At 41.0% G+C, this 143,521-nt stretch overlaps 8 protein-coding genes across 19 annotated transcripts in view; 4 read left to right on the plus strand and 4 right to left on the minus strand.

The window, feature by feature from the left end:
• Positions 1-2,159: 2,159 nt before the first annotated feature.
• Positions 2,160-8,817, plus strand: LOC125896028 (uncharacterized). Its single transcript, XM_049588331.1, has 2 exons — positions 2,160-3,802; positions 7,723-8,817. Exons 1-2 carry the CDS (start codon positions 2,711-2,713, stop codon positions 8,680-8,682), a joined length of 2,052 nt encoding a protein of 683 aa, XP_049444288.1. The 5' UTR covers positions 2,160-2,710; the 3' UTR covers positions 8,683-8,817.
• A 4,396-nt stretch (positions 8,818-13,213) lies between these two features.
• On the minus strand, positions 13,214-26,148 carry mydgf (myeloid-derived growth factor). The gene is made up of 6 exons (XM_049588332.1): positions 25,908-26,148; positions 23,548-23,598; positions 23,397-23,458; positions 22,994-23,075; positions 17,767-17,839; positions 13,214-14,770 (listed from the first exon to the last, which is right to left on the minus strand). The coding sequence occupies exons 1-6, from the start codon at positions 26,067-26,069 to the stop codon at positions 14,691-14,693; spliced, it is 510 nt and encodes a 169-aa protein (XP_049444289.1). The 5' UTR covers positions 26,070-26,148; the 3' UTR covers positions 13,214-14,690.
• Positions 26,149-33,577: 7,429 nt separating this feature from the next.
• loxl5a (lysyl oxidase-like 5a) lies at positions 33,578-41,168 on the minus strand. Its single transcript, XM_049587694.1, has 7 exons — positions 40,120-41,168; positions 39,309-39,417; positions 38,468-38,605; positions 36,593-36,749; positions 36,403-36,498; positions 36,175-36,290; positions 33,578-36,093 (listed from the first exon to the last, which is right to left on the minus strand). The coding sequence occupies exons 1-7, from the start codon at positions 41,114-41,116 to the stop codon at positions 36,087-36,089; spliced, it is 1,620 nt and encodes a 539-aa protein (XP_049443651.1). The 5' UTR covers positions 41,117-41,168; the 3' UTR covers positions 33,578-36,086.
• An 8,156-nt stretch (positions 41,169-49,324) lies between these two features.
• On the minus strand, positions 49,325-53,178 carry LOC125896088 (muscle-specific beta 1 integrin binding protein). 2 transcript variants are annotated; one of them, XM_049588421.1, is made up of 8 exons: positions 52,981-53,178; positions 52,021-52,111; positions 51,424-51,472; positions 50,992-51,166; positions 50,301-50,372; positions 50,082-50,188; positions 49,876-49,961; positions 49,325-49,631 (listed from the first exon to the last, which is right to left on the minus strand). In XM_049588421.1, exons 1-7 carry the CDS (start codon positions 53,004-53,006, stop codon positions 49,876-49,878), a joined length of 606 nt encoding a protein of 201 aa, XP_049444378.1. In that variant the 5' UTR covers positions 53,007-53,178; the 3' UTR covers positions 49,325-49,631. The 2 variants fall into 2 exon arrangements, with proteins under 2 accessions (XP_049444378.1, XP_049444379.1); XM_049588422.1 differs by lacking the exon at positions 51,424-51,472 and having other exon boundaries at positions 52,981-53,030.
• A 3,988-nt stretch (positions 53,179-57,166) lies between these two features.
• Positions 57,167-73,200, minus strand: atcaya (ATCAY kinesin light chain interacting caytaxin a). 2 transcript variants are annotated; one of them, XM_049588888.1, is made up of 13 exons: positions 72,550-73,200; positions 68,971-69,070; positions 65,187-65,245; positions 64,836-65,090; positions 63,935-64,108; positions 63,643-63,745; positions 63,335-63,466; positions 62,476-62,562; positions 62,176-62,274; positions 61,916-61,951; positions 61,596-61,667; positions 61,419-61,477; positions 57,167-59,966 (listed from the first exon to the last, which is right to left on the minus strand). In XM_049588888.1, the coding sequence occupies exons 2-12, from the start codon at positions 69,045-69,047 to the stop codon at positions 61,444-61,446; spliced, it is 1,128 nt and encodes a 375-aa protein (XP_049444845.1). In that variant the 5' UTR covers positions 69,048-69,070; positions 72,550-73,200; the 3' UTR covers positions 57,167-59,966; positions 61,419-61,443. The 2 variants fall into 2 exon arrangements, with proteins under 2 accessions (XP_049444845.1, XP_049444846.1); XM_049588889.1 differs by lacking the exons at positions 68,971-69,070; positions 72,550-73,200 and adding an exon at positions 67,331-67,559.
• A 2,363-nt stretch (positions 73,201-75,563) lies between these two features.
• zfr2 (zinc finger RNA binding protein 2) lies at positions 75,564-106,787 on the plus strand. 6 transcript variants are annotated; one of them, XM_049587649.1, is made up of 19 exons: positions 75,564-75,691; positions 80,386-80,641; positions 81,955-82,072; positions 82,762-82,989; positions 85,132-85,457; positions 85,726-85,914; positions 86,177-86,420; positions 87,468-87,646; positions 87,921-88,040; positions 90,327-90,490; positions 91,095-91,221; positions 91,334-91,539; positions 94,940-95,108; positions 96,334-96,508; positions 100,638-100,726; positions 101,212-101,307; positions 102,170-102,281; positions 102,493-102,590; positions 103,740-106,787. In XM_049587649.1, the coding sequence occupies exons 1-19, from the start codon at positions 75,639-75,641 to the stop codon at positions 103,911-103,913; spliced, it is 3,123 nt and encodes a 1,040-aa protein (XP_049443606.1). In that variant the 5' UTR covers positions 75,564-75,638; the 3' UTR covers positions 103,914-106,787. The 6 variants fall into 6 exon arrangements, with proteins under 6 accessions (XP_049443606.1, XP_049443609.1, XP_049443607.1 ...); XM_049587652.1 differs by having other exon boundaries at positions 90,327-90,472; XM_049587650.1 differs by having other exon boundaries at positions 81,958-82,072.
• Positions 106,788-106,917: 130 nt separating this feature from the next.
• matk (megakaryocyte-associated tyrosine kinase) lies at positions 106,918-128,559 on the plus strand. Of its 5 annotated transcripts, none has more exons than XM_049588742.1 (13): positions 106,918-107,120; positions 107,276-107,377; positions 110,297-110,410; positions 110,501-110,616; positions 110,974-111,193; positions 114,653-114,746; positions 114,853-114,918; positions 116,296-116,395; positions 116,624-116,708; positions 119,214-119,287; positions 119,474-119,669; positions 120,064-120,150; positions 124,220-128,559. In XM_049588742.1, exons 2-13 carry the CDS (start codon positions 107,369-107,371, stop codon positions 124,433-124,435), a joined length of 1,377 nt encoding a protein of 458 aa, XP_049444699.1. In that variant the 5' UTR covers positions 106,918-107,120; positions 107,276-107,368; the 3' UTR covers positions 124,436-128,559. The 5 variants fall into 5 exon arrangements, with proteins under 5 accessions (XP_049444699.1, XP_049444700.1, XP_049444698.1 ...); XM_049588743.1 differs by having other exon boundaries at positions 107,330-107,377; XM_049588741.1 differs by having other exon boundaries at positions 106,918-107,377.
• A 12,786-nt stretch (positions 128,560-141,345) lies between these two features.
• rx1 (retinal homeobox gene 1) overlaps positions 141,346-143,521 on the plus strand; it is a 7,776-nt gene continuing 5,600 nt past the window's right edge. The window contains exon 1 of the mRNA XM_049587878.1: positions 141,346-141,661. Within this exon, the coding sequence (XP_049443835.1) occupies positions 141,346-141,661 (316 nt within the window). The remainder of the gene's footprint in view (positions 141,662-143,521) is intronic.

Below are 143,521 nucleotides of genomic sequence, written 5' to 3' on the forward strand. Positions count from 1 at the left end.
CCGTGTTTGTCTTGAGACAACACTACCCTGTCGAAATTTGCCAGCTACACCAACGAGTACAAGTGCACATAGTATACTACATAGAAGTATACTAACAGAAGCATGTGATTTGAGACACACCAATGGTTTTCACTGGACAGTGGTCTACTTTACTCTATTTGGGCACTGTCTTAGATGACAAGTTGAATTTTGATGTGAACACTGACGGCATCTGTAAGAAGGCAAACCAATGCAAATCTTTTTAAGGAAGCTGAGGTGTTTCGATATGGATAGGACAATCATGAAATAGTTCTATTCTGCTTTTATTGAGTCCGTTCTTTCTTTTAACATGTAGTCAAGTTGTGCTGCAAGATCACTGGTGTTATTTTTGATAACCTACATTATCTGTACGTAGAGAGGGTCACCTCTAAAGCTCGGTCTATTGTCTCAGACTCCCAACATCTCCTCCATGTTGAGTTTTAGATTCTTCCATCAGGGCGGAGGTTTTGCCTCCCTAAATGTAGCACTAAGCATTACAGATTGTCCTTTGTCCCATCTGCTATCACTTATCTTAACCATCAGTGACCACAAATGTTAATGATTTACCTCTGACAGTGTGTGATACTGGATTCTGTGTGTTATGTGTTGTACTGTCTGTTCTTTTGTACTAATGACTGACTACCGTCCGCATCCTAAATTGCCCCTCGGGGACATCAAAGTTGACCTCACCTTACCATACCTTACCTTACCTTGCCTTGCCTTGCATTGCCTCACCTTAACTCACCTTACCTTACCTTACCATCCTCAAAAATCTGATTTGCACCAACAATGAATCAACCCAAGAAAGATCTGTATAGCTTTTATCCAGCCTTTATTTTAGGCCTGCGATCTGTACAGACATAAACTTGAACTTAAACAAACTATAATTCCAAAGTGAAACCCAGTTTGAAATCCTCATTATATGAAATCTTTTAAAAATTGACATGCACATGCACACACACATATAGATATACATCCAGAGTTAAATCTTTAATGCAAAAGCAGCCCCACTGCATAGAAACAGATGCTGGTGTGTGCATCAGCATGTCGTGAGGAAAAAGAGGGATTAATTGTAGCTGCTCTGTTACTTCCACTCTTTATTGTTTTTTATATCCAGACTGGCGGTCATTACTGGCTGACAGCAGTCTGTCGACATGTAGGCAGGAATCTTCTTAGCCTGCAGATTACACCAAGCCTGTCTGTTTTCTCCCCCCTCATGTACCTGTATAGTAGAATATGTCAGTGAATGAAGTCATATTTTAACAGGGCACTACCAGAGGGATATATTGCTATGCTGACTAATAGAATGACAGATGCTTTGAGCGCCTCACTGCTGAGTGACAGCAAACTGTCAGGGCTTTTGTGTGGCTGTGCTGCCGTCTTTTCATTTCGGATGCTGCCAGAGAGGGAGGGACCCATCCATGCAGCCGCAGTTGAGTGAAAAGGCACCTAGGAGGCATCTTTGGGCTTGTCAGACACAAGATATCTAATCCAGACAGCCAAGAACGGGAATTTGGAAGAGAAACCCGAAAATAGCAGCTGTCTCTGCATAATTGGAACAAATGGAAGTTGGATATGCGGCAGAAAATAAAACAAGAAAACAACTGGGATGTAACGCGACACTATTTGCTGACAGTTACAATAATCTGGGGAGAGCCGTGCCACAGGCAGGCTGCTGTTTGTAGCCGGGCAGCTTATAGTTTCTGTCAAACTGGTGCTGATCTCTGATCTTGGAGGGTCGCAATTATGTGCCCCCCTACTATTCCTCCTCCATCCCTTCCTGCTGTCACCCTCCCCTACTCCTTTAAACCCCCTCTGGTATCCTAAGCAGCATTTAATTGTGAAGGGCTGAGCCGGGGAAGGAGTAATCAGATGAGAACAGAGGCAGAGGGAATCACGTGGGTACACACTGGCTAACAGGGGATTAATAACAGTGGCATCTTGATTGAAGTTCAGCTGGCAAATGGGAGGTGGGGATGGAGGGGGGGAGGAAGAGAGTGACAGAAAGGGGAGGAAAAGAGAGTTGCAAAGAGAGGGGACGTTGCTACTGCGTTCTCAGATGAGAGCAGAGTAACAGGGAGAAGAGACTGAAATGGGGAGAGAAGAGGGAAATAGAGAAAGGGAGTTAGAGCAGTGAGAGGGAGTGGGAGGAAGAAAGAGCGAGGATAGGAGGCAGCGCAGCGCAGTGTGGGGGAGAGAGAGAGAGAGAGAGAGAGAGGGAGAGATGTAGAGACAGGAAGCCTCCACTGCTACTGAGCCAGTGAGACGCAGGCAGGCACAGAGAGAAGACGGAGGCTGAGAGGCCCTCGGCATCTCCAAGGCCGGCCCAGTGAGGGGGTGAGGGGCTCAAGAGCAATCCAGCAGGGAGGACAGTGGGAGGAGAGGCAGAAGAAGAGGGGGGAAAGGCAGGGCGATAAAATCAGAAACAGGCTTCAGCAGGAAAAGAGGATCGGGTGGGTGGGATCTGAGATGAGGAGGGGAAAAAGCAGATAAAAGTTTTGAAGACGGAGTCAGAGAGAAAGAGGGAAGGGGAAAAGAGACTAAAGAAAGAGCGGATTGAGTCTATGTTAATGGCAAAGACAGGAGGGGATTCATGGAAAAAGAGGAGGAAGCTCTCTGTGTCTCAGGAGTCCTCCTGTTCCTCTTCTGCTCCTTCTTCTTTCTGTGAGGCTGCTGGACATCATCCATCACCATGTTCTCTGACAGCAGAGCTCCAGCGCCTGGGGAGCAGAAAGGCTTCAAGCCCCACGCCCCTCACTTCATCCCCTGGCTGCGCAATAGTCTGAAGCCTCACCACAGCAGTGACCTGGGGCTCAATGGACCGTACAAATCCAACTCGGAGGCCCACAACAACCTGACCCCGCTGGAGAGAGCCAAAGGAATCAGCTTCTTCTCCATCCAGGGAAAGGACCGGGCGAAGAAGGGGGAGGTTCGCTGCAATGGTGTGGGGATGGCGAGGATGCTGCCAGTGGTGCTGCGGGGCCACCACATCCTGCCAGGGAGTCTGGGGAAGCAGAGGGAGGACAGCCCTGCCAGGTGGAACCAGTCTCCAGAGCTGGACTCTAGCACACAAAGCAGTGCAGGGGATGTGCCGCAGGGGCTGAGCAACAGCTCCACATCTGCCCAGGACAACCACACCTTTGTCAGGAACCACAGCAGCACCCTTCAGTCGCAGAATGACGGGACAAGCACCTCAGTCAGGAAATACGGGCCACTAGTGAGACCCCCTCCTGTTCCTGCACTTCTCATCGAGGAACCAAACTGTAAGGTGCCTGTTGTGGTGGAGATGGAGCACAGGAGGGGGAAGGTGTGGGACTACGCCAGCAGTACCACCCACCGCAAGAGAGACCTCCATTCATCCAGCTGGGTGAGCTCAGACACTCAGGGACTAATAGAAAGACAGCATGCCTTCACCTCCAGCATCAGCTACATAAAACAACAGAGCAGGAACTCCCAGAGTCAGAGAGACCTGAGGGAACCACCTGTGGAGGGTTTCAATGGGCCCCTCAATGGAGTCATCTTCTCCACAGAGGTTCCTCAGAAAGGCCTGGGCTGCACCACAACTTTACGAGGCCCCAGGAAAACTAGACCAAGCTTGGAGCGTATTGCGTCCCCGGGCCAGAACCAGACATGGGTTCAATACAGGCCGACCATTGAAGGGGAATCACAGAGGAAGGAATCAGACTGCAGCAGGAAGGTGGTTCGAAACCAGATTAAACGGGTGGTGAGCAACCTGGAGCAGGTTCTGACAGCACTGAGGGACGTCCACCAGGAAATGAAAGAGGTAATGATTTTTTTTGTTGTTGATTCTGCGTAACATTTCACCCTCACAGTTGTGTCTTTCCTGGACTCACAAGAGAAACAAATCAGTTCGGAACAGGAGCAGAGAAGTCACTGCATCCTCTCACATTAATTTCCTCACGCAGGAAATGTTCATGCTTATGCTATAAAACCTTGAGGGCTCCCACAGATAACAATGCAGGCTGAAAATGCACATCCTCAGCAGAATTTAACATGCATTAAAAAGTCAGCAGCAGGGTTGGATGAATCCACTACAGTCTGCAAACTGTTTCTGCAACTCGTCTGTCTGCAAACGTGTGCGCCTCTCGTGCTCAATCCACACGTACATTTTCATAGAGGTGAATGAGACAATAGTTATGCTCCATTTGCATGATGCATTCAGAGGCTGCTGAGATGTGACATCAGGCAAAGCAGTCGCCTTTCTCTCTGCATCTCCCATTCTGTCTTTCCTCCTCTAACATCCCCTCTCATCTTCCTCCACTCTCCCTCCTCATGGACAGATGCTGCTCTAGGCACAGCTGGATAGCGTTTTATAATCCATTTATGTCTGAGCATCTCTGCCTCGTATTCCTCATCCAGTAAAAGTGACACGTAAATCTCGCCTCTTGGCATTTGATCTGCATCTACGGGGTCGCGGCTAAACTCGAGGTACTAACCTCATCATCCTGGCTGCGAGGTTTTAGTGTGACAGTATTAATATAACACTGATGAAAGAGCATATAGGCTGCACACAAAAAGAAAAGGGACATGAAGAGAGGGAGAGCAAGAAGACACTGTGATAGAAAATCCCAAATTTTCACAACAGAGACGACAGATCAAAGGAAGATAAGGCACCAGAGAAGACTTTGGTCGCATATTTATTTCAAAGCCCTGTTTTATCATTCTGTTGCATGAGAAGCAACCCTCAGTTATATTTAATAATCAATAGCTGCTATAAAAAGGAACTGGAGTGAGCCTTTAAAAACATTTAGACACAAATATTAAAGCAACAATAAAGACCTCTGTCTCAGAGAAAAAAAAAGACATCACAAAAGCAAGCTGACGCATGAATATGGTAGTGATCTTCTGCTAAAGGTTTTTGACACATCAAAAACTGCTCTGTGACTCAGAACTTAAAGCAAACCAACAGCAGAGTTAAACTGAAAGAGTTTAATAAAACTTGCATGACTGATCTCTACAACAAACGTCTCTCGGCAGCATATGTGAAGACCTGAGAGGTCAAAAAACACCGTTTTTAATAAACACTCTTGGGAGCAGCAGATGAAACCAGGGTCCTCCTCTGCTCTTTTATCTCCTCTGATATCTGACATTAACAAGCAGCACCTGCCCAGAGTCACTTGATGTGCATATACACGCTGTACTTCAAAGTAATATGAGATTTTGCCTCGCCCAAAAAGCTTCAGCATTAAAAAAAAAAAAATGATAAAAAAAGACAAACCAGGTCATCTTTTGACATCAGCAAGGATGTTGTTGCACACACAGAACAAAACAATAATTCATCTGTTCCAGCAGGGGCCGAGGATTTATCTGTGCACGTAGAGCAGGTGGAGAGATAGGTCAAACATTTTCCCCAGTGTAATTTTCTACAATCTCTCCTGCCTCCATCACTGTACATGTGCATGTGTGTGTGTGTTAAGCAATTATGTGTATGTGTGTCATGCAGACACTCATGTGCTACATGCTCTCCACTGGTTTAAATGATTCAAATAAATGCATGTATGCCTGTATATGATATACTGCATGGTGTGCTTTTTACTGTAGGTATTAGAAGGGAAACCCACCTAAATTTAGCTTACACATTTTTTTTGCACTAGGTTGTAGCTCGTGTGACATACTTACAGATTGGAGCTGTACACCTGGTGAGAATCCACTCCTGTCTGAAATGCTCCAAATTATAGATGCAGGTAGTAAATGCAGAAAATAGAATTATGCAAACTTTGAGTATTGCCCTTACTATATAAAGGCCACAGTGCCACGTTTTGTTTTGTATGTTATCACCTATTTTATTAGAGATGACTGAGCAGTGGTGGAGGAAGTGTTCATCATCATTTGCTTAAATAAAAGTACTAATACAACACTGTAAAAATACTCCACCACAAGAAAAGTCCTCCATTGGAGGTATCACTTGAGTGAAAGGAAGTAAGTACAATCAGGAAAATGCACCTAAAGTATTAAAAGTGAAAATACTGTACAGTTATACCAATAAATATTATTAATTCTTGTTACTCATGCATTAATGTAAAAGCAGGATTTTACTTTACTTGGTTGAGGTGGAGCTCATTTTAAACTATTAACTAATGATTATTTTCCTTACTGATTAATCTGCTGAATAATCTTCAAAATGATTTGAAACTACATGAATTGGTCTCTCTGCCTGATTTTAAAGCTCAAGGATGAATGAGTCGGTTGGGTCATGTCATTGTGTGTAGGTGTTTTAATATTTATACATGTTACTGTAGATCTTTTATGTTTTTTATCGTGTGATTGTTTGGCTGTAACTTTTCATGTGCTGCTCTCTTGGCTAGGTCTTCCTTGTAGAAGAGACTGTTGAGCTGAATTGGATTTACCTGGTTAATATGGGTTAAATACAAATATATATATTTTTTAAATTCTCCATTAATCAATTGATTGGTTTGTAAAAATTCTGAAAAAAAGTGAAAAAAAGTCCTCACAATAACCCAGAGCCCAAAATGACACCATCACAATCTTTGTTCTGATCAAAGAACACTCCAAACTTTAACAGTATTACAAATGCATTAAATTATTAAGAATAAAAGCAGCAAAGCACACGTAAAAACATAAAAATAAACAAATTTATAATAAAACATCCTATTTTATAATCTCTTCATGTGTTTTGTATGTAAAATCTCACAAGTAACTTGTTACCAAAGCTGTCAGACAAATGTAGTGAGGTACAAAGTACAATATTTCCCTCTGAATTGTAGTGGAGGTAAAATGTAGGTGTGAAAATAGAATACTCAAGTAATGTACAAGTACCTCAGATACTTAAAGTGGCCCCAGTTTAAACCTGTTGGGAGAGCTTTGTGGCATGTTGAATCTCTCCTCTCATTTCCTTTCACCACTGTACTACTATTCAAAGAATAACACAAAAAGTGGCCACAAGGTACTTGAAGTTTTGACATCATTAGTTACTCTATTGAGTTATTAAACATATTTTGACAAAATGTCAAATATTCTCTGGCACCAGCTCCTTAATTATAAGTTAAGTATGTAAAGTTCATTATTAAAGACATTTCCCAGAGCAAGGTCACAAATTATGAGGATTTGCTGCTTTTCTCTCTTTTATATGGTTGTGAATTGAATGTTCTTCGGTTTCAAAGTGTTGATAGGACCAAAAGAAAAAGCAATTTGCAGATGTCACCTTGGGCCTTGGGAAATAGCAACCAACGTTTTTTTTTTTTTTTTACGATTTTCTAACACCTTTTTTCTGACTCTATAACAATTATTTAGAGAGAAAAAAATTCAGCAGATTAAACAACAATAAAAATAATACATTTCATGTCTTCCCTGGGGGCACACAGGCAATTTAGTATGGTGCTTGTAAGAATCGAAACAGCAGAGGTTGAGATATTCAGACTTTTAGTCCCTGAGCTCCAGTAACACTGGAACCTACATTTCCCATAATGCAATTCAATATAGACTTTCATTAGACCTTCTGTGCCTGATAACCATCCACATCTTTCAAACTCCACACCTCCAGTTTGTAGAGCTCTCTGTTAAAAAGTTCCTGTTAGAGCCACAGGAGATGTTATGCAACTGGTGAAAGTACTCCTCATGATTAGTTTATGGATTCTCATGTGTAAAATCAGTGGAGTGCCCCTTTTTGCAATTACCTCTATTCTTTTTATTCATCATCATACTGTATGTATTTATCCATCACAGGTGGTGCAACAGATTGACTATCTAACCTCATCCATTGATCTGAATGCGGAGGACCAGCAGGGGACTGAAAGAGGAGACAGCGCCAACCCTCCCAGCGACAGCAGCTCCAGTTCAGGTTCCAGCTCCAGCGAAGTGACTGTAGGCAGCACCCACCGGAGGCCCTCACAGCCTGAAGACCAGCCAGGAACCACAGACTCATCTGGCAGCCTTAGGAGAGAACATCATGGCAGGAGCCAGTCTCCACCAAATGTGCTGCTGGGCCCGCTAACCTCCGGGCTTTCATCAGAGAGAAGTCGAACTCTCCGGTTCACCAGCAGTCTGGGGTCTTCTCCCAGACAAGGTGGGCCGCTGCAGTGCAACAGTAATCTCTCTTCATCTAATCCCCCTCAAAGCCTCACCTCCCATGATGTTACTTTGTCTCCCCAAAGAAGCCTCCCTGTTCGGCCTCCCACTCCTGGTGTCTCCCCTCTAACAGTGAACCTTCATCACCCTAACAGCCCTGGTTCTCAGCCTCACTCACCTGGGCCCTCCTCCTCCATCAGGGTCAGCCCAGTCTCCCCTCTGTCTCCAAAGCCTCACCCGCCCCCCACTCTTAGCCCTTCTGTCATCATAGAGAACAAAGTGGGGTCTCATCAGACCCCACAAAGTGACCACCCATCTGCTGGTCTGCTCACTCCATCATCGACCCAGCCTCCGTCTGCCAGCAGCCCACCCACCGACTCAGAGACTCAAACTGTGTCCAACCCTGACAGAGAGAGGCGAGCATCCTCAGCAGGACCTTCACAGGTGTGCTCTGCTCCTGCAGCCACAGCGAAACCACCAACAGCACAGGGTCGCAGAGGTCGCAAGCCTCCTCCGTACCCACACCACGGACCCTCCGAGCACTCAAAGAAAGTGAAGGAGCCCCGCAAAGCTCCTCCGTACCCTGAGAAAAGAAGGCTGCTCTCGACCACTGTGTGAGACAATGCAGCAGGAGGGGGAGGCTGATCGAAACAGAGCCACATTCACAGCACCAGCCGCATGAGTGGAAAGCGATTTAAGGCTCGCCAAGTTGAGCTGAGACCAAGTTTCCAAGGTGACAGGACGCAAACGCAACTTGGGGTGAGTATGTCAGGGAGAACAGCTTGGCTCTGCGGACGTCCTTTTTCTGCTCCTTCTTCTATACCAATCTCTTGAGTATATACGGCGAACATACACAGGGCATCATAACATCTGTCTGGGTTACTGCTCTGGTAACAAGAGCCTCCATACAGATGCTCAATTTGCACCCCGTCTCTCAGACTCCCACAGATTGCACAGTTAAAGGGCAAAGGAGAAGGCCTAATTAGATAGAAATATGAAGGAAATTGTAATTACTGCAAGATGACAAGACAAAGTAAGAACTGATTGCTTTAGTGCACTTCAACCTAAGCAGCCAGACACATCCACTCACATGTATCAGCATTGTCTGGGTTAGATAATTGCTGTCAAGAGTCGTGATGGTATAACGAGAACTCGGTGCAGCGCAGGGTACTGTGGCTCAGCGGTGTGAAAAACACACGCTGGGGAAGACAGGCTGGAGATCTGTGATATATATGGAGGCTGAAAAGGTCTCTTGATATGAGGAACTTAGCGGGGGCAGATAAGGAGTGAATAGGCAGAGAGGCTCCGCGCTGACTGGGTCATCGGCCCAGCGCCTGGGTGCGCATCAGGGGGAGACAGGGGGCAGCTGGCCATTCGTTGTACCCTTCACCGGGCCCCTGGTGTTACAAAAATCCCATCTCCTTTGCTGCCTCTGGCTTGACCGACCCGGCCACAATCTCCATCTGTTCCCCTCCAAATGTCAGGAGATGCAACGGGAGAGAAATAGGGGGCAGGTGTGGGTGAGAGGAAAGAGAGGAAAACAGACACTGGAATGTCTGCCGGATTGATTACATAAATACAACGCAGCAAATCTATGGATTATTTATTTCAGTCAACTGATGGTGTCCTCTCTTAAACTTCAGTTTATTTCAATGCCTTCTTGTGGCTCTTAATTTTCAAATAATAAATCTGGTGTTAATCTATATTGAAAAAAACAAAACCAACTGTATTAATCCGTCTCTCTCCCCACCCTGTCAGAGGCATCAGCACCAAGCCCATTTGTTCCTACTGAACTAGGAAATCTTTAGAAATGATGCATGTATACATAGCTTTATCGAGGCTCAGTAATTTCCTAAAATAGCCAGGCACTGTAGTTTGTTTTCTTTTGCAAATGTTAGTCAAACAGGAGCTGTGGATTAGCACACATTTGGCACTCTCGTGAGTATTTACAGCAGCAGGACGTGTTTGTGGGACTGACTCAAAATAAAACTACAGTGCCAACATTCACGCTAATGAAGGCACATGTCACCCTGTGCAGCGGCGTGGCTCACTGATGTGTTTTTAATCATTTTTTTGGTCTGTGGCACAGAGAAATAAGTGGGTGGTGTCTGGATGGTAACCCCAGATTTACAATAAGTCACACATTACATATTCCATGTTTCAAGTGATCATTTTAACCCAAACAATATCTTTTTCCAAGTATGTTTTATGCCTAAACCTGGCCAGACCTTAACCACAGCACTGTGACACTATAAACAGAGATGCAAGAATAATCGAAGCAGCTCACGAATTTCGCAAATCCATCTATCTACGACCGAAGAAGTGATATCAGGCTTTGGATGGCAAGAAAATGTTTTGGTCTCTTCATAGGATTTGTTGACACAAAATATAGAATATCAGCAGATATATCCATTGAACAGACTAAGCCTCCGCCATGCTAATGGCTCACTGAAGCTGTATTTAGGTGCTTTAAGCTAAATGCTAACATGAACATGCTAGCATGCTCACAATGCTAATGCTGACATGTTGATGTTAAACAGGTGTAATGTCTGCTGTCATAGGTGTAGATTGGGAGGGATTGTCCCCCCCTCCAATAAAATCATGAAAGTAGCAGAGGGATTTTTATTTTGAGAAAATTAATAACATTACACCATAAAGTTGTGCAAAAAATCACCAGAATGCAGGACATTAAGTGTGCTAAGTGCTAGTTAAGTGTTCAAATTTTTCTGGCAGAGGACCCCCAGGTAACTGTTTCATCTCCCCCTGGATGTTGAAACAAAACTTACGCTCTTGTTTACTGTGTTCTGCCATCTTATCGTTAGCATGCTGGCAACTAATTAGCACTAAAATTACAGCTGAGGCTGGTGGCAGTTTCACTAGTTTTGCATGTATTTGTTCAAAAAACAAAGTATTGGACAAACTGAGTGGTTCCCAAACTGAGGGTCAGGACTCCATCAAGGGACAGAAAAATAAATTTGATGTGGTCATGAAATAATGAACAGAAAAGGAAAGCAGAGTCATGCTCTAGCTCTTAGATTTTTCATCACATCAGGACTTTATCAGGACTTTAACAAGGTAAAAACAAAAAGGGTCTTTGATTGAACTGGTCACAACTGATATGTAACCAATGATGTGGGTTGCAAGTAGACATTGCTTTGTGTTGTGGGGTCACAGCCAGAAGAGTGCAGGAACCGATGTGGTTATTAAGTGTGAAAATGGTACCTTTGAAATGCAGTAGGTTAGATTAAATGTAGTGAGTAATGTAACTTTTTTAATCACTTAATCAAAACAATGTAACTTATTACATTTGATAACTTTTTGATTACCTTTCTAACAGATGTTTTAAACTGGGCAATAAAGCTGAAAAATATCTGGAGTTATACTACCACAATGGCCTTTTGTAATCGCCAACATATTAATGAGTAACCGCAATTTTTCTCAGTAACTGCAACTGATTAAAAATACATTTATTTTGTAATTTAATTACATCTAACTAGTTACTCCCTTAGGCTGGTTATTACAATTCATTTAAAGAAAAGATGACTCCTGCACTCACTTTTACTCTGCTTTATTTATTCATCAATGTTTCGGTCAAGCATGGACCTTCATCAGGACATAAAATACATCTGTGGTGTGGCTCCCTTTTGAACACCACCAGCTCAATGTACAGTAATTAGGTGGTCACAGGTGTTTGTCATCATCAGTCATTAAGGCAGTGACTTCACCACATCTCACCTCACTATGAATGCAGGGAGTGAGTGGTTATTACAATTCATCCTGGCAGGAACATGAATTCTGCACCACATTTTATTGCACTCCATCCAATAGTTGTCTAGAAGTTTTACTCAGAACCGAAGATGTGGTTGAACTGATGGTGGCACTAAAGTAAACGTCACCAAAGTCAGTATCATCCTCTGGGGACCATGAATATTTGTAATCCATTGAACAGTTGCTGAGATAATTCAGCCTGGATTAAAGTCTTGGACCGACTGATCCCTGGAGCCAATTTGGTTGCGTGGCTAAAATGTTTCTGATTTGTCTTTAATGCACGCCATCATAATCAAAGCCAGCTCTTGGCAGCTTACACTGTATATACTTTCCTGATGGTCGTGCTGTATGTGGGGGGGATAGTTGAAAGCAAACATCTCTACTGGCACCAGATGGTAAACAGTAGTGATATGTGTTTAGGGTTTGGTTGACAGCATAGAGGCAGCGCAGAGTCTCAGAGACACAGTGAACCAGCAGTAAACAAACAGATATAGTGCTACAGAGACTTATTATTCAGTGGAACGGCCAACTTGAGAACAAAGTGTCAATTTTTTTATCCACGGGGGCCACAAAACCAGAGATCAGAGTCTGCAATGGTCACGTCTTTGCTATAAGATGCTTTAATTACAAGTGGGAGACTCTGTGGGAGTTTATTGTCAAAATGCTACGGCACAATAGATTCTCTCTGCGTGAAATTCAGATGTTTTATAGCTACAGTCATGGTTAGATTTTACATTGAAGCACTGGCTGCGGTATAAATTCTGGTATCACAGGATTCAAACTCACTGATGCCAATTTGACTACAATCAAGATGACTGATTTTCTCTTGGCTTAACATAAAATGAATAAATCCCTCCTGACTCTGTATCTCTATAAGCCCACAAAGATCAACGCTCTATACTTTCCCATATGTGCCTCTGGATTTACTAGATCCTCCCTGCAAAGCCGTTCTCCCCAGAAATTAAGAAGAAACAATGGAAGCTCTTTATCTCGTGGAAACATTTATCCGAGGACAATATATGTTAATTGAGTACGCTTACAGAATACATTTTTTCTTATTGCTTATTTTAATATAAAGTTTTGTATAAAGTCTCATTTGTATGCTGGAAACCTGGCTGTTTGCTGCGGCACACAAACCGAGTTCAAATTAGGAATACATTAGTGTTGGTACTAAAATTACCGTTATTTCAGACGGATACGACAGGGGCATAAAAACGCTCTCCGCCATGTTCACGGTGGCCTGGCTCTGACAGCGCTCAGAATATTTAATGCCTCTACACTGGCACTCAAATTTCTCCTCTCTTTTCATGTTTACCCTTTAACGAGGCTGTGGGAGGTTCAATCAGATCATGACTGACATAACAAGACAAAAAACACTGAATTATCTCCAGAGCAGTGACAACATGTCTTTATTCAAACATCCATCACATTTCATCATGAATCAGAACAATCAAGAAGTAGAAAAAAAGAAAACAAGTACAAAATAAGTAACATCGTGTGTGCTGCTTTTCTTTTAGCATCTGGTTACTTCCTGTTGTGACCCCAGAGGGAGCCTCGACGGTGACAAAGGGACACACAAACGTCCCCCCCCAGCTGTTTCCTCCACTCCAGAGGATCACCTCCGGACAGATGAGAGGATCCAAACAAAGTATGGATCTCAGTGAGTAATCCAACCACAGAACCAAATCAGCACAGTCCTTGAATCTGAAATCAATCCCCTCCTGAATTCATCTCATGGACACTTGTGTGGATCTAAGATCGGATCAGTGTAGGGGAGATAAAGGGGGTCCTTCTTGCTATATAAAGGAGCATGTACTTCTGAAACCTGCACAATGCTCTGGCTGATCCACACACGTGCCACTGGAGGATGAAAGCAGAAGGTTCAGGAGGGGCTCAGGAATATGTGAGAGCAGCTCTTTGCCATATATACTATGATCCAAATGTCTGTGCACAACTTACATTTGAGGTTTTTTGGGTTAAACCTGAAACAGTGTAACAGTGAACTCACTGAAATATCATTCTGCTGCAGGTGTCTAATTAAAATGACCACGATAAAGGTAATTTCAAATAAGATAATAATCATTTATACCTATATCACATTTTCTCCACAATGAATTAACAAGGACACTGTTTGAGATTTATCCCAAAATGCATATCTTTCTCTTACAAAGCTGCTATCTGCTCTATTACAAATATCCCTTCTGGCCAAAAACAGAAACACAACAAAACAAAAAAAAAAGATCACAAGAGGTACCAATGGGTGATTTAGGGGATAAAATGAGTGCTTACAGTTATCTAGAACAGATGAATACCAGCAGACAGAGAGCGAGGAGCTCAGCCCAGAACAGAACAGGACTGAGGAAAATGTAATTGTTTATGTGTGCGCGCGATGACGCTATTGGAGATTATTCACTTTCCTCTCAGGATTACACGAGATGGATAAATCCCTCCCTACTCTAAATGTGTTATCTATACTCAACAAGCCCCCAGACACCAATCCTCTATACATTCACATACGTCCCCAGTGGATCAGGACAGATTTGCTCTCAGCAGATCTCTCAGCCTTAGACTCTAAGAAACAACTATGGAAGCACTTTATCTTATGGCAGATTTTTAACTGGGACATTATGTAGTAAAAAATATAAACACTCGCTGTATTTTTTTTTGTTGTTGTCTTGAGCAGCATTTCAAATCCGCTGTATAAACACACCAGGTAATTAATGTACCGACAATATCAGTATCATCCTATTTTAATTTTGACTCCCACTAATCCATCCTTCATTGACGACCGAGCTGAAACACAGAGGCCGGTCTCAGAGCTCAGAACATGACCAGAGCCAAGTCACACTTCTGACCAATTACAGCTCGTCATGTTGTGTCCGTCCAATGGCGGTCAGTTTGGAGAGTTGAGCGCTGAACTTTCCATCTCTGTGGGTCACTGGAGGTCAGAGAGGACAGAGCAAATTACCGTCACAAACAATATTAAAATAGCAACAAGGACACGGTATCATTGACGCAAAGCCCCTGAAACCAGCCAGCATCATCTAACAACAAAGGCAGCAGTTTGAGACCTGCAGGTCCAGTTCGACCTGCACTGCCTGTTGGCATGGAAAGTTAATGACAGCAGCAGCAAATTAGATCTGCAGATGCAGATGTGCACCATCTACAGGTAAGGACAGTAATAGCTGCTGCGATTCAGACAGTAGAGCCACCTGTGGGCAACGAGTGTTACAACTGCAATTTCATTTCTCCCTCGTCCTGTAGCTGCTGCTTGTGCTTTTATATTTCACATATAAAACCTAAAAAATGTAATAGTTTTGTTCACTAGAGCATATTTTCTGCTGAATAAGGAAGACCTTGGAGTTCATCCTGCTCACAGTGGATTTGCTGTCCTCCAGATTACTCTGAAGGAAAGGGGTGATTCATGGTTCATTGTCGACTCTAAAGAAACAGGTGTGGTGTGGAGAGGGTCAAAGGAAGCATTAAAGGAAACTTTGCATTGCACTTGAGGTTGATTTTATTGTGTTTTTAGTGTTGAATATTTGAACATTAAAGTGTTGCTTTAATGACTCAAATAAATCTGTTGTTTATTAGTTGGTTTTAATAGTGAGCTCTGGAGGGGTTAATAACAGCACTCATCTGTCTGATCTCTGTTAGTCTCTATAAACAGATATCTGCATATGTTAGCAAAATCTGTCAGACAAAGGACAAGACTTTGGTATCAAAAGTGTTCTGGTTTTTGTTTGTACTCTGTTTGTGGGTGGAATAGCATTGGCCAGTCACGTTTTAGTGGGTTTTGGTTGCATGCTTGTGAACAGTCCATGAGGAAAGCAAAAGAGGCAAACACACTGGCAGAAATGCAATCTCAGAACCTGAATAAGCTTCATATTTGCCTTTTTGTATTTACCGAGTTCCTGCACGTTCTTAAACATCAAATTGAAGGACTTTTCAAGGAATTTCCAAACCCAACTCCCTCAAACTCAAGGACCCAGCATGGCATAGTTTAAGACGCGGATCAAAGTTAATTACTGTTCTAACACTGAGAATATTTATAATGAGATTTAGCAGGCTTCACAGAAGATCACAGACAACAAGAGAGTGAGGCTTGAATGTGTGAACACTTCCCAACTGTGCTGTGTTACAGTGATGGTGCACAAAATCAAAAGAACTTCAATTTTTGTGCATGCACAAATTAAATAAATTCAAGCACTTTTAATGGCCCATGTCTATCTACATATATTTTTAGAGCTGTGCCTGACACAGAATTATGTCAAACCAATTGGATGTGGTCTTTCAATACAAAGATTCAACTCATTGTTGCATTTTTTCCATAAAAAGTTTGAAGAGAGTTTGAACGGAGTCAAGTGGGACGTTCAGGGCGACAGCAAATATCGTGAACAAGCAAAGTTATCCCACTGAGCTGCTGCGTGCTAATGATGCTAATGCTAACAAAGGAAATGTGCAACAATATTATTTTCTGACACTAGATATCAACAAAAAGCCAAAGACTGTCTCCTATTTAGCTGCTGCGAGCTGTAAATTCACCACGGTAGCATTATCTCAGGCAGCTGCCTCTATCTCTATCAGACTCACCTTGGGTCTGGGTCTGCAGCTGCCTGTACTGGAGAGCAGCATGAAAGCGAGAAGCACTCACTCTGCAGCTCAGTCTGGGGACTGAAATGTACCCAGAAGTACACTGACTAACAAAATCCAATCAAAACAACTGCTTGACTTGAGTCGACTGAGGTGTCTCCAACTGATGATGCAAATCTTTGACTTTCACGGGACAGCCCTATCTATTTTCCAAAACTTTCAATGCCTTGAGTTTTTCCCTCAAATTTGGAAACTTCTAAGAGTTTCAGGGACATGGGGGAATGCCGCATTTATATGCAGTTATCTGTTTATGGAGAGTAGTGCACTATCAACTTCATTCTAGCATCACAAGTTACTAATCGGACTGGAAACCATGACCAGCTCATATCAGATATCCATTATCTGGATATCCACTCGGTACTCCAGAACCCCCCAAAATAGTCTTTTGCCCGCAGAGACTATATTGTTGTCAGACCGATAGCCGATGGGTTCCAAGATTTGATGTTCATTCTGTTTCCCAGATAATTTGCATTTGACTGCCACAAGCTGAATTGTATTTGTATTTACATATCTATCGCAGACGACGGTGATACAGTACAGTAATCCATCCTTATAATTTATACGTAGTAAAACTTCAAAGACAAAGCACATCAGCAGCTGAAACAATCTCATTGCCTGCAGGTGGCACAAATGATAAAACTGCGAACACAATTTTGCCTGTAGGTGTCGACATCTCTGGATATCTGCAGGTCTAAACTGCAGTGACTTTTCTCTCCTGTAGGTGGTGCAGGTTGGCATATAAAAACTGGTCTGGTGAATGGTTCCCCCTTGTGGAGAATCTTAAGCCGGCTCACTGTGAACATTTCTATCAATGAACTGGCCTGTAACTCACTCACAAATTTGTTTTACATCTAAAACAGTGATTTACCTGCTATACTACTGTTAAGGACTTTATCCCTATGAATCATGACTGGAAGTGTTTCCCAGAGGTCTCACAGGGATGGGATTATCCTAAAGTCTGTGATAGTTGCTGGAAATTGAGTCTATAAGCCTCTGTACTGTTGCGTCTAATCTGCTGTTACAGTAAATTGCTGTGTGACTTGTCAAATCCTGCTAATCACAGTCCGGAACTGGAGCCACAGTGGGGATTTGTGAGGAAAATGAATAACAACAAATAATGCTACAGAGACAAATGGCAACCCACTCACAGCTGGAGCATATGCTTCAGAGGGAAATCAGCAGGGAACTCGCAACGTGATGGAGAGGAGGTAGGGAGCGAGAGATTGACGTGACGTGCAGAGGGAGTTGATTGAACACTTGGAAATACAATCAATTTCTCACCTGTTGAGTCTCCTACGATAAATTCCTCCGGCTTCAAAGGCACGTCACTCTGTCCTGCGCCCGCTGTCTGAGACTGGATACAGCAAAGAGCAGCAGGGATAAAGAGAAGGAGGAAGAAAAGAAAGAAGGGGAAAAGGAAGGAAATAAACAAAAACAGGATGAGAGGCGGCACAGGAGACAATTTTTTTGCAACAGACGGGCCGGGAGAGTAGGAGGATGTGGCGACAAGGTCAAGGAGATTGTGTGCGGGGGTGGCAGGTGTGTTTGTTTGTGTATGTGAGGTTATTTTCATCTCATCATTTAGCTGAAGTTATTTTCTGTGTGTGTGTCTCTTCTGCTTGCAGGGCACGGAGCCAGAGCAGGAGGAGGAAACATGTGCTCTCACTAATGACAGAGTGTCAGGACTGCCCTTGCTGGGGGAAGGAGGCGTGTCAAGGTGTGTGCTTCACTTCGCAGACGGCCACATCAGACACGGCAGACCTCCGCTAAGTGACTGAGCTCAGGAAGAGTCCAGACATTAACCTTCCATGAAACATTATGTGTGCAGACACGTCGACGAGTTTGACTTCCAGGAGAAATAAAGCTTTTCTGTTACTTTGACCGTCTCCGCCTGTGTTGGTTTGTCAAAGTCAGTGCTAGCTGGGATGTAGCTACAACCATCATTAGAGGACAATGGATCTAAAAATGTACAGCGACTTGTGGAGCAAATGATGGGTTTCCATGGATACATAAGCATTAGTGGAGGGGATGTGCAGTAAAGCAAGAATCAGGTCCAAAGTGCAAGTGATAGTGTGTTTTAGGACTGTGTGGCTGGGTACATTCAGCGATGTCGTGGCTCTCAGATGATGTTAGGTGACATTTAATCTTGGGTAGCCCGACCTTTGTATCTAATGAAGGTCTGGAGAAAACCTCAGTTTAATCACCCTGGGGAAAAAACTTAAAGATCCTGAAGCAGCCACTTCATAGGTTATGAGTTTGGTAATAGTCGTTTATGGAAACAGCACCTCTGGTTGATTGTGGTGCAGTAAAATGAGTTGTCCATAGCGTTCCATTGACGATTTAAAGCACCAGAATGGCATACTGTCAACACTTTTTCTAACCAATGCAATTTTAAGACCCCAACCTTGGCAACATTTTTGCCACTTTGGGCTATTTGTGCCCCAGTAAGGAGTCTTAAAACCTCAAAATGAGTTAGCATTTTACTACTCACGGTTCCCTCGTCTCAAAGTCCATAGGTTGTTTGAATGGGTTTATGGTTACATGACTGAAATAAGGTCTGTGGTTAACACGAGCTTAAGAGACTGAAACATTTTGTTCTACCACGTAAAATACGTCCCTCGGGAACTTTGAAGCTTCTATGTAGCTTCAAAAATGCAGTTGCTAACAAGAGGTTGAATGAGACTACAGGACGTCATCACGCCGAATATGCCTCTACAGTCTGGTTATGTTGGCGACGTTGGGTCATGTGACCATAGTGTAGTTAGTTTATAACTTAACGTTAGCTTTTTATCTCTGGTGATTGCATTTAGGCTTCAATAATCATGAAAATGGTGAACATTTGTTTGCCACAAGAGCTTATTTTCAGCAATGACCCAAAATCCAATTGAAAAATCCCACTGGCTTTTTGACGGGGGAACCAGTGCGACGCTCACTTCAGCGTCAGCCTACAGAAAAACATCATGCCTGAGGCACTTTATTTAAGCTTGGAACTGTCAGCATATTGTTAATCAAGTGGTCTAACCAAACACTACACTTCTGCACATCTTCTCAGCTCTGTTTTCAGGCTTTCGAAAATCTAACTAGTGACCGGAGACCTTGGCCAATCACAGGTCATTTCAGAGAGAGGGCATTCCTATTGGCTGTTCTACAAATGCAGGTGCATGTGCACGTCCTGTCGGGTGAAAGTCTGATTCAATGGCAAAGAATCCTGCACAGGAAGTTACTTTTCCTGCACTGGCAACAACTGGCTACACTGCAAAGCAACCAAAAAAAAAAGGAAGACAGACTTCTCAAAAACATAGTCTGACAATAAACAAAGTAAAACATGTGCCAATATCGGAAAAGCTTTTAAGAGATGGAGAGAAAATGTTGCAAATAGTTTAACCCTCTGCCAACCAGAACTAAAAGCTCATAGCTGCGGCTTCGAGTTCATGTAGCTAATAGCAGCAGCAGGAGCCTTCAATCATAGCATGTCCTCGCCTCACCCCCACCACTACAGATCACATTGCCCCATGTGTGACAACTAAAGACATCTAATTATGGGGCGGCTGTGGCTCAGGAGGTAGAGCGGATCGTCCACTAATCTGGAGATCGACAAGTTGATCCCTGGCTCCTCCAGTCTGCATGTAGAAGTATCCTTGGGCAAGATACTGAACCCCAAATTGCTCTCGACGGCTGTTTCATCAGTGTGTGAGTGTGTTTAAACTGAGTAGCAGGTGGCACTTTTGTGTGTGTGAAAGGCTTTGAGTAGTCAGAAGACTAGAAAGGCGCTATACAAGTACAAGTCCTTTTACCATTTCCCATAACCCTTTTCACATATCATGAATATTGAGACGTATCCTAACCCCATTTATACAGAGATGTTACATGCATTTCGTACTTTATACAAATCCATATCCTGGAGAGAGGGCCGCTGTGGCAACACAACAGATTGTGTCATTACATGTGACGCTGATCTTTTCACAGAGGGCTTGATCAAAGTGTAGATGTTGACAGCTACCGGCTTTGTGGTCAGAAAAGCAAAGTTAAAAAACTGCAAGACAGAAAAATCCTGCCTTAATATCCTCCCTGAGCCTGACTAATACACTGCTGTGTTGCTGGTGCAAAGGTGGATGGTTTATTATCTGCAGGCTTCGCAAAAATGTTCATCAGCTGTGTTTTGCCTTGATTTTTTGACATTTGTGCAGACACTGTAAATTCAACGCTCTAAAAATGTTTTGGGGGCGAAGGAGAGAGAAGCTTTAATCTCAACACTGACAAGGTGTATTAAAAGTGTGCAGTAACATCGAGGGAAAACTTTTTTTACTCCACTTTGTCTTTGTTAGGCAGTAAAGTCCTGGGAGCGTCTCACTGCCCAACATAAGCTTCACAACTTATCACTCAGCGGGGGAAAAGCCGAGGAGCTAAAACCAAGGAGGTGTTGCACCTGCAGCATGGTAACTACGTTCTGCAGGATGTGCTGCAATTTGGCTTCTGACAAATTACAACACTGAGGACAAGGGACGTGTTAATCATTTTTTAAGATAAAATACATTGGCTGTGGGTTACCTTGGTGTTTCATAACAAGGACCTACACTAAAACTGGGGTATTAAATCAAAGTCAGCACACCTTTGACTTCCTTTAGTTAGAAAAGAGGCAGGGAGAATGCACAACAAACTGACAATATATAAATACATCTGTTTGTATCCATAGTTTGTTCTTATTTTGTTAGTACCCACTGATTTCTGGGGTCACCAATGTTTTTTTATTCTCGCTCTTCTCTTGGGTAAGAGAAAATTGTGATCCACAGTTCAAACATTGTTTGTCTAATGCCAAGAAACACAAGTTTTAAATTCGAGGAACATAAAAAACACAATCAAATGACTTTAGTTGTTCTTTTATCTCAGACATGTAAGGATGTTACAAACCTTACAATACATTATTATATGTTTTAGAGCAGTGGTTCCAAACTGGTGGGTCGTGGTCCGAAAGTGGGTCGCGGGGTCCGTTCTGAATGGACAGCAAGCGACACGCAAATGTGTCAAGTTTGTACAAAACACATTTTATTTTTAAGTACAGCAAATTTCTGGCACAGAGCTTTTATTTTGACGTGCTGTTTCCCGCTCTAGAGTACGTGACTAACAAACAGCTACTTCACAGAGACAACAAACTAGCTCAGTAACATGGCAAAACACGAGTATTCACTGAAAAGTGTGTGGACCTTGAACTAATGACTAAGGACAATTCTGGAACCTATGACTGGACCAGTTGGGAACCACTGTTTTAGAGTAATTAAAATGACTGGATTATAAAATTTGTGGGTTTAAGAAATACCACTATACGTTGTTGACTGATCCAAATTACTGAAATTTCAGTTCACTGTGCGTCCCGACCGGTGGTCGAGTGTTAAACTTACTCAAAGTACTACACTTAGTGCAAACCTGACGTACTTTTACTTGAGTATTTTTATCTAATGCGACTTTCTACTTCTACTCCACGACACTGCAAATGGAAATACTTGAATATTTGATAACTTCAATTACTAGTTACAGACCATCTGAAAATATACAAGTGCAGCTGAAATGATCAGTGGACCCATTACAAAATTAATTCGCAACCATTTTGATAATCGTTCGTCATTTTTCATACAAACACATTTCATGGTTCCAGCCTCTCAAATGTGAAATCTGCTGCTTTTTCTTTTGATTATTTTAAATATTTTGATTTGTTAAATTGATTTAAATTTTCTGCATTGAGTAATTTGATTTTTAATACTAAAAAACATATAGATTTTTCTGACTGTCCTTACATACTTTCAATTAAGTAACATTTTATTGCAGGACTTTTACTAGTAACAGAGTATTTGTACAGTGTGGTATTAGTAGTTTTATTTCAGTAAAGGATCTGACTACTTCCTCCACCACAGCTGCTACTGACATGTCATTTACAGCTTCACAAATGTTTCCCATAACACCAGCACTGATGATCAGGAAAATCATGTTTACTTTGTTTAAGTTTATTAACAGTATGCTGACTTTACTACTGCATGAGTTCCTCTTCTTACAGACATTTTGGTGGCATCTCGTGAGTTCTTGGGCATGTGTTGGAGTATTTGCACACAACACTAAACCTGCCCTTATATAGTGTTTAGGGCACTTCACCTATGCTTAAAGGTTACTTATAATCAAATGGGATTCATCATTTAGCACACATGGGTAAGAGCAGATTTGGATGGTTAAGAATGTTTGGTGCATCTGGAGTTAACTTCTCTTATTTTTTCTCTTAAGCTAAGATAAATTTAAGAGAGTGTTGCTGCATGAGGCCCAGTGTCACACAAATATAAAGATGTAACCGACTGATAAAGGAGCCATGTTGTATGTGGTTACCAGAAATTGAAAAGTATTCAGTTGCTGAATGGAAAGCTGGCTATCCCTGCTGAGGACCAGTTGACAACATTAAAAACAAGTTCATGTACAGGACAGACCACATTTCCGTCTCACAGCTACGGGACTTGTGTTTTATACTTACATATGCGTTGGCATATTCAATTTTGGTTCTCTTTAGTTCAGCTTTGAACTGAGTGAAAAACAGGTAGGACTTCCCCTGAGGCCTGGCGGGGATAAAAGGGAAATATTTGTTACCAACATTAAGTCATTTGCATAAATTCATTCGCTTATTAAGTCAGTGCAGGACGTGAATACATTTCAAGCGCAAGGTTAGAAACTTTGTTGTATTGTCTCTGTGCTCTACTGGGGCTGTCACGATTAACTACAGTCAAAGAGTGACTCAGAGGAGAGACACAGACGAGACAAAATTTCACTGAGGACACACAGAACATCAGGGTCACTGAGCTGAGGAAGTGTCTCGCCTCAGTGTGTATGTGTGTGTGTGTGTGTGAGTGTGTGTGTGTGTGTGTGTGTGTGTGTCTCACCTCCACACAGAGCAGGAAAACAGCCTGTCGTCGTCACTCAGACCCACACTCATCAGCCATTGCTGTTGCAGAGGAATATTTATGCATACAACTGCTGTAACCAAATCAGTAAACTGATGCTTGAGACTGACAGTAAGAGACACACACTCACCTCGTTGGTTCCCCCTTGTGAAGCATAAGTGAATGAGCATTCATACTCCCTCTGAAATTAAGAGAGCGAAACATGGTGCATCATTAAACCTGCATATTATTTTTATTACTGAGCTTTACATGCTATTAATTTACACCTTCCATCAATCTATAAACTACTGATTATCTCTGTCAAATGTGCATTTCAGAAACAGGAGTGTGTGCATCAGTTTTTATCAAGCACACACACAAAAGCTTTCATCCCCGCAGCCTCACAAAGGCAAAGATTAGCTTTCTTGTCTATGTTTCATGTCATTATGAATTCAAAGGTCTGTTCTGGCTGCTACTGTGATAACAGTGTTTTGGAGACATCAATTCTCTCCTCAGGTAAAGACGTTTCTCACAGCAAACGCTTTGACATGCTCTACAGGAAAATGTTACACCTGATATTGTGTGTGAGGAGTGAATATTTAAGTTAGGGCAGAGATATCACATCATGATGAAACGATTTCTGTTGTCCAAAGTGATGACTTTTACAAAACTGTAACTACATGTGATTTTGCAGACATTTACCATACTGTTAGTTAGTTAGTTAGTTAGTTAGTTAGTTATTTGAAACACCTAGACAGTGTGGCTCGGATACATCATCAGTGATGAACCCAGGGTCATTGGGTGTTTTGGCTCTTAGATCATCCTCATCTGGGTGACCCAGCCGGGGGTGATCAGTCCCCGGCTTGTTTCCAAACAGTGCGCTACACCATGGATCTACCCTCTTGATCCACAGCCACCTTGAGGCTTTTTCTGCAGCCTCACTGATGCTTCCGGTGGCTTTCCTCTCCTGCAACACTCTGATGACAAGGGACCTGAGTGTCCGGTGCACTGCAGTGAATATCTATATTGCATAATGTACTTTTTAGAGGAAAATTTTATGATAATGGTTAATGGGGGCGGCAGTAGCTCAGTCCATAGGGACTTGGGTTGGGATCGGAGGGTCGCCTGTTCAAGTCCCCGTCCAGACCAAATATGGAGCATGGACTGGTAGCTGGAGAGGTGCCAGTTCACTTGAGCAAGGCACCGAACCCCCCAACCGCTTGGGGCGCCTGACCAAGGCAGCCCCCTCACTCTGACATCTCTCCACTTTGTCCATGAATAGGTCCTGTTTGTGCATGTGTGTGTCTTTCGGACCTGTGTGTTAATGACAATGACAACAAAAAACTTTTATAATGTGAGTCTGGGATGCTGGCTTGTCAGTTTTGCCCAGTTGGAGCTCATTTGATTAACAAATGTGCTTTTACAATACGCTGCTGCAATAACTGTGTCAATGCAGTATATATTTGATATATTCATACTGGTGTTGAAACATGGCTACAGTCATCATACCGTATATAAGTGAGGAAAAAAGGAGAAAAGGGAGACAATTTCTACACAGCTTTATGGATTTGGATATGTAGTGTGGCCTCATGAAGCCAAAACATACAAACGTTAATTAATGGTAGTGTTTTAAATTTATTACACCCGTGTTTAATTGATGCTGTGTTATTCATATGACAGTTATGTGTAGCATTTTGGTGGAAACAATCAGTTTATCGGAGGAGAGAACGTGGTTTTAGGTGCAATGTTTCATTTTGCAAGAGATTTGTGGAGTTGTGACAAAATGGTTAACTCTTTCCAGTTTTGCATTTTTAGTACTGAGCTGTAGTTTCAGGAAATATGTTTAAACAATTGGGGAAAACTGCAGTAAAACCTGCTTTTCCTGCTTTATCAGGTCAGTGTCTGCTGTGAAAAAATGCCTATAGTGATGGACATTTGTTCTTATTTTTAGCCTGTTTTAACAGCAAATTACGAAGCAACTAATTCATACATAAAAATAATATTTGACAATAAAATAAAAGTAATTAGTTGCAGTCTTTATGTCCGGATATTGTATTAAAACTTCACTTTCAAACTACACACAAAAGAAGCACTGCACATTCATCAAACCTGTCAACCAATCAAAGGAGCCATTGTGTCACTGAGGCAGCGACGTGTCAGCCTCTCACAGGCTGTGTCGTCATCACGCCGCGACTGTAGTTTTTCCGTGTATGTCATTTTAAATAGCAAATATAGCAAATGTGACACACTATAATGAGATAAACACATACTACACACACAATATAATTCGTGATAGATTTAATTCTGTTATTAATCTGTCAAATACTTAATGAGCGATTAAAACGGAGCAAATTACGATAAACTACAGGGTGAACTAGCTTACATTCAAACAGAGTTAAACTTGCACGTTCATATTTAGCCTCACTGCAACTTGGTGTCTGGTTGCAGTTTAAAAACGTTAGCTAGCTGTGTGAAATAAAGACAGTAACGTTACTTTATTCAGTCACTTACAATCGCCTCGGTGAAAGTATGCACCACTCCTCCCGGTTTAACGTTGAACTCCACCGTCTTGGTCCGATCAGGAGAAGCATCGACCGGGACTAACGAAGCAGTCAACGCGAACACGAGCAGAAACGCCAGATTGACAGCGCAGAAGTTATTTTGGGTGGCCATCTCTTCCTCCTCCTTTAGATGTGTAGCGGTGTGTCGCTGTGAGTGGCTCCCCGGGTTACCAAGTATCCCGTCGACTGTGGACGACGTCACACCAGGCGTCACACACCAAACCAAGGAAACAAAATATGGTAAAATAAGTAAAACATGACAAACATAAAAAAGACGACTCCCTTCACTTAATGGTAATAAAAAAACAGTCTTTATTGATATAGTTTATAGATTAACTTCTCTTAATACTGACGAATTAAAGTATGAGTTCAGAATTCATTGTAACGTTACCATTCATGGCCACACGATGTCACCCTCGTTCATACAACATTAATTTTTAATGACGCACAGCATCTAGACTTATGTGAAGTAGATATCATGCCTAATCTCAGATGTTTATCAAAAAAAGACAAACAGTAATAGGGAATATAAAATACACCACAGAGTTAGATTATATTCTATCATACAAATGCATCTTCATATATTTTAATTATGGCTCTGCTACTGTACACATTAATTCATGGTGAAAATGACTGAAAGAGAATTTCATGTAGGTCCCAATACATCATGAAAATACGGCAATGACATGTGAAGGTGAAATCCTTCAGAGCAAAGCTAGTAAGTGGATCTTGATCTGAGATTGTTTAGTCAAATTAAGTCACATTGCACAAACTTAAGTTGTTGTCCAAAAAAAAAGAATCCTGTATAGGGAATACAGGGGGAAAATTCATAAGTAAAAAATGACATCTTCTGCATATTATTGTGAATTGAATATCCCTAGAGGTCTCTAGGAGGGATCATCACAACATTGTCCCTTTATAGATAATAACAAAAGGCTACTACAAGTAACTGTAGTGTGTATGAATATTTAGAATATAGAAACATACAAAAAATTATGCACGAAAAGGTAAAAAAAAGAAAAATGCTTAACAAACCATTAAAAATAATTACAAGAATACAAAAAAACAGGCTAGTTAGGTGGCAAAGTCTGTATTAAGTGTAAAATAATTACACCAACAATATAATGCTATCAAACTGTTGCTTTGTACAAGATGGAAAACTCTCTCTCACATACAAACACACCTCTGTTTAGTTATGTGTATGTCTCTTTTTACTGCCTGGCTGCAGCCCAGGATGTCATACACAGGTGTAAAGGGGAGAGGGTGGAGTACACACCGTAGGCAAGTCCAGTTGCCTACGATATAGCACTTATGATGACCATGACCTGGATGACTGAGAATCTTCACCGAAATAGAGTACACATCTCTCTTTCATGAATTCAGGTGTTGCATGAACATGTCATTGACGTTTCTTGTCTCATAACAAAGTCTCATGTCAGCTTATTTCAATCATTCTTTACTGCGACATGTGGTTTACATGGAAACAGATAAATGGAGCCGCCCCCCAAAAGATCTACATACTGTCCTTTATGTCTGGGTCTTCCACAAAGTATTGCAGTTTAAATCTATTAACTGGTTTTGAGGATTAAATAAGCTTTTTTTTTTTATCAATTTATAGTCACAGCTGTTAGACTGTTATTATTCTAGGCTGCCTATGGGGTATAAGATGCTGTGATAGGAATGGATGATGTGGTGCAGAATATAAGAGAAGTTTTGTTTTTCCTATCAAGGCACATTTGGACTCAGCACCAGAAGTGCAATCAACTTCATTTGCCAAGCATGTTGACACATAACACTAAATAAAACATGCAGACAAACATTTAGCTATTACTTAAAAGTGGGTTTGTATGGAAAAATAAATATAAATGTGCATAAAAACAGCTGGATAGCAAAAGTCCATTATGTTTTTTTACAGGTAATATTGTTTATTAAAATTGTAGGTTTGAGGCCTGGTTTGCACTGTACTGTATGAATAGTGGAAGAGTGCACTACAAAGAACATTGGAATTAAGATTGCGTGGATTGGTGACTAACAATGAACAGTATAAGAACATTATGTAGATGTCATTGGACATTTAGTAGCATAGGTTATGTATGCACAGTAAGATTTGATGTTTTATTGCACACATATTAATTCCAAACTATAATCGGCAAAACGATTTCATTGGATTTAACTGAAAGTGGCTCCTGCTGCTGTGTTGACTCAACATGTCAAAGACAAGTTGGAAAAAAACATAAAGAAATGCCTCAACAACTGAGAGGAAAATATCTTTGGCAATTCCTTTGAAGCATTTAAACTACACTTTAAATGAGCACTATTAAAGTTCAAGGCTTTGCATCATCTGATCTGTGAAATAACACTGTGATAGACTTTAAAAGGATAAGACACTGTGATTATTTGCCACTTAAATTCAGGTCTGCCAAGGAAATATTTCTGCAAACACTAGACAGCAAGCCTGCTAAAACACATTTTCCCATGTTCTCTGTGCCAAATACTGTACATGCACATTCCTGTCTTTTTCACAGTAGAGCATTTTGTGTTACAGGAGACAGAGACAGTCTCATGTCTGCTCCTACATGTCTGCATGCATGTGTATGTGTGTTTTTATATGTCTCTGGAGCCCTAAAACGTTGCCCTCATGACAGATGAACAGATGTTTGGTATGAGAGGAGACATCTTAACGTTGTCTGACACTCGTGTGTAAAACCCGTAAAACAATAGCAGCATTTAGAGGCACATTCAGACCTAAAATAAGCGGAGGGTTTCAGCTGAATAGCCTGTCCGCCCTCTTCACCCTTCTCCTCACCCTTCTCCTCACCCTCCTCCTCTGTTTGCAGCCTCATCCGGACCGCCTCCCTGCCCAATCCCACTTCTCAGCCCAAAAATAATACAATAACAGGATTAATAACAGCATGCACTCACTCAGACAGCCTGTTGAGTGTTTGGATATTTACACAGCAGCTCCGGGGAGGAAAAGTACAGGGGTCATTAGGCACATTCTTCTATTTCAAAAGCTGTTAAATCTGTAATGATGTGTAAATGGTCAGACTCAGGGAGTCCTCGTCCTGCCCAGGTAAACATTGTTTCCTTCTTTCAGGATGTCAGACACTCAGCTGCGTAACACCAGGAGGAGAGCAAAAATATTCAAAACAAACAGCTTCTAGTCTTTGCTATAAACAAACAATCCCCTACAAAGGTAAACATACAGACCACATATCCAGACAGAGAAACACAAGTTGGCGTCAAGTTATCTCACTAACGATGGAAGCTCACACTGCAGACTTTACACACACAGCAGGAGGCGTTCAAATCAACACTTCAATGTGTCAGTGGTTGTTTATGTGCAGATTTATACTTCATTTAGCACTTCAGTAGTTCTGAACAGCTGTTACTGAGCTGACTCAGCTCTGTTGATACCAGTGTTACTTCAAATCATTGTATGATTCATAGTTGGATACTTGTTATATATCATTATTTATCCTCTCATGGAGCTGACGTGTGACTTCACACTTGTCTAAATGTGTTAAATGAATTCTGAAGGATGTTTATTTATACAAACACTGGCATCATGGGGTTGATTATCACGCTGTCAGAGTTAAGAGAGATTTATTTCCTCAATCCCACAAACCAGAGTTGGGAGTCATTGTTCTGCAAGTCACAAGTAAAGTCAAGTCCCAAGTTAAGTTTTGAGTCCTAAACCAGTCACAATGCAGTCTTCACTATGTGTAATGTCATTTTATCAACATGGTAATGATGTGTAACTAAACAAAAATCATGAATGCTTTTAAAATTATGTATTGATTTGTTAAAACAAGTGCCACTGGACTTAATCTTAAAAATTAGTGCTGATATTTCACTTTCATAACATAAAGCACTATTAACCAGCACCACAACAAAATTAATTTTGTGTTTCTGTCCTGTCTTGTTGTATTCAACGTATCTCATTTTGGAAAATGTCTGTAACTTTCTCTTCCCAAATTTGTAAGACATTTCCTGTAATAGTATTCTTCTTTTAAAGTGATTTTGTAGATTGTTGCATGTTTTATGTTCTGTGTCTAAATGAGATAAAAAGATAAAAGTAAAAAAAAAAAAGTAGGGAAATAAATAGATTTGTGGCACACTTTTTGAATAAAATAAAATAAAATATATTAAAATAAAATTAAATTAAATTCCATTACTTATCCCAAAGGAAACTCTTGTGCCAGGAATGCTTCAAATTACAGTTACACTAAGTACAGTAACCACAGTTTAACGTTCACAACCGGTACCAACCAGAACAACCAGTGGATTCCCTGGGTCAGGGTCACTCACTGGGTCCAGTTTTATAACAACAGAGTATTGAATATCTGGCAAAATATACAAGACAGAGGTGTTCTCAAGGAGCAAAGGCAAAAATGAGTGCCTAATGGACTAACAATAGGAGAAAGATTAGTACAAGTACATTAGACTAAAATGAACCAAAATGGTGGAACATACTTTTAAATGTTTGTGCCTGGGGGAAGCGTTAAGAGTTTTCAAGTCAAAGTTTTATGTCAGCATGAAGTCATGAGTTGTTGGTGTTGAAGTTCAAGTCGAGTTGCAAGTGTTTTTTGATTTTATCAAGTCGAGTTTAAAGTCATCAAATTTGGGATCAAAGTCCACACCTTTTCCACAGACTCTTCAGCGGGTCTGTCACAATGAACTCATACTATGTGAACAAGCTTTGTTCAAACCCACAAATTTTTAATCCTTGTCACCAGGATAACAAATGTTTGACTCAAAGGATAATTTCAGATGATTTAATGCAAAAAATAAACCTCTGAGATTAGAAAGTTAAACTTAGATTTGGAGCAAAAAGAAAGGAAATATCAAAAGCATGAAGGTTAATGGGGTCAGTGTTGACAGTTTTGCAGTTTGTGTCTGTCCGAGGAACAAACTGACTTCCCTCCAGTGTCACTGCAGTCTCGCCTGTTGGCTCTGACACTTGTTGACCAGGAGTCTCAGACAGTCAGGCCTCTGGGCACAACCTCACAGACCTTCAGCCCGTGATAAGAATGGCTTATAGCCGCAGTGCTGCTGATGCCAGCAGTTTGCAGTCAGGTTTTCCTGGCCGTCTGCGGATCTGTGGAATTTCTCTCCTCCTCGCCATCTCCAGCGGGGGCAGGCATGGGCGACCGGCAGCTCTGCCCATCCTGCACGCCCTGCAGGCTTAGCACGTCGGCCTGCCCTGAGCAAACAGCACCTGGAGTGGCGGTGGAGGAGGCTCTGCCCTGACCCTCTGTCACACTCAAATTCACATCAGTGGATCACCTCGACGGCTCTCTGACCAAAGATGGTGTCGGCCTCAGAGAGGCCAAGTTTGGGTAAGAGGATGAGTGAAATCTGGGGTTATGAAACAGGTTTAAAACAAGTGATGTGGACATAAGAGGCAAGATTTTTCAAATCTTTAATACTTTTTGACCTCTGTATCCTTTATCAATACAGTTGTGAAAAATCAAGAAGTGCTGTTACAAAAGGCTACTGAAGTAGTTTTAACAGATATATATATATATATATATATATATATATATATCAGTTACTGGTTACTTTTTAGATTCATGTTTTATCTATTAAAAAAAAACCACCCACAGAAACAAATGATGATTCTTTTTTATACATCTCTTCTACACTGAACAAAAATCTAAATGCAACACTTTTGTTTTTGCTCCCATTTTTCATGAGCTGAACTCAAAGATCTAAAACATTTTCTATACACACAAAAGACCCTTTCCCTCAAATATTGTTCACAAATCTGTCTAAATCTGTGTTAGTGAGCACTTCTCCTTTACCGAGATAATCCATCCCACCTCACAGGTGTGGCATATCAAGATGCTGATTAGACAGCATGAATATTGCACAGGTGTGCCTTAGGCTGGCCACAATAAAAGGCCCCTGTGTTTTGTCTGTGAATGCTACGAGTTATAGTGAAGCCGATTTGTATACTTGTGTTTGAAATAGTCTCTATTAAGCCATGTTTAACGTGTGTTTTGGGTGTGTTCAACTCAACTTCACAACACTCCGCAGAAACCTCGTTGCCGACTAGCGTTTTGGAGGTGTACAACTGCAGAGTGACTCAGACCCACCACTACACATGTAGCCTATAGATGCTCACAACGGTGTAGGCCACGTGCATAGGCTTCAGCATAGGGTCTGCCTCACAAGTATAAATCCTGAGTACTACAACATTGGCCACAGGAACCAGTATTGTGCAGAACTACTGGCAACTTTTAAAGTACATTTTGCTGACAATTCTTATGTACTTTTACATAAGTAGGAATTTGAATACGCCCTTCACCACTGTACCAGTGTGTTTAAGTACTGAATGTATACTAATGTTCATGTGGTGTAAACATCCCATCACAATTCTCTAAGACTGTCCTCTGGATTTATTGTTGCCCTCATAACTTGTGTGAACTAACAGATGGAGATCATCAACCGAGACAAACGAGGACGGGCACACACAGCATCTGAGAAACCCTCATTACCATGAGAGCGAGTGAAGAAGCTGGTGACCTGCTGCGGCCCTGAAGCTGCCACTAGACAGACTGTGTTAGTGAGTCAGTGAGAGAGCTGCTGTAACAGATGCTGCAGAGCAGCAGAGAAAACACACTCCATGACCTCAGCTCCCACCTGCCTGCAAATTCATCTCATAAACATCCCGAAACCATTTCCTCCTTTCATCGAGACTTTGCATGAAAGTTGCTGAAATCTTCCACTTTGCAAGGACCACACAAAAGTTTCTGTTGAGGGATAAATTGCTGCAGTCGTTATGTTTCCACCATACAGGGTGTTGTCAGGGAGTTATGGTGCTTAAACAAACTGTACCAGAGGTTGTAGCGCCAAATTGTAAAAAGCCTTTTTCATTCATCCTCTATATTTAACATTAAAAGTGTATGAAGGAATCTGTTTGTGCTGGACAGCAAAGAGCATGGTCAGAAAATGAACAGAAAGAATGAAGTGTGCTGAAGAAATAGCTGTGGTGATTATTTATACATTACCGAGTCAGACAGCGTTCCTAATAAATCTGGTGACAAAGTGTAAACAGAGCATTCCCAGACACCTCACATGGAGTCAGTGCCAGGTGAATAAATGTTTTCTCAATCACTCATCTACTGTAACACAACATGACGAACGTGCAACAACAGGCTGGTGGTGCGAGGCTATACGGCTTTTGGTGCCATTTCCGAGAGACGTCAACGTGCTAGTTGGAATCACTCAGGTATTTCTCTGAGGTGTGTTATTCTAAAAGCATTTAAGAAATGTACCACTCCTCATGCTAATGGCCCTTCGCTTGTGTTAACTGCTGTTAATGCTAAATGGGCGGTGGAATGACCTCGTGTTTTTACATATTTATTCAAACTATCCCATCAGTAGTGACCCTTTAGATTTTTTAAATAAGGCATCCATCTTCAATGGTGGCTTTGTTTAAAAAAGGAAAAACTTTATTATTAAATATACTAAAAAATCAGAACACCATTCAGTCAAATACCCTTCAGACTAGATCATAAGAGAACAGACTGTACATTTGTGCACAAATCATACACACCATCCTGCTGGAAATGCTGCATGAGAGTATTTGGTTTTTATATTTTAACAGCACTTGTAAGTCTTACACTCCAGTATGTGGTCGATAATAGACTGAGGGTCTCACTGACAACACAAAATGCTGAGCACCATTGTTGACTTCAAGATAAGCACCAATTCAGTCGAACAGTACAACTGAATGAATTTACAAAGCTTCCTTAAAGCAGTGGCTCCCAACTAGTCCGGCCAAAAGGTCCAGATTTCTCCTTTGTCATTAGTTCAAGGTCCACACAGTTAAAATATATTCAGCATTATACTTGCATTTGGCCATGTCGTCGAGCAAGGTTGCCATCTCTGTCTAGTAGCTGTCTGTTATTCACTCGACAGCAGGAAACAGCACTTCAACAATGCAAAAATGTTTTTTTCTTTTTACAAACTTGACATCTTTGCAAGTCACCCACTTTTGGACCGCGACCCACCAGTTGGGAACCACTGCCTTAAAGGAATTCTTCACCCCCCAATATCATTATATCAATTACACCATGATAGGCTGAATTCAGGAAGAAAACTTTGTTTTTCTCACACACCTCCACGATAAGTGAAGAATCCAAAGCTGAGAAAATTCTTGATGAATAGCTTGTTTGCATCATGTGACCATTATCCAAGAGCAAAATTGTAGATGCTGCGTGAATCGGATATAGAGAAACGTGATTGCATAAAAGGTTGGATGATACCTTATTTAAGACTAGACTTAAGACTTTTCTCTTTGATAAAGCTTATAGTTAGGGCTGGCTCAGGCTTGCCCTGTACCAGCCCCTAGTTAGGCTGATTTAGGCCTAGTCTGCCGGAGGACCCCCCTATAATACACCGGGCACCTTCTCTTCTTCTTCTTCTCTCTCTCTCTCTCTCTCTCTCTCTCTCTCGTATTCTATTACTGCATCTTGCTAACTCGACCATTCTGGATGTCACTAACTCGGCTTCTTCTCCGGAGCCTTTGTGCTCCACTGTCTCTCAGATTAACTCATATCGCAGCGGTGCCTGGACAGCGTGACGTGTGTGGTTGTGCTGCTGCCGTGGTCCTGCCAGATGCCTCCTGCTGCTGCTGCCATCATTAGTCATTAGTCATACTTCTACTGTTATTATACACGACTATTGTCACACATGTATACTGCCAGATATTAATACATACTTTCAACATATTGTACCACAGTAGCCAGAACTATAACTATAATATTATTACTTTCAATAATGTTGTTGTAAGCTACTGTCATTACCTGCATCTCTCTCTCTCTCTCTCTCTCTCTCTCTGTCTCATTGTGTCATGTGGATTACTGTTAATTTGTTATGCTGATCTGTTCTGTACGACATCTATTGCACGTCTGTCCGTCTTGGAAGAGGGATCCCTCCTCAGTTGCTCTTCCTGAGGTTTCTACCGTTTTTTTTTCCCCGTTAAAGGGTTTTTTTGGGGGAGTTTTTCCTTATCCGCTGCGAGGGTCATAAGGACAGAGGGATGTCGTATGCTGTAAAGCCCTGTGAGGCAAATTGTGATTTGTGATATTGGGCTGTATAAATAAAATTGATTGATTGATTGATTGATTGATACCTGCAGGCAGTATCAGAAAATTGAAACACATGTCGTATGTGACCCATACAAGACGAGGAAAAGGGATTTTCCTGAAACTTGACAGATTTGCATATATCAGTGCTGACACGATCATCGTTACAAATGACCACGTCCTCCAGGCCTCTTAACGTTGCTAACCTTACAAGGCGCGTTGATAATTAAGCGCACAGGGTTAGGCTACGTATATGTACTGCTCACATCAGGCTAATGTTACTAGCTAACGTTAGCTAACTTTACCTACTATTTTCCACCCACTAGGTCAACAGTTCCCGGAGGTTTGGTGAAAAGCCGTTGAAAATCTGGGTCGTAGCTAAAAACATGGAGAAGTTCTCACAGGACATTGTGTTTCAAATATTAAGACTTCAGCTAAAAATGCATGTGTATGGGAAGCACTGAGCATATGACTGGATAAATGAGTCTTGGATTATACTGCACGAGTTGTCTGAAAGTTTATATGGATGTTTTGATATAGTGTTGCTGTTATTAAAATCATCAAGAATTTTCTGTTTTTGGATTCTTCGTTCACCGTGGAGGCATGCGAGAAAAACAAGGTTTCCTATCCGAACTCAGCATAACACAGGGTGAGTAACTGATATATAAATGATCATTTAGCGGGTAAAGTATTCCGTTAACAATAACTTGTTTTCTTTCTATTTGTTAACACACTTTCCTCAAGTTTCCTGCACACACACACACACACACACACACACACACACACACACACACACACACACACAGCTAACAGAAGAGTCTTGCATTGCTTAAAAAAGTATATTCTTACAAACAACATAAGTTAACACCTAGTTAGCCTAGTTGTAGCTACAAGATATCACATGACATAAATACAAATAGAAAACACTGGAGAGTAAAACAGCTGCACAACAGAGCAGCAACTGTTGATATAAAGCAACAAGAAGGTAATAAGTGTATGTTTCTATGAGACTTATTTTGTCTTCAGTCAGGTCAGCTTCTGTGGAACAAAGAGTAGACGTCAATGATCTTTTTACTTCTGATCTCAGCTACAAGGAGTGAGAACACAAGACTGACTTACACAGTGATCCTGCAGTTCTTCGCCTGGACGTAGCTTCCTGTGTACCTGATGTCGCAGCGCACCTCATTGTTGGAGAAATCTGACTCTGGAACCAACTGAGACGGGTTCACTGTCACCTGGGTGAGCAGAAACACATGTATCATTTGATTCTGGTTATATGAAAACATGCTGTTGTGAAGTCTGCTTAGGATGAGAAACAATTGTATTCCATAAAGCAGTTGTACACACCTTCAGTATGTAGTTTCCAGGTGGTACATCTGTGATGTCGATCCACTGGCAGTCGATGTTGGCGTGATACGTGTCGTAGCAACCAGGGCCGAGCCCCTGAGAAAAATCCAAACTTACATTACTCTTCTGTTGGCTTAAGGAAAAGTGTTTATCCCGCAGTCATGATAAATCATAGCCCAGAGGGACCAACCTGTGTGTGAGCAGTGCAGGCGAAGCGTCGTTGTATCCCCGGGTCACAGGACGTGTCCTCCAGACAGAAACTGGCCTTATGTCCCTCAGCGACCTTCTGTCCAGTCGAGACATCCAGCAAGTCATAGTTACTAAAGGCCTCCATGCTGTGGTAATGCCTGCAGACACACAGACACACAGATCCAAATGAGAGCTTTACTCCAAATGTGTTGTGAAAATCATCATTCAGCTAATTTTGATGGCACAGTGGCCAGAATAGGAAAAGATGCTCAGATATTGCATGTGTTATGGTTTTTCTTCTAAGATAAAGTTGCTTGTTTTCTCACATCTAATATTTTGTTCCATCATTCACATATTAGCTCCAAGAAAGGAACTGAACAAACTGTAACTGGCACAACGTAGAGCTGCCTGGGTGGCTCTTAAATGATCAAAGAGAGCATCGTTTCATCAGGAGCAATTTGGGATTCAGTGTATTGCCCAAGGACATGCAGACAGGAGGAGCTGGATTGTGATTAGAAAGTGATTTTGCCAGTGGTGCTGCAGTCTTAATAAATGCTGCCTTATCCTTGCATTATGTCTCACTGTTGTGTATAAATGTTAGATTTCTTTGTGCATTTTGTTATTACAACAGCGCTGTTAATTTTGACATTTAATGCACATCCAGATTTGCACATTTTACTACACTGTAAAGACCCATGGGCGATATTTACATCTCAGCACACTGGCAGCTACAAAACTAATGAAATAATGAAGACAACGAGTACAAGAAACAGTGATCTACATTTTTCTATAATTAAAGGGTAACATCTGCATTTTTAAATGTGGCCCCTATTTTCCCAGCAACATTTTTTTAAATAGGTCCAGTATTGAATCAGAGAGCTGGTAAGTGTTGCTGGGGAGAGGGATGTCTGGGGTGCTTTGCTCGGCCTGCTGCCCCCACGACATGCTCTGGATAAGTGGTTGAAAATAGATGGATGGATGTGAGTGGCAAAAACAAGCACTTTTAGAGGACGGAAATTGACAGTGCATAATTGCCCTGAATGGTTACATTGCAGCCCTGTCGCTCAGTACTGGACCAGGTTAAAAAAAATTCTATTAGTCACAGTCAAAAACATGGGAAATTAGGGTCTAGGTTGAAAAACATCAAAGTTAACTGATCCTGAGATTTGGCAGAGTCTACGCACTACTGTATGTGCACAGTACAGTGAATACATTTCCCTGATTATACTTACACACTTTTATACGTAGGACTTTTACATGTAATGGAGTATCTTCACAGTGTGGTTATAGTTCTTTTATTTCTGCAAATGATCCGAATACTTCCTCCCAGTGGCGTAAGGAAGTTACGACAGGCCCCAGTGCACACTGTTATGACGGGCCCCATAGGCATGCTATTGATATGGGCCATGGTGCACGCTATCGTGCATGTATTGTCTTGACACAAATAGAGACTTGACATAGGACAACTTCAACATACATTACACCCAGCAATCATCAATGTGCAGCTGACAAAAACATAGAAAAAGTAAGAAATTAATCATTTCATTGAATAGTTTTTATAGCATATTTATAGATTTTATAGCTTGTGAAGAAAAGGACATAATTTTGTTTTAGATAGCTACTGAATATTTTTTTAAAGGAAAAAGAAAAAAGAATGAGTTTGTCTTTTTGAGGACATATATAAGGGCACCATTTTAAAATGATTATTATTCTTGTTTTTATCATTTATCTTTGAACACAGGTACATTTCCAAGGTGGTAATCTGAATCACTTCCAAGGGCCCCTCCACCCCAGAGGCCCCAGTGCAATCACACTGCTTATGCCCCTGCTCCCTCCACCACTGGTCATGCCCTGGGTATTATAACACTGAACTCACTGGTGACAGCTGTGCCATTCCCACTCATGTCTGGGCTTCACTGGGAGGAAGTCTGCTGTTCCTTGGTTCTTCACACGCTGTGGGAACCGCAGCAGGACTCTGTAGTCCAGGTCCCTCACACTCGGATGATACGCAGACCTGAAGTAAAAGGAAACAGCAAGATAATGAGCAAAGTTCACATCGAGTATCTTCACTCTGAGCAGAAGTGACACCTAACTCACTGAGAGAGCGCAGCAGGGGCTGACTTTTTTCACCTTTTTGTTTGTGGTATCTCTACATCACATTATCCTCCACACACACTTCACTGCACATTGAACTCCGTCTCCTCCTCGCTGGGCGCTTTACATAATGGAGCACTACTGTGTAAGCGACAGGGGTGGTTTCTGGTCTTGCCTCAGCAGGTTTTGCATTCACCTCAGGAATCCTTTGCCTTTCACTTCAGAGCTTCTTTTACTTGGCAAAGTGGCTGCTCAGATCAGAGGGGAGAATCTCGGGCGGTTGCCAGGTTTGTGTCCAGCCGCTCTATCACTCTGCTATAGCTTCCAAATGGGACCGAGGCCAACACACATCCTAATGTGGCAAGCAACCTCAGAGGAACCTTAAACGATCATCATTATTTCTTTATAGGTGTGTACCCATTGATTTTTGCATTTAAAGGTATAACATTTTATTACACAGCAGAGAGCATGTGCACAACAAAATGCCCATCAAGGACAGAGGGCGAAACAAGAATCATCAGGCTGACCCTTAATCTACTGGTGTCTTCGCTAATTAACTGATGTAATTGGTCTTGACTTGGCTGACAGCTTAATGCTGTGTGATGTCAAATAAATGAGTGCACCTGGAAAGACAGTTCTCTTCAGCAGCACAGCGAAGCGCGTACATCTGCACTCTCTGGATGTAAGAGGCAGCTTGGATGTAGTAAGGGTCAGGAACCAAGTCTGGGAGACCTGCAGAAAAGAATGAATCCACAACTTTAAATTAATGTGAACGCATGCGTTAACTCAGTGCAGGTACTTCTGGAAAACAGGTGGGAGCTTTTTAGTTACATTCTTTAAGGAAGCTGGGGCAGAGAATATGTGATTTAGTGATGTGGCAACAGAAATGTATGTGGTGATGTGCACACATTAGAACATTACATTGTGTAGCTCACCTCTATCTAAGTACAAAAAATCTTCACATCGACTGATTTGATATAAAAAATATAGGAAATTGAACAAATCTGAATGTTAATAAGTAATTTTACTTTTTCTACCTGAGTACATTTGATACCACATAGGCCTACTTTAATAGTATACTTCAGCAGATTATGAACTTTGAATACTTTATACTTTTTGCTGGCCGGCTACCTCACTAATGACCCGCTGCAGTCCATCAATCAGCCATCTAATTTCAGTTTTGCTCAGAGGCTCTCATACAGGAGACATTAGTTTTGCCGTAAGGAGGCATTAAGAATCATTCCCATTAAAAATACATTATAAAAAGGGGATTTAAATTTTGAAAATGAGTATGAGGCATCTGCTTCGCTCAGGGCTTCACCAGAAAATGAGCTGTAACTTAGAGAGCTCGTTATTATTCAGACTTTGATATCAGGGTGTAATCAATCAAGGTTTTCTTTGAAGCTTGGTTACAAGGTCTCCAGTCCGCCTCACCATTGTGGAAGAACCTGGTGCCATATCCCGGTCCTGGTGGAGGGCGCACATTCATCCTGTTCCTGCGGTCTGGTGGGTAAACATTATAGAAAACTGAGTTCCTGTGATGAATGCTGTGCGGGTCCCGTGGGTCACCCATGTCCGTAGTCCCTGTTGCATCAGACCTTGGGCGTGAGAAGTGTATTTCTACGGAGTTACTGGACAGTGCTGTGGGAGAAACGTTTGACTCCGGTGTGATTCTGGTCAGTGATTGCGCTCTTTGCGCACTGCGAGCGTCTCCTAAATGTGTTTGCTGTGGAATGCGCCGAGCATTCCCACTATCCTCAGCCATGGGGACCCATCCACCTGCAGCAGGTGACCGGGCAGGTGATTGTGAGTTTATCCTGCCGCCTCGGCTGTGCGTAAAGTCCGGTGATCTTACTGGTGACGCTGTGGCCTGTTGCGCACCATGTCCAGGTGTACTCCGGCCTCCTCGAGGGACTCCACTGCCGGAGAACTCCTGGGTGGTGGTGAAAGCTGCAGCGCTGCCATTAAACGGTGCCTGATGAGAAGGGTATCCCACAGCCACAGCCTCTCTAGACGTTGCGATGCGCGGTGGGGACTGACGTGCCCCAGGTCGTCCCGGGGCGAGTAAATACTGACCAGCATCAACACCAAGAACCGACGCATCCATCTGAGTGAGGTCATTTTGTTGAAAGTGACCCCCGGGTACGTCCTCGAGCTCTCCAGATCTGGTTCTGGTGGATCTCAGCGCAACAGGAGGGTGATGTCGGTTAAAATTGTTTTTTGTTGTCAATAAAAGCTGAGTGCGTCTTCTGCTCTGCGCAGGTGGGCGATATTGAGTGCCCGTGCTCAGTAAACTGTACACCTGGCCGTTATTCTCCCACTGAAACCGCTGTCTCCACGGTCCGACACCTGCGCGTAAATGGTGCTGACCGGTACCAAAACACACCAGAACATTCAGCAGGCAAATCAGTGCGAGCACAAACTTCTCCATAGCTCAGTGTGATGGTGTCTGTATGTGAGGAGCTCCAACACTGAGGCATTGACGACGAATATTTGAGTTTGACATGGGTGATGGGGTGGTGTTTTGAATACACTCCACTCCGTCACGCAGTTGCGCACAGCATCACCACAGAGAGAGAGAGAGTTTGGGTTGAAACCTCTTCAAATGTTTGTAATGTGAGTTAATCTCGGGAATATGCTTTTTTCCGCCCCGTGCACAACAGGAGCAACACACACGTCTTAGTTTAACTCTTTCACCACCGTTAACAGAGTGAACTTCATATGGTTCAGCATGTGCTCAAGAAATTAAGGCTGCTAATAATATGCAGGGAATGTCCTGTATTTGACACATTGTGTAATCAATATAGACTGGTGGTATTTGGAGTATGTGTCTTTTGTACAGTACTGGGTTGTATTAAACCTGTTGAATCTCCTCACTGAGGTCAAGTTGACCTCTTCACCACATGGTGGCAGTGGACCCACACTGAAAATCAGTGCTCTGGTTCGTCTGAACCTTTTTTTTTTTTTTTTTTTAATCTAAATCTCATGCCTTGTGTGGATGTCAGCACGTCACGTCACGTTTTCATCAGATTTGAACATGAATAAATAAAAAACAGATATGAAAATGAAGTGACTTGAAATTCCTGCTCTGAAATTTGGGACCCAGATAACCCTCTTGCTGTAGTTCAAATGAACTTGTATGCATGAATCCCACTTCATTAAACTTAAAACCCTCAGTGTGTATTTACACCGCTGCAGATTTCAAGTTGTTTCAACATTTAGGGGGACAAACTGAGCATCAAACACTTAATTTCCTACATTTTGGTGATTTTTTATGCACCAAATTTGTGCTTTTTTATATCAATTTATTGTGTAAATGTCCTAAATTTCATCAAAGAAATGTCCCCTGCTACTTCATGTTTTTACTGGGGGAGACAAATGCACATGTTCTAAATATTGAGGGGACATGTCCCCTGCTTACCCCTGAAATCTACACCTATGTGTATTTAAGAAACAGAGCACTCATCTTATCCTCCAGAGCATGTCATATCTAAACTTGTGCTGTGTCACACACTTCAACATTAGGTCAAGTTTATATTTATAAAATCACTGTAGAGTTTTAAAGGGGTCCACATCCTTCATACATTAGCCTGCAGAACATTTAGATAAATCTAACCCAGACTGTGTAATACATGAGATATGTGAGGGAGCTCTTTACATTTGATAGTCTCTCTGCTTCACAGTGCATCACATTTATTACAGTATGGGTCATTTGGACATGAAACTAGTCTGGAAGACTTTGCCAGACTGTTCATTGCCTTTCAAGGTTGTGATTGTGGAAATTAAAAGACTCAAAATATACATGTCGTGATGTCCTGAGAGGTAGTGTTATACAGGGGAGAAACATTCTCACAGGGTGGATGCAACAAGGACTACAAATCATCATGGCATTTGTTACAAGACTACAAAACCCATGGTTAGAAGGCCAGTCAGGACACTAGTCACTGCCCAGCTGAACCATATAAGCTAACCTTTCTATAGTTAGGGAGCTGAAAGGGTGGAGAAACAATGTGCGTAAAGAGAGACAACCACAGAGGTAGGCTATACAGACAAGAACCAAGCTTTTGTTATGTTAAGACAGAATTAGAATTACAAAGAGACTGAATACACTGAATTCAAGTAACAATGCTTTGCTTTCTTAATATCTTGCGCCCAAAGCTCCGAGATTTCCTGACCCCCCAAGATGTTCAGGTAAGAAGGTAATAAACAGACAAGACATAACCCTCAGGCTGCTGTAACAAACCAAATATCCCTCATAGTGTTGACAATATCTTGTCTCATATCACAATATTGATATAATGACAATATCTTGCCAAGCCCGAGATTGTAGATGACAGGAAGTAGGTGAGAGTTCCTCACCTTTGCCTTTATTTTGTCTCATTCATCTTGTGCCACAGCTACTCTGGCTCCTTGAATGTGCAAACAGACCAGTAGCCAGTAACATGGTGCCAGTCCCGAGTGCATGGTGATGAAGGCAATCAGCACATTCAGGATTAGAGGAGGTCATATTGTATGAAACCTCCTGTCTCTGCTCCTGTACTAACAGTACAATAACCCCCTCTAAATATACCCTCACACCCTGGAAAGCACTCAGAGCCTTTCAGCAATCTGCATGAGTATAAATCCATGAGTGAGTGTGAGAAACAGGAGCAGGGGAGTGTGTGTGTGTGTGTGTGTGTGTGTGTGTGTGTGTGTGTGTGTGTGTGTGTGTGTGTATAAGTCGTAGGACATGATCACGGGTTCCAGGTCTAGTTAGCTCAGGCAGGCTGTAACCGGATGGGTGTCATTCCTCCAGCATGCCGAGTGGTCTCACAGTGTGAGAACTAAAGATCTCTCAACCAGTGACACCACTCTGTCCCTAACTTGTCGACACACCATGATTTAAACCCCCTGGCTCGCCTGGCACTAATGTCTAGCGTGTGGAATCAGACACCATCAATGAGCGCTGGCAAGTTTTCATCAAAGCTGCTTTGGAGGTTAATCATATGACTGATCTTTCTGCAGAGTGGGTCTGTCTTAAGTCAGTAATATCAGAGTGTTGCACTGAGGATGTTCTGTTGTTATCAGTGTTTGCGTACGTAAGCATGTACGGACTTGTACGTAGGTGCATGTGTTAGGAGGACTCATCCTGTTCTTGCTTATGTGTCTCTTCAGTGCCATTTGGAATAAAAGGCTGATAAATGAGTCAGTTTGTCCTCTGGATTCATAAATATCTTCCAGATGTGCATCAGATGACACTGAGGTTTATTGCCTCCATGGAAAAACTCTCACACACTGTTGTAGCATGTGAGCTCAAGGTTCACATTCAGACCCAGTGGAAAGTTCTGCCCTTGAAGCAGCAGTGTGGAGGATTTAGGTGATCTATTGGCAGAATTGAAATATAATATTCAGAATTAACCTTCCATGTATGTATAATCACCTGAAACTAAGGGTGCGTTCCAAATTACATACTTTTTCTTATTACTTTTGCTGCAGCTGCACTGTTGCATACAGTATGCACACAATCAGGACATACTACTTCCTCATTACGTTCCACCCCAAACTTTGACCCACTTACTCATATATCATGTAATATTCACGATAGTAAAATTACATAGTCTATACATCTCTGTTATTGTTATTTAATACTTATGCCCTTTTGTTGTTGCTTATATTTATAATTATTTTATTAAAATAAACAATTAATATTCCTATTATTACAAATTGACTTGTCATCAATCACCTGAATGCGCTGTCATCCATCACTGTGGCTTCTGACAGTCGATGTAGCGTATCGTCCACTGTGTAGTCTGGGGACTGGAACGCACAGTATGAATCATGTTTTCATTTGCTTTTGTTAAGTGCTCTTTCACGGAGCACAGCATGTTGCACCATCATGTTTCTACAGTAGCCCTGAATGGACAAACCAAACACTGGCTCTAGATAAGGCCATTAGTGTTTTTCCGTTGAAGTGAAAGCCACCATGTACTCTACTATGAGCTTTAAAAGGGACAGATGAGCAGAGGCGTACTCAGTTGGGTGCAATCTGCAACCTCACCACTTGATGCCACTAAATCCTGCACACTGCTCTTTAAGTACAACACCATACTTTCACTTTAATGAGAGTTTGAAAGCAGGATTTTTACTTGCAACACAATATTTGTATGTTGTATTGACAGTGTTACTTAAACAAAGTATCTGAGTAAAAATATTCAATTACAAGCAAAAGTCCTTCCTTAAGATTCTTACTTAATTAAAAGGACAGGGGTATTTGCGAACACAAAGTACCTTCTAGATCAAGAGTAAAAGTACAGATTCGGCAGTGAAGTGGCCCATGTCATTATTATACCTTACTGAATTATTATTACATGTAAGACAAGGCAAGCTTTATTCATGTAGTGCACTTTATACCCATGTAAGGGTGTAAGCAGCCTATCCACAACTGTAACAAAGAAATCTGTGATCAGTCAGATTTTGTGACCCAATATCAAACTCCCTTAAAAATCAGTTTTGTGAGCTGTTGATGGGTTACTTTTAGGGTTTAGGGGCTGGGTCACAGATTCTGACAGGTCGCAGAATTCAATGTAACACTGACCAACGACATAGAGCACACTACATTTTGATTTCCACCATTACACTGGTTGTTCCACCGTATGGCATTTCTGCTACTGGGGATACTAACTGCAACGAACTTACGTTAATACTCTTTGGAAACTGGGGATCGCTCCCAAAAGATACCGGGGTAAACTAAAGCGCTATCCTCATCCTGCTTTGGTCATGCAATGGTCAACGTACTTCCTTTGCGCTGTAAATCAAGCCTTCCATCGTAGTGAAAATGCAGCCAAGTACAAAGACAATATTTCCTTCTGAAACTGAAGTGAATTACTTCAAAATGGTTAACATGAAAGGCAAGTCAGTAATTCAGATGTTTTCATTGGTTCTACCAGCTGTCAGTCAGTGCTCAGATGAGGGCTGTTACCGGGCGGCTTTCATGTCATACCAATGTAAAATGTTCCTTTATAAGTCAGTCAGAGCAATAATAATGTAACCAGTGATAGGTTAAATAAAGTTGTAAATGTAGGTCAGATACTTATTGAATGATGCCAGCTGGTCCAGACCACTCTGTCTCCAAAATCCAATCTGTTATTTGAGGAGGGTGATTTAACTAGAGTTCCAGGTTACATCTGAAAAATGTAAACATATATGCCTCAAGTAAAAGTCCTGTGTGTTTAACACACGCTGTGAGAAATTAGGTCAGGTTTGCCTTGGAACACATCTAGACTGGATTTTGTTTTCACTGCTTGGACTTTTGGATAATGTAGCCACTGTTTCACACACGCCCTTTTTGTGGTGGGGCAATTTGCATTTGACGTGTGCATGTGCACGTACACTCTTACACTCCTACAGCTGGCTCACTCAGTGCTGTATCATTATGTGACAGTATGATTATATGCTGTATGTGTGTTTATAAAATTATGCAACACAGAGCACACAGAGAAGTTAGTAGTTGTAGTTGTCTGTTTTCTTTGTTTCCTGTTTGTCCTTGAAGTGATCCGCCTGTGTGCGTGCAGCCGCAGCCGTCACACTACTGCTCTCATTTTTAGCACATGGTGTTCAGTTCAGTGTGGTTTCCACGTACACATGCTAGAGTGCCACAACAATCACCTTTGTTCCGCCTTGGCCACAAGACACACATGACAGGTGATGTTTACCTACGGCTAATGTTATTAGGGACATAGAGGTTGTTATTGTGTCAATCAAAATAGTGGTCTTCACGCATGTCTTTGTTTTTACTGGTTTGTTTTCCACAGAGTTTTACTACTCATGTTGTGTGCTTCCTGTTGTACTTTATGTTCTATGTAGTATTTTTTTTTTGTTCTCCTTTGTTTCTTCCCCTTTTTTGTTGTTGTTTGTTTATCTCCTTGAGGTGAGGGGAAGTCACATGTATAAACATATTTCTTATTTTTCATTATCTGGATTATATGCTGTTTTAAGGGTGTGCAAATGATAAATGAATAAAATTGTATAGCCGCATCTCAGATTCTGCTTTTCCAGACTTCCAGACTTTTTACAACTCAAACTCAAAATGACCCCAAATCACTTCTGCTTCTACTTTCTGACTGATGCATGGATGGATTAAGGCCTACTGGGCACAGGCACCCCCTGTCAGCCCCCCCCCCGGCCTTCAACTGCAAAATAACACTCATACCACTGTAGCACTCACTGACCATGAAAAGACTCCTTAAAATGACCACAAAGAGATACAAAATGACCCCAGAGAGACACAAAACCACATAAAGATGCATCATGACAGCAAAAAGATGCAAAACAACAACAGAAAAGAGGCAAAACCACAAAGTCTGTGTGTCTTGCTCCTAAATAAGAGAGGTGGTGAGACCTTTTGGTCCCACTGTCTCATAATCCACCTATGGTTCCTCTAATGCAGTGGTTCCTGCGGGGCATTGAGTCACTGCAGGTGCGGCATGGATGACTAGGGGAAATATCAGCCTGTTGTCATTCACCACTCGTCAAATACCATCATTTTGTCAGTGATTTCGGCGCCAGACACCAACGCAAAAAGGTATCTTTCGCAGTGGTATAATACTTGGAACTTTCACCCGAAAGGTCGCTGTTTGCTTCTAAGCCATGTTTTTTTGGGGGGTGGGGGGAATTTTTTGCTCTTGATGACAGGATAGATGCAAGTGTGAATGGGGGAGAGAGAGAGGGGACCACACACAGCAAAGGACCGCAGGCCAGAACCACTGTCAGAACCACGGCCACTGTGGCAGGGACATTTTGTACATGGGGCACGTGCTCCAGCCACTGAGCTACTAGGCACCCCCAAACCATCATTGTTATTCAAAACCTAACCACGTAGTTTTGTTGCATACGGAAATAGACATAAATACAAGGTGTTGTACTAACGTTGTGTTTATTTTGTAAAAGACTGTATTTATCTTAGGAACAGACACTATAGCCTACATTTCTTGTAAAAAAAAAAAAGGAAGTGTATTGAAAAGACACGATGCACGTAGCAAGCGTAAGCGTCTCGGAACATCAACAACAGATGCAGGAGGATGTCTAACATGTCATATGTAGTTGTGAAAGTCCACTGGGTTGAGAATGTGTGGTAAAAATATGGAGTGAAACAAAGTATAGCGACAATAACAGGACAAGAGTTTGCAGATTCTACAATGCTGACCTGTAGTTCAATAAAGTTCAACATGGATCCTTTTGAATGACTCGCTTTCCCATGTTTTGTTGATGATTGAACTTTTATTAGCCTCTGAAGGGGGGCACGACAGACAAAGGTTGCATACCATTCCGCTCTAATGACAGAAACACTGGTTGTCAGTGTACTTTGGAGATGAGGAGCCTCAGAATACATGCACTTACCTGACCTTTTCTTTATTTAGCTGTGGTATCATGAGCACACACTCACACTCACACTCACTGCTCTGTGGCAGGATAAGGCACTTCCCCAGGGGGGAAATGAGAAATTATTCTGGCCTATTTATAAGTGTGGCCACAAAGGTGATTCAGCACGTGCCTCGGCCCTCATGTGCTGTAAATCTTGTGTTAATAACCTAAATCTTGTGGTTAGTCTATGACCTACTCAGGCATACTTTCAGAGCAGTGTTTAACCCTCATGAGGACAGATACAGGTGTCCAGAAGAGCCTTTCCTGTCTCTAAAATAGAAAAGTGGCTCAACCTGGATGTAGTTCACATGGATGGTTTATATACAGTAATCCAGGGATTCAGATAACAACATTAAGGCTATTCAATGTCTTAGCAGTTAGATCATGTTTACTATGTCCAGCTGAAACTGAGCTATGTGAAATCCAGAGTGGCCCAGTTTCTTGATCTTTAGTCCTTGACTAAAAGAAAGAGACTCTGGTTACCTTCATCCTCAGTGGATCCGGCACTTTCCTTTAAGCAACTTTGTTTTTCATTTCAATTTAATATCTGCAAAATCGAGCTTTACTCGATTTGTTAGCCGATTGTCTTGCAGCCTCTTTTTTTTTTAAACACGATAACTATAAATGACATAAGCTCACAGGGGAACTACAGAAGTCTGACAGTAAGTAAATATAAACCCAAGCTGTTGCCTAGCAATGCACTTATAATGAAACTGTAGATCATTTAATATCAGTTGTTTGAACACTGACCTTATCAAAGCAGCCTTGGCTTATCATCTGACTTTATAACACTGACGTGCCTTTGTTTCATCATGTTGCAGGTGCTGATAAGTGTTGCAAATGTGAAGTATTTTACACCGACTCAACCATGCTCAGAGGGGCACCTAAATCAATGTAGATTACTAAATGACTAAGTTCATCTGCCTTGTGATATAATTAATAGATGAGGAGTGCCTAATCTTCTCTAAATTGGACAATGGTTGAGACAGGGTGGAAAATTAGTGGAATTCACAATACAGGTATCAACACCTGTAACAAGATAAAACTGTACCAAGACACTGTTATGTCGGGTTATGGGTATGAAAGCCATCTCTGGTTCAATGAGGCCAATGTTCACTCATGTTTAGCTGTATTAACAATTATAAAAAAAAAAGGACGTGTGGTATTTAGCATTTTATGTGCTAAAGGAATCTGGATAAACTAAAAAATGTGATTATATGACAACAAGACAACACACAGGTTTTTGAGTTGATGTACTGTATATCAACAGCAACTAACGCATTTATTCATGAAAATGCGAGAAATGGTCCAGTACTAGTCAGATGTTTTATGTAACAGTAACATAGTAATGTTCTGCTTCAACAATATTTGTCATCGGAAAAACAAAAACATGGATCATCTGAAGATGATAAAAAACACAATGATAAATTAACATTGCTTCCTTTCATTTACAAACAAAGAATAAAATTACAAAAACTTCATAAAAAAAAAGAATCCTCAGGTCTATTTACAACTTCTGTACAGTGATGAAGAGGAGTCTCTTCCTGCTGCAAGAAACAGAAAAAGAATGTTAGCCGACGTTGTACACTTTAAAATCATTTTACTTTAGCATTTGTATCCTACACATTTTAATTTTTGGAAAATATGCACTTGGTTTCTTAATTCATTTGTAGGTTTTTACTAAAAAGCAGAATATTTTTAGCTGCAGGACAGAAACTGAGCACACTGGCTCTCAAACACAGCAGATTTTTCTGTTAAACTGGAAACAGTGACACACTTTTGTTGTCTTACCTATAAACGATTAAGCAGGTTGTTCTGAATGTCTTCATACACCTGGTTGTAGATCTCCTCTTTGGACCTCAAACCATCCAGGAACTCTGCAACACATTAGAAGCTGACCAGTTAATCAGGTCTGAAAACTGTAGTGAAAAATTGTTGGGCTTTCATAGAAAACATTAACATACATATTTAAAAAAAAGAAACAAGCTGCAACATACCTATATACAAGCCGCTGTTCTCCATCTCTCTCCTGTGCTTCAGGTACATGGGCCACACGTGGCCATCAAACAGGCCGGGAGGGTCAGGGACAGTGTACTGTCTTGTACTGATAAGAATAACGTGTTGTTAGAAAACATCAGTGAATACATAAAGAGTAAATGTGAGAATGTTACCATTAAAATGTTTACACTAACAATGTAACTTGTGTGTTTGCTCACCTTCTCCTTCTTTTGCACTCCTCATAGGGAATCGAGATGTAGTAGCACTTGTCGAAAACATCCAGCAGGGGCCTGGAGGAGAGATAAACGTCATCAGTGTTCTGAAGCAGCCCAGAGAAAAGGAGCATCGTCATGCAACTGCTAGCACCATCTTTTATCTATATCTCTGCAGTGTGCCTGACAGTGACCTCCAGCACACTAACGAATGATTGCTCAGCAGTCAACTCTCTGGACAACTCAGAGAGCCCCTTTCTGCTGAAACCCTTATCTTTAACAGCAGGGCCTGCCCAAAAAGGGCCGTATGTATATGTACCAATGGTAAGCGTGCAATGGTACCACGTGACAATACAGAAATAACATCATGTATCCAATCTTTGTTGTTATGAATTTCTCAGAATTTGTGATAAACAAGATTGTTTCCCGAAAATTATGTTCCGTTAACGGTGATTAAGATAGAGAAGTTATTATTTTAGAGCCAAATTAAAAACACAAAACTAAAAAAAAACTTATACATTGTGCAAATAGACACGTCTTTAACTGTACTTGTCTGGAACAACTAGCCAAATTTTCTTTTATAAACTGGGCTAAGTGTAAATCACCATTACAGACCAGTTGTTCAGGGCACAACCAGACAGAAACATCCTCAAAAAGACTCACAGCAGGTTAAACCAGGCGAAGGGAATCAACTTACGGGTAGTTGTAGAGCAGGAAGCCCTCCACGATCAGAATGTGGGTCTGCTCATCCGGGTCAGCCACTTCGGATATTGGAGACAGTGTCACGCCGTGGGAACGGGCGAACTTCACTGGGTTCTCAATCCATCCTTTTACTGTGTTGGTCATGGCCTCCATGTCCAAAGCTGTGATCACTGTAGAGCAAGATTGACAGAAAAGGAAGATGGTGGAAAGTATAGACAGTGTATTAGATTAGACACAAGTCAAAGATTATTTAAAAAAAAAAAAAAAAAAAAAAAAAAAGGAGAAGTGTATTGCATTTTGCTCCGAGTTACCAGAGCTTAATGTTGTGCATGTGAAATGGCTATAATGTGTGTGAAGTTTGAGCGTGAGGGTATGTGACTTCTAAGGGTGAACAATGAGTTATTGGCAGTCTTCAGTGAAGTCTTACCATCCCATTGTCTAAAGCCGTCCTCCCCGACTTGTATCTGATCAGGTTTCTGAAATAACAGTCACCAATAAAACATTGCTGCAACCTCACAGCTCTGAACACTTGCAGATCCCACTCATGCTAGGTTAGAGGTTAAACGAGGGCGCACACACACAGAAGGAAAAGGAGAAGGCCATGTACAAATTAAAGCAATTTAGAAGGCCATGTACAAATTAAAGCAATTTAGAAAATTACGCAGTTTTAATTAAAAGAGGAGAAAATGCATGCATTTAGTCATGTTAGAAAAGTTTGGGAAATTCAGGGTGAAGTGATGCAAAGTTGATTACTTAAGGTGTTAGCTGGCTATCACAGGAATATGTACTAAAGGTAAATTATCAAAAAATTCAAAGCATACCAGAGGAAAATGACTGAAGCACTAAAGTAAGAGTCAACCAGGTAGAGGGACTCTGCTGCACAGCAAGAGTGTGTGGGGAATGAGAGGTTATTCATGGCAGCACCCACTACTTTGCTTACATGCAATATTCACGCAGAGCTCATACAGGAAAGAGTGGGAGAATAATAACACAAAGAAAACACTTTCCACTCGCTTAAGCTCACCTTGAAGAAGTCATCCTGGTGCACAACACAGCAGTTGGGCAACGTCTTGATCAACTTATTTGTCAGGGTGGTTTTGCCACCATTGGTGACGCTGTAAACAAGGCAAAAAGTGGTTAAATAAAACTTTAATGATATGTAGCCAGGTACAGGTATGGTTTAAAAATTAAGTGTTTCACTGAGAAAAGAGAAGAAATCAGTCATAGAAGTTTCTCTCCATATGACACGTGGTGCCCTTTGTTTACATTTTACAATATAAATCCTGTTAATTTGGTACATAGGACAAAAGACACATTTGCCTTAAACACAGTTAAATGTAATAAAATATGTGTTTGTGTCATGCGTGGTTCAAATTTCCACTGCTGCAGTAAACAAATGGCGCTGAATACTACCCACATGTTCTGTTTATTTTTGATAAAATAGCCAATAACATGCAATAAACAGTGTCATTTCCCACTTTAAAAGCATGTATATGAATGATGATGATAACATTAAACTGTTGTGGGTTTGGGACAATAGTAAAGTAAATCTCCCTCCACTTTTCAGCGGAGTCTGGCGGTGAATTTTCAAATGTCCCGCTCGATTTATGAAAACAAACCAGACACACCGGACATGACTTAGAACTGGTTTGACTGTTAACAGTTTCTGGCGGGCAGCCGATTAAACATGTGGCAAAAGGGATAATGTCTATCAACCAGAAGCTAGCGTAAGACACCATTTTAAAATTAAAATCGTTATGTGGACCACGAGTTTAACTTGAGGTACCTCTACCAGCAATAAATTAACGCTGCACTATATAATTTTAATCAACAGTCAGCTGCTTAACTCTACTCAACTCTCAGTCAGTTTAACTGGGATGACATTACAATATTTTGGACAATGATAGATGTAGCTCTGCTAAATCTGCTAGCATAAATGTTGACGAGCTATTCGATAGAAATAAAAAAAAATTAAAAGACTTACCCGCCAATTCCTATAATGTACTTCATCTTTTTGTCTCTTCTCGACAGTCTTGCTCAACGTCAACTGAAGAAACACTCACGAGCCCTTTTCAATAAAGTCGAAGGTAAAAATCCAGCAAATTAAACACGTCAAAAAGCTGTACTTTTAAATCGTAGTAACTCTGGCAGTTTTGCTCTACTGTTCCGTTGAGTGCACGCGGGGGGCACTGCAATTTATACCCAGCTCACGTCGTGTTGCGTCACCGCACACGCAGGCAGTGGGCGTTCTCGTGATCCGACGTGCTCGTGCTTATCTCTGGCTTTTCCTAACTCGTTCTACGTGCCCCCTAGCGGCAGCCAATCAGAGCCCACAGAGCTCCTGACACGGGCCAATCACAGCCCGTGAACTCTAAGATATTTGCATATTTCACAGCACCTGCTGCTCCTGTCTATCACAGGCAGTGGAGCTCGTACTGTTCAGCCAATGTGTTAATCCTCCTCATGATCTCACGGTGGAAAACTACCATTGATGGTGTCCGATTGATACGTTATTATTACAGCTGCTTTGTGCTGCTGTCTGCTGGTAAACTGATGGTCACATTTCTGTCAACAGTCCCATGATAATCAATTGGAAAAATATTGTGTCATTTTAATGCCAGGTTTTATTTAAATCAGTTGCCTATATATATATATATATATATATATATATATATATATATATATATATATATATATATAAAAGTTATTTAATTGGTATGATATTTTAAACAATGTAAGTTTAATTTCATATGTGTCAGTCCACCATATCTCCATAACTAATGCATGTCTATAGGTCCTGTGTAATGTAATGAATGATAAGAGTGTACCTCTTGCTCTTTAAAACTCAGTTCATATGGTGTCATTTGATTTATAGAGCACATATGTGGACAAAGGACCAGCCAAGTAGGTCAAGAAGTATTGTCACTGAGATTTTAGGTTTGAGTGCTGCTTATCTGCCGTGAGTGTCCAAGGACAGAGGGATACTGTATGCTGTAAAGCCCACTGAGGCAAATTGTGATATGTGATTTGGGCCTTCTAGATAAAATTGAAATTGAAGTGAAATCATTATTGGCACAGCCTTTTGATGTTTGCTTTGTGACTGGGCTACTGACTTGACCTGAATATTCTCTAACCACCTTGGGTCGCCTTTGGCTAGGAAATGTGCTGTATAAATAAATTTGCCTTCTCTTGCCTTAAAGTAAAAGCCCTTATTACTGTATACAGAATTGCACCTCTCACAGTGTTATACTATAATGCATATCATATGTATGAACATGTATCATAAGTTCCATTTCAGCAATATGATATATTTAGGCTATTGAAACTTGTAGCCATGGAGCCAGTTTTGATTAATATATACAGTATTACGTTGTTGCAATCTATAACAATGCATCACATTTTATCTTAGAAGAAAAAGTAACTTAATTGTAACTGTCAAACAAATAATGAAACAAAAAATATTTCCCTCTTAAATATAGTGGAAAAAAATGTAAAATACCTTATAAGAAATGTACAAATACCTCAAAGCTGTATTTAAGTATAGTACTTAGATTAGAGTAGAATCAATTTGACTACTTGAGTAAATGTACTTGGTTACTTTCCACCACTGATCTAAATAACACTAATGTACACATGTTAATTTTACCCAGGAAACCCACACAAAGTACAGCAACATGATGTCAAATGCAATATCGTAACACAGGCTGATGAAACTGTTTCCTGCCTATCTTTGCTTCAAAATGACTCCATTACACTGGGAGCAATGTTGGCTTTAACAAGAGTTTGTTTTAGTAATTCCTACAGATTTCAAGTCAGTGCTCCTTAAAAACTTGACACTGACAAGCATGAGTATGCTCACACCCCAGATAAACTTTCATGTGTTACATAAGTGTGTCAAGAGTGTGAACCAGGGAGCAGGAGCCAAAATTTAACAGGAAAGTGTCTTCTTAGAACAGATGCAGTGGGTTGACACATGAGCTACGGAGCCGGTAATGTACCATACAGTGTTAATTTGGGATATATATATAATGTGAGTTACATACCGCACTGCCTCGTGGTAAATCACCTCCTGTAAAGTGTCTTGTTCTCAGTGTGGAGGACATTCATGTCTATTTGTGTGTATTCGTCCATGTGCAACGTGAAGCCTTCCAGCCGTCACGGGTCGGGGGTCGGGGGTCAGGGTTTCTCTCAGTCAGTATTACTGTGTAAGGGAGAAGGGTGTGAAGGGTGACTCGTGATCATCTTATGGTTGCCGTGACATCACAGGGTTCCCTTGGTCCAAGAACAGACAGACTCATTTCTCAAGAGTCTAAAGTCAAACCCGATCACAGCCCAGCTCTATGTAGGTCATCCCAGTGAAGTTGTGACATCTTATTGAAAGGTAAGGTTTCTGTTTGGGATGTCCTTGTGCACTAGCACATCCTCATCACAGTGGTGCTCTAAAGGAGGGGCCAAGGGAGTCACAGCCACCCTGAAACAATTGCTGGCCACCTCTGACAAAAATAATTAGAGGCTGACGTCACTGTCCTTTGCCCTTTTGACAATAGGGCTGCTTTGAAGACCATTCAATATGCTGTCTCTGCTTTTTTACAAAGAACCAAAGGACAGCAGCATCATATCGCCACAGTGTGTGATTTTAGATAGCATGCTTGGCGTTCCAAAAGCAAAAGAAGTGTGACAGGTGTGAACTGTAACACAATGTCACCCTCTAGTGTGACATATAACGTACGCGTCAGCAGCAGTTTCTAAACAATAACAATAGCATAACAGAATCAGAATCATGGTAATAATAATTATTTACATCCCTGTTATTTAGTGACCGATCTTGTCCTCTGCTCAGGGGGTAAGAAACTCCCGGACCTCACTGTCTCACCAACTGGCAGACAGATTCAGCTGCCGTTCTGCAGCTGCTGCGAGCTGCTTTTCAAATCTCCCTATGGTGGAATGCACACATAAAACGTCAGCAAAACGTCACACTTGTCCTGTCCTTTGTCCCGTCCTGCCGGCTGTCTCTTTTACACAGACATTTCAGCACTGTTATTACCTTCATTGCTGAGATTAGCTTCAATAAAAATGAATGGCGAGGCAGAATAAACGCACAACACTCCTGCTTTGAACAGGAAGTGAGAAAGGGGCTTTTTAAGGCTGTGATGCACTCATTTTTTAGGTGAGGGAGAAGGCAGTTGTATCTAGACAACCTAACTCATCCACTGGCATTAACTATGTCAGCATAGCTTGTTGGGAATCAGGCTATATAACACTCCAAAGTCAGGTTAAATATTGGTGAGGGAACAAGTGGTATGACTGTCTTCAAAGGGGTCCCTTTAACTCTCACCTCGAGGCATCTGAATGAAAATGGGTTCTGTGGGTACCCGTGAGTCTCCCCAAAACTTGAAAAGGCTCATTCCCAGTAAATGACAACCAACTTATTAGAAGAGCAAAGAATCACCTACCATAAGTAACATTAAAACAGAATTGAACTCAAAATATTAACTGTACTGGTATTATTCTATGCACACAAGAAAATTAGTAATATTAACTGTAAAATAAGAAACCAAAGTAAGTGATTCTTTAACTCTCCATATTGACATAGTTTTCAACTGGCCTATCAACTTCATCAGCATAATAGAATTTGTGAACTTCCATTACGGCTTTTGGTGCCACCCAAAGATTTTCAGTGACTCCATCATCTCCATCTCATTTGCAGGGGGCGCCACTGCCTCATCATGAAGAAGCCATTCAGGCAAAATGAGTTCAGCAGGTTGCTTATGCATGTGTTTATGAGAAGAAATGAAACAGCAGCATACATTACGGCACCATGCGCATAATTCTGGGACTCTATAAAAAGATATATTCGATCAGCCCATGTAGTTTAGAATAGCTGTATGCTCTTTAGATCTATGTGGAGGAGCAAATTATATTATTTGATTACAGGCACGGATGACTGTACATCAGTGGTTCCCTTTTTTTCTGCAGTGCCTCCATAAAGCATAAAATGAATACACACTTACTAAGTGTTTAATACAAAGGGAACACAATGGATCAAGTAGAATTGTTCCTTTTAATTTTGTTGTGTGCTGCCAGAGTTATTACACACAAGATTCAACCACCATATAGACCATTAAGTCAAAGCTGTAATTGCCACTTAAACCTGCAGCAACTGCTTTTGTTGGTCTCTTGGGTGCAGCAGAAAAAAAATGGAAACACAACACAGACATAAAACAGCCTCTCACAAACTCGTTAGCAAACACCTACCCACACCCCCATAGTGGATATGAGGCTCTAAACTTTGTCTCAATAACATACAGCAGTCTAGAATGGACAAGTCATTTCAAGTATCAAGTTTTTCCAGTGCATACCCAAATGTATGAAAACATAAAACAAAAGAGATTTTTGGAGGAACAGTTTATTCATTCGTATTTACAAGGCAGAACCGATCATGGAGATCTAAAGAACTTCAGAATAAATGATGGATCCTCTTTCCCATTTGAATCTGAGCAAACATTTTACAGCAGACAAATGGCAGGCAAATAATTTGTAATAATATAAATATTGTGCTTTTATCGTCAAAATGAACATTTCGGTTTTTGGAAAGGTCATATCAGCCGTTTCTATGCAAACCTTGCTTACAATATTGGGTGCGACTTGATAAACCGAACCTATAAACTACAATAACTACAGATGAAAAGGCTACACTTTACATTCTTTTACTTCTACTACTTTACTTCTGGATTTCTTTAAATCATTTGGTTCAAAAATAGGCACTCAGTACAGCAAGCAAACCTCAAAGTTGAACCCTGTCTTTAACATTCCTGCACCAGAAAGGCAAAAGAACTGAAGTGGGATGGCACTTTAGGAACAGACATTACATGAGTCCTAGTTTCTGTTCCAAAGGAGCATAAACATGTTCATGCTTTACGAAGAGCTACATGACCGCGTGACCTCAGTAATGCTACTTAACAACAACGCAGAATACACTTTAGAAGAACTTTTCTCCTCTTAAAAATAATCCAGTTGTGCAAAGAAAAAAAAGGCAGGCAGGTGATACAATTATGAATTACTTTACAAAAATAAAAGTTCTTCCTTCTCTGCCCTCCTGCTACTGTGAGTTGAAGAGATGGAAGACACAAGAAAATCAACTTAACCCAAGAATCGTCCAATCCATAATGCAATTAGGGTGTTTGACAAATGTTTAAACTTCTGTTAAATGGGAGTGTGCTAACATTGTCCCAAATATTCAATAGATAAAGCCACACTAAGAAAAAAAAACATGAGGGGATGTCACACCGCTGAAATGGAAATCACAAACTCCACATAAGCTACATAAACTTTATGCTTCTGAAATTTCCTTTCTTAGGACGCTGTATACTTCATCAAGTTAGTCGCAGAACATGTTTTCACAATCTGAGCAAATGTTCCCATATGAAACAAATCAGTAAGAATTATAGATATGCACAGTTAATCAAATTAAAGTACAATTATTTGTACAAAGTTTGTGTATTAATTATGGCCACTTTGATACAATTCCCTTAAAAAAGCAATGTATGGACTCAGATAGAAGTAATACCTCCCAATCGTCACTTATGACCCATCAGAAGTGTTGGGAGGTGTATTTTTCTGCAGAGACTCTGCCTGCACTTTCTTATTTCTGTGTTCGGGATATTTGTGGGTGTGTAGCCACCAGGTACCAGACCATAAGCAGCAGTCGTTCAAGAGACACAGTGCCAAAAAAACACAAATATGGCGAGACGAAACACTGACTAGAGTCAATCTGGGTTGGCTTTTACTTTAACTTTCGACTTCCCGCATAGTATAGCCTACCTTTAAATGTTCTATGACATCTAAGTGGCCATAACCATGTTACATAAAATAAACATTATATTTTCAGCATATATATATATATATATATATATATATATATATACACAATTCTTAAAGATTTTCTCATATGGGCGTTCCAGGCCACAAAATGCAAATGTTCATGTTCCTGTATTTTCAACGCACAAGATGACTGAGGCACATCATAAACACAAGGTACAGTACAGATGTTAGTACATTTTGACATTTCCGAAATGTCAGTACAGCAAAAGAGAGAGAGCTCAAGAAGGCCTAGGATACAGCAGGTATGAGGCAAATAATAATAATAATTATAAAGATGAAGGAATTTGATGCATTGTAATTTATATCTAACACACATTATATTCACACGAGCCAGCGTGAATATTCATGTGTGCATGGTCAGGTGGTCACACACTGACCCAAGATCAGTATCTGCTACATCAATAATGTTGCTGTGAAACATCTGTGGTCAAGTGTTAAATCTTACATAACATATTTACACATCACTGGCGTCAGGCAAAAAGCTTTTATCTCCAGTTGTCAGATTTTCGGAATTGTTGATGCAAATTTTGGCCTTTTTTCTGAGTTCATTTAGTATATTTAATTTATTATTAACCAAAAGCACAATTTTGGAAAATGAAAGCCATCTTCCATGAAATTAAGTTTAAACATCCACAATTGGAGTTACAGTTGTGTCGCCCAACATTGCCACAGTCAAACGTCTTTCTTTAATGTCCCAGTCTATTTGTGTTGCATTATACGTTTCTGTCAACGTCCTGGTCTTCCAAAGCCTCATGATGACGTAATTATACAATAAGAGTGATACAACAGGTCCGACCACACAGCAGGTTAATGAATCGATGAACCCAACAATAGTTTCCACAGAGACACACTTCCTTTAACAGAGGGCCGACTTCCATCGTACATTTTCAAGTTGCAGTATGAAACCATCTGGCAGAGAAAGAGAAGGGGTTCCACGTAGAGGGATTAATGAGGCGGAGCATTTACCGTCTTGACGGCACAAATCATCGGTTGGATGTTGGTTAAAGACGGAAGCACATAGACTTGTTGGACCCACTGCTTTGTACGGTGATAAAACCAAGGGTTCATGCTCCATACGTCTGTCACACACTGCGTGAAGAAGAGAAGATGGTTGTGGATGATGAAGGCATGACAGGACAATGAAAACATTTTGCTGCTCTTGTATCATGATCAAATAAAACTCATGCAGTTAAAAGAAATATGTACATTGTCTCAGTCTGACCCTTTTAAGAGATAAAACAAACTAGAACCCAAATGCCTTCATTACCAATATAACTGTGTTTAAAAATGTGTTAGTTTGTAAATGAAAAAAGGAGATATTACATGATTCTAAAAGTTCATCCCTTGTTTTAATTAACCTCTGAAAGTGAGGAAAGTAAACAAACAGGCCAGTTTGGTCTGTCTGGGCCTTTAAGATCCATGTGTTCAATTGGTCTTGCCTAAATACAGTTATAAGAAACTGTACTTTGTAGCTAAAATCAGTCCAAGACTGAAGCTTACATTAAAATGGACAGGACCTCGCAAAATAAAAGCAAAAGGAGCACTGCTGAGAAAAAAAGGGCACTCGAGGGAAGCTACTCCAAGAAGTGGAAAAACAAGTCCCTGTTACGACCAAGTATCAGTGTAAAGATCTGCAAACTAAAGGCAGATACCCCCTCTGACAAAGGAGGCCTATCAACTGAAAGAATGTGCGTCTGAATGTAAATGTACCGAGACACCCTGCACGAATAACAACAAATCCTTCTCCCACATTCATGCTGTCTGCTCCACTTCCCAACAATAGACAGAGCACATCGGCTGAGCTCTCTCTCCACAGGCCACTATGCTCATGTAAATGTGATGAATGTCTCTGCAATACAGCAGATGCACATAATTATCATTACCTTTAACTGTTGCACACTGTTTCTTTGTTATTTATGATTTGTTACCCACATTCCCATGGCCTTTGACTCAGCAAATATTTACAGTACACTCAAATATTCTGCTTGTTTTGTTTCTGTTTAAGAAAGAACTAAGCTGAAACAAATGGATCCCAACTCAGTAGCTCCAGAAGAAGGATTTAAAAGTAATGTTTCAAGCACACCACCTCCTCAGACTTGTGATAAAAAAATAAACCACCATCTCAAATACCCACGATGCACATACAAGCAAATACCTGACATTGATTATTAGGTTTTAAATGGAATAAATACCCGATTGCTTAAAAACTGCATGACATGACTGCATTCTGTTTCTGGAATTTCTCAATTATGGGATCAGTAAAGGTGTATCTTATCTTATCTTATCTTATCTTATCTTATCTTATCTTATCTTATCTTATTCACATAAGAACATATTTTGATTTCTTGACAGAAAGTGTAAACACTGAGTACATGTACTGAAATATTTGACACTGGTTTTAATCTGTCCTTTGTACTGAAATATAAAAAAACTACTTAGACATCTGTGTGGAGATGTAATGGGTTATGTGGTGAATCTATTTCAAAGCACGGAGCCACATCTGGGCCCTTACAAGAAATACAACAGTGTTTTTTTTATTACCTTCGGCTGTGAAGCTCTGTCCTTCTCATAATCCTTGATCTACAATCATCGACTTCGGCCTGAAATGAAAGATTAAAAAACTTTTAAAAAGTTGGAGGGATGACACCTTACCAATAACTAATGAAGTGAAATGTCCGATGTAAAAATATGATTTTAAAATCCAGGTTGGGTCAGTACCTCTCTGACTTTTTAATTGGCTCCTGTGGGACTGACTGCTGCTGCTCCTGCTGTCTGTGCTCCTGCTCCATCCTACACACAAACACAAACACACACACACACACACACACACACACACACACACACACACACACAGTTATTGCAGGCATTTTGGGTGATGCCCAGTTACTGTAGAATTTAAAGGCAGCGCATTAAAATTCAGCTTTAGTGCTTAAAGACAATTCATTATGTGTGATTCTGTACGAGCAATATATATATGTATATATATATATATATACATATATATATATGAGTGAATAGTCTTATCAACTGTATTTTACCTTTCCCTCCGTGCTTTAATCCTCTCCTCGTCAAATCTGAAAATGAGAAACACTGTTATATCCTCCAGTAAATCCAAGTTCTTTTAAAGGACTACAGCACTAATCTCGTTTTACTTTCATTCAGAGACATTAGGTGTCACATTAGACTTGTTCTCCGCCAGATTTACAGGAATAATGATTCCCAGGAGTAGCTGCTGCCTGCAGGCTGGGATCAGTGTGCTACAGCTCGTTTTCTCCATCTAGTGTTCAGAGATACTTACTGCACCACACACTCAGGAACATGGACGTGCTCCATGGGGACGATCTCTGCCAGCTCATCCAGGCTGTGGACGTACTGGATCTTATTCATGAACTTCACACTGCAGAGGACAACAGCAACACAACCAAAGTTACAGTCACTGCATCACTGATGTCACAGTAACAAAATGATTAGAAGCATGGTCTTGTCCTCATCATTTCCCTGTGATCACTACTTCAAAAAGCATTTTAAGTTGTGCACCAACTTTTGTAGATTCCCCAGTCAGAAACATAATTGTTCAGCTGTTGGTGTGTGTGTTTACCTGATAAAAGGCCTTGATATAGCCAGGACGGTGCGTATGAACCAGGTGGGATGAGCGATTACCAAAGACTTCAGGTTTTTCCTCAGTCTACCACAAAGCAAATAACAAGTCAATTCAGTTCTGTTATTGTTTGCAAAAAATATAAAACTATTAAATTGATAACTAAGAGGAGGTTATTTCTAAACAGAGTCAAGCTGCAAATTTAGCCTCTGAGTCATCCTCATTACCGACTGACAGGAAGTGACAACTTCGATTAACCGTCCCTTTGTATCTGTCACTATCAATGTCATGCATTTCTGTATGCTAATGGTGAAGAGCGCTCAGCAGATAAATATAGCACAGAGGGCCTAATTCATATTTCAGTTCAGGAAAGTAAGTTTTAAAAGGCTGCATGCGAAATTCAGAACGTAGGAGTGGTCTGGAGATGGTCCAAAACATGGAGGTGGCTGAGCCAGCTGCTGGCAACAAACAGTGCTAACTCCATGAACAGCACTAAAACAACAGCAACAGTATTAACCAGGGAGGAACCAAAGGGTGAGTGCTACGCTTCCACACCAACAGCACCCCAGTTTCTGCAGTAATTGCTGTATGAACGCAGTGCAAAGTGAGCCAGTGGAATACACACATGCACGCATGGCCAAAGTGGCTACAACAACAAACCACAGAGAAGCTCAGATTACAACACACACAGAAGGAGTATGACTTAATTCTCTGCTTAGGATGCCATCACTCCACTATTTCTTTACATAGGAAACAGTGCTTTGCCTCTATATTAATGCTCTGAATGTTGCACAAAGAACCTTTAATATTAATCACAATCATAGTCAATATGTTGGAGTAGTTTCTCATAGTTTCCCACCTTCTGTCAATCATTTGGTAACATTTCTTCAGCCAGCTGATCCCAGGCATCTTACTCCGAGGAGTGGCTCCATTCATGTAGATGATCAGGTAATCTTCAGCCACAAGCATCTCCAGGCTGCTCACTACGTACCTGGAGGAGTGAGACAGCATCATGGGCAGACATCATTTGACAGAGCCATGTTACTTTCCTACCAGATATGATAATAATGGTTACTCTGACTTAGGGCTCGGTGCTCGGTTTGTATATTCAGTAATTCATCCATGCACATTATCAAAACCTGAACGTGAAAACTAAAAGTCACTCACAGGAAGAGGTTTTCCATGATGTAGTGGTAGTCTGGACAGCTGCTGTCAGGCAGGTAACACGCAGAGAAAACAATGATGGCATTGAGGCCCTCGCCATAATAACCTGATGGGAGAGAGATTCATTGAACGGACTGTAACATCAGCTTAGTAGGTATGCTGATTCTTTAACATGAATGCTGGTCTTCTCAGGAGTTTGCCCCTTTTAATATAATGTTTTTAAGGCTGTAATTTTGGTATAATACTGGCAACCATCTTCCAAAGTGATCTGATTGATCTCTCTCATGTCACTGACCTCCGTGTGTGATGACCCGGAGGTAAGGTCTGATGACCTGCATGTCAATACGATGCTCCTGTTCTCCAATGATCACAGTCCTCCAGAGGCGTCCGTTGTTAGCATTTCCCTCCCCATCCACATCTCCTGAACCATCAGCTGGACCTGCTTTGGCTGAGGCCACCGGTGTGTCATCTGGAAGGACACAGAGCAGAGTTTGTTCTTAATTCAGCACTGAAATATGTACTACACTGGACAGGTTCCAGTAAAACTTATTGTCTATATATTGTGTGCGAGCTCCTTTCAAATAGGGTTTTGGTTCAGTATTTGAATTAGGATTACATTTAGATTTGGCAAAACTACAATTACGTTTTGTGTTACTGTCTGAGAATAAAGACTGACATTTATTCAGGATTAAGACTCAGGTTTGTGGTGAAATTTTACATTAGTTTTAAGTTAGATATTCCAACTTCAGTCAGTTGTAGATACACTTATTAGGACTATTTTCAGATTGTAAGACCAAAGTGGGTGTTGACTCGGAGAGGGTTAAAATATATAAACATAGTAAGAAAAAAAAGTTATATGTACAGTACTGTTAAAGTTGGTTAAAAGTGCTTTATATTTAAAAAAAAAAAAAACAACAAAAAACTAAAATACTAAAAGAGCAAAGTAAACAAATAAAAACATAAAATATTAGGACTGAAAAAAAGTTGTATCTGCAAGCTTCAGTAGCCTATGTAAAAACTGATAGATATTATAAAAGATATTCCATCAATATTCATATGAACAATTACTGCATTTAAACTGAGCATAAATCAGCATAATCATACTGCTAGTTTTTAAAGGTGAGTGTTATGGTTTAGCACAGGTATAATAAAGGAGTTATAACAGTCAACAGTCAGGTGTGTTTTTAACCACTTACCCTCCCACTCCAGCTCGTTGCCATTGGTGATGAACTCCAGTGAGTCTGTCTCATCAGGCGTATCGATGTCGTCGACGTTGATGTCCAGGTCATCCGGTGTATCCAGGAAGTCATCTGATAGCAAAGAGCCCTCGCTTTGGTCCAGGGAAAGATTCATCTCTGGGGCAACCAGTGTGCGCCGTTTGCGGTGGGTGGAGGACATTCCGCCGCCACCTCCTCCTCCAGGTGGGCTCACATTCAGGGAGTTAGGAGGAGCTGCAGCAAGACAGATCAGAGAAGTTAACTGGTGTCAGAAAGCAGGGTTATTATGGTTGACCAGTCAGTGACCCTCCACTCCCCAGAGTTACTTACAGGCTCTGTCGTCTGTGAGACCACAAGAGGGATCCATGTCTCCGTACTCTGGTAGTGGTCTGGAGGGAAACACATATTAATGACTTTTACTGGGTCTTAACTAATAAAAAAAGCAACCTAAATTTTGGCTAATAAGTAGATTTGACTTAAAGGAACAATATGTAGTGTTACCAGCTCACCCTTTTCCCCCTTTAAGGGCGGTGGCCTTGTGGGTAACCTGTGAGGGTGTGACGTGTGCTTCATGGTGTGTGTGTGTATAAACGGAAGCAGCTCTCTCAAGGTGTCATGGTGAAGACGGCAGGTAGCAAAGAGTGTTGATAATCAGCAGAATTAAGTCTATAAGCTTAGGGCTACTGTTAAACCTAATAAGAAGGCCACGTTTATGGTATCCTTCCTTCTGCAGGGTGGTCCGGACCGCTGGAAGCTAGTTACCAGCTAATAACGAGCAAAGCTAATTTAATGTTAATAAGCCAGCGTGTTCCAAACTATGGTCTGGAGCCAGTAAACCGTCACAAAGAGAGAGTAGGATTTTAGTGGCATCTAGAGATGGAGATTGCAGATTACAATCAGCTGAAACTTCTCCCATGTGCCAAGCATGAACTTCCTGTTGGGATTCCGTCAATGTTCATTGTTCAGGAGGTTTTTAGCAGGAGCCGAATTACCCACAGAGGTCTCTTCCTCTCCAAAATGAATGGACTAGGTGATTTAAAACCCTGAATAAATCAGTTTCACTTACAAATCAGTGTTTCTCTGATGCTGCTCTGCTCATTGCAGACAGGCCGCCAGCCCAGCATCTGCTAATGTGTGCTCACTGATAACTCAAGATCCAGACATTCAGAGGGTTTTCTCCAGGAGCCAAATTATTCACAGAGGTCTCATTCTCTTCAAAAATAATGGACCCAGTGATTTAAACCGATAAAATGACTGAATAAAGCAAATTCACGTAGAAAAATAATTGTTTTTCTGATGCGGCTCATTATAGAGGGGCTGCTACACAAAAATGCGAATGGCCTTTTATAGAGCCAGTGTGTGATTTGCCCCTTCTGCGCTACTGCAGAAACATGGCAGTGCAACGTGGCGGACTCCATGGACAACAAACCACTTCTTATGTAGATATTTAACAGCTCATTCTTATTTTCAGGTGATGATACAACAAAGAAATCACAAATATTGTATCGTATTCCATTTTTGCCAATATATCCCCCTACATCCCACACACCTGACCTTTAACCTTGGTTGTGTTTCTGCTGTCTGTCCTAGTAGTCTCTAACTATAGCCTCACAATTACATGTAACACTGTGATTAGGATGGTGTTCAATGGACCAGTAGAGGCGTGTGTGTTGTCACTGATCTGGCTAAGCACTAAAAAGAGGAGAAAGCAGAAGAGGATAGAGATGGTAATTAACTTCTCTCTGGGGAGAGATGAAGATTACAGGGCTGCCAGGCAGGGCGTGAGAGGGGAGGAGAAAGGGAGGTGGGAGAAACAGAGGAGAAATAAGGAGAAATAAAAGATATAGAATGAGTGAAAGAGAAAGAAGAGATTCAGCTCTCTGTCCCTTTTAGCCGCTTGTTATTTACTGTTAACACCTTGTGCAGAAGGAGGAGCGAACAGGAGGTCAAAATCCTGCTCTGCATATGTTTGTGCAGCATGTGCCCATCTGTGTGTTTATTTGCAAGTAGGCAAAACAATGCGCATTGGGACAGAAGTGTTTTTTGCATGTTAGCAACAACACCCAGTGCAACCAGAGACCTGGAATCAGGGTTGTACAACTACAGGATTCAGACACAAGAGATGCAGAGAGCTACAGCGCAGTGTTGTTCAGCAGAGACGAGTTTTAGCTGCATTCCTGTGACAGCCAACTGCCTCATCCTCCCATCTTGAGGAGGAAAGTGTGCGCTCCTCCTGAGCCAACAATACTGGCTTTAGCCCAGAGAAACATGCACCGATGAATGATCCGACCCTCTTCCCCTGGGGACCCCTGCGGTGATTACTAGTCTAACGCTTCCTTTGTCAGAAATGGAGCCAAATCTATACACAGATTTTGTCTTTTAACAGAAGCAAGATAATCTCCTTTGTTCATGTTCATGGCTGCATTGTCATTCAGCTATAAACAGCGATATCAGGAGGAATCGATGATGCTTACCTTCTGGAAGCAGCACAGGGCTGCTGTTGTCAAATCCAATTCAAATGAGCTTTATAACCTCACACACCTTAATGTTTGGTTTGCTTACTCATTCCCTGTCTTCTCAGCTGAAGCAGAGCATCTCTAAGAGGCTGCCCTGATAATCCACTTGCTGCTGGCTGCTCCTGCGTCTGTGTCTGTCTCTAACCAAAACCTGCCACCATTTTCCTGGCGATGCTGTGTTGTTGATCAGTGACTGCTGTTGCGTCACATGACGTAGCCTAAGACCATTTACAGACAGAGCTGCACCTGCTCCCTGGCTTCCTGCCTCCCAATCGGGCAGAGGAAGAGGGGGAGGAGGGAGGAGGATGGAGACAGAAGGAGGGAGCGCAGCACTGATTGTTCTGCCCTGCTCTTTTTCTGCCCATCAAGCTCTGCATCTCAGACTCTGAACACTTAGATCCCCAAATTTTTAAAGCTTTCTGTTGCCATCCTTCATTTATTGTTCTCTCTGTTTCTTTTTCTTACTGTGAACAGAAATTAAATGTCAATCTGTGCTCAATCCCTAACATAATAATCAATAAAACCTTCAGTTACAATAGCAAAATATTTAGCTCTACTGTTGCTCAGACAGTAGAACATAAAAAGATAAGGCTATAATTACAATGAGTATGTTTTTATAAGATTAAAAAGTGTCAGTGTTACAAAAATGACTACTATAAACAGCACGGCTTCTAAATCCACCCAGCATTGGAAGCAATATGGTGCAGATGGCCCATAAGGAAACCCTGTTTGGCGATTAATCCATAATTTACTGCACAATTAATTCTAAAAAAATTAGCCATTCAGTCATAAATTAAAATATAATTCATATTCATCAGCACACACAAACACAAGAGTATGCCCTATAGCTACAGGCTCACACACAGCTCTAAGACACTGTGAGGTGACAGTGCTAACCACGCCACCGTGCAGCCCTAATTTAAGACATGAACTTTAAAAAGAAAGCTGTATTCATAGAGCCATATGTATTAGAAAATTATGAACAACCAAAGAGCTGCTAGAACAATGACAAAGAAGCCTTATTAAGTTTGTATAATACATTCATTCATTCATTTTTTCCGTAATTGCTTGTCCTGATACAGGGTCGTGGATATGCTGGAGCCTATCCCAGCTGTCACTGGGCGAGAGGATGGGTACACCCAGAACAGGTCGCCAGACTATCACAGGGCTGACACAAAGATTTACAATTTAAAGTAACCAATTAACCTAACATACATGTCTTTTGGTTGTGGGAGGAAGCTGGAGCATCTGGAGAGGACATGTAAACTCGGCAGAGAGGGACCCGGCAGGCTGGTGGATTCGAACCTCAGACCCTCTTGATGTGAGGCAACAGTACTAATCACTGTACCACTGTGCCAACCAGTATGAAAGACTGTTTAAAATATATCACTTAGTCCGAGCTTGTCAGTTTACTCAATGATAGAAAAGGCGTCCCTTAAGGAAGAAGGTTGGGAACCACTGCTCTAAAAATGCCATAATGACAGCTTTTTGCTGAGCTGTCTCATAGTTATCCACGTCCAGCATCAAACAGTTGTCTATATCTGACTTCAAAAGGACATTTCATTGATGATAAACAGTAGAAAGTAAAAGGATCCCACCTGGGGAAGTCTTCATCCTGCCACTCGTCTTTCACTTCCAAGTTCTCCATTCGTAGAGTTGCCTCTGTGGTGCCCATCCCTCAGAGAGGAGAGCCGGGGCCTGGGGGTGTGAAGAGAAGCATTTATCTATGAACCCCATTTACAGTAACAAAGGAAAGCTGTCACATCAAATGAGTGTACTAACTAGACAGTCAGCGTCATGGCTGCACTGCAGGAACACGTGTCTGACTTAGATGACAAAGGGAGAAGTCGGCATTGTTGGAGGATTTTACCCATATGATTTTTCATCACAATTTGGGGGCTGTAACCGCTCTTCAGTCACATGGTTTTTATCCCTCTGCCCAGAGGAGCACATGTGAGAGGCATGTGACTGAGTCGGGCAGAGCCCAATTTCTGAGCTCGGCTCTCCTCAAAGTCAAATATCACGAACAAATTTTCTCCTGGGTGGAATTTAAGGGGCCAATGAGGAGGACGACATGCACCCCTAATCCTCCCTCGCTGCTCCCTAATCCTACTGCGCATATGTGGCTGCTGCCCGTTTGATCTCTGCTCACACTCAGGCTTCACGTCACCAATAGAACTTCTCTTCTGATCTAATATTCATTCATTTGCACTCAAGAGTTTGAAGACAATTCCCATACTGATACGATACAGTGATTACACACTAACTGCATAATCAATAGTGGCATTAAGGTGCACTCCACTCTGATAAACTACAGGATTTAAAGCTGATATCCAGGTGGATTATCACAACACAATAGTGATAGATTAAAGGTGATGTAGGCGGTTTGAGTTTGGCCTTCCTGGGCAAAAATTGCAAAATAAACCTTGAGCGTATTCTAATTTAAGTGATCTGAGAAAACATTAGACTTCTGCACCTCAGCTTAGCCAACACATTCTCAGTCCGACTGCGTCACATATTGACGTTTGGTCATGGACTTTCCACGTCAACATATGACATGCAAGGTATACTGGGTGCGTTGGCTGTTGCCGCTCTTGGATGCCATGTCAAGGTCTGCCTGTTACATGCATTATCTGTTTTCAAAATACACTTCCATTTTCACAGGAATAGTCCTGGTTACATACAGTAACCAGTACAACACCGTGAATTGACGTTTTTTTTCTTCAGCGACAAACATGGTTTGGGTTTAGGAAAAAAGAACAGGGTTTGGCTTTACAATCTTACGAGAAGCCAACACTGGCCTCCCAGGTGAAAGACTTTGGCTGCCTTGATGTTGTTGTTGTCCCACTGCATTTCCCCCTGAAAGGTGCTGCTTAACAATAATGGCGATCAGCAGCGTATCATGCCGACATGAAAGGATGGCTTTTTTTGTTGGTGTCAAATGCTGGAGGTCACCAACCACGTGCTGGATTTCGATGACTTTGGAGTGATACTGGGTTGACTTAGCTCTGTTTCCAGGGTTTATAAAATCTAGCCCGTGACGGGATACTTTGGCCAATCACAGGCCAAGTTTAAAGAGAGCACATGTCAATCAAGTCAATCACTACTCATGAACTGCAGTCACACTGTCAGACTAGGCAGCGCTGATCAAACATGAATCAAGATTTTGTCACTGCATTGCCTGTTTCTCGCCTCATGTTTTCAGAAACATATATCAGTGTACTGTTTAGCCAACCTTGCCTCCTAGAAACTATGTTTGTTACTAAACTGCTCTTTTAATAACATTGCTGTAGCAACGTAACTGCTGCCTGGAGACAACGCTTGGAGACGTTTCTTTCAGGTAACAAAACACTACACTCATTTACCATGTAAGTGCTGCAAGAAGACGGTTGAGGAGGATAATGGGCGTATACAGTCCAGGACTTTGACACCAGAACCTCAGATTTGCATCGAGACTGTTGTAGGTTTAGGCAACAAATGCACTTTGGTTAAAGGAAGATTGCGATTTTGTTTAAATGTTAATAAAAAATGTAATAAAAAATTCATAATGCTGTAGTCACATGAGTGGATACTGATTGCTTATTTTGGGGGAGAACAACTGAACTACATTTTCAGTGAACATTTTGGTGATAGGTTCAGTGTCAACATTTTTGCGACCTGCCATATACATTAGTTAGCAACATCTCCTCATAATGTTAATAGAAAATATAACTTCCTCTTCATTACATTTCCCTCAAAATGTATTGGCTGTTTTATATTAGTTATATAGTTGTTAGTTATTTAGTTTGTGACCTTGCCACCATGTCAGCAATGCCCACCAGTTGGAGAAAACATTCTCATTTTAAACAGAATTTCATATTTGATCAGCACTGCCCAGTTTATCAGTTTGACCACAGTCCACAAGCAGTGTATGACATGATTGACAGCTGCGTCAGAGATGCCTCTGCTCTGATTTCTTGTTTTTAAGGATTCCTGCAAATGGAAAAATGCAAATGCAACACCAGGAGGAGGCAGAGGAACACGATTTTTTCACAGGTTTACTGCCTCATGCTCTACTGTCTGGATGTAATGACAGTTCAATAAAAACTTTTGGTCATATTTGCTAAAAAAAAAAGTGACCTACTGTAGCTTTAAATACGGAAGCACAGGTCTGTTTTAGTTGGTGAACGCATGAGAGAGCACTGTAGATATTTAATTGGATGTAGTGTCCTGTTCTCTTTGTAGTTCTCCACTCAAGTATAAAATCCACAGTGTCTGAGCAGGTTCTGCTGAGTGACAGAGGATCCCCAGGTTTGTGCTGGAGGTTATACTTAGAAACAGACACTCTGAGGAAAGGCACACTGTAAGAGCTTTTTCAGACTACAGCGCAACAAAAATACTGTTGTGGTTATCCAGACACTCTTGTCAGCATATTGTTGATCACAATGAGAAATAATGCAGCATAGATTCCTGTGATATGATAACTAGAATGAATGGTTTTGGTGATTTTGGCAGCGATACTTGTGACTAAACTGGAAAAAAGCCAAGTCTAACACAGAGGAAATTATTCATTTCTGCAGGGCTGACATTGCACAGAAGGAGCAAAGCAAAGATAAATGATTTTACTAAACATCACACACCTGTATGTAGCAGGACAGAGTCTCATACACTTCAATGGGACAACACCCCGAAGAAGAAAGCGGTAGTGAGCAGAAACCAGAACAAATCATTTATCATCACTGGCAAATAATGATGTTCTTTCTTACATTGGCAGGCTAGAAAAAATCATGTAATAGTAAGTGAAATTATTCCAACAATCATTTCAGATTTCAACAAAATGCTGTGTGGAGAAATTGACCTTTAGCTAAGGATGTAACCTGGTATATGTGCAAGTAAAACACCATGTTCCCGCATACTGTGCTGCCCTCGTTCCCTCATCCTGCCTGAAAATGTCAATGTTGGAGAAAAAAATCTGCAAAATGAATTGCCACCAATGTGCAGCACATTACACTCACAGAGTAAAATGGCCTCGCAGTCTTTCTGGGTCATCCCAAATGTAACAGCCAAAAGGAAATCCATCTAAATGGATTTCATGTGTTTATGCACAATCCAATGTGCATGCAGTCAGTATAAGGCGTCTGCCGGGTGCAGCGAGCAAAACAGAGATGCAAGGACATTAATTCAGTCACTATACTCACATGAGCGGTGTGAGATCCCCTCTAAAGCTCTCGCTCGTCTGTGCGTCCTCCCTCCTCCTCAGCAGCAGACTCAAAGATTCTAGAGGAGAAAGTCCTGATCCTCCACACCAACAGAGAAGCAGAGGTCAGGCTGAAATTTCTCCTCTCACGCTCCCTGTCTTTCACTCATTCACATGCACACACACACACACACTGATGCACAGACACAGCCATACAGTGTCCTCGATGTCAGCCGCTAGCCAGCAGCAGGTGTCTGAGGACAGGGGGCACCTCTGTGCTGGACTCCCCCTCTTCTCCTCCGCCTCTGGCCACCTTTGTTGGGGAAAGACTGGCCGTGAAGAGCGAGCCGACAGCCTGCCTCTCAGCTCGTACGTCCACACCACCAAGACACAAAATTCCTTTAATCAGAATGCATCTGCTCTGGCATCATGATCTCCCTCTTTTCTCTGCTTGTAACTCCAGATACCTTTGGAGGATCTTTTTTCCACCTCCAAATATTAATTCACACCCTTCTTTGGGTTTCTCCCTGTATGAGCACCATACAGAAGAAATGAGCTCCAGTCTCTGTGTCCCTTTACTCCATTTGATAATCCTACTGTTGTGTTCAGTGGTCCTCTATGTGGCTGCTGTTCCCTGGCAACAGCATCTCTCTCTCCATCCATAGCTTCTCCCCTCCTTATCTGTATCCTCGCCCCACTCTGTATACCCCAACTCTCCCCTCACATTAATTATTCAGTCCCTTACTTCACTTGCACCCAGCCAATCATATCACCCATGCTCAGTTTTATGCTGGCTGCATGTTCATGTAACAGGCTTCCTTCTTTAATTGTGTGCCTCAGGTGGTGATGCTAATAAACCCTCAGTAGTGATTATATATAGGTTAATGGTTTTATCTAACATTTTTCCCCCCTCTATAGATTTAAAGTATGGTTGACCTCAATTCTGTGGCGCTCCTGCGGTGATGCCTTCAAAACCCAAGGTCGTTATTATCTTTTTAAGGTGGAAGAATATGATTTCCAGGCGTTTTAATGAGAATCTGAATATATTATTAAGATTTGTTTGTCTGCAAATTCAGTGCCTGGTGTTTGAGTTTATAATAGATTGTGTCTTTATCATCGGTGCAGGCATGACTGACAAGTACACGCGACATTCAGCGGACAGAGCAGGAGAAGCTATATGCAAATCAAGAGGAGTCGCTTCAATGTACTTCCGTCTTCGTGCAAACCGCGTTTCTTTAGAAAAGCGATTCTCAGAATGGGGTCCGGGGACCCAGAAGGGTCAGTGACACTCTGCCAGGAGGTCATTACTTTTAATTATCATCATACAAAATCGTCTTTTTCCACAAAAGGCTTCATTGTTCAATAAATAATATTTTGAATCTAAAATAGTTTAAGCAGTTAATGTTCTTGTCTAAGGAGTTTATATCAGCAAAGCAATCAGAATCCAGGTTTTATTCAGCTTATGCACTAAAAGTGAAACACCTTACTTAAATTCACACTTCTCTTGATAGGCTTGTGTATGTGCTGTAACATGCATTTCAAATTAGCCATTTTCTTTTGATCTGCCTTTGATATTTTGTTTAGGTGCAGTGCTCCATGTGTGGTGATAATGGGGCAGACATTTTAATACATGTCTGCAGGAGTATAGAAGTATAAAAATAGGTTATGTCAAATTATTTCAAGGGACACAGGCCCACCTGAGGGGTTTCTATGTACAAAACCTACTCTGTTTTGAAAGGGTAGCTCGGCTGAAAAAAAAAAAAAGATTGATAATCTCTGTTTTAGACAGTAGTAGAGAATACATATACTTGACTAAATGTTTTTTGGTGTCCATTTAGTTTTACATATGAATTTTCATCCCAGAAGGATTGATATACCTTAACAAAGAGAGATCAGCCGCTCTTTTTTCGGTTCTTTGTCCCTTTTCATTGCAATACTCCCAAATTTCCTGTAAATCTTAATGTCTCTCTGTCACAAGCACAAGCAAAAAAAAAACAAAAAAACCCTCCCTTCTCAGAGATCATTTTTCAACTTTTGGTGTGCATGCATGACACAGTTTCGTGGAATACCGAGAGCAAACTTTGAAAATCACTTTATGCTGAACATTTTATGGTAAATTAACTGAAATGATACCTTTACAAGACATTACATTATTATGGTTAATATTCACAGACGTACAATGTGTAGTTGTTATTTACCTATTACACTTATTTAATGTATACTATTTTTACATGTATATTATAGGGATGTGATTTTTAACTGTCAGCACATTGCAGGAGTAGCACTCCTAATTTTGTTGTGTGTTTTTAATGACAAAACGACCATAAAAGGCATTCTGAATCTGACATTTTCTCGTTGTATTTTTGTTAATAGTTTACTCAGATTTTTTTTTTTTACTTTATTTACCATTACATCAAATATTGTCAGGTATAAGACAAGAACACAACAGTATAGGAGAGCTGATATCATCAATTGCAATGAGAAGAATGACATTCTACAAAAGCTAAGAATTGAACAATTATAACATACATACAAATTTGGAAATCCTACAAATAAATAGAATAAGAATGGGCATTAGAAAAAAACAAAAAATAAAATAATTCATTTCACATCAGGGTAGTTTCACTAAATATGTTTTTGTAATACCCTAAAACCCTGTTACTTTTTTGTTGTTCGTCAGGTCAAGAGAGTTCAATACTGAGTTAAATTCAATCAAGAAAAGATGTATAGATGGTTGTGACCCTTAAATTCCTGTTTATGAATAAATATTTTCCCAAATTGAATAATGAAATAATCAAAATGGTTCAGAGATGTGTTACTCATATCATAATACTAACAGATTACATCTTTAAAGGTAAAGTGACCAATATTTCATTGTTTTTCTATTCTGAAACAATAATTGCGTTAATAACAGACATATTTGACACATTTTAAAAACAGACTGTGTGAGTCAGATATGTTTTTGTCTGACGCAGTTCCGGTGTAGCAGAGCGGAGCTCCCATTGGCTGCAGTCGAGGGGGTGAAGTATCTTGACTCTCAGTATCAGGGTTTGCTGTCTGCCAGTACAGTACTGTACTGGAGATGCCAAGATGGCTGCAAGCAATTATTTCGGCTTCACACATGGTGCCGGTCCGCAATACAGGTAATTCAAGTGATGCAGGTTGGTGTCAGCATGTCTTTTGAGTTATATTTATCAGCCGTTGGTGTGTAACGGTCGGCGGGGTGATTTCACTGCGTGGCGGTGCTAGCTTGACCCGCTAATTTCGGTTAGCTAACGTTAGCTAGCTGAGTTCTTAGGCCAGCTCTTGCCGACACGCTGCTTGACTTTAGGTGAACCCCGGTACGGTCATCGTCGGCTGCTAATATTTTAACATTTAACCACTCAGAAGACTTAAATGTGAAACAAAAAGGCAGATATTGTAAGTGTCACGTCGCAGGTTTAGTTAGTGGAGCCGGCTGCAGCTGTGACGGGTGATAAATTAGGATTAAGAGGGCTAACCCTGATCGAACTGTAACGTTACTGAAGGTCCCGTGTCTCACAAACACTGTATTTATTATAATGTAGGTGCTGTGTTTAATGAATACCTCCTGTTACTTATTAACATTTAAATGATACTTATATTTAAGCAGTAAATGAACACCGGTCAACAGTTAAACTCCATCAGTACGAATTGCTGTTATACAAGTTTGTGTGGCAGGTAAATCCACTAACAGTTAGCCTGTCAGATTGACAGGCAATTAGATGTAATTAGCATATAATTTAATTACCATTCACTGCGGTTAGTGAACTATGAAGGATTCCTGTTTTGTTTCTCTTGAGGAGAATCCAAGCCAACAAACCTGACAAACAGGAGAGGACTGTTTCTCTGCACCACAGAGTGCTGATGTATTCATGTTCTCTGGCCTTAGTTTGTTAACCAAAGTCTGCTCCTCTCCTGGTTTTAATTCATTTTTAACTTGTAATCCTGTTTCTTGATTTAACATAAACTCCTACAGCCTCAAACATGTCACTGTGTTGGATCTGCAGTAAGGTGTTAGTCCTCCTGAGATGCACAGTCAGTACAGGGTTACATTATGTAGTGAGGTGTGGGCGATGTGGATGAAACCCTCTGACACAACATGTAATATAATATTGCAAAATCAATTTATATTGCAGTGTAGCATACTTTCTGGAAAAATCAATCGAGTATAGAGAAAAACTGCTAATCCAGCAGTCCGTTCTGAACCTAATTCTCTCCAGGTATATTTGTATACAAGTAACTGTACATGTTGTTTTCATTTTAAGTCATTTTATTCAATCCCATTTGTATAAATATTCCAGAAGTGTAAACCTGAAGGGGGATACAACTTATAGTTCATGTGCAACCTTGTGTTGTGGGAGCACAAATAAATGAACCTTTTGACCCAAATATTTTTTTTAAATCAAATACTTGATAACCTTATTGCCAAAATCCTTAAAAAAAACCAGTATTGCCATGAAGTCGTCCTCCCTAGCCACACGACTTTTTCAGACCCAATATTGATACTGATGCCTGGGCTTTGGTTATCGTCCAATACCAAGTACTGATCTGACACCAGTGTTGACTTGTTTGGCTGGGATCATTCTTTTCTGTGTAAAGCAAAATCAGTGTAGGAGCCAGAATATGTATTTAACCCTCATAGTTTATTATTTGATTACGGTGGTGCAGTGGTTAGCATTGTGGCCTCACAGCAAGAGGGTTCCTGGTTTAAACCCGGGTTGGGTGGCCCTTCTGTGTGGAGTTTGCATGTTCTCCTGTGTCAGCGTGGGTTTTCTCCGGGTACTCTAGCTTCCTCCCACAGTCCAAAGACATGCAATTGGTGACTCAGCATTGCTTGTAGGTGTGAATGTGAGTTTGAATGGTTGTCTGTCTCTATGTGTCAGCCCTGTGATAGTCTGGTGACCTCTCCAGGGTGTACCCTGCCTCTCACCCAGTGACAGCTGGGATAGGCTCTAGCCCCCCTGTGACTCTTAACAGGATAAGTGGTATGGAAAATGAATGAATGAATGTTTATTTGTTTAGGCTGCGCACGTTCTTTTGGTCATTTTCACTTCCGGTAGTAATTGGCACAGGTGTGGGTGGTGTATCACATTATTTTACCTGCTCATTCACTGGTGTGGCGGCTTTTAGACAAAAGCGGAGTTGGCTCCAATATTTCCTGTTGACCATTATCACACAATGTTACAGTTACCGTAATTACGTAATCTCAAGACATCGTATTCCATCTCATTTTGCTTTAGTTGTTCAGTTGTTTGTTTAATAAATCATCATAAAACGTATCGTTGGACTTCAGTATGGATTTCTTTCAACGGGTCACAGTTGCAAGCCTACTCATTGATAGTAGTCGCTACAGTCAGGCTTGACTTGAACATTGCTTTCCTAACTTTGTAAAACAAACTCTAACAAATACATAGGTATACATTAACTGAGTTATTTATTATTAAAGTAATAAATCATGCACAAAGAACTTGGCAAAAATATTCAAGTTAACAGGTGCAGACATACCAAGTAGCTGCAGAACTTGTCGGTGTAGTAAGTGTGAAATGCCTCCAAACAGCTGACATATTTGTCGCACCCTCAGCTATGCAGTCATGTAATCAGACATCAACATAGAATTTAATATAGCCGCCCCATTATTACTGATACCCAATCCAGCTGTTTGAGTGAGTATCGGCCCGATTTCATATATCAGTATAGAATCAGTGCATCCCGAGTTCTGCCCACTCATGGCTGCAAGATTTCCCATGATGACCTCATGCATCCAGTGATATTAAAAGGATAGCTACAGCAGCATAAACAAGTATAGCTGATGAATAAAGACGCTTTGTCTGGTCAGTCTGTGTTATCTGAAATTAATGTTACAGTTCTGTTACCAGGAAAAAGACTCCATACATAAGAGGGTAATCTGCGCCCCCACAAGTTATAGCAAATGTGCTATAGTGTGCTTCTTAGTTATTTTTGCTTTTTCGTCAAGCACACCCCATGGTTGTTAAGTCTTTACAGCGGAACCCTCTGAACGTTCTCTCACATCAAAAGTTAAAAGGCAACAAAATATGATTTAACAATACAATTTTACAAGTAAATGTCCTTAATTTTGTACCACAATACCAAAAACCACATGAAATTATGAATTAAATTCTCAATTCTTTCTTAAAATTTATTCTCATGGCTTATATCGTCATATTGCCCAGCCCTGTCTGTAGTTTTAATATGCAGTGGGTGAGCATCAAGGTTTGTTATCCTGAAAGCACGGGCATCCCTTGTCCAAAACTTTAAATAATTTACACCGAGGCCTGCTTAGTGCAGTTTTGGTAGCAGGGGTGTTAGAGCAGACAAGTAGGTCAATAGCCGAGCATCCAGTTCAACTTATTGATTTGTTTTCCTGTTCATTGTTAGTGAAACATGGGCATCATGACATGACATGGCATGGGGCACTTACATAATCAGATTTTTGGACTGTGGAAATTCTTTCCCTCAGTGTGAGATAATGAAATTACAGCTAATTTTACTGAGCTACTCAATAGACAATGTACAGACTAGTCAACCAGGGAATAATTGGCTTTTCAAAATCCCGTCTTGTATACTTTTACACAGTTTCTTCTAGGTATTTTATTTGCACTAGATCCAGTATATTTTTGTTGGATAAAATAGTTTAATGATTACTTTCGCAGCATTGTGAGTCCGTGCTCTTTCATGACCTTAAGGCGCCATTTAATTTTAGCCCTCTGATGCTGTTGTTTATCCTGACACTGAAATCTTAATAAAGATGTTGATATCATCAGTTACTGGTGTTGTTGCCAGTAAATGCGGCCCTTGTCCCAAACCATTTTAACAACACTGTGGAATTGTCTGCTGATGAAAGTAAGAGATTAATCAGAGATCAGTGCAGGGCGGTTCACTGAATTGCATAGCATTTGTGATCACAATTTTGTCCCCCTCGTTTAATTAATCTTGATCGGGATTTGACATGTTGCATTAAATTTGTCACGCTATTTTTGGCGTCTGTTTTTAGCCATGCTAGCGGCGTGACTCATGTTGGTCTGCTGGTTCATTAGTCAGTTGGTCCACCACGTGTCCAGACTGAAACACCTCCACAACTGTTACATAGATTTACATGACATTTTATACACATATTCATGGTGCCCAGACGATGAATCCTGCTGAGTCTGATAATTCCCTGATTTTAGCTCCACCATGAAGCTCAGATAAGTGGTTTTCAATGAAATATCTCAACAACTACTGGATAGATTGCTGTTAAATTTAGGACAGAGCACCAACATTCACGGACCCTTTCCAAATGACTGGTTCTCACTGAGGTTATGCTGTGTTTTTAAGCTAGTGGACATTAGCATTTAGCTCCAAGCACCACTCGTAGAAGACTCCTAATCTGTTAAAATACACATGCATTTGAAGGGAGTTGTGTTTACTATGAAGTGAGTGTTATTTTAAAAATACTCCAACATAGGTAAACTATTGTTGCAAAATGGCTGAGTTATCATTAGCATTTCTCAGGGTAGCCTTTATTGTAATCCAAACACTGTTAGTTATGCATCAGGGTCAGTTTTCTGTTTAAAATTACAGAAATATTATGCCATAGTAAAAGAAATAATGGAGACTGGAATGCCGCTGATGTAAATCACAGTGTAGTTGAGCACTACAGCCTCAAGGCCTTTAATCTTTTTGACTACTATGAAGGAATATATTCTTGCACTTCTAACATGGACTCATTCCAGATTTACCCACAGTAAAAACTTGAGTAGACACTTCTCTAAAGTTTAATGATGTCGTCTCTCTCTTTCCCTCTCCACTTCTTCAGTACCCAGCCTCCCCCAGCCTACTCCCATCCCTCCACAGCCAGTTACAGTGTCCAACAGGCTCCAGCTGTGGCTCATGCAGTGACTGCGTCCTACTCTCCCGCTCCAGTCCAGGCAGCCCGGCCTGTGGTCACTGCCCCGTATCCTACCTATCAGAGCCATCAGGCTCCGCCTGACTATGCCTACAGGCAGCCCGGCACCCCTGCACCCCCACAGCCCACCACCACCCCGCAGACGTACCAGGTATACTCAGAAACGGTCAGTCGCTTTCTGCTTCCTTTATGATTTCTGCTTCTTAGTTTCTTAAAGCATGATGTGGTCATACTGAATGTTATGCAAGACTTTTGTTTTGGGCCAAATAATGTGACTTTTAGGTGCTTAGACACTGGAGCAGACACAGCCTGCCCCTTTTTGCATCAGCTGTAGTGCTGCACGATTAATCTAAGCGCAATCGCGATGTCAGGCTGTGCAATTACATAACCGCATAAAAGGCTGCGATTTGCGATTTAATGTAGGCTAAATAAATGTTAATGTGTGTCCCTGTGAACGTGACTGCCTCTCCTGTAGTGTGTGGAGTTTGTTGACATCACACCCACAAGCTATCCTGGTGCGTGCAGTCGGCGTGCAGCAGTGAACAACACAGACGCTGAAGAAGACCATGAGCTCGATCATGAACAGCCTGAGTTGGTGGTGAAAAAAACGTCTGTTACGTGGTGATACTTTGGATTCAGGTACGGCGACGTTGAACAGAAAGACGTGCTGTGTAAGTGTAAAAGTTAAAGTCGCCACGTCCCGCGGCAACATGACCAATCTATATCAGCACTTGAGACAGCACAGCACAGGGAAAAGTAGGAAGAGTGCATGCGAGAGAAAGCCGAGCCGTGTAACATTAAAGACAAAGAGACAACTGAAAGCCGCCAGAGCCTCATAAAACAACATCCAAGCACAGTTAAGCAAACATTTGTCAGTGTCACAGGGAAATCATGGACTCCATAACAAATCAAAAACTGAGCAATTTTGCTCTGGTTCAGCCCACTTGACATGCTGCTGTGTTGTGCTATGGCGTGCTGGAATTTGTCATTTACATGACAACGCCTGAACGCAACACAGGCTCGCTTCGCTGTGTATACAGTTCCGTGCTGTGCTGCTGTGTGAGTAGCGTGTTTGACAGTGCTCAGTCTGTTGATGGTCATTGATACACTGTCTGTCCATAACAATAACTATGTCAGGTCAGTGCCCCTAATATAATGTAGGGGAAACACTGAATCAAGCAGAAAGACTCATGATACCATTTATTTATTATATTTTATTGTAATTATATTGTAATTGCAATCGCAAATCGCAATATTGTCCACCATAATCGCAATCGCACATTTTTATCAAATCGTGCAGCACTAATCAGCTGTCACTGGGATTGTCTAATTTCTAAAGAGCAAAAACACGTGATCACAATGTAAAGGATGCTTTAATTTTACACACAGTGGCTGTAATGTGTTTTTTAATCTTACTGCAGTTATCTTGTTAAATATGCTGCTTTCTCATTGCATTAAATGTACTCTTCTAAACACCAGCAGGACAACTACAGCTACGGGCGTCCTGCAGCTGTGACTACCTATGACAATAAGCAGTACTATCAGACCAGTATCGCTACGGCTCAGAGGACACCCACAGAGAATTACTACCAGACTGGTGAGTCCATTTTTACTCATCTTACATGCAAAGTTTCAAATATTAAAGGGGAACCTCACCAATTTTACTCATCGTAGTCTGTTTAAAGCTGTTGGTGTGTACTATTGCAAACCATCCATCATGAGTGCAAGGCTAAATCAGTGGAGTACTCTTCTAAAGTCTTGAGAATAGAGCCTGACTGCATGGCAGGTATTATTGGTTGATTTTAGCTTATTGTGTATAGTAATGATTAGGGGTGGGAGATATGGCCAGGGTTCCAGCTGAATAGTAATGAGATTATTGCTTGCTTTGTGTAAGTGTGTATCTGTATGGAGAATACTTCAGTAGTTCATATCAGTTTCACAAAAAAATGTTGTTGACTGTTACAGAACTAGTGTTGCAGATCTAATTAAGGGTGTAAAACACCAACACACACTTCAGTCTTACTGGAGGATTTGTGGGACATCAGTCCTGGTCTTAGTTACTCTTATTCCCCTCTGAAGATGTGATATGATATATGTGGAATTTGCCTGCTGTTCATTTGCCTGTGATATGAGGATCCTTCCTGCGCTGCCAAAAACTCTCTGACAGGCAGTCCCAGAGGATGTGATGGATGTGTCAGATCTCTTCTGCTGTCCGCTCCCCACACTCTTTCCTCTCCACCTCTACTCCCCTCTCTCCTCTTTTCCCTCCACTCTTTCCTGTATCAGTGGGCGTAAAGAGTGCTTACAGTCCAGCCCCCACCACTGTGTACAGCCAGCCTCCTCCTCCCCAGAGGCAGGTAACGGCCCTGAAGCCTCTGGCCCCATCCAGCTCTGTGTCCACCAGCTATAACATCTACCCAGTGTCCACCAGTGTCCAGCAGCCGCCCACACCCATTTCATCTTACACCCTCGGGTCCTCCTTTGGCTCCACTGTTTCAGCCACGACCTACTCAGGTAACATAAGATTTATTCATAGAACTTTGTTTATCGCACATGTATATCGAGCCCAGCATGCTCATATTAAAATGCTAAGTAGTGTAAATATTAATCAAGCTGTGGGAGTAAGCATGGAGCCCACACTGTAACTAACTGCACTCCCTGAAGAAATATTATCATATTTTTGGAAAAATGAAACAGTGATTCCAGAGAGAAGCAGACAGAGGGGTCTACAGTCTGTGTTTGAAGGATATATCCAGGATGTCAAACTGACTCAGCAGCAACAACAGGTTAAAAAGACAAAGATAGTTAGAAGCTAAAGCCGAACTACAGGCTACAGATCACAGCGTAAAAGTGAACCACCACATCACTGCTGATCGCCACACAAAACAATGAAGATAAAGGGAAACTTTGCTGATATTGAACCAGCTGTGTGGCATCGCAGTGTGTGCAGATGAACAGTATTTGGCTTCCTCTCCTGTGGACAGACGGGGAGCTCTGGGAGAAGCCAAACAATTTATCTGTGCACAATGCGATGACACACAGCTGGTTGAATATCAGCAAAGTTTCCCTGCTTCTCTTCACTGGTTCCTGTACAGCAGGGTCTTTTTTCACTGTTATAATCATTAACAAGCAAAAGCAGCATGTGTATACATTCAGTAGGCTATATCTTCAGTAGCTAGCTAGCTAACCCTAAACTTTCCAGGGTTTGATTTTGGTTTTGGAACATGGAAAAAATGTATATCTCCTTCCAACCTCTCCAGGTAACAGATGTCATAAATACACAACGTGCCCCAGGCACAACGTTAAGCTTGGGATCCACAAAACCAGCCTGACAATGAAGAAAATCTGGAAAGATTACATTAGAGTCTTGGGGCACAGCTGTGTAGTTGTCAGACCTTGTTGGAGCTGGCCAGTGCGACACTATGATTGGCCAGTCTGTGTTCAAGGGGTAGAACTTAGTGAAGGGTCAATTGAAGAAGAGTTACTCACTCTGAACTAATTTTGCATTTTGAGAGTTTCATTGTGTTTAAGTTGGTTGGGGGAAAGAAACCTCATGTTTTGCTATACCTTAAGTCCGTTTTTATTTTCACTCGCACAACTTGATTTCATTGTATTTCAAGAAAAAAAGTATTCCTCACAGATGGAAGTTACCTTAGAAAAAAAATATATTTTTTCCATTTACGGTTGCAGCTTTGCAAAATAAATGTTGTTAAAACACCTCAATAATATGTCCTGGTATCACAGTTAAGAGTACAGTAATTGCTGCTGTGCAGTTGCCGTGTCAGTGTTTCCCCCCTCAGAGGCATTTATATCGAAATTTTAGGAAAACAAATGTACTGTGATATACTGTCGTTACTGTTTGGGCTTCAAATTTTACTTTACTCAAATTTTAGGCTTGCCTAGCCTTAGTTTCTCAGCACATTATCACATCATGACTACCTGCAGTGCTAGTTGGTGGACTGCTCTAGCTGCTGACTTGCTAGCTGGGAACATGCCAGTCAGAAACAATAGCTTCCCAAGCTTGTTTCAGTTTTCTCTATACATATCTGTTTACTCTTTTGTTCTTAGGATTGGTTATCATTTAATTGAGGAAAGGGTTTTTATTGAAGAGCATAAAAACAGCTCTGTAAGATAGCTACTTTGCTAACCTTTGGTTAGTGGACAATAAGATCATAAAGTTTATTTTGATGTATTGCTATCATAAACTTTTGTCTCATAATTGTCAACAAACCATTCCTCCTTTGTGGAGCTGTATATACTTGGCACAAAATTGTGAGTCAAAGTTAAACTCGACGCAAAAAAAAAAAAAAAAAATCCCCCTGCAAGCAAGTACACTGACTGTGTTGTTTTAAACACTAGTTTGAGCAGGCCTTTGGTGACTGTCTGCATATTTTGCTTGAGTAATAAGTGCTGGTTTATTCTGGAGAGTATCAAGTACTCGGCTTGTGTCACAGATGTTTAGTTGGATGAGAAATGTCTAAAAGGAAATTGAAGAGTGTTTTTTGTCCTTCTTGGTTTGGATGCTGGTGAAATAAGAGTGCATCTTATTGCTTGCCTGACTGCAGACTGTTCTTAAGTGACCCATATCTTGTATGCTTTTCTTATCTCTAATAACTCTCAGTCCTTGCTCTCCTTCTCCTGCTCTCTCACCCTCAGGCATTAGCTACTCCAGTTATGACTCAACTGGCTACACCTCCACATCCACCCCCTCCTATTACCAGCCGGCCCAGCAGACTCTCACCCAGCCGCAGCCTCCACCTCAGCAGCCGCAACAGCCCCAGCCCCCCATTCAGCCGCCACCCAAGCAGCTGACGAGCTCGTCCTGGAGCAACTCGGGCAGCAACATGGTGACAGCACCGGCTGGCAACACCTACAAAAAGCCGACGTTTCACCAGAGCAAGCTGCAGAAGCCCAAAGGGCCTCCCAAGCAGCCCCAACTCCATTACTGTGACATTTGCAAGATTAGTTGTGCAGGCCCTCAGGTAGGAGTTTATAATGACAAGGAACAAGATTTTATTCATGAAAAGCTTATCGCATAAACGTGCATTGTGTTCAAACACACAAAACAAGCACACACACACACACACACACACACTATAATAAGTACATTTTAGACCAGAGTACTGAATATAGTTTCATAGCTTGTCAAAATTTGCAGAATAAAACCCAGTTAAATGTAACAAATATGACTATTTCTGTATGTGCGTTTGGGGGCTTCATCTTTCTAACTGGTCTGATTTACTGCATCAGACGTACCGGGAGCACCTTGAGGGCCAGAAGCATAAGAAAAAAGAGGCTGCCCTTAAATCAGGAGGGCAGACAGGGGCCAGCAACGGGCCGAGAGGGGTCCAGACCCAGTTACGCTGTGAGCTATGTGACGTCTCCTGCACCGGAGTGGATGCCTATGCCGCCCATATCCGTGGGGCCAAACACCAGAAGGTTTGCACAGCTGTGATGCTTTTGTCTTCATCTTCAAGTGTTTCAGTGTTTGTTGTTATTTAAGAAAATATAGGCAGCTGCACAAGATATTGACATAGCATGCTTTCATTATTGGACATTACTGCGGTGCGCTCATGTGATGTTCCATCTGAGCTGCCAAGCCTTGGAACAAAACCCGCCTCAGGGATTTGGGATGGGATTATGTATCAGCAGCCTTAAATGGTTGTATCTCCTTCTCTCTCTCTTTGTCAACCTCGGAAAGGTGGTGAAACTTCACACCAAGCTGGGCAAACCTATACCTTCCACTGAGCCCGTGTTGGTTAATTCGGCTCCAGTTATCACAACCTCGACAGCTGGGAAACCTCCGGTCTCTTCATCCACTGCTGCCTCTGTCTCAACCACTTCAACTCCCGCTGCGACACCCAAACAGGTGGCAGTAAACGCAACGGCCAAAACAGCAGCACCAGTCCAGAAGAAACCAGCTCCTACAAAAATAACTGTCATTTGTAAGTTTGTTGATTTGTATCACAGCTAAATAGAGATGTATGTAAATCTTACCCAAGTTAAATTAACAAAAAAATAGTAGCCCCACAGACCCAATATTCCTCACCACTACTCCCCATAATCTGCCTCCTGCAAACTGTTAAAGGTTTATAGCCAGAAACACTGGTCTGTCTGCGTGATCTGGCTTCAGAGATGAGTGCAGGCAGGTGACAATATTTCCACATGTACTAAACAGCCTCTCCACAGAGCTGTTTTACCTTCCTCTTGACCAACAGCTCTCTTACTGCCATCCTTTTACAAATTCAACCAACTAAGTTTCAAAACACCCGGAGAGGCGATGCATCGTGACTCGCTGTTTTCAACTAGAGCTGAAACATCTGTCTCATAATTGATAATAAAATTATTATTTTTTAAATAATAATTGGCCAGCCCTTCTGCAAAATGTGATAAAATGAGTCGAAGTAAATTGTTCCTCCCAATAAATAAACATATATCATTCCTCAACCACGTTCTTTAAAGGTTCTGTATGTGACATTCAGAGCATTAATACAGCAGCAATCCACTATTTGCTATGTAAATTATAGTGGAGTGATGGCATCCTAGGCAAAGAATGAGGTCACACTACCTGTTAGTTGGAGACAGAGCTTCTCTGTTCTTTGTTGTTGTAATCTGTCGTAACATTTTTCCTCTGTGATATTTTGATGTTTAGAGTGCTTAAGCCTCAGCTTTGCCCCTCATCTATCCTATCCTATGTCCTATGTGTCAAAGCACAGTAAAGTTGAATTAACAAAATGAATGAATGTCACAAAAGTTTAACAAATCAATTAATTGCTGGTTTATACAGATTCTCTCACAAAATGCTTTTCAAGATCGAATTTTTGCAACTTTAAGACTTTGAATGAAAGTTTATCAATGGTTATTTACCAACCTTTGGAGTAGAACTAGAGACAGAAATTAAAGACAAGAAATAGATGTTTTTTAATGAAAAAAATAGGCGCATTGCATCCTTGAATGAACTCTAATTTTGTAATATCTTGCCTGCCGCATAGCCAATAAGCCTGCCAGCGCTCCAGCAGCTACAGTGACAGCAGCAGCAGTGGTGGTGGCTGCCAAGGTGGAGGAGCAACAGTCCATTCAGAGGATGGAGCCTCACAGCGATGATGACGACAGTGACAGAGCCGGAGGCCAGGGTGACATTCAGCCAGTGGGACACGACTATGTGGAGGAGGTATGCAGGAAAAGAGAAGAAAAATTACCATGATGTCATCTTTATTAACAGCGGTTTATCGAAGGACTGATATGTTGCATAATATACAATTTTAAAAAAGCAGTTATGATACATTATAAAGCAAAAATGGTGTGATGTAGGAACAGATTAAGATTTTTATATACTTATTATTTACAGAAGTCCACAACATGCGAGTAAACAGTGTATCAGATGAGAAGATACGTCACATTCGTTGTCCTGCCTGATGTGTATTTACCTGAACTGTCTGTTTTAGGTTCGTAACGATGACGGCAAAGTGATTCGATTCCACTGTAAACTGTGTGAGTGCAGCTTCAACGACCCCAACGCTAAAGACATGCACCTGAAGGGGAGACGGCACAGACTCCAGTACAAGGTAAGAACGTTGATGGAGCTGATTCCTGTCTGACTGGTTACCCAGAGAGAAATGATGAACAGGACTGAGATGTATACTTTGAAAGTTTATGGTGCTTTAGATTACGGGAACTGCTGAGCAGAGTTCTGTTTACTGCAGATAGTCCTCTAAAGCAGTTTTATCTCTGTCCCCTTCTCTTCTTTTGCTCCTACAGCAACAAAACAGGGTGTCCCCACCATTATCTGATAAAGAGTGAGGTTGAATGGATGAACTGGCTTGGCAAATATACAGATACTCTGCAGGTAGTCTCAGCAGCTTTTCTGTTTGTTGCCAAAAACACTTAATCCAGATGTCCTCAGTTACTTATGTTCATTCTGTATCGTTGCCCATGCATTAAATGGTGATTTGATAACAGGTTGTGGATGCTGCATAACTGCAGTAGGGTTGCAGCTTTCAATTCTTTAAGTAATCAAGTATTCTATTGAACATTCTGGCGATTAATTGAGTAATCGGATAAGAAATACTGTGTGCTTGCATTAAATTACTTAAACTTTCTTTAGGGATAATAGAAATATATATGAAAGCCACTCTGAAAGTCTGACTCTGAAAGTCAGAGCTGTCACACAAATGACCGATTTCACACGCACTCACGCTACGCCACTATTTCTCACGCTGTCAAAAATAATCAGTGTTGGGCGGTAGTTCACTACAAGTAGTGACGTTAGGGATTTAACAGCATTCTCAGTGCCATGGTTGTAACATCACCACTGTCTGAGGTATCGTTGCCATGGTTATGGAAACTCCGCTCAGGACCACTGTTAGCTCGCTCACTGACCTGCTGGCTGCTTGATAAAGTTAACTGAAGGTCCCTTTACGCCCAGATATTAAACTTATGGAACTTATGGATTTATAAAACCTCACGTGGAGCTGGGCACACATGCATGAGCTCTGTTTACCCTCCCACACTGCACAATTGGTGCAGAAAAACCCTTCATTCAGTTTGCATATCGATATCTGTGCCCGCTCCACCGTTCATTAGACCTGTTGATTAAAGATTCGGCAGAGAAGTTTTTCATACTGTCTCGCACCAACGTGGTTCTCTGACAGAACAGCTGTCGTTACGCTCGACCATTACGCACGGCTCCGGCTATTAGTAGCGCCCGTGCCACTAATTCATCACACGTAGGCTGATCTTCAAACCATCATCACTGTGATTTTTCAATCCACATTATAAAATATCAGACAGATTTTTGACAGTCAATTTATAGCTCCAGAGCAGAGGTAACATAAGCACGTTGAGTAACAGAAATAAACATCCATGTGAAACACAGTGCGCTGTATAGTTGTACTGGATCCAACAAAGCAAATAATTTGTCTCGAGGCTTTTTAGTTATCGAATTATTCGAGTCACTTGAGGAATTGTTTCAGCCCTAAACTGCAGTGGTGTTTGAATGGAAAGCTTATGGTAACTTTTGGACAGAAATCGCTGAATAAACAGAACTTTGTCATTGATGTCACCTGTAATGTGTGATGATGTAACGCTGTATTGTAACACAGTATGCACAATCCAAAAGATGTAGAGGCATCAGAAATTATTATTTTATTCTTAATCTTTTCTTTCATTATATACTTGTATATTTTTAGTCTTTATTAAATAATTTACCTTTTGTTTTTCCTACTGTCTTTTAAAGCACATTGAAGAACTGTGATGTATTATTATCATTATTATTATTATCATTATAAAAGTTGTGTAAAGGTGCCCTGTGCAGTTTCTGACCAATGCTCAGCTGTTTTTCTGAGCGGGTTCCCATTTTGTTACACGCACACAGGTTACAATCCTACCAAAAGTGTCACATTATTGCTGATCAACAGGTGGCGCTGACACACCAAGATAGACTGTAAGCTCGTGAACATGTATGGTTGGATGTAAACTATGCTGAATTTAAAATACATAAATATCAGTTTTGCAAATGCTTTTTGAGGAAGGAAATGCACTTAATATGTTGTTAGATGTCATGAATCAAAATGGATTTTGGTGAATAGCATTGAATGTAAACATAATTTGTGTGTGTTTACAAGAAAACTCTGCAGGGCATCTTTTAGACTTGATCTTGTCTCTGAAGGTTGTTTATTTAGGGGTAAAATTGCCAGCCTGGAGTAAATGGAAGTCCAAATGGAAAGATTATTGTAGATTTAAGCTGCTCTTGTGAGGGAATGGCTTGAGAATGTGCAAGATCTTGTGTGCGCTGACTTTCATCACATTCTTGTTGCATTCCCAGTACATATGTTCTCCTCTCGTCTCTGTAGAAGAAAGTGAACCCTGAGCTTCCTGTGGAGATCAAGCCTAGTAACCGGGCCAGGAAGCTGCAGGAGAGCAAACTGAAGAAGCAGAAGCAGAAGGCGGTGCTGAAGAGACAGAGAGATGATGAGCAGCGCTGGCACATGGAGATGAGGTCAGACCCATGGCCAAAGTTAGTAACTTTTTTTTTCACTTTGACGTTAAATTCTGAGTTTGCTTGGTTGGCAAAGAATAGACTTAAAAAAAAAAATATGAGAAAGATGCATTCACACAGATAATATCAATAAAGAGGAAGTGTTTGTCTGGCGCATGTACACATGGAAAAAAGGGATTTTCTTGCCTCATTTTAAACAATTTTCCTGTTTTCTTGTCAATCACATCAACTTTCTTGCATGTATAGTAAAATACAGTCTCTCAACAGCCAGAGGAAGTCATACTCATTAATATTAGTAGTGAAGATTATGAAAACTGTACAGCCAGATTAAGATCTAATTCAGTAAATTTCCTATATGCACAATGAAATGTTTGAAGCTGTAATTGTTGTGTTACAAGAGGAAATACCTCTTTTGTAACCCTGATTACCTTCAGCACTAATACTTTTGAAGCAAAACCTCTGCATAATGATTATCCTATAATCAACAGTAGTTCAGAGTAAATGTTTTGGTAAAGTGCTTTTTTTATGGAATACTGTGTACCGTTAATGGCAGCTATAACATCAGCCTGTGGGAGCAAATGACTTTTAATAAACAACATATAAACCTCCCCCTCTCCTGCAGGCGATATGAGGAAGACATGTACTGGAGGAGGATCGAGGAGGAGCAGATGTACTGGGGGGAGCAGAGACGCAGAATGGCGCCTCCACCGCTCATGAGCCGCCCTGGTATGCCAGTACCCCCTCTGCTGGTGAGCGCCACAATTGCAGTTCCCTTCTCTGTTTTTGTGTTGTTTGAAATAACTACAAATAAGCCTTCACTGAAACTGTGATAAGTCACTTTATTCCCTCTTCTCCTAAAAGACGTGTGTGCGTCGGCCAGACTCCCCTGATGACCGTCACATCATGGCTAAACACTCTACCATTTACCCGGTAGAGGAAGAGCTGCAGGCTGTTCAGAGGATTGTCTCCCACTCTGAGAGAGCCCTTAAACTAGTGTCAGACTCACTTCTGGAGAAGGAGGCACCAGCTGTTGAAACCGCTGCTACCGAAGGAGGAGAGGAAAAAGGGTAAAGACTGATTTCTGGCCGATAATTTACATTTTTCTTTGGAATGTTGATTAAAAACAAGGATTAAGGTAACTGAAGACAAGTGTATCATACCTTTGTCTGTGATTTGCTGAGTAGGTTCTAGATAGATAGGGAGAATGACACTACATTTTAACAGTATATTAGTACATGTGCTAAATTTTAAAATGAGTACACAGACACTTAGGCCAGTTGGGACCCATCGCTGTGTTTCTAGCTGCTTTTTAGCTACCAAATGTGGGTGTTTTTTTTTTTTTTTAGCGACCTGTTGCTGTGTTCCTGCTGGGCATTGTGCCACAAAAAGCGATTGTTTTTTTACTAAGCTGTTGCTCTGTTTTCTGACGGGATAGTGCTTTGAAAAATGGTTTGTTTTTTAGTGAGACATAGCTGCGATTTCTGTTAGGGTAGTGCCAAGAAAAGCAATTGTTTTTTTTAACTGAGACATCACTAAGTTTTCTGCTGGAATTGATTTTTCAGTAAGCTGTCAAAATAAGCTTTTGACAAGCTGTCAAAATAAGCATGGAGCCCACACTGTAACTAACTGCACTCCCTGAAGACATATAATCATATTTTTGGACAGAAAACGCATAGATAGATAGATAGATAGATAGATAGATACTTTATTGATCCAGAAGGAAATTCACTTTGCAGCTGCTCCATAACACACACATTGTAATAAAAATAATACTTAAAATATAAAATCAAGGAAAGATAAAATATAAGAATAATAAAAGTGTAGGCATAAAAATATATACATTATGTGTTGTAAAGTGGCAGAAGTGGCTTAAAGTGGCTAAAAATGAGTCAATTGGGATAAGAAGTTAGTTAGTGCAGGTGCTGTTGTACAGTCTGCCTGCCCTGGGGACAAAGGATTTTCTTAGTCTGTCCATGGAGCAGTTCAGTGACTGCAGTCTGCCACTGAACGTGCTCCTTTGAGAGCTGATGGCAGTGTGCAGAGGGTGGCTGTCCAAAATGGCCAGCAGTCTGTCCATGGTTCTCCTAGCTGCCACTGCTACCACAGACTTCTGTTCCATGCCCATCACAGAGCTGGCACGCCTGATGAGTTTGTCCAGTCTCAGGCTGTCCCTCTTCTTGATGTGTGTGTGTGTGTGTGTGTGTGTGTGTGTGTGTGTGTGTGTGTGTGTGTGTGTGTGTGTGTGTGTGTGTGTTTTTTGTGTGTGTGTCCCTTCCAGCACACCACAGCATAGAACAGGATGTTGGCCACCACAGACTGATAAAACATCTGCAGTAGCTTCCTGCAGATGTTAAAGGAAATCATCCTAGGAAGTAACACCTGCTCTGTCCTTTTCTGTAAAGGTGGTCTGAGTTTACAGACCAATCCAACTTGGTGTCCAGCTGCAGGCCAAGGTACTTGTAGGAGTTGACTACCTTCACCTATGCCCCCTTGATGGAAACTGGCTTCAGGTGGGGACTTGTCCTCCCGTAGTCAACTACCATTTCCTTCGTTTTGGTGGCGTTAATCTGCAGCTGGTTCAGTCGACACCATTTCATAAAGTCCTTCACAGTGTTCCGGTACTCCTCCTTACTGCCTCCCCTGACACACCCCACAATGGCAGTGTCGTCCGAAAACTTCTGTATGTGACATGTGTCCGAGTTGTGCTGGAATTCGGCAGTGTACAGGGTGAAATGGAGGGGGGGGGGGAGCACAGTCCCCTGTAGTGCTCCTGTGCTGCTGGTCACAGTGTCCGATGTTAAAGCCGAGCTATAGGCTACAGATCACAGTGCTGATCGGCACAGAAGACGGCATATATAAAGGGACACTTTGCTGATATTGAACCAGCTGTGTGGCATCGCAGAGTAGGGATGGTTACCTATCACATTTGAACCGATACGGTACCGATACCCGATACCTGGGAATCGGTACCGGTACGCAACGGGAACTATTTTCGGTACGTTTTTTTTTGCATGTATGTGTGGTAATAAAGGATATTTCATTTAGAATTTTTTTTTTTTTTTGTCAAAACTAACCTTTATTTCTCAATATCAAACAGGATAAAACAACATCTAACACTGTTTGTAACATAATATCAAAAGGTAGCCTATATAATTGACTATGTAGCAGTTCTTTTTATTGCACAAAATAAACCCACTCCTACTACCTCCTGTTCCTCCTCTTTCCCCTCTGGGAAAAATGTGTGTGGGGGAGTGTAACATTAAAGTTAGAGAATACGAGAAAACGAGCTGATAATGATAACTAAGGCAAGTTAAAATGCGAAGCTAACGTTAGAATGACCAGAACAAAGCCCAATCATCTTAAACACTAAGCTTATTAATTACCTGGAACCGATGTAGCTGATGCCCCGCTTAATCACCGTCGTCATCATTGAACGTTAATCCCACTTCTTCTGCCCTGATGCTGGCTGCAGATGACAACGAGCCGCTAGCTGTAGGTGTGCTAATGCCGGGAGAAGTAGCCTTAACTTTAAGGCTATCAAATACTGTGCAGTCGTCAGCCTTTAAAAACACCTTGTGCTTGACCAAGTGCTTCCTCAGGTTTGAGGTATTTCCGTAGCTGGCCTTGCATTTTGCATTGCAGATATTGCAGCGCGCGTAGTCTGCATCAGACTTAGAGATATGGAGCCACACTTTCGACCTCTTTCTCTCAGCCATACTGCATTGTTGATAGCTGCCACTGACGTGATCACGCTCTCGTGCGTACAATGCTGCGTTCACAATAGGCAGCGAAAACGTCACTCCTCCACTCTCAAAGTCCCAAGGATGCGTTCAGGTACCAAAATGTGGTACCGTTTGATTTTACGTGAATCGATACTCAGGATTACCGGCCAAATTCGGTCGGTACCAATAAAAGTACCGAACTCGGTACCCATCCCTATCGCAGAGCCTAAACATAACCACACGTTAACCACAAAGTTAGCGTTTCAGTTTCAACCTATCTGCTACAAATAACTTCCAAATTTAACATATGTTTGATTTACAGAAATGTACAATGCCAACATTTGTTCTGGCGATTGGGTTGAGATTTTAAAACATTTTACATTTTAAAAACAGTGTATTAGTACATGGATGCTACATTTAAAAGGTGATTATTGATTTATGAAATACATAAATCTGACCAAAAGTGATAAACCTAAAAACAGGAACAATAATGCAGTTAATACGTATGCAGTACAGCTCTACAGCCTTATAGGTATCACGTGTCATTCAGAGTACACACACACACACACACACACACACACACACACACACACACACACACATACATATACATACATACACAGAGCTACATGTAAACGCTCAGATAGAAAATAGAAGCCATGTATGACTTCTGTCTCTTTTTGTCATCCGTCAAGTTCCTGCTAAAGAAACCACATCAGCTGAATTATTTGTTTCCCCCCGACAGTACTGAGAACGCAGCACGGCTGCTAAAAGGTGTGATGAGGGTGGGCATCCTGGCCAAAGGCCTGCTGCTACGTGGGGACAGAAATGTTGAGCTCATCCTGCTAACCGCTAAGAAACCCACCATCACTTTACTGAAGAACATCGCCAAGCAGCTGCCCAAAGAACTCGAGGTATGAAAATGTCACTAGTTGATTTAGGACGTGGGTCGACATTGAGGGAGGGATGAATTGTGGTAAACTTGGAATTCACAACACTGACATTCCTACATTTTAAGTATTTTTTCTTAAACCATTAAAGGATTTTGGGTGTTGGATCATATAGATGAGCAACAATGGCAGTAAAAAGCCTTCTGTATCAGTAGTCTGTTAAATAGATTCTTGGATGCAGTATATTTTTAGAAAGAGGAAATCGTCATCTGCTGCCTTATGACCTGTGTCATAAGAGCTTGTAGTTATGTAACAAATGGGAAGGAGACGTTTTTACTGTATGATAAAACAAACAAACGTTATGTTGCAGTAATCACAGGCCTCTCACGTGTTAGCAACCAAAATACAAACCCAGAAAAAAATTCCACTGTCGAATCACTTCATCCTAGACGGATTTCTCTCATATGCTAGAGTAGCTCTTTTATCATTAGTGAACATGTACAGCTGTCCTCCACAGCCAGAAACAACACAGCAGTTTGTCCTCCATGCATGTTTTAATGAGTATAATCTCAAATATCTTATCAGTGAAGGTAAAATCAGTTCATTTGACTTTCTGTGGATTAATTGTGCAAATCACATTTTTTATTTTAAAATTAGAGGACTGTTTATTCTGCTACATTGTAGAAATACTGTGTGGTTTCTTGCTTTTGGAGGGATTTGTGCATGTGACTGAACTGCCTCTGGCCTAAAGAGAAAAACTCTTGAATTTTGTTTTGATTCACTGTGATTTCCATTTAAGCTCTACAAGACAAAGGATTGGCACCAAATACAAGGTTATGATGTGTTGTAATTCCTCACTCTTCCTCCCTCCTGCTGTAGCTGTAATGAGTGTTTCATTGAAGGTGCTTTTGACTGATCTTTAGATTCACTGCCTGGTTATGACACCTGAATCCTACAGAGTGAGATGGGGGCTTTTTCTTCTTAAACTTGTCCATTGCTTTCCTGAATATAAATATAAATATTACAACTACAAAGATTTAATGAATTGTTGAGAAACATATTTATGGTAATGTAATGAGCCCTATTAAAATAAGGGAACTACCTTGAGAGAAAAAAAAGAAATTGCTCAACCCAGGGTTTAATAACACAACAGTATTACCCTGAAACCTTTGCCAAACAAGGCTACTCTTTGCCCCTACACCCCTCCTCCTCTGTAGTGAGTAATCCCAAGTGTCCTTTTAACCGGCAGACATTTTCTGAAGATCAGTATGAGGTGCAGGCTCACCCCGAGGAGGCGAACATCGTGATATTTTCAAGCAAGGAGCCCAAAATGCAGGTGACCATTTCTCTCACCTCGCCGCTGATGAGGGAGGACCCTGCTACTGAGAAGGACAAGCAGGCAGCAGGAAAAGCGGCTGAGAAAGGTTAGAGAAGCCAAAGCTTTCAGTACCAGACAGACAAATGTAAGAGATGTGTTTAATACACTTATATATATTTATATTTATATATTTATACCCCTTGCGCCACCCTTCCACTCATAAGCAGCCTAACTTTTTAGGCTGAGAAGCTCTTAAATTACACAAAACGAGGCGTGGGACTTTTAATCAAGCCCACGTTAAAGTTTTTTCGTTTGTTTTTTAAACCCTAAAATAAGAAATAACTCACACATTCATTTGTCCCACTTGTTTTCATTTCCCCCATTTTTCGCAGTTACACTAGTTCCCAATTTCTTTATTTCTTTTCCACAACATGGGAATCAAAAGCCGGGCTCTCCGACCTTTCTGTGCCACGAGGGTGTGTGTTTATCTGGTGAACACATGCTCAGATACAACCTTTGGGAAACTACAATAATAGACTGAAGGTGGTGATCAGTGTTCAGATAATGCCCAGGGATGAAAATGTTTCAAATGATTATGCTATTTTTACCAATATCCCTATTTTTAGACTGGAGAAATGATTTGCTTCTTGTTGCATTTTGGTCACGATACCTCGTGATGAGGGGATTTTGAGGTCCATTGACTTCCCACTCCCTCGTCATTCATCCCTGCATCACACTGTGGCATTATCAATTTAAAAAAAAAGGTGTTGGAGTGTCATTTTATCGCCTCACAATGATCAGTATTGAAATAATAAGATGACACTAGTAAATCCATTGTCATTGCTTCCCCCCTCATTCAACAATAGAGGTAATCTCCAAGATCATTGTGTTGCAAACACTCCTCCGCCTGCTCTAATAACTGTCAGTATTTTAATGTGTTTTTTCCCATTTGGAAAACATGGTAGAAATGTTTTCTGTGGCCGTTGTCTTTTATTTTAATACTTTTGTTTGGGTTTGTTGATCAGTGCCCCTACTTCTGTATCAGCAGACCTAGGCAAGCCAATGGCCGATCTGAAGACCACACTTGTTCGCATACCACTAAGAATGGAAACATTAAAGGAACCAGGTCGCCCATGTTTATCAAGCTTTTCAGAGGAGGACACCCCTCTTGTTCACTGTCATCAGAGGGGCTCCGCTGCTGCCAGATCAAAACTCCCCTCTCTGAGAGGCATGATAAATATGGGTCTTTGATTCTAAGTGGTATGGTAGTGTAGACTTCAAAAAAGTGGCATTGTTTTTGTTATGTATTTCCCCTGTAAGAAAGCTAATGTCCTCTATTGTTGCTTCAGTTCTAGTGAACATAGAAGTGTGGAAAGCCCCCAGGCTGGTCTTGTGAAATATTACTTCATCGCAGTCATCCTTAACCACATTAAATGTTACGGACAAACCTGTCGTTTGTCATTTTTAGGGGACTTTACAGTCTTGTAAATGTGTCTTGAATTTGTACTTAAACTGTCCACAAACTATTTTATTTACGTCTAAATCCAACACACACGAGCATTATTTTTTTAACACACATAGCTTTGTATTCTCCCATTTTTAGCACTACTTATTAAATTAATCTTGGGCTTTGTCATATAGATCTGACTTCACTTTAATTGGTTTGCTTTTCCATGTTGATATTGTATTTATAATGTCCCTGCTCTCGTGCTTTTATCTGCTTGAGAAGTTTCCTTTTAAACATGATTGCAGAGGAGTAATGAGACCCATTGCTCCATTGCTGTCTATGCAAAGTATTGCATATGAAAAACATTTGATGTAGAACAAGAGCATGTCCAAAGGGATACAGTCAATGTTTCTTGATCTAAAGTTGTAGAAAATACATTTTTGGATCTGAAGCACAGCTGCTCAAACTGTTTCAGTCAGGCTCTTGTGCAAACTAAAATCCAAAAAAGGAGGAAATCCACAATGCTCAGACTTTGAGTTTATTATAAGTAAATTTCACAAGTATTAGTGTGAAAAGCTTCAAAATGACCATTTCCTGGCTTGTAGAAAGCTTACAAAATGTTTTAGAGATGTTGAGAGTGATGAGGCTCTGAAATAGTAAGTTGGAAATGTGTGTGGTGAGAAGGAAATGAGTTGGACGTCATTTGATAAAACAAGTCTTCGTCATAGCAGACATTTTGACTTGTTTTAGCAGAAAGAAGATTAAAGATTGCTCCGTTTGATTTGAAGTGTCTAAGTAAGCCACATCAGTGAACCAGCAGGCACATTTCCACGGCCCTGGCACTGACGCTTAAAGGGAGAGTTCTGATTTTGTGAAGTAGGGTTGTATGAGGTACTTATCCATAGTCGGTGTATTACCTACAGTAGATGGCAGTCAGTATGCCCTAATTTGGAGAAGCAGACAGGAGTTCCCCCATGGAAACTAAGCTATGTACTGCTGTGGTTGGGGCAGGAGCATAAAGTATCTTAGTTACCTAAAAAATCAGTATCAGTTTAAGTGTATGCTTTATTTAGCATATTTTTGTTGCTTTATCGTAGCCCTTATCAATGGCAAATTGGAGCCGATATATTCATCTATTATCTCTTAAAAGCCACTAGCCTCGCTCACTTAGTTTTGTTGTGTTACTGTATGACTTTCCTGAAACCAAACGAACCTCTTTAAGTCACAACAACTGAGGCAGCAGTAGACCAGCAGCTACTGAGTTCTGTGAGATAAATTACTGTTTTTGTCAAAGGTGTCTGGTAGCTTTGAAGACAGCATAGATAACAGCTTATTTCCCTGTCAGAAAAGGCTGTCTGGCAGTGCCGGTGGCTTAGTGGTAGAGCAGGCGCCCCATGTACAAGACTGTTGCCGCAGTGGTCCAGGTTTGACTCCAGCCTGTGGCCCTTTGCTGCATGTCACTCCCTCTCTCTCGCCCCCCTTCATGCTTTTCTCTCCTATCCATTAAAGGCTAAAAAGCCCCAAAAAGGAATGGCAAGGAAAAGTGGTGAAAATATTCTTAGGGCCCGTACATATACAGCGTCTTTCACCGCCTGGAAAGTGCAAGGTTGGGCGCGGGGTGCTACATCTGAGGTTGCTAGGCAACCTTAACAAGCACCATATCATAGCCTTTTCACCCAAAATCCTGAGTGCAGAGCTGATCTTCTTCCAGGCACTGTCATTAAGTGTGTGGGCATATTGTCTGTGGGGCAGATGTAAAGCTCTGGGTAGCCCTGCACTAAACTGATCAACTTTTCCGTGTTTATCACAAACTGAATATTTACAGAAGAATGGAAAGATATTCGTCAGCTGAGATTGGTTGTCCCTCGTCACATGACATGGTGCGTGCTGCTGCGTTCCAAAAGTTGATCTCTGTTAATCTTAGGGCGCAGCCGTTGTGCCCTGAAAAATAGGCGCTCAGGAACGCTGCACATCTACATTGAAAATAATGAATTTGAAGGTGCAAAAAATGCTGCATATGTGCAGCCCCTAAATATAGCGTACACTTAATGTGATATAGATTTTTTTTTTTAGGTGGCTTAAACATGTTTTGTTCCTGCTCTCGTCCACAGCAGTACATTTTGTTTAGCTTCCGTGTCAGTACTTTTGCCTACTTCTCCGAACTGGGGCCGTGCTGATCGTCATCTACTGTAGATAACACACTTACTGTGTACCTCATGACCCCACTTCAAAAGGTCTGAATTATCCCTTTAAATGTAATGTAGACATTCTTAGTGTTGTTTCTCAAACTTAAGTTTGATGAGTCAAAATGTCTCTCGTAAGAAAGATGCACTCAGACAGATAATAATGGGGTCACTATAAAGTCAAAAGGTCCTGTGTGGTTTACTCACCTTAACATAAGCTCCATCACTCTTTTCTCTGAATGTCTTGGATTTCCTTCTTTTTTGCATGCGTTTCTGTAACCTTCCACACCAGAGAATATACCTGTAAAACAAAAACACTGTAGCACTGTAGCACAGTGTAGCACTGTAACACCTCATTCAGTGGTCAAATGCTTTCCTTTGCTCTCATATCCTCCCCTCATTATTTTTCTCACAACAAACTGAAGGCTATTTATGGACTCAAGGAAATGTGTGGTCACAAGAGATAAACGTGGGTGTTTTTATAATTTCATGCCTGACCAGCGACTGTACACCAACAGTTACATTTGCTATGTATTACAGTGATCATTTGGGTTTTGCATCAGTTTGACAGCAAGTCATGAGCTCGTGCATGTTATCTCCACCAGGTGTGGCTGAAAAGGACCCAACTGATCTTCTGAATAAGAAGAAATGTCTGGAATACCTGGCTGCTCTCCGACATGCCAAATGGTTTCAGGTGAATGCATCACATGCATGTCAACGTGTCTGAAAGGCCTAAAAAGATCTATAATTTGTGACATTACATTTATGTTATGTTTTTAAAAACACACATTTTATTATATTGCAGAAGTGGATGAGAGGGACATTATGAATGAACTGATCTCACTTCCTTTTAGGCTAAAAACACTGAGGTTTTGTGTTAAAGCAACACAAATGGGGTTTTCATTTGTAAATAGACATTTCACAAGATTCTTTTGTTTCTGTGGCTGTACCAAAGAAAAAACACTTTGTTTCAACATCAAACATCCGACTGAGGTTGTTTAACTAACATTTCTAAAATCAGCAAGTGTGTGGCCATCTTCTCTTTAATTAAGATTTCTTCTCACAAAACAGAACTGTATCTTTGAGTAGAATCATATATATCTATTTATCTATCGGTCTATCTAAAATAAATGTCCTTTTCTTACTAAATGATGTGTTTGTTTTTGTTCCTTTCTGAAGGCTCGTGCCAACGGGCTGCAGTCCTGCGTGATTATCATTCGGGTGCTAAGAGATTTATGTCAGAGGGTTCCCACCTGGGGGAAGATGCCCAGCTGGGTAAGAGGATTCAACTGCCTGTTACGTTTTTAGATTTTATGTTAAGTTTTGGTGTGGTGTGTATTTTTGCCTATAGGGTTTTTCCATAAACATGTGCTGGCTTGTGTTGACTCAGCGTGTCAGCCCAGGACAGGGATTTCCATCTCTGTTGCACCAGTGTTACCCGCTTGAACATGTCTTTGAGTGATGATGGCTTGTCTTGAGTGATGACGTTCGAATGCAGCGGGCTGATTCACAGCTAAGGTCCTCTGTTATTTTGCTGCAAGTGTTATTCTATCACGCAGCACAGCAGGTAAAAGAAGTTTACCTGTTGGAGGTGAGCTTTTGTCTGCAGCTCCTCATCAAACATCTCACTGTGGCTGTTTCTGCTTGTACTCTTCCTCCCTGGCTTGTTTTTACTTGAAGAAAAGCTGCTAATAAAGCTCTGCTAATTTGGTGATACACATTTAATTTCCTACAAATTCTTATCAATAAAAGACCCCCAGTATTTTGCTATTTATACGCTTTTATTGTGAAGCAGCAAAATAAGGAAATGTTGGGTTTTCATCAGCAGTAACTTAACACGACTCATATACAGCTGAATGTGAACATCAAACAGTAAAATAACACAGTTTTACTCAGTGTGGCCAAAAGTGCCAGTGCACCATATAACTGGGGATTTACAAAATATTGTGTCATTTCTTTTTGATATAAGTATTGTTTGTTGTGAATTTTTGTCCTCTTCTTGTATGTCTGCTCTGCTGGTGCTGTCTTTGAGACAACAGGGGCATAAAAAGTATATTTACAAAAATATCAGCATTCTCAAGTATGTTTTTCCATTCTGTGTTGTCTTTTCCCCCCTCTGTGTGTTTCCCCCCACCAGGCGATGGAGCTGCTGGTGGAGAAAGTGATCAGCAGTGCTGCAGGCCCGCTCAGCCCAGGAGAGGCCATGCGCCGAGTCCTGGAGTGCATCTCCACAGGCATCCTGCTACCAGGTCAGACAAATGTACATGTTAATGAGATTAGATTGATTGTTTCATGTCAGGGACATTTTCCTATCGCCTACGCCTCTTTCTGTTGCAACAAAACCACCTTATGTCATACTTGAACCTTTTTAAAAGAACGATTCACAATTCCCTGCTTCTGATTGAATAACTTCTATGATCATATTTCCATGTTTAACTTGTTTCTCCTCCTCTAACGCAGATGGACCAGGGTTGATGGACCCCTGTGAGAAAGAGCCAACAGATGCTCTGGAGAGCATGATGCTTCAAGCCAGAGAGGACATAACTGCCAGCGCACAGGTACCCAGACAGAGCATTTATTCTATGGCCACTTAAAAGATAGGTTTCTGATAGGCTGTGAAGTGTGGATTCTCTTTTAGTAACTTAGTATGTGTTTGTTTTAGCTGTTTGTTCTTTAGTTATGAATTGATAAGTCAGTATTAAACATTGGGTGAAGATTGCAGAGTTCCAGCAGATCCTTAAAAAGTCTTAAAAGGCGTTGAATTAAAAATGGCCTTAATTGGTATTAAAATGCTTAAATCAATCTTTTAAAGGTCTAAAAAATGCATAGGAACATAGTAAGTAAGATTTTATAAATTATCTTATTCTGATGTAGTATTTTAAAATCTCAAATAATTTACTGAATGTCTCTCGCATTAACATCATGCAGATCAGAACAGCAGAACCAAAATATGAGTATATGTTGTTTCTGGCTGGGATGCTCAGAGCAGAGGATCCCAGCTAGCTGCTAGCTCAATGTACCCTGAAAGACTTGGAGAAGGGCTAATACAACAAAAATTGGCTACTTTAATAACATTATGCTTGGTGTATTTTATGCAAAAAGTTTTTAAAACTCAGCACGATAGGCATCAAGGCAGTGGAATCCCACATACAATGATAGAAACACAAAATTGCCCAGAAAATCTGAAAGAAAATCCCAGGAATTTCACACTTTTGTTCTCCCCTTATCTCTGCCACAAGACAAATAATAGTGTTATAAGTTAAATATTTGGCAAAGTTCCCCTAACCTCACACAAGTGATGTTGGTTCCTGTTTTTTCTTTTGTCCTTAATTTAGGTTATTGTAAAATTGGTCTTAAATTTCATTTTGTGTGGCATTAAAAATTCTTTCATCATCATTCATCAAACTTGCCTTAAGTTATAGTAACCACAAAGACCGCAACAGTCTTGATGCGAGAGATACTTACAACACAAATTTAATTTCAAGAATGTTTGATATTTGGTGGATCTGAAGGCCCTGAGCGGCTAACAGTCAGAGTAGGAAAGACAACTTTTAAAATAATGGTATTCACAATGAAGCTAGTTATTGCATGTCATTCTTCTCCCCTTGTTAAAATGTAAAAATGTCAAATCATGTACCTAAAAAAAAAAATTAAAAAAAAAAACTCTACAAATCTACATTTCTCTTTCCTGTTTTCTCTGGTTCCAGCATGCGCTGCGGCTGCTTGCTTTCCGTCAGATCCACAAGGTTCTGGGCATGGAGTCTCTGCCGGCGTCCAAGGCCAGCGCTCGCAACCGCAAGCGTCGGCGGGACGGCAGCGAGACGGGCGAAGGAGAGGGGGAAGGCAAGAAGGACAAGAAGGAGGAAGCATCGACTGCTTGACCTTTGTGTCCACAGCGGAGGCGTTTGCTAGTTTAGAGACTGGTAGAATGTCACAACTTTAAACTTTTTCTTATCTCGAAAACAATCTTAACACGCAGCTATACACATATGAATATAACTGACTGTACATGTTACATGTCTGCCCTTGAATTAGGAGGAGTCATGTGTTGGGAGGAGGAGACTGAAGCTTGAGAACCTGTACTGCAAATCCTTCTCTCGTATAGTAATATCCCACAAGATTCAGTGTCTTTTAAAGTGTGCAGAGGAAATTGAAAATCATGAAAATGACTGATTGCATTATTGCACACAAACTACTGACCATCCCTCCCCTGTTTATTCACCGTAGCTTAACCACTAAAGTGTACTACAGTTGTGTTGTTTTCTACGATGTTGAAGGGGAGCTTTGGTTTGTTTCAACCTGGACCCTACTTTTCCATGTTTTTGTGTCAAAGTGACTAATGGGAACAACATTTTTTATTAAAGTGGTCCAGTATTGAGAAAATAGCAGCTGTAAAACAAGCTTCAATGTAATCCCTACGGGTAATTGTGCACCATCAATTAACGTCCACTACAAGTGCTTGTTTTGCCACTGACAGGCTTATAGAAGAAAGACCCTACAGAGAAATGAAACATTTGTCCCGTTTGTTATTGTGACCAAATCTCACTCAAAGACAAGTCTCCTTATGAAATCTTGCGAAAGGCTACTTTTTGCTGGAAAAACAACGGTAGAGGCATTACAAAGAGTTGGAGAGAGGAGTGTCAGGAAGAGTTTGATGTGTTGGAGTACAAGAAATGTAGCTTAAGCCCTGTTTCCACCAAACACTTCCGGTATGGTACCTTTAAAACAAAAGTAGCCCTGCAGACTACTTTTGTCTCTCTCTGGGATATTTAAGAATAGTGGGTTTGTGCATTTAGTCCTTCTCAGGCAAGCTCAGGGGTTTAGTGTTGCGGAGTCCACAGGAATGACGCTCTGTGATGCTTTTTTCCCTCTCCGAGCAAGGTTTGATACACACAGTTTATATAATCTTTTAAACACTTGAAGATCCACTCATATCTAAAAGTGTCCGTCATCCAAGAGAGGGAATTAAAACTAAAGTAATGGGCAAAGTTTCATTGGATTGACGTCGTCATACATGACTAACACAAGTAGTCGTTCCACCCTTTCTCAGACTACAGCTGCTGCAAGAGGCAGCAAAACATCCTTTCATTTTACAGTTTTAGTTTACTAATATATGTAAAACTCTCCACAAGCTTCAAAACCAGCCACAACTCAGCCCTGATCAGAGTGACTGTCTGCCATTAACCAATCAATGGACTGCAGTGTTCACAGCTCCACCTTTTAGTACCAGATCTGTGTGTCAGGTACTCCAACAGAGGCGAGACCAAAATGGGGACGGTACTGAACGCGTCCATTGGTACCATCCACAACTTTTCACATCAGAAACAGAAAAACAGCGGAACTGAACTGTACGGTACTGCTTGGTGGAAACAGGGCTTTAGTGTGATCGAAAAGATTTTCAGTGACAATGTGGAAAAGATTTCATGAGATTTCAGAACAAGACTCGAGCAAGTCTTGGTCACAATAACGACGACGAGTTAAAGGTAAAGAAAAAAAATTCTCTGTTGCTTTTAATAACCAATACCAAACACTTCCCAGTGGACAGTTGCCTGTAGGGACTACATGCAGCCTGTTGCACCACTGCAGCTCTCAGTGCTGGACCAGTTTCAAAAATTGTTGCTCTCATTAGTCACTTAGACAGAAAACATGAGAAAATAGACCCAGGTTGAAACAAATCAAAATTTCCATTTAAAGCCTCCAGTTAAATCATCAGCACTTTAAGCTTTATTTCCAACAGAGTCTGATCTCTTCTGCTCGAGTCAGGACCGAACTAACGTTTGTGCGTGACGTTTGTACACTGAAATGTGTTGTTCACCCTGTGTTTAAAAAAGAAAAGACGGGTTCAAGTTTAGAAGCTTTGAAACTGCAAGAAAGATCACAGAAGGCTGACCGTGTTTAGGTGTACCTACATACAGTACTGTGATGTTCATTGTGCCTAAGATGACACATTAGCTGCTTCTCTTCACGCCCTCTAGGCTCCCTCTGAAGCATCAATATTTCCTCATACATTTTGACAATACAAGATAAAAGTTGTAAAACCCCAAAAGGCCCTGCATCACACCTTAAAAACAAGGCTACACTAAAATAACTTCCTTTTTGAAATACGTCACCATGGTTTTGCGATAAACGTACAAAGACACAGAAGCTCTGCCTTGTGAGTTTTTCTGTGGAGGTCACACTGGAGATTAAATCCGTCTGAGGAGAGAGAGAGAGAGGTCTTATGTTGCACAGTCTGTAGCATGCTGAGGGAATGAAGCACTTAAGAAATGACAATGTTACTGTATGCAGCCATAACTGTATCATTTAAATAATATGCCTAGTAATCTTTTTTCTTCCAGAGTATGGTTAGCAGAAGAGAGAAGCTTTAGTGTGAAAAATAAGACTGAATATCTACTGTAATGATCAAGTAGTCCTTTGACTTTCTTCCTTGTGCCTGCATCAGTGTGTGTCACAGAGTACGGGGAACATTTATGTTTTTGTCGGGTTGATATTGTATTGAGCTCATTTCACACAGATGTAGGACAGGGAAGGGACAGTTGCACAACTATTTGGCTTAAAAGTTGACGTGAGAGAATTATTGTGCCGTTTTTAGTTTGATTTTCATTTATCAAGAGCATCATATAAGTATTGCTTATTTTATTTCTGAAGGAATCTATTTTGTATTGTTTAAAAAAGGAAAGTGTGAACGTTGCTGTCCTTTATTATTTGAATGTCTTTGTAGTGTTGCAAAATTAAGGGGAGATTAAAACACTTTTAAGCCATCTTGAGTCCTGGGTATGTCATTTTTAGGGGGTGTTTCTGGAGAAGGAGACGAGTCACTCTCAGCGTCACTTGTCACGTCGCTTCATGAAATATAAACCGCATTTTTTCCTAAATATTGAGGAAGTGGCGACAGACGGATAACAGCGCTCAGTCCACAGCTGCAGAGTGTGTGTGACATGAATATGTTCAGTATCGGTTCCTGCTGACTTGTCGACATTTGACAGCAAATACCACAGCTGAGTGACTTAGACTATTTGAAGTCGTTTTCTTTTCTCTGTCCTGAAGAGAGACGCATCTGAAAGCATCAGTCCAGAGAGCCGCCGCAGGTACTGAAACATTTATACCGACAAGAAACCAGCCTGAACAAGCTGTCCGGGGCGTTTGACTTTTAATATATGTGACAGCAGCTGAGAACATCCTGCTACATCCACTGACATCCTCATATTTATGCCGTTTTGTATTTTTGGATCACCGACAACAGATTCACCGAACGTCTCCATCTTTCATCATTCAGAGACATTTCTGTCCTCGACAGGTTTTCAACGCAGAAACATCACACCCTCCAGCCCTGCTCATGGCAAAGGTATGTACTGTGATTTACAACAGCAAAACAAATTTTTATTTTGTAGTTTCAGTTAATACAAAGAACTGGATCAAGTCTCCTTTAACACGGGGCTGTTAAATCTGATAATCAAGGGTTAAAAATACATATGTGAGATTGATACAGCCTGAACACTGAAGTCTGAGCTGAAGTTGAAACATTTGAATAATGATAGAAAAAAATTACCAGGGTGTGATTTTGGGCTGTTTAAGATGTTTTGGAGAGTGTTCCATGTGCAGTTCTCCTTTGAGCAGAATATTGATCTACAGTATTTGTGAGTATTGCATTAACACCATCACTGATTAAAGGATAAATTTATGTTTAGGTCAAAAGTTTTTTGGGGTGTCCCAGTGGGGTATGGTAGTTAGGATGGGCCCCGGTGCAGGATTTTGCATCTGAAGTAGCTACAACTTGACATTGAACAACATCAACATATATATTACCCATCAGTCAGTAGTGCAAATCTGTATATGCCAAACATACCAAATAAAAGAAGAACATTGTTCTTAAATTCAATATTTTCTAACAGCTTATTTGTGTTTTTTTAGTCTAAGTAAACATATAATTTTGTTGAATGGATTGCATATACAGATGTTGACCCCACTTTTTTAATTTGACATGAGTTCGTCTTTGAACATGGAACTGCACTGCAACTGCCTGCACTGTTTATATTTACGCCCTTGAGGTGTCCATAAATTCCTACTAATTTCCCAAGATTCCGAGAAACACTTATGTAATTTGGCAGTGATTATCAGTAAAGTAAAGACATTATGAAGTTAGAACACCTCCAACTTAACCTTGAGTCTTTTCAGTGGCCCCCTCAAGGGGGGCCGTGGGGGACCACGGCCCCTCCCTGGCAAAAATAATTTGAGGCCTATATTACGATATCCATGAGGCTGTGGAATGCTCTTTTTAAGCTTGTGCGAAGGTGGTGGTATCTTATGAGACTAGACAATCTTAGGTATCAATCGGAAAGTGTGCTTGTTGCTAAATAATGCTCCATAGTTACCATAAAACTTCCTTCCTAGTCTTCACTTATCTTGCCAGCAAGTTTTTCATCCTCCACAGTCGACTTCGTGTTGAAAGCGTACGACTCAATGCCGTTCTTAGCAGACACCTTGGGCTATTATTTGCTTAAATCACAAAAGTCAAAAGGCCTATATATGGGACAGGCCTTTAATTCTATTTCCACAAAACTGTTGCCCAGCAAAGGTGGGAAATAGAAATCAGATTGTTTATTCTTTATTATTAAGAGGTGGAGAACTCTTACAAACAGGATGAACGCAGCAGCATTGAGGTGTAAAGCATGAAGGAGAAATGTGCCACATCACTCCAGCTGAGATTTTCTTTCAGAGCTCTAAGAATTAGGCTTCAAATAAGATATTAATCATGAATCATTCATTTGATCTAGCTCCGACAGACAGTGCATCAGAGGGAGAGTGAGTTTTGGCACTCGAGGATTACAGCACCCAGCATACCGACACAGCTCCACTTTATCCCTTTAAAACAATACTCACAACTTGGATTAATTTTTATGACAAACCCCTTTGATTCTTTTGATCTGAGCACCCTTACGGACTAAAGGAATATGAATTACTTAAAGGGTAATGGAGGAATGAACACATAATTTTAAGCAGCCAACAACCCAGTTTTATACATCCAAAGAATGCCTAAAGAAACAGGTGTTTGTTTGTCAAAATGTGTAGCCACACTGGGCTAGTAAAAGGGACTTTAATTTGGACTAGGATTTTAATTGAAGTTTTACAGTAGGCTAAATTTTGGTGAGGGAACAACTAGCACAGCTAGTTCAAGGTCCCTTGAACTCTTACTTGAAGGCATCTGAATGAAAGTGAGGTCTTTGGGTACCCATGAGTCTCCCCTAAACTTGAAGGCTTGTTTCCTGTAAATTTTTTGTTCCTTACAATCATATACTCCTTTAAATTAAAGCTGTATAATTGCCTTTTTAAGGAAAAGGACAACCAGCCTATTTGATCAATGAATTGCCGACCATGTTAAATCAGGACTGTTGTGTAACTCAGAATGTTAGCTGTGCCAGTATTTTAGTCTATGCGCATCAGATAATTAATAATATTACCTGTAAAATAAGAAACCAAACTATATCTGTCCTGGAAAATACAGCCTTATTCAGCCGTACCCTCTGAGTTACCTGATGTTCAAACACACAGCCACAGTGTATTACACATTAAGCAAGTATGCCTGCAAGGACGGTACACTGTGTATCAAAGACGCAGCAGCAGACCATCTGCTTTGTTTGATGAGTTTCAGTCACTGGTGTCACAGGTGAGCTCACCACAACTGTACCTAAATAAAGACACTAAAAGAAGAAGTCGCCCATCTCAGCCTGAGACTGTTGAACGTTGACTCTGCCTGCTTGTAAGTGTGATAATAAAACTCAGACACTCTTTGTTTGTGAGTAATTTCCACCAAAATATCAGTATGCAATTCCTTAACTCTCATACTGAGTCTCAAAACTGAGTTTTAACTAGCCTGTATGTTTCAACAGCGCAACAGAAGTCCTAAAATTCAGTTATGGCTTTTGGTTTTGGTGCCACCCAAATATTTTCTGGCAACCCCTATGAAAAATTCTTTGTGCGCCACTGGCAATTTGGCAGTGATTTAAGGTGAAATAGAGACACTGTTAAGTTGGTACACCTCCACCTTAACCTTGAGTCTTTTAGCCATTGCAGCTCAGCCGATGGGTCATTTGTTTACAGGCAAACAAACCTATTCAACAAGTTCATTCAAGATAATTCCCAGAAATCCACAATGATTTAAATAAGAGAACTTTGCCTCTATTTTCCCTAAGTCTGGCATTACTTAAGACAGACGCTAAGATGTTAAAGTTTCTCTGCCTCTCTTATTCTTCTTCTTCTTCTGCAGATGAGCTGGGCTGCTGGTACACAGTGTGTGGCCAAGGGGGGCCACAGGAAACCAAAACCTGGAGAACTGTCTTACCACAAAGGAGACATCCTCACTATTATTGACACCAGCATGGTACTGTCATGTTTGAAAAGCTCCACGGACTGTGGTTATTATGACTGTGCATTTTTTCCATCATCTGATACTTTGATTGCTCTTTTACAGAAGAAGGGATATTACAAGGCCAAACACAACACCACGGGAGAGGAGGGACTCATAAACTCCACCAATGTGCGTGAAAGAGAGGCTCTGCGTGTCGACCCCAGCCTCAGCCTCATGCCGTACGTCTTCTTTTCCTCTCTCACACTTGTTTCCTTTGTGTTGCCGCAGTTGGATGCAGCCATGTTAACACACAGTTCACAAGCAGTGTGACTATGACACGTAGGCACATGTGGCTCTTACTGTAGCTGTGGCCTTGGTCAAACTTGAAAACATGTCTTGTGACCACACGGTGTGGGTAGTCCGTGCAAACAAACAGTCTCAGGATTAATCACCCCAACTTCCTATTTTGGCGTGTGAACGTCTGACATGTTTTCACCTCTTGTCTCCTGGGAGATTAACATCTGTGAGGTATCTATGAGACAGATGTGTTTGTTATGTGTGTGTTTGTGTGACTCACCTTGTGTTTCTTTTTCTAGGTGGTTTCATGGGAAGATCTCGGGTCCGGAGGCGGTGTGTAAGCTGCAGCCAGCCGAGGACGGCCTGTTCCTGGTTCGAGAGTCCATCCGCCATCCCGGCGACTATGTCCTGTGTATCAGTATCTCCGGAGAGGTCATCCACTACAGGGTGATTTATAAGGACAACAAGCTGACCATCGACAACACAGAGTATTTCTACAACCTCATCGACATGATAGAGGTAAGACGCTCTTGGATCGTGGTTATATCCAATACAGATTCTTTGTATCCAAGACAAAATCCAGCTGTGACATGAGCAAAATTCCTGAGGATCTTTCATATGTAGGTGAAAAGAAAAAAAGCATCTTATTTTCAAGGGGGTCTTCTAGTCCAACCACGGGGCCCAGATTTTTCTTTAGTCGGTAGTTCAAGGTCCACACAGTTCAGTACATTCAGTGTCATGCTTACATTTGGCCATGTCGTCCAGCTAGTTTGCCGTCTCTCATGTTAGTTTTCTGTTTCTCACTCACTCTACAGCAGTAAACAGCACTTCAAAATAAAAGCTCTGTGTCGGAAATTCACTGCACTTTAAAATAATGTGTGGTCCATTCAGAATGCACCCAAGACCCGCTTTTGGACCTCAACCCACCAGTTGGAAACCACTGCTCTAGACACAAATACAAAACAAAATCATACAGACCAAACTGCCTTACATAACAAACATACACTACAAATACGCAGACATGTGGCTCACCATTTCCCACCCACACCCCCTCCCTCAGTTAGTTAGTTATAGCAGTTTTTAGTACGACATTTTAAAAACATGAGCAAGTTGTTTTGAGATATGAATATAAAGAAGTCCCAAAGCAGTGGAAAGAGGTAACAGATCTCAAGAAAAGTTGAAGATTATTCCAGTCAGATAGAGCTTTGTATTAAAATGACTTTCGTCCAACTTCTTTGAAAATTCTGGGGACAAAGAAAAAGGGATGTTGCATATGTCTACGTGAATATGAGGAACAACATGGAGACAAAAATGGTTTCAAATATGAGGGACAAGTGAAATGAAGACATTTGAAGATGAATTTAACCTAGTGAAGTCGCCTTCTAGATTTAGGCTGCAACCAATTCAGTGATTCAAACATTAAGCAGTGGTGATCTACATAGAGAATTATACACTACATTATGGGGTCTAAGATGAATGTCAGATGTGTTTTGATAGACAATGTCAGCATAATCAATAACAGGTATTATCAACTGTGAAATTATTATTTTCCTGACCTAAAATGCAAAACAACTAATTGATCGATAAAGTGAACTCAGACAACCAGACACTCTTTTGTTAATAAAATCAATATGGGGCTTAAAGGAGAGTCCAGGGTCAATCCAAAGTCCAAGAAATTTTTGACTTTGTTGAGAGGTGATCCATCATCAAAATAAATATGCAAATTAAGGGGTTGTAAACAGTTGTGTTGTGTACAACCTGGTCTCACTCAGTCGTCTGAATCCGGCGCTTGGGCAGTGACTTGGGGCATCAAACACTGACAAAAAAAGTTGTCCTTTAACGTTGGCATGATGTGCAGCCGGTTGCCATTATAGTTTAATGGTGCTCAGCACCATTAGGGGGAAAGTTAAGCCAGTGGAACGGGCGGAGGAAGGGTCCAACAAACATTGACTTTTACCCGAGAGAGCGGCATTCATGGCCCGTAAGATTAAAAAGCCAAATCCTGTTCTTTTTTTCTAAACCTAACCATGTGCGTTAGTTGTTGGAGGAAAAAAAAAACCCACACCAATTTGTGGTGTTGAACTGACGTAGTGTGTTTATTTTGAAAGAGACTGTATGTAAATGGTAAATTTCCTGTGAAAACAGACATGTATTTTGAAAGAAGACAATGCATGTAACAGGCAGAACTTGACACGGCGTCCCATGCACACAGGGTACCTTGCACATCGTAACTGGAGGTGGAAGGTCCATGATCAAAGGTCAATATGTGAAGAGGTCGGAGTGAGAATGTGTTGATGTGTACCAAAAGCCATACTGCAGGACTTCTTCTTATTCAGTACAAGTTTGTTTTTATGAAGACAATGTTGGACCAAGTTAAAATCGAGCTGTAAAGAATCTTCGATTTGTAATATATCATTACTCAGAATTCAGAGTAGGAATGTCAGGCACGTCATCCACTTCCAAGGTGCATGGAGAAGAGGAAAAGTCTGAAAATGTCAAAACTCCAGCACTAATTTTATGAAAAACGACTTCAGTGTGCAAACAAAACAGATCAGTTTGTGGCCTTCAATAAAATTCTCCTTTAAACTTTAGGTTTTGTTGAGTTTTGACCTTGTCTTTCAGATTTTAGCCAGATATAGCATCATGAATATTCAATTTTACACCAAATTTCTTTGATGCAAACTCTTCGGACAGTGGTTTCTAACCTTGGACCAGATCAATCTGAGGGGACATGAGACCATTAAAACACTCTGAGGCTGTATTTATGACCTCAGTGTCAACCTGAAACCATCAGCATAACTGACACCAGTGTAAAATACATACCAAATACATATCTCATGTACCACAACGAAGCAGTGACAGGAAAACACATGAAGCGCAGCCCTTTTATGGTTTATCTGTATTTGGCCTGCATCTATGTGAGGGTGTATTGAAAGCTTTGCAGCGGTGACATTTGGAGAGAGACTCGACAGACATGGCCGGCTCCCGTTCAGCACCATCTTATCAGCGAGCTACAGATGGCTTCAGGCCTGAGTCAGGCCAGCTGACTTGCTCCTGTGAGGATGCAGAGGGAGGATTTCCAGATGAATATTTGGGCTGAATCATGTTATAACTGCTCTGTCCCAGTGATGGCAGACTGCTGACAATATAAAACCAGGCTCTGATGTGTCATTGTATCATAATTTACTTGTGTAATTTAATTCAGCTGCCGCCCTTTGATGCTTTGTGTCGTGTCATCAGAAAACAGAGACCTTGCGCTGACACCGACTGACGCTTCACACATTTTGTTGTTCTGTTTTTCAGTTGATTTCTAAAGATAAATACTGGTCTTGTTGTTTCTTTTTGAAGCCACAGTCCTTCCTGAGTACTGTGAAGGTGTTATGATGTCATGATGGAGACTGATAATCCACGGCCCCACTGTGAGACGGGCCCCCGAAAACCTTGAATGAAAGTGTTTGGTTTTGTTTGCATTTTTTTTTTTATTTCTAAGTAATTATTGCCATCACTGAATTTAAATAAGCTGAATAAATCTGTTGAAAGTCTGAACTTTGTGTACAAAATAGTAGAGGCTCTCTGAGGCCCCTCTCACCCCTCAAAGGCACAAAATGGTTTAGTCCACCCCTGCATTAGGATTGTCTCTAAATGCAGCCAGAGCTGTGTGAGTGACTGCCCATGCTGCTGGCGCACCAACATACACTGTCATGTCTTTGCCAAAGAAAGGGAAATCAGGGTTCAAAGAAAGAAAGAAAGAAAGAAAGAAAAGGGAAAAAAAACCAAACTGACTGTGTATAAAAATGTTCAAAAGGGGCATGAGGGGGACACTGATCCAGAGAGAATGGACAAGGGGCCCACAGAGTCTGCTTGTGCACAGGGCCCACAATACGGTGCTACATCCCTGTCACTGCAGATAGACTTTGTAGGACAGATGTAAAAACAGAATGTGTTTGGTGAATATTTGTTGTGTGTCCATCTTTGCAGTTCTACTCAAAGAACAAAGGCTCCATCGCTACAACTCTTCTGAAGCCCAAACAGAAACAAGGAGCCAAGTCAGCTGAGCTGGAGTTGTCGAAAAGTAAGTCTAATAAAACTGTGTCTGTACAGATCAAATATAATAATGATGATTAATATGAGAGCTTGTAAAGGTACGTGTCAGGTTTACAGTTCATGTCTCTCTCCAGCTGGGTGGCTGCTGGACATCGCAAAGCTCAAACTGGGAGAGAGTATCGGAGAGGGAGAGTTTGGTGGTGAGTTTCTATTTATTATCTTTGTTCCCTCACAACATTTACAATAAAAACATGTCGCCAAATATATTGTAAACACTGCAAAACTTAAGTCCATCCTCTCTTTTAACGACACAAAGGTCATTACTGCAGCATTTATCTCCTTAAAGGGTAACTTCAGTATTTTTCAACCTGGGCCCTATTTCCCCATGTGTATGTGTGCATATGATTCATAGGTACAGCTCATTTTAAAATTAGTTCAGTATTGAGAGAGGCGGGTGCAGCCGGCAGCCGCGAGGTAGATATGGGGGCAAATGCGTCCCGTATAAGTTTGTGTATTAAAGCTCTTGCAAGATGACGTCACAGCCGGGAGGAGGTGAAGGGTCAGGGAAACGCTTAGTATGCTATTTACAGAAATAGCACTGGCGATCTGAACCGGTCGAGAAAAAAAGCACTTTTAATGCGCAAACTTATACGGGACACATTTGCCCCCATATCTACCTTGCGGCTGCCGGCTGCCTCCACCTCCCTCAATACTGAACTAATTTTAAAATGAGTTGTACCTATGAATCATACGCACACATACACACGGGGAAGTTTTCCTTTAAGGCTAGACTAGTGCAACTCACTGTACCCAGGTTTTTGGCCCAACCTCTTTGTCTTGCTTGCAGCTGGTGCAGAATACTGCAGTACGTCTTCTAACGGCAACAGAAAAAGAGACAGAATTACAGCGACACTAGCATCTCTGCATTGGCTATCTGTCCGTTTATTTGTTTTATAGCCATACATGGGCTTGCTTGCACCCCTGGTCTCTTGTCTTAAAACTGTACCACAATCAAAGTAAGAGGCTAAAGGAAGACTGTGCCTTTGCAGTCACTGCTCCAGAACTTTGGAATAAGCATCTGCTTTCAATCAGATGCTCCCCTTCACTGACACTTTTAAGACAAATCTTTTATTGTTAGGATAAAAACTAAGATTGCATAATTGACTAAGAGTTCCAGACTAAGAAGTATCACAAAGTTGTTAAAGATGTAAAAACCAACAAGAAAAAACAAACAAATTATAAATAAATCAATGAAGTGTTTAGAGTCTTTGCAAATTAGAGTCATTTTCAGATGTATTTTGAACAATAATGTAGATGATGATTGAAGAGATGGTCCTCTATATTGCAATGAATATTGATTAAGTGAATTCCGACAATATGGAAGATAAAGCTCCTTAGAGTGTCTTGTGGAATATGTGTGAATGTCTGAAAAGCACTTTGATCAGCTCTGTTAGTATTTGAATGTGCTATATAAATACATTTGATTTGAGTGGATATTAAACTTTGACAGAAGATTTATTTTGTCTCAGCATGGATGTATTTTGATGGGTAAACAATGTGTGTGGTTCTCCCTCCAGCTGTTTATGAAGGAGAGTATATGGGCCAGAGGGTGGCAGTAAAGACCATCAAATGTGATGTCACCGCTCAGGCCTTCCTGCAGGAGACCACCGTCATGACGTGAGTCTGAAGATTTCCTCGGTTTTAATGTGTTATTGTCAAAACACTTTGACCAGCTGTTTATTCATTATTACTAAACCCAGCTTTTAGTGAGCTTGCTTGATTAAAAAAAATTAATTCTTTTTGGCTTATTGTGCAAGTGATCATATTGTTTTGAATGAAATGTATCAAACTTTATTCCTGTTGTCAGTGTTGTCAGTGTTTTCAATGTGGATTCACTCCTTCCAGGAAGCTCCAGCATAAAAACCTGGTGCGACTGTTGGGGGTCATTCTTCACAAAGGGCTTCATATTGTCACAGAGCTCATGACGAAGGTACAGTGAACACATCATCTATCAGTGGTTATCAGTTGGAGGATAACACATGATGAAAACAACAAGCAGTAACACGATAGAATAATCAAAATAGGTAAATAAATATTGAGCATAGATTGAAGTGGCCTTGTTACATCACAATGAAACAGAAAATAAAATCACATATAGTAAATGACACACCACAGGTTTGTTCTATTTGACCAGAATTACCTCAGACGTCAAGATGCATCACTGGTGGTACATCTACACCTAAACAACAGCAAGGGAGCCCTCTGTCTGAACAGAGAGCAGGAGTCTATAGCCAACTCCCTTATTAAAGGGAAATTTCGGTTTATTTCAACCCATCTCCTATCGTCCTAAATTTGTTTCAAATCACTAGTGACATAGAAATAATAGTTAGCATGTTAGCCGTTAGCCTGGATACAGCCGTAGTGTCAGACCTGTTAAAACGTAAGTGAACGGGCATACCTTCAAGTGCAAAGTTAGTCCACTAAACAAGCTGTTTCTCCACAAAGACCACCTCATATCGTTAGGATAAATGTCAGAGAACATATAGAAAACAACATGTAAACGTGTTGTCTTACCTTACCGGTGTGGTGCCATGTTTGTTGTTTACCATTTAGCTAAGGCTGCAACTGGTCCCATTCCTTGCAACAGAGGTATTCCTCTTCTGTGGGCATTGGGGTACAGCATTCACAGGTAACGTTACACCACCGATCTCCAGAGCTAAAGCCTTCCAGCAGCCATTCCTCCTCTGTCATCCTCTAACGTTACCTGTTGTGCCTCTCTCTCTCCTCCTCTGTTCTTCAATTTCACGAAGCTCTTCGTCAGTGTATTCTGGCTCAAATAAATAAGGGCGGCCATCGACTCTTGATGCGGAAAGCCTATATACTAACATTCCACATTTAGGTGGTCTTCAGAGTTGTTGTCTTACCTTACAGTGTGTTTACCATGTACCTCTGCTTCCCAAAGCACGGCCGAAATATCGCGAGAACAAGCAGCGATCTCAATCAAACCGTGTTTGAAATCTCGCGAGAATAAGCAACAGCAGCTGCAAGGCAGAACCGGACAGTAGCCTCAAAAGTTCATTCATTTATTTTATGAAAGATTTATAGAATAATGGCTGACTTTTTGCCAGACTTTTTGGCAGAGTTTGATGGCCGCCCTTATTTATTTGAGCCAGAATACACTGACGAAGAGCTTCGTGAAATTGAAAAACAGAGGAGGAGAGAGAGAGGCACAACAGGTAACGTTAGAGGATGACAGAGGAGGAATGGCTGCTGGAAGGCTTTAGCTCTGGAGATTGGTGGTGTAACATTACCTGTGAATGCTGTACCCCAATGCCCACAGAAGAGGAATACCTCTGTTGCAAGAAATGGGACCGGTTGCAGCCTCAGCTAAATGGTAAACAAACATGGCACCACACCGGTAAGGTAAGAAAATACGTTTACATGTCGTTTTCTATATGTTCTCTGACATTTATCCTAACAATATGAGGCGGTCTTTGTGGAGAAAAAGCTTGTTTAGTGGACTAACTTTGCACTTGAAGGGATGCCTGTTCACTTACATTTTAACAGGTCTGACGCTACAGCTGTATCTAGGCTAACGGCTAACATGCTAACTATTATTTCTATGTCACTAGTGACTTGAAACAAATTTAGGACGATAGGAAACAGGTTGAAATAAACCGAAATTTCCCTTTAACTATTTGCCTCCAAGAACACTGTGATCATCTGCCGCTGGTTTATTGGAGGTTCCTAGCAACAGTCGGAAGAAGATCAGGGATGCAGCCTTTGTCAGTTATGCCCCAACGCTATGGAACACACTACCTATAGATATCAGGGAAGCCAGCTCTAATTCACCACCAGCAGCTAGTGAGAAAAAGATGATATGGGGAGTTTACTAGGTTACAAAGGTTGTTTTCCTTTCACGCAATCTGGTCATCTCCTAGAGGACAGTCAGAGGGTTAGGGAGGCACACAGATAACTGCAGGTTTTTGTAGTTTTTAACGGAGTGAATGGCTTTGTGATTAATCTCCCTGGTTGTTTTTTCTCAGGCTAGTGTTCTTATTTATAATGTGTTTTATTGTGATTTTTGGTTTGGATGCAGCAGTTCCCTTGATCAAAGACAATTTTCTCTTATGGGAGACAATAAAAATAACCTAACCTTAAAGCCAAAAATCCAACTAATCACACCCTTGCTGCCACTGAGGCAGTGGTAAGACAGTAATGGCAATGCAGCTTTGAGGAGTCAGAGACAGCCGTCCTCTGCTCTTTAGTGATTAGGCCAACATTCAGAAGCTCACTGTGTTTGCTGGGTCTTGAGTACAGTTATATAGTGACTCTTTAAAAGTACTTAATAGCTTAGGTTATGAGGTTAACACATTTTCAAACCAAAAAAGACACTGCCTGCTTGTAGTTTGTCTCATAATGCTAACTAAGAAATGTTTTAATAAGACCTTATGAAAGTATTTTCTGATTATGTGCATCTGTGTTTATGTCGCAGGGAAACCTTGTCAACTTTCTGAGGACAAGAGGACGTTCAGTTTTAAACTCAGTTCAGCTGCTTCGCTTTGCTCTGTGAGTTCAAACTTCAAAGAGTAACTTGTCCTCTACGTGTGCAGAGTAGGACATTGCATGACAGCTGGATCCATAAACACCTGCTAGTCACTGTACATTTGTGTGTGTGGTTTATTGTATAAAAGTGAAATGACAGTTGTTTGTGTGTGTGTGTGTGTGTGTGTGTGTGTGTGTGTGTGTGGTCAGTGATGTGTGTGAGGGGATGGAGTACCTGGAGTCCAAGAAGTTGGTTCACAGAGATCTGGCAGCTCGTAACGTGCTAGTCTCTGACGACAGCGTGGCCAAGGTCAGCGACTTCGGCCTGACCAAGGTGGACTCGAAAGTGTCAGATAACGCCAAACTGCCGGTCAAATGGACCGCCCCCGAGGCTCTGAAGAAAGAGGTCGGTTTAAAGACCTGCCGTGCTGCTTTTCTCTTCCCTTTGTTTTATGTTGCTGTATTTGTTTCTGCCTCTCTGTGACACTTAAATATTTTCTCTGCCTCTCTGAAACCTCTTTTTGGTGCTTAGAATTTTGCTTTATTAATGTTTAACAAATGATTGATTGATGCCGTGTAATCAGTAATAATCTATCAGTAAGGAGCAGGTTGGTGTAAGGTCCTGACGCATATCTTTCTCCACTTTGTCTTTTTATTTAGTTCTTTCATTTATCAGGATGTCAGTGTTTGGCTATGTACTGGGTTTATAACAGCTTAGAAAGACCTTTCACAAAGTATCCCCAATAAGAAAAGGGTTTTACATTTTTTTATATGTTTATATTTTTTTTCCTATCATGCAGAAATTCTCCACAAAGTCAGACGTTTGGAGCTACGGCGTTCTTCTATGGGAGATATTCTCTTACGGTCGTCAGCCTTACCCTAAGATGGTATGTACCATCAGTACAGGTCACGACTATACTGTAATAATATGTGTGTGTGTTGGTGTCTGTCAGTGTGAGTGTTTATACACAGGTGTGTCTTAGGAACATAGATACATTACAGACATGACAGTTACAGCAACAGCTGTGTTAAACCAAACATTTGACAGTTTGGGAACTATACATATTTGAGTTCGACACCCCTCTCATGTCTGTCTGTTAAATATGAAGCTACAGTCAGGCGATGGCTAGCTAGTGTAGCATAAAGACTGGAAACAGGGCGGAACAGCTCGCCTGGCTGGCGTGGTGAAGAGAGATCTGAGCCAGAAGGCGAAGCTTTAGATTTACTGGTCTATCTACATCCCAACCCTCACCTATGGTCATGAGCTCTGGGTAGTGACCGAAGGAATGAGGTCGCTGATACAAGCGGCCGAAATGAGTTTCCTCCGTGGAGTGGCTGGGCTCAGCCTTAAAGATAGGGTGAGGAGCTCAGACATCCCGAGGAAGCTCAGAGTATAGCTGCTGTTTCTTTGTGTCGAAAAGGGTCAGTTGAGGTGGTTCGGGCGTCTGATCAGGATGCCTTCTGGGCGCCTCCTGTTGGAGGTGTTTCGGGAATGTCCCACTGGTAGGAGGCCCCGGGGCAGACCCAGAACATGCTGGAGGAATTACATATCTTGTCCAGGCTGGGAGCACCTCAGGATCCCCCAGGAGGAGCTGAGAAGCATTGCTGGGGAGAGGGATGTCTGGAATGCTTTGCTCGGCCTGCTGCCCACACGACCCAACCTCAGATAAGCATTTGAAAATGGATGGACTATGTTGTTTCTTTAATCCGTACAAAAAAAAAGTGTGAAAGCAACAAAATGTGGTTTATGTGTCAAACCATTTCTTGGCCGTGACCAGTTGACTTCGCCTTCTCATCTAACTCTTATGGCTCATTTATACTCCCTTTATGTACAAAAGTAGATACATCCAGTGCAAACGCTGTAAACATCACTGCCCTCATTCTTCCATGCGTCCTTTATGACAGCATAGATACAGCCAATAGATGGCACTAGAGAGCGGAGTCAAAAGTTTTCACTTCACAACAAACGAAGCGAACACAGAGGAGGTCAGAATATTGTACCTTTAAACAGAGGCAGAGTTGTAGACTGCAACCCCGATCGATCCCGACATGTGGTTGAAGAATTCTTTTCACTATTTTCACCATATCTTATTATATGTGCTTGCTTTATATGCTATTGCTTTTTCTTTTGTACTGATCTGTGTGTTTCTCTTAACCGATGCATATATTGCTTTGTGTTTTTTCAACTGATGCTTCCTGTTTGTTCTATCTCTCTGCTGCTGTAATATTGCAAATTTCCTCGCTGTGAGACGACTGAAGGATTATCTTATCTCTTATCTTATATCATTATATATTACCAAATTGTTCTGTTCCACCATTATTTGAAATTCTTCGTTGGCTTCTATGGCCTTATCTCACTTGAGCCATTTTTTATTTAACCTTTTTTTAACCAGGAAGTCCCATTGAGATTGAAAATATATTTTACAAGAGAGACCTGGCCAAGGCAGCAGCCAATCAAAACACATTTAAAATGCAACAAATACAACATATAATACAAAAATCCGAAATAAAACATCTATTCAAACACAGTGGTCTCTCAATAAAAACAAGTGTCTGTCTCCATCACCGCATTCTTTATAATGCCCTTAAATTCATTGATGGATATAAGTGTTTCTAAGTTTAGATCTTTTTGAAAATTATGAAGACTATGCTACACTGCCTCTACGATCTCCAGTGGTACTGCTTCGTTTCACCCGTGTCCGTAAGCTTTCAGAAAACATGCACAAATATGGACAAAATAAAAGCAGTGTACAGACAGATGACTCTGTCCGTCTCTGTATCTAATGTTGAGTGCTGAGCACAAATCAGCAAGAAAGTCAAAAAGTCAAACTGTTTTTTTAAAGGTTTGTGCTTAATATTTACGATTATCCTTTACTTTTATGTTATCAAACAACTGAACAACCTCTCTTTATCCGAGAAGCTCTCCTTCCTTGTAAATAAAAATGACCATGGACACCCTTTAAAGAATCAGCAAAACTAAGACCACAGATAATTCTTCCCTCTCTTTCCAAACCCTCCTGAAACCAGCAGAAAAAGAGTATCAGGCTTCTTACGTAACTCTGCGGGTAGGTGTGTCAGTGGAAAGCTGCCAGGGTGGTCAAATTCGTCACTAGGCCGTCATCTTCTGGATCAACTCAAGACGTCTGAGCAGGAAACCACTCCAGGTCACTCGGATCATGGTAGTGCGTCACTGAGGATAGAGGTTAAGTGCACATTGTAGAAATAATCTCACTGTTCTCTTCTTACATAGTCTACTTTATGAACTGTTTGGGTTTGAAGGAAGAGGAAGTTACTCCTTTCCTGTGCCGTAACATGCCAGTGCGGAGGAGGCAGAGGCTGACGTCACATGAAGGCCTAATCATGTTGACACTGACAATGAAGAGGCTCTGGAAAGGAAGAAACTATGCTACTTAAACACAGCTCTGTTTGTCACACTCGTCGCTCTCAGGTAATCCGTGCCCCCTGAACGCTGAGGCCGGCGGTTCAGTGAGGACAGCAGGATCAGGCAGAATTAATCGGAGGGACAGTTAGCACATCTCTTTTGCACCTTACGTCAGGTAGTGTCCCTTTAAATGCAGATAATTACCTCCTAATTACAGCCTGTTTGTAAGTATATACGCAGGTTGATGTATTTGGGTCAAGTTTGTGCTCTCCTTCATTAACCTCTGCACAGGGTAATTTGTTATCTGTTGGCAACACATAACAAATTAGAGACCGAGAGAAGTGTTTGTGTGAGATTAGTTTTGTTTAATAAAAATGCGGTGACACAAACACTTTATGTCACCCATTCAATAACAGCAGCACGGTGGTGCAGTGGTTAGCATTGTCAGCATGGGTTTTCTCTGGTTACTCCGGCTTTCTGCCACAGTCCACAGACATGCAGGCTAGATTAACTGTGTGTGAATGTGAGCTTGAATGGCTGTCTGTCTCTATGTGTCAGCCCTGTGATAGTCTGGTGACTTGTCCAGGGTGTAAACCCCCCTTTTGTCCAGTGTCAGCTGGGATAGGCTCCAGCCCTCCCGTGACCCCTAACAGGATATGCGGTTATGGAAAATGAATGAATTGCTACCTTCAAGAGCCTGAATTCTGTGTTTGAGGTTGTAATCAGGATTGCAGGAGTGTGTTAATACTTGGTGACATCGCTCTGTCTCTATGTTTGAGTTAAAAGAATACGTCATCCGCAAAATGAGGATTGGTACATCAATTACGTTACATTAAATTCATGAAGAAGACTTTGTTTTTCTCACATACCTCCACAGTGAACGGAGATTCCAAAAACAGCAAACAATATTAATGAATTGAAGTCACTGGGGATTACGTTTAACAAAAACTATATCAAAACATCAATTTACAAACTCCCACACAACTCATGCAGTAAAATCCAAGTCTCAGTTATCCAGTCGTATGCTCAGTACTTCCCAAATACATGCATTTTCACTAAAAACATTACAATATAAAACACTCCAGTCTGCAAGTTAGCGTGCCCTGAGCGTATCTGGACATGCCTCAAAGGCACAAGCTACTCACCAAGCATGAGACTGTTTGTATGGATGTGTTTTAAATCAGAACATTTTAGCAAAAGTGTAAGTGTTTCAGAGGTACTGAGGATATGAATGGATGAATGAGACTTGGATTATACTGTATGAGTGGTGTGAGAGTTTGTGAATGGATGTTTTGATATAGTTTGTTGTTGTTCAACTTGGTCCCCAATGGCTTCAATTCATGAAGAATATTCGCCTTTTTGAATTCTTCGTTCATCGTGGATGCATGCGAGAACAACAAGTTTTCTTCTCGAATTCAACATAACTGATGCACTGATGCTCAGTTTGCGGATGAAGAATTTCATTAAGGTTTTTCTTTTTATTACCAAAACAGCCAGGCTGGTGAAATTTTAAATTCACTTATTAGTGTTCACAATTTATCATCTGCTTCTTCTCTTATTGCTCCTGTTCGTAGTCTCTGAAGGAGGTGAAGGAGAAGGTGGAGGGGGGCTATCGCATGGAGGCTCCAGAGGACTGTCCGCCCGGTGTTTACTCCCTGATGAGGATATGCTGGGAGCAGGAGCCACGCAGAAGACCGGCTTTCAACAAGCTGAGAGAGAAACTCGAGCGAGAGATGGGTAAATGCAGCCCTAGCCCACGGTCCGAGCATCAGGATGGATCTGGATGCTGATCTTGACTGTAAATCTTGAACTCAAAATAATGAGGCTGGAGTTGTGGCGATGGACAGGTAATACACACACTGTTAACCGCTCCTGTGTTGGTGTGCGTCACACAAAATGGTTCAGTGGAGTTCTTACTGGATTCTTTTAACCTAACGGATGGGACAAGACAGTCATAACGTACCACTGGTTCTCATGTGTTGCCGATGAGAGAGGGTTTTGTGGTTGGAGCCATGAATATATAAAACTTTGCTTTAGTGTATCTGAGCAAAGCAAAATGGATGTATCAGACCGTGCAGCATGGCTCTATGGATGGCAGCGTGGGTGTGTTGGTTGCACCACTGCTTTGGATCCTTGGCGTGAAACGTTGTACAGACATTCCTAGTCCCCAGAGGATAAATCCCAATGACTTTGATGATCCTCTGACTTTTCCTCTAGCACCACCAACAGGTTGATAAGCACAGTCTCTAACACTCCCCTCCAGCCAGCTGAGACGAAACGGAGCATTTCTGACATTCCCCAGACTGTGAAAAAAAAAAGAAGTGGACGTAGCCGCTGTGACATCACCCATTGGTTTGTGGACTACCGCTTTGAAGCTTCGAGTTTGGCATTTTGGCCTTTGCCATCTTGGTGGAATAGAGGGCAAGCTGGGGAAGATACACATTGCTACAACTCTGTCCTGACTGACAGGTTGCTGTGGTAGCCACGTGTCAATCACAAAGTCACCACACATGAGACTGCATACCCTGCTTTACCGTGCTTTTTACTCTAAATGGGACCAACATTTACAAGATGAGCACCAAGTTTCACTGAAGACGACTTGAAACTAGCAATTGAGACCAAAAAGTTGTTGGGCAAATGTTTACAGAGGTAGTAAATCAAGTGAGAATTAGCGTCATTTTCTCATAGACTTCTATAAATTCAATCACAATGGTTGTTAATAATAACTTCTGGGCTGAAAATCCCTGCATCACATACATAATGTCAAATGAAGCTGAGCTAACACCAACCCCATTGGTTAGTTTAAGCAACCTAAAAGGAGGCCCACCAAAAAAAACAAACAAACAAACAAACAAACAAACAAACAAAAAAAACATCAGTTCGAGTGCATGCTTAGCCTGAGTGTCAGACTGAAGCTCCCAGAACCTTCAGTCTGACATCGCCTCCATTGAAGACGATTTACAAGGGGGAGGGAATTTGATTTTTCCCTAACCAATCAGTAGAGATCAACGACTCACCCAGAATCTGAAGTCATTAGTATCCATGCCTCGGGGGTGCCGAAAACAAGCGAGCATTGCCCGTTTAAAATGTCTCCATCGTTGTGCACGCCCAGCTGCATCGCCAAATCCAGTTTAGCAGCTTCCTTAATTTGGTCCTCCATTAACGCGAGTAGTGGCCAAAAACCTTGGTAGCATTGTTCATTTGGTCTGTAGGATCTGTAGCGGTTGCCATTGTTGCTATCCTCACCGGCGCACAGCTTGACATCAGCGTGGCGCCGATTGGCTAATCGCTAGACCCGCCCCCACCCCTGGCGTTCATTGGTCCGTCCATCGTTTGGACGAGATAAATCACAAATTCATTGAAGTATGCCAGACCAGAGATGCAAGCCTACTCAGTTGAGTGGGCAGGGTCTATGGTCTGGAACCAGGCTAATGCATGCTATATTTAAAACATTTTCCCAGCTTTACCTTGCTGTCAAACAACTCTTTCCGAAAGGCAACTGAAGCAGTTATCTCAAAGCCACCAGACCCCTTTGACAAAAACAAGAATTTTACTTTGCAGAACACAGGAGTTGCTGGTCTATCATTTCCACAATCCATTAGTGTGGAAAGGAGAGCATCCAAATTAATACAATATATATATATAATCTAATTTATTACAATATAGCATATTAATAATAAACTTAAAAATATACATGAACATTATTTTATACTATGAAAAGGAATGTCATTTCAGTTGGATCTCACCACAGGACAATGCACAGCCAATATCTCTGAAGTCTTTTGACACTGTGTTTGTAGCACCATACTAGATCCCATTCAATGAATCTCCTGAATGATAAATCATGTGTGAATGTCAGTTCAGTCAGTCCGATAAGAGCAGCTGGGATTCAGTGTCTGTCCATCTGGGTGTTCAAAGATGTAGAGTTTGGCATAAATAGTTTATTCATATTTAATGTTTGGGAGAAACAACAGGCAGAGATTAAACGTATGGGAAGCAGAGAGATGGAGAAAGAGGAAAAATGTTTATCCTGGATTTAATCACAGATCATCCAAATCTGTTTCTTGGCATTAATGCTCATTGCTCAACAATATGCCATGGACTCAGGGCTTAGAGTGAAAAATATTTAATGCTGTTGCTGGTTTGTTATAACAGAATAATTTTACTTAATGCATACTTAAAAACACAGTGTGTGCAGGCAATACTGGCAGGTTTATTTGCAGCAGATACTCTGTTAAGGAGCTTTTTGACTTTTTGATTTGTTTTTTTAGAAACCAAATCTCGCACTATTTTGTTACCTAGACACCAGAATAAATGTTGGATTTATACATTTCTGTACATGATGGATACATTACATTTTTACATTATTATGTAGCAGATGTTAAAACCCTATGTTTCTTTTCATTTCATTAGCGCCTTGGTTAACGTCTGGTTAAGTTTAGGCACAACCAAGAACGGACAGCGGAGGAAATGCCCGCACAACATGCAACTGAGCTGGACAGCCACAAAAAAGGTTTGCAGGTTGAGATCAATGCAAAAAAAAGTAAATTTATTTAGGACATCTGTGCCCGAAAAGAACTGTGCTCAAAGTGCAAAAAATTATTCAAAAAAAAAAAAAAGTGAACACTGCACTGCACTGATGATAGTCAAGGACTGAAACGTTTGCTGCTGTTTTTATTCATGCTTTAATTATTTTTTGCAATTTCAGCACCATTATTTTGTGCATGGATGTCCGAAATAAATTGAATTTTTTTTGCATTGATCCTAGCCTGTCAACCTTTTTTGTTGCTGTCCAGCCCAGTTGCATCAGTGTGCAGGTATCTCCCCTGCTGTCCTTTCTTGGTTGTCCATTGTACCGACGCACTTAAGATTAATTTTTTTGTTGCCCTAAGTAGGTGCAGCTTCACAACAGCCCTAAGTTTAGGCCCAAAAATTACTTTGTTAAGTAATTTCCAGTAATTTCTGGAAAAGCAGTAATTTCTCGGTTAAAAACAACTGCTTTTCATGGCACTGTCCCTGCTGGAAACACAGTAATGGTTCAATAAAAAAACACCCCCATTTGGAGCCTAAAAAGTTCCTGGAAAGGCAGTGATAACTTGCCAGAACAGTGGTCTGCAGCTTAGCAGGCATCTCGCCCTCTCGATGACAAAGTCAGCTCATATACTATGTCACTTTAGAAACTGTTGATGATACATATGAAACATAGAAATGTTACGTATCCATTATTTGCAGAGATGTACAATGCCAAAATTTTCCTCTGCTGACTGGGCTGTATTTTTTTCATCGCATCTACCAGTCATCATACTTTGGGCAGACTTTGATTCAATTCATTCAAATTTAATTTATTTCCTCAGACTAAATCAATGGAACATACAGCATTTATTTATCACTACTTTGTCCTCCCTCTGTACGAGGAATTTGAGATTATAAGAGTGACTTTGTGTTATCCACAGTCCTCTTGGGATTTTTACAGGTACAAAATGTATTCTGCTTTCATTATCTTTGGACTTCACATCATTATATTACATATATGGTAACATATTCTATTTATTAATGTACCACTTGTTTCACTGCATGTGATTATCAACTGGTTTTAATAGAAATGCAATAAATGTTCATCTCTCTGATGAGACAAATACATTTTCACTTCAAAAGTCATCACAAAATGAAGCCTCTTTTTTTGGACTGTTGTCACGTCACCACACCAAATTAAAGATGTCATTTGATTTAAGTCCACGTAAGCCTGGTATTTGTCTCTGTCCCAGGAGACGGACCCCAAATTGAGGCTTGATCCTTCCTCTCTTGTTATAGTACAGTGCAAGCGTAGGGTCTTCCACGATTTGTTCAATCTGCTCTGTGTGTTTTCCTGAAGCTCTCCAATGGGATGAGCTGCAATTTTCTGGACACGGATTTATAGAGGAACCAAATGTAAAAAAAAAAAAAAAAAAAAAGAAGAAAATAATAATAAATGATTTGCTGTCTTCGATGGTAGATGAGTTATGTTATTGACTGAAAGATTTTTTCTCCTAAATATCAGTGGTTATTTCCTTGCTGTTTGTCAGTGTGTTTTTAAAGCACTGATGCAGGAATATCAGCACAAACTGCCCATAAATGAATGTGTGAGTTCTCAAGATATTTTTTCAGAGGGTCTTATGTCCTCTGAAGTGTGCTTTCTATGATTTTAAAGTGACTTTTAGGTTTAATTTTAGAGTGTTAACATGTAGTGCAGTGTTTTTTATTTAAACTGGACCAATTAAGATCCTCTTAAAGAGATACTTTGGATTTTTTTAAGTGGGCTTGTATGAGGTACTTATCATTTGTCAATATATTCGGTCAGCACACCCCCAGTTGGCAGAAGCAGGCCGGCTTACCCACACGAAAGCTAAGCAGTGTATTGCTGTGGGGCAGCAGCAAAATGTATTTTAGCTACCTAAAAAAAGGTTCCACCAAAAAAATCTATCACAATTTAAGTGTGGGCTAAATTGAGAGTATTTTTTTTCCGCTTGCGCTGATAAAATTAGGGGTGCTACTCCTGTGAGATGCCAGCAGTTAAAACCACATCCTCAATACATTCTACCTCACACTAATAAACAATAGACAATAAATAAGTGTAGATAAAATAAAAACTATGCATAGTATGACTGTGAATATTACACATAAAGTGTAGTAAAAAAAAAAAAGTGTATTGGAATTTGTTCAAAGTCGTTATTGCTATTTTGAGGGGAAAAAGCTGTGTTTGAGTCCAGGTTCTGAATGATCTCTAGGGCTTTCCAGAGGGCCGTGAATCAAACAGATGGTACCCTGGGTGTGTATAGCCTTTGATGATGGCCAAGTCTCTACTGAGGTAGAGGGTGTTAGCAACCACTTCCAGGGAAGGAAGAGGACAGCGAGGCACCAAACTGGAGAGCAGAGAGCCGCTGCACATCTTGCACCATCTTGCTCATCTATGCTCGCTGAACACAGGAATTGCTGGTCCACTCCTGCCTAGATTGGTTAGGTTGTTTGTGTTATTGTGTGACTTTGGTGAACCAAACCAATCCTTTAAGATATCAAAGTCTCACAAGAGCACGGACAAAATAACTGATGAAGGCAGCGGTAGACGAGCAGCTCCAGTGCTCAGCAATGTTAAATGGCTGTTTTACTGAATGCAGACTGGTGGCCTTGAAGAGAGTGATGTAACTGCTTCAGTTCCCCATCGGAAATCACTGTCTGATAATAAGGTTAACCGATGAAAATATTCTCAATACAGCGTACTCTGTAACTGATAATGAATATTTTAGGTAGTTAAAATATGTTTTGTTGCTGTAGCAGTACATTGCTTTGTTTTAGTTTCAGGCTCCTGCCTGCTTCTCCAAACGGGAGACATGCCGACTGCCATCTACTGTATGTAATACATTTACTATGGGTAAGAACCTCATACAACCCCACTCCAACAGATCTGAACTATCCCTTTAAAGCCCTCGTGTTTAACAGATGGTGGTAAATGCTATGGCTGAATGATCTATGGACATCAGTAGATGCTCTTTCCTGATGGAGCTCTGCCTGTACTGCAGCCCCCGTCAGTTTTTGCTTGTTTTGGAGGCTTTTTGTGTTCAGTCTTGTCTCAGATGCCTTTCAAGGATTTATACGGATTTCCCAGCCACATCAATAGACTCCAAATGTAAATACTGCACCAAGAATCAACTTTTGTTATGCTCTTTCATCCATAAAGTCATGATGAAATGACACACCTGCTGAAGAAACAGTTGAGCAGATAATTATTGCAGTCAGCTGATTAAATTTGTATGTAAATAGCCTTAAATCAAAGCTTAGAGTCATCCCTTTAACCTCATAGTCACTGTTTTTTTTCCACATCTAATTTGCTGGATTACAGAGCAAAAACAAAGTGTAACTGTTCTACGACTACTTGGAGACTGCACAGTGAAGGCTGTTTTAGGGGCCTTTGTGTGACTCGTAGTGGAGCCGAGGCAGCACTTGACAGTTTCTAGACATGCAGCAGTATGAAAAGGGATGGTGAACCAACCTAATGAGGCTTATCTTGGTTAGATTTAAGTAGATCGTGGTCACTTCAAAAGGTCTTAGGTCAAAGAAAAGTAGCTAATATGAGCTAATTGGTATTAGACATAAGATGCTCTTCCAAGAAAACTGAATCATCTGAGCATCTGTTCGTCCCTGGAGAGGTGCCTTCCTCTGCTGCAGAAACCAACCCATCAAGAAGAAGCTCACTGTCCCTTTTCAACCAGACTGACTGGTCTACTCAACAATTTGAGATCATGAGTCTTTGAATCAGAAGGAAAGTAGTCTGATTCACCAGATGTAGACTGTAGACTGTAGACTGTGGCCATAAACCTGCAGTTGGCTGACTGTTAAGGCGGACATCCCACCACCTTCAGCTACATGCGTGTCACCGTTTTCAAAATCCCCCAGTTCCAGGAAACAACAACAAACAGCCTCCAAACAACCTACACGCTGAAAACAAGTTTTGATGAAGATTTAGATCATTCTACAAGGCATGCCTGCTTTGTTCTTTCTGTGAACCGTTATAAAGATTTACAACTAATACAACAACTTGTCAACACACCTTGGAAATGATTTGCCACACCTCTTTACCCTGGGAGCAGCATGTGCCAGTGACAATGACTTTACCAACGTACCGATCTGTTCCACCACCCACAAGCTTCTGTAAAATTGACAATAAATAATAGGATATAATAATAATGATAATAATAATAATAATAATAATAATAATAATAATAATAATAATAATAATAATAAAATCTAAATTAAAACTACATCTATTTAAACAATAAAAATAAACTGAAATGAGTAAACCTACTCTGGAAACAAACTGAAACTAAACTGATTCACTTGTTTATTTGTCACATGGAACAAGGTACAGCTCCAGTGAAACATTTATCCCATCGGCTCCTTTAACTTGTGCACTGTAATTTAGTCCCTTTATGCTTTCTCACATTGATGGCTCCTGCTTTCTAATTGATCGCGTTTCCAGATGGTTCTGTTAATCCAGGGTTTCTGATTGTGGAATGATTTAACTGTCCACACATACTGACCTCAACAAGACAGCCACATAGTCTCCCCTCCAGAACACAGGCAGCAGCTCTGCTCTGCCACTGCCTTTGCAGCCGCCTCTTTATAGCGTATGATCAACAGCAGGACAGGGACAGCAGCTCAAAGCCCCAAGATACACCAGTCCTTATTCATCATAAAGCACACGTCTCCTGTCATTCTCTTATTAGAGTCCTCTGCTCTGTCACATGGCATATAGGGAAAAAAGCCTCCTGGTTGAATGGTGTTGTCCAGGATCTAGCCAAGCCTTGGTGATTCAAAGGAGCAGGAGAGTTGGAGACGGCTGACAGCTTTGCGTGTACAAACACCAGTGTGACAGCTGATGTCAAACAAAGGATAGGATCCTCTATGTTACTCAGTATAGCCGATCCCAATCAGTAAAAAATAAAAAATGCCTTGATGCCCCGATACCAATCTTTGAGACTGAATCCGGACATCTCTCGACATAAGAGCATAACTTAAGCACAAATTTAGCGAAGCTGACAGAGAGGCAACTAGAAGCATCTGCACCTACATCATTTCATGATGTAATTAAACTGAATATTAAAAAAATAATAATAATAATTAAAAATGCAAATCTGTAATGTTTCTGGTATCACTAAATTTTGTTCCTGGTCTCTACAGTTTGTTAGTTTAACTGAGGTCAGTAGTTGAAAGGTGTAAACATAATGTCATTTGGATCAATAGTTGGATCAGGAAGTCAAAAGGTTCTCCTCCTACTAAAAATGCCCTTAGATCTGTGTGAAGCATGTTTAGCCCAGAACATACTGTGCCGCACGTAAGTAGGCTAGGCTTAGCACAGCGCACATGCATCATGGCTTGTGTTTTAACACTGAGGAGTTCACAACACAGGTCATACATGTCTAGGTGTGAAAGTACATCTCAGACCAGGTCCAGCAAAGGAGCTTTTCACATAATCGTCTCTGCCACTGTCTGCTTTTATTGCTGGCATTTCAAAGTTTGACATTTTCTCATATGCGTGTTTGTCATGCTGACAGTCCTCATCATCATGTAACTGTTCCTGTGGACACATACTCAAATTGAAACAGTTTGAACCAGATATTTCAAGTACAGCAACCTAAACTCGTTGGGGAGGCTCACATTATGCTCAAAATTATTATATCAAAACTGTGAAGATCAAACTGTGCAAAGGCAAAATTAATATACTGTAAATAAAGTAATTTGTCATCATACAACAAGAACAGATCTGTTGCTGTTTGCAGTGAATTTCAGTTGATTTGACAGAGCGGGTGAATTTAAACATGCTGCCGCTGTGTGTACAGTGTGAAAGCTGGGGGGTCAGCTGTAATTCAATTAGATAAATAAGGTTAAGAGCAGCCGTCTGTCTCTTGGTCAAAGTCTGACATTAGAGGTGCTTGCGTGACAAGGCGACTGACCGACTTCTCACAATGCAAAAACAATAGCGCACACTTATTTACCAACAAGATTGATCGCACATTTCTACTGGATTTTTAACTTAGCCGTTGGCTGGTGAAAATTTCTAGTGCACTTGTTCTGTGGGCCCAATAATGCAGAGGCAGAGTGGAAGAACTTAAACACTTGCAATCATTGTCTATTTCTCCCATTTCTTTCAACATCGCTCTTCTTGAGTCCTTATCCTGTGGGTTAATAGTTCCATATCATATGTTTCATACACAATTTTCAGCCTTTCATTTCTAACACAGTTCCTCCTGTCATATTGCCCAAGTACAATACCATGTATGACTGAGGTATATCATGGCCAAAAATGTTAATAATAACTGAACATTTACCAGAAACTGTACATTTTAGGACAGAGCCAAAATACATGGGTATTATCCACATGTATTGCCCCGCATCTTCTCCAACATGGCTCTGCTATAGATAAGTATATGCTCTTTATTTGTTGTGTAGTAAATGATCTAATTATATTCTTCCAACAGCACTCTCTCCAAGTACGAGAGGATGTTGTAGACTGTTGTGTTCTCCGAATCGGAAGTCAAACTTTTATGGCTTCATGCGCCACTGAGCAACTTTCATAGGACCGAACAGGGCCCTGCCTTAAACACTATATCCTATGTTCCTGCCCTGTCAGCCACTGTCTATTTAATCCCTGCCTTCAAAATCTCAAAGTCAACTTGACAAGGAAGCAAGTGTGAGCACATGGGGCGGGGTCTAGCTCGTGCTAGTCATAGCCCCGTGCTCACAGGACTGCATTTTTGCATGTGGAGCAGAAATGGCCTGTCACAGAGAGAGTTTTCTGCTGGTGGATACTGTTCAGTGCACTCCTATTCATTACATGAGCTTGGTTTTGATGAAATGAATCACCCTTTGGGGGGGTTACAGCCCTGCTAGCAAATTTACAGTTCATGTCAACACTACTAGCATTACATTTTTAGCATTAAGAAGCAAGCTAGCAAGCTAAGATTGACTCAGAACAAATTCCTTATGTTACAGTTTTTTACAGTTGTTTACGTACTAAAATGAAAATTTTCACACAATTAACAGCTCTTTACACTCAAGAAGCAAAACACCTGCCCATAGTTGCACAACAATAAGCACAGACTCAGCTTCACACTTTTTGCAAAACTCTACACGCATTATCACACCTTAGACACAGATAAGGATTGTGAGGTTACTTCCTTCTCATTACAAAGCCCCTGCTTGCCAACGACCACACTAATGAACGAACTGGATAATCACATCCACCTGGTGTGGAAGCACACAGGTGCTTACTGTAAACCAAGTGGACCACATGCAGTACATTGTCGTTTGGGACAATGTATCTTTCCATCGATCAGCTCTGGTCCACAGTTGGTTCCATGAGCACCCTGAATTTGCAGTCTTACACCTTCCACCATACTCCCCATTCCTAAACCCAACAGAGGAATTTTTATTTGTCTACACTTTATAGTAGGAAGAAAAACTACTATTTTGTTCTGATTTTCATTGTTGATCTGTTACTGTAACTGAGTATGGTAAGAAATAAATATTTTCAGTCTGCAGCAGTCTGCAATCAGTGTTGTGTTTGTTTGTTGTATTTGTGTACTTTCTCTGTATACCTCAAAGTAATCATGAAGAATGTTGTGGGTTTGACAATATCTTTTTGTCATCTAAATTATCCCTTACATAAAAATGTCTGGCAAAAAAAGTCTAGCACTAGACCAGCTATTTCCTAAAACAGGGGTTTTTACAAATGTATTTTGTATTGATCACTGTAGTGTGTAACTGACTGCAGTAGTGTCTGATCATTTGAAAACTATGTTAGTGAGATGAAAATAAAACAGCATTTTTATAAATATGTGTATATGTTTTGACTGAAGTGTGTCATTTTGCAAATAATCTAGGAGTTATGCAAATTGGGTGTGGTGTTTGGGTAACTGTGTGAATATTTTGGAAAAAGGAGCCCTGTTTTCAAAATTGTGTGTAAACAATTGAGAAAAACTGTAATATAACTCTAAGCAATTGTTAGTTTGCCCAATTTGTTTCATTAAAGTCACAAATGAGGATAAAACGATTTAAAAATCTGACACAAAGTGAGTTAAATCACATTTACAACTGAATGCATGGCCGCTGAGTTCACAAACAGGATAATACAGCAGTCAGTAAAGATACTGGGCAAAAAAAAAAAGGATGTCAAAAGCTAATAGGCGTTCCTACGCAAACCAATGATCTACATGGGCGTTCCTGTCGTGCATGACAAGAACGCCGTGCCACAGCTGCAGTCAGACCCTACTGTGTGGCTTTGCGTTACAGAGAATCACATGAATTTACCTTACCCGTCACACCACCACCATCACCCTTTTTCTCCCCCTCCCGCCGTCCCTCTCTAACCCCCCACCATCTCTCTCCACTTCTCCCAGTAAGCTGACACTGCGCATTTACACGTTAGCTGCTTTTACCTCTAATAGGATCAGGGGGACTTACATTGTCATCTGATAAAACTAAGCAGCTTGATAACTGCACTGCTCCTTCTTAACCAATTTATGCGCAATTAGGATAACAGTGGAAGGACAAAAATGTATTAACAAAATCATAAGGGGATAAACGAGCACCCTAGACTATCATTACTCCGTAAGCTTGTTGGCAGTGAGAGTCATTTTGCAAACAGACTGGTTAGACTGAAATTTGAAATCACGATGATACTTTTCTTTGTCTGTTGGAGCCACAGTTTGACCCAAATGTTGCCTGGATTGTATGACTATCACTGTCTGCCGTCCACTTTTATTCACAGTTTGAACTACACCAATGAGTTGTCAAGTAAAAGAATGTTTACACACACATTACAGTCAGGTTAATAAATCACTTAACTTCTAGTCATCAAGCTAATACAGTATGTATATGGAATCAATGTTGTTTTTATGAAGGCATCATTACATTAGGTGAAAAATATTCCAGATGTCTTGTGCATCATTTCAAATCTTTAATCTAAATTTTTAACTAATATTTTTTATTACTATAAATTTTTAAATGTGGTATCTGCGCAAGCTTTTGGATTTAAACCAGAGTTTAAAATAAAGTTTTGGTCAGTTTGGCTGCACAGTGTGAGGTTGTACTGTCTGTTCCACCAGCAGGACAGGGGTAATGAAGAGTTTTAAGAATTCAGCAATTACTGCAATACCTCAGTGGCAGTATATACTGTATCAATCAGTCTGGGCAGCAACTTTGTTTTTGTTAACATTACCGAAATCATGATCTTTCCCTAACCTTAACCAAAGTGCTTTTGTGGCCTAAACTGAACTACAGACAACCTGTTTGCTAGAATAAATGTTTGCATTGTATGTTTCTGCAAACCACAGATATGTAACATCTGTACGTTATCATGTAGCACTTCAGCAATGCTTTGGTTTACATGTTACATGTGATTACATTTAGGCTCAAAAAACATTTGGTTATGGTTAGAAAAAGGTCATGTTTTGGCTTAATATACCCGATTTTGGTGCCTCAATCACAACTGAAAATGCCACCGATGTCTCGACAAAAATCAACTGTTTCTGGGTCTCATACACTGGGAATACTGCTGAAGTCTTGCTAGAAGAAAAATGTTTTGGTGGTACAATCGCTGCTGAAAATTCTACTGGTGTCTCACTTGTTGGTTTTGAACAATGGTCTGCAGTGGATGACAGCTTGGCAGCTAGCTCGCATAGTTTTTACACCATCCTCTCAATTCCTGTTAACTAAGACAGCTCCCATACACACAGTCAGAACTACGTCACTTTGGAAATGTTGATATGATACCGTATTGTAACGTATCTGTGGTTTGTGAAGACATACAATGCCAACATTTTTTTCTGGCGAATGGGCTGCCACAGACAGGAGACTGGACTCAAACCGAGAGTTCTGGTGTCACAGGCCTGCACTTTCTATATCTGCCATCCAGCCTCACCTTCTTCCAAACCAGCGCAGTACATAAATGTAAATTTAATTGAAGAGTGAGAGACAACAAGATTAGTAATTTCTTAATTATAAATTGCCTGATCTGAAGAACCCACTTTACATTTTAGTTCTGATAATTTGTCATTTAAAATCTCCACTTCACCCATGACCAATGTCACATGCACATTCTCCCAATAGTAAAGACTGAAACTGAATCAGCTGTTAAATCAATGTTTCTCTATCTTATCCATAGATAGGTTTGAGGTCACGGGTAATCTCTTTACGACTTTAGAGTCGTGGCCGATTTTCTGTGACATTAAGCCGGGGCCAACTCCACTGCTTTAAAGCTGCTAACAGACACTTTTGAACTCAAGTATACAAACAAACAACATTTAAGTACATGATGATAATGAAGCAGCAGCGAGGCTTTTGTTTGCAGTCAACTTCCAGCATCACAACCTTGAGGAGTCTGTTTACTGTCATCACATCGCCTTGTCTAAAGCAGCTTTAAAAGGGATGTGTTAAAAAGCCTCCCAGTAAAGGCCTTTAAAGGGACAGTTCCCCCCAAAATCAAAAATGCATATTTTTCCTCTTCCCTGCAGTGCTATTTATCAGTCTAGATTGTTTGAGTGTAAGTTGCTGAGTGTTGGAGATATCAGCTGTAGAGATGTCTGCCTTCTCTCAAATATAATGGAACTAGATGGGACTCAGCTTGTGGTGGTCAAAGCAACAAAAAATATATTTGAAAAACTCAACAGCAATGTCTCTTTCCAAAAATCATGACCCGCTTACTCAAGATAATCCACAGAGCTTGTTGTGAGCAGTTTCATGAAGGAACTATTTTCTTTCCAACAAAACTACACCTACCAACCGTATCGCTGTTCAGAAGGAAGTGTGCATCTACTCATGGATGAGAGGCTTATGCTTGTGACAGTGTGAGATTTAAACATATATGGCGTCCTCCTCGGCTGAGCTGCAGCATTAGCTGGGTCAGTGGTGTTGTAGGTGAGCTAGCAGTAGATGACGCGTCCTACTGTGTGGTGATATGGTTGGCAGGTGTGGTTCGGTAGAAAGAAAATGGTTCCTACATGTAAAACATTTCTGCTGTAAAATGGTTTCAGCTAAACACATGTATAGGAAATCACTACTTGTTCAGGTATATTTTTACATTTCTAATTTTTAAGAGAATTAGTCTGCTAAATACAAAATAAATCTCACAATGTCTTGCTCCTAATGTGCACAAACTTAAGTATTTTAATATTTATCAGAAGAAAAGATAATAATAAACTTAGAAACATTATGTTGATTGTCACCAAATTGAATAAATTGTCGTTGTTATAATAAAATAAGTACCTGCAGAGTAAGTACACAGAATAAGAATGTAGGTTTGTTATTTTTCATCAGTTGCTCCCCACAAACAATGAAAAGCTGATGTTACTGTATTGTTTCTTTCAAAATCAACCTACGAAAGTATTGTTATTGGAGGTAATTATCGCTTAACCTGAACTTTATTTTAAAACAGCTAATGACAGTACAACTCAAAATTATCAATGTTTTTTAAGGACTGAAAATTGTGTGAGGACTTTTTTTTTTATATATTCAAAAATAGGTTTAAATATAGGAAAAATAAGTTGCTATATTTTGCTCATACTTTATTTTTTGATCACTAGCGTTATTAAAACTTAAGGGTTTTTTTTAAAAAATAAATTCATTTTTCCGTGTACCAGCATTTCAGATTAGATGGAGTTTGAACCGAGACTGATCACATAAGGAAAAAGTCACAGAAGACAGTCTTACTTAGCTAAGTCCTTTACAGTTTTGATAAATGAAACAAAAATATTGTGTTGGTGGGATATTAATGTCAATATGTATCTCTGACACCTCTTTAATTTACAATAGAATATTTGTTCTATTGTAAACTGATAGGTCAGCATCAGTCTCTATGCTGATAGTCATTTTACCTTGTGTGTTATCATTTCAAAGTTCCTTTTTTTCATGTAGTTGCGCATAATGGGGGGCTGGGTGTGCTAGTGAAAACCTTCAGTGGGTCTTTTGTCTTTAAAACAAAAAATCTATGAAAGAAAGTCTTGTCCAGGCTTCATTAGCCTGGGCCTCCTGCTGTGGGGTGAATGGAAATGACATTTAAAACAATTACTTGAGCAGAAACCAGCTGCCAATCACTCTTACAGGGGAAGGATTCCAATTAATAACCCTCTCCTAATCCCCTCGTTTCACCTCCTACGCCCCCTCAGCTTTGTCCACCTCTCCCTCTGTCTTTCTCCTCCTGCACTCTCCTCTCTGAGCTGGCGCGCATGGCGTCTGAACTCAGCTGCTGAACGCTCTTTGCACTTCTTCTTCGTGGCTTTATTCAGTTGCACTTCACTGGAGTGTTTCTGTCAGGACTGTTTACCACACAGAGAAATTATTCAGAGAGATGCAAGGTAAGCAGAGCCGGCTGAGTGACTGTGAGCGGTGCACATTGCGGATCTGGGAAGAGTGAAGTTGGAGGGTGAGCTGCTGAGAGGAACAGGTGGAGCACTGGCATCAGCAACTTTAACAGTTCAACATAAGTACTTCCAGAAGGTAGGTTCGACCACTGGCTTGTTTTATGGCTGTCACACTTTTCACTGACACTGAACTTCAACTGTGGTGTCGTCATGAAACTGGAGATGTGTGGGTTGAAAAGATAGTGGTGTGCTCAGTAGGTAAATCTCAGGATGCACTGAACAAACACACGCTGGTTCTGTTCTGTCAATACTCCTGCTCCTCTATGTGTGAGTAACTGAAATCTGCTCTTATTCACATCTGATTATTTCTACTACACGGCAGAACACAGTTTTGCACACATCACTTCCACCTGCAACTCAGTCAATTCACTTTACTTGAGTTACTTTACTCAAGTATATTTTAATTAACCACAGTGTGACGTCCCAGATTTGGCCAAAAGGCTCTATTTCGTCCATTTTTTGAGCACATAAACCTCATTTGTTCCTCAGTAACATGCATTAACATTATATGCCATGAATGAAGTGCTTAATAGAAGCAGTCCATAACTGCAGACATCACATTTGTGCTTTTCGTGCAACATTTGTTGTTCTTTAAAGATTTGGATCCTTTGCTACAGTTACAACTAATACTAACCGACACTAACCTTTGTTATGAGTGCGTAAAGTGGTGGAAAGTAACGCATTATATAAGAGTAAAATGATGAGATATGTGTTATTGATATGTCTAAGAAAGCCTTTTTTATTTCAGTAGACAGACTTTGAATTACACGCAGACACTGGTGGAAGAAGTATTCTGATCTTTTACGTGGGTAGATGTAGTAATAGAGTAGTGTAGAAATACTTTTTACAAGTAAAAGTCCTGCATTCAGAATCTTACTCATGTAAAAGTACAAAAAATTAGAATTAAAATATACTGAAAACGTAAGAAATAAAAGTACCCATTGTGCAGAATGGCCCTTTTAGAATATTATACAGGCCATATTGGGCCAATAATGAATTGAAATGATTGATTAACGTCACTCTAATTCTGCAGCTGATAACGGTGGAGCTATTCTTTACTATATAGGCTGTGAATTTCACCAAGAGATCATTGATTTTTTATTTTGATCCATGTAATACGTCACAGTTTATTAGTTTATATTTGTATTGCTAATCTGAATCTGCAAAATAACTAGTAACTAATGTTGTAAAATAAATGTATTTGAGTAAAAATACAATATTGGCTTCCTAAATGTAGTGGAGTAGAAGTATAGAGTAGCAAATCTTAAATACTCAAGCAAAGTAAAGTACCTCAAAATTTTATTTAAGTACTTGAGTAAATGTACTTAGTTACTTTCCACTACTGCACACATTATCGACTCTGGGTTTGGTTTTCATGAGAAATGTTTATTAGTTTTATATAAATGCAGAAATGTAATATGATTTTTTTTTTTAAAATGCATTAATTCCTTGTGATAATCAACATTGTACGGTCGTTAGTACTGATCATGCGTAAAAGTAGGTTAAGTTAAAAGTATGCATTAAGAGGTAATTTGTGTCATTAGTATCCATCAGCACACTCTTCAGTATGTACAGTAGCTCTCAGAGTCTAAGGGATAGACTCTCCCCCCCCGGACTCTGCGGAGGATAAGCGGGTTTAGATAGATGGACAAAGAGTCATCTAAGGTAACCAGGTGATCTCTGACCCACTCCTGTACCTTCAGTCCTTCTCTTAAACCCCTTTCCTCTGACTGCAGTGCCCAGACGCTCGAATGCATTTATCACTGGATACCATGAGCATGGTGGACGACAGCTGCTTCTCGCCCAGCAACTTCCATGAATTGGGGAAAGGTGGGGGCGTCGCTGTGGGGGGCCGCGTCCACAGCATTGATGTCATCCTGGGCTTCAGTAAAGACCAGGATCCCCTGCTCAGCCCTGCTGGGGCCCCACGACCCCATAAAGTGGACATAGATGGCCTGGCAGAGCCTGGGAGGCAGCAGGAGCCCTCATCACACCCGACCTACAGCGGGCACCTTTCCTCTCTGAGGAACAGCAGCACAGAGCAGCAGCAGCAGCAGCAGTACCACGGTGAGTCAGGCTGCTGCTGATGGTCTTCATCCTGACAACGCTTTCTGTCGTAGTATCACTTTGAAGAGTTTCACACCACCTGGTTTTAACTTTATGTTGGTTGAGAACCTTCAGTTATTGAGGATAAAGTTTATGAATCATCTGATCTTTTGCCTCAAAGCATATGAGACGGTCAAAGATATTGATCAAACAGCAGCACCTCTGCTCAGGGAAGGCTGGATAAGTATGAGGTCTGAGTTCAGCGTTACAGAGATTTAAATTGGATTAGATAGAATTGATTTTGCTGCAGTGAAGTTTAGGATATTGATGCCTGTGAGCAAACATAATAAATCTTTCTTTGACCGCTGACTATAAAGTTTTCTGACCACCACCACAGAGTCAGTCTTTCCTGGTTCAAACTTATGCAGGGGCCAGAATCAACCTGTGAGGTCATGAAAAGTTCAAAGCCTAAACATGAGTTTATACTGTCAGCATCTCCATGAGATAAGAAAGGAAGCATATCAAACAGCATGTATAACACAGAGCATGCACTGAAAAGACATATTGCTAAAGCTTGTAGCTTAAAAAACTGTTTCTGACACAAATAACCATGGACAGATTATCAGACAATTGGCCCCTGGGCACAGATATGCGGCCTCTAGGTTTTTTTTGTATGTCTTTGTAGTTATATTGCATCTTTTTGCTGATTTTTTTTGTCTTTGTAGTGGTTTTGTCTTTTTTAAGGTAATTTTGTGTCTTTTTTGGTGGAAATGTGTCTCATTGTAGTCGTGGTTTTTTGGTGTCTTTTTGGTGATTTTGTGTCTGTAGTTGTTTTGTGTTTTTTTTTTAAGTAATTTGGTGTCTTTTTTAGTGATTTGTGTTTCTCTGTAGACATTTTGTGGGTTTTTTAGGTAATTTGGTGTGTTTTTGGTGATTTTTGAGTCTCATTGTAGTCGTTTTTAAGGTAATTTGGTGTGTTTTTGGTGATTTTGTGTTTCTTTGTAGTCATTTTGTTTTGTTTTTTTAGGTAATTTGGTGTCTTTTGGTGATTTTATTTCTCTTTGTGGTCGTTTTGTGTTTTTTTTTTGTGGTAATTTAGTGTCTTTTTTGTTCATTTTTTGTCTCCTTGTGGTTGTTTTGTCCCTTTGTGTAGTTATTTTGTGTCTCTTTGCAGTTCCTATGCATGTCTTTGTGGCCATTTTGAATCTCTTTGACATTTTGGAAGAGACGGCCCACTTACAGTTAGGGCCCTGGGCCTGTGTCTGGTTGGCCTGTTCAGTAATCTATCCCTGCAATTAGCCACTCAAAAGGAGATCTTTCTAAAACAAAAACAACTACAAAACATGCATGTATTGATATAATGTTTGCATGTTGACAAATCTGCACTGTAGTCCTATTAATTTAAAATCTGCAATGGCAATTTTAAAAAATTAATTAATCAAAAATGGAGCATCATTTTTGGATCACATCCTGTTTGACAGCAGCTGATGATTAATTACTCTGACCTGTATGAATGAGAGTTAGGTACCACTGGATCATATGTGTTGGTGCAGCGTTTCTGCATCCATTTAAAAGCATTCACATGTAAAGTCCGAATCACTGTTGCCATTTGGAGCCTGATGCATTAACTGTGTGAACTGTGTGGGCTGAGATTGAGAGATAAATCACAGGACAAGATGGTGTAGGGGGTTTATGTCCCCAAACCCAATCCCATCCCCTTGTGGAATTCCCCTAATCTTCTCTTCTGTGCAGATTAGATTGTACAGTCGTTCATTCGGGTGTTATTGTTATCGTTCTGTCTCAGAATCAAATTCATCACGTTTTTAATCTGAAGCTATTTTCACATGCAGGATCTGGCAGGTGGTTGGTGATTTGGTGGTA

Source organism: Epinephelus fuscoguttatus, linkage group LG10, assembly GCF_011397635.1.
Source record: "Epinephelus fuscoguttatus linkage group LG10, E.fuscoguttatus.final_Chr_v1".
Lineage (NCBI taxonomy): Eukaryota > Metazoa > Chordata > Actinopteri > Perciformes > Serranidae > Epinephelus > Epinephelus fuscoguttatus.

What these genes read in the sequence shown, in the direction of transcription:
- atcaya (XM_049588888.1), bottom strand. Translation starts at nt 69,047, where the DNA reads ATGGGCACCACAGAGGCAACTCTACGAATGGAGAACTTGGAAGTGAAA. An exon ending in TCTCACAGACGACAGAGCCT is followed by an intron (nt 65,091 to 65,186) that starts GTAAGTAACTCT and finishes GTCTTGCTGCAG; the next exon opens with CTCCTCCTAACTCCCTGAAT. An exon ending in CCGGGTCATCACACACGGAG is followed by an intron (nt 63,746 to 63,934) that starts GTCAGTGACATG and finishes CTCTCCCATCAG; the next exon opens with GTTATTATGGCGAGGGCCTC.
- loxl5a (XM_049587694.1), bottom strand. Translation starts at nt 41,116, where the DNA reads ATGGAGAAGTTTGTGCTCGCACTGATTTGCCTGCTGAATGTTCTGGTG. An exon ending in CACCAGGTTCTTCCACAATG is followed by an intron (nt 39,418 to 40,119) that starts GTGAGGCGGACT and finishes TCTTTTCTGCAG; the next exon opens with GTCTCCCAGACTTGGTTCCT. An exon ending in CCTGCACTGCTCACACACAG is followed by an intron (nt 36,499 to 36,592) that starts GTTGGTCCCTCT and finishes GATTTTTCTCAG; the next exon opens with GGGCTCGGCCCTGGTTGCTA.
- LOC125896088 (XM_049588421.1), bottom strand. Translation starts at nt 53,006, where the DNA reads ATGAAGTACATTATAGGAATTGGCGG. An exon ending in TACATTATAGGAATTGGCGG is followed by an intron (nt 52,112 to 52,980) that starts GTAAGTCTTTTA and finishes CCTTGTTTACAG; the next exon opens with CGTCACCAATGGTGGCAAAA. An exon ending in GAACAGCGGCTTGTATATAG is followed by an intron (nt 49,962 to 50,081) that starts GTATGTTGCAGC and finishes AATGTGTTGCAG; the next exon opens with AGTTCCTGGATGGTTTGAGG.
- zfr2 (XM_049587649.1), top strand. Translation starts at nt 75,639, where the DNA reads ATGGCTGCAAGCAATTATTTCGGCTTCACACATGGTGCCGGTCCGCAA. An exon ending in GTGGGGCCAAACACCAGAAG is followed by an intron (nt 85,915 to 86,176) that starts GTTTGCACAGCT and finishes AACCTCGGAAAG; the next exon opens with GTGGTGAAACTTCACACCAA. An exon ending in GACATGCCAAATGGTTTCAG is followed by an intron (nt 100,727 to 101,211) that starts GTGAATGCATCA and finishes TCCTTTCTGAAG; the next exon opens with GCTCGTGCCAACGGGCTGCA.
- matk (XM_049588741.1), top strand. An exon ending in CTATTATTGACACCAGCATG is followed by an intron (nt 110,411 to 110,500) that starts GTACTGTCATGT and finishes GCTCTTTTACAG; the next exon opens with AAGAAGGGATATTACAAGGC. An exon ending in CAGGAGACCACCGTCATGAC is followed by an intron (nt 116,396 to 116,623) that starts GTGAGTCTGAAG and finishes CACTCCTTCCAG; the next exon opens with GAAGCTCCAGCATAAAAACC.
- LOC125896028 (XM_049588331.1), top strand. Translation starts at nt 2,711, where the DNA reads ATGTTCTCTGACAGCAGAGCTCCAGCGCCTGGGGAGCAGAAAGGCTTC. An exon ending in TCCACCAGGAAATGAAAGAG is followed by an intron (nt 3,803 to 7,722) that starts GTAATGATTTTT and finishes TATCCATCACAG; the next exon opens with GTGGTGCAACAGATTGACTA.
- mydgf (XM_049588332.1), bottom strand. Translation starts at nt 26,069, where the DNA reads ATGGCCACCCAAAATAACTTCTGCGCTGTCAATCTGGCGTTTCTGCTC. An exon ending in ATACTTTCACCGAGGCGATT is followed by an intron (nt 23,599 to 25,907) that starts GTAAGTGACTGA and finishes TCTTAATTTCAG; the next exon opens with AGGGAGTATGAATGCTCATT. An exon ending in TTTTCCTGCTCTGTGTGGAG is followed by an intron (nt 23,076 to 23,396) that starts GTGAGACACACA and finishes TATCCCCGCCAG; the next exon opens with GCCTCAGGGGAAGTCCTACC.